The following is a 144,179-nucleotide window of genomic DNA, read 5'->3' on the forward strand; positions in this document are numbered from 1 at the left end:
AAATTCGGATCACTTGGGCCATAGTCGCTCTCATGCTATGGGAAAGGGAGCAACCAACAACCTAAAGTCGCTCTCACGGGCCTTCCTGCCAGCAACTGTGGACCAAAATTGTCAGTGTTGTGCTAGCGACCCCAAGATTTAAGCCACTTTTTCAGGCTCTGAGCCCAAGACACTGCCTAGAACTGATCCATCTCTTCAAATTAAAGTAACATGGAAATGAAAGTACTAAAGAAAATACTTGTTCAAGACCTTGACTGGATCCCTACTAGCCATGATGAGCATTTCATCAAACATATCATCAACATGTAATCTACAGGTGTAAATAACAGAGTTAAGTGTAGGGATCTCATACTTATCTGAGAATCGCTATGAACCATTGTTACCTTATGCCATTTGCTGCATTATCATCTATTAGGTCATAGACACATTATCCATTCACATACAAGTAAAAACATGTTGAAAGCCATACATAACTATTGTCATAAAATGTGCATATAACCAACATAATAGGAACAGAAATACAATAAACATATCAGCCATCAAATCCATAAATACATCAGTACCTTTACACATGAAAATCAAGGGAATGGATTTCTCATTAATGTATGCAATAAACCAACCAGAGATGGGACTACCACGTTCCACCGATGGTGGAATGGCTGAGCCAAATCTCTCTTTAGTCATTCACCCACGTGCCATATTCCAAGCATGAATGTGGGATCTCATAAAACACATCAATAAAACTCATTCAGGGCATCCACCTCAACCCATTAAACACTGATTCCACCTCACAGTTGGACATCACCAAATCCATCATCAGATCGGTCTCTATCCCAACCATCCAGGGCTCCCGAGCATCTGTCCAACTCGGCTATGGGATTAGTAACTCAACCCACAACTTTGACCAGGCTCCAAAGCATTTGTCCAACCAAGGCTACGGGACTAGTAACTCAACCCACCAAGGGCTCCAAAGCGTTCATCCAACCTAGGCTGCGGGACTAGTAACTCAACCCAAGTTGTCCCAGGGCTCCAAAGCATTTCTCCAACCAAGGCTACGGGGCTAGTAACTCAACCCAAGCTAAGGAAACATGAGAAACAATAAAAAACACAACAAGTAATAAACCCACAATCACCATGGCTATCTAGGAAATGGCAAGGCTAGGCAATCCACTGTCAATTCTGGCCATCCTCCATGCCAATGAAAGATCACAACCAACAAACCACATGCATATGCTATGCATGCCAAAACTAGTGAATAAACCATACATGCAACTCGATACCTGCAAGCAAATATGATGTAGTTGTTGATGTCGATAACTTCTTGCGCTTTCTTGCTCTTTCCTTTGCCTTCTTACTCTAAGAATCCAAGTATGCCACACCCTCCAAGAGTGCTCCAAGAAAACTCTAAGTGTCCAAGAGTATGAGAGAGAATAATGAGAGAGAGCTCCAACACTGAACTGACAAAAGGTTGCCAATTGATCCTCAAAGGCCTTTTTATGAATGAGGCCTCTATTTTCTTCATTTTCCATTATTTTCCTTCATTTTCCTCCTCACATGCAACCTGTGACATTTCACCTCCCTTTTCTCATAATTTCCATTATTTTCATAAATAAATGTGCCAAAGATGTCATTTTTCCTTTTAATGCCTTAGCCATTGTCTTTTCCAATTTCCTTACCCATAAACACCAAATGAACACCCCCTAGGATGTCTTGCCCAACATTAAGCTTGGAATAAGTGTCTGAGCCATCTGTGGTTATTGTTTTTTAACATTTATTACATGGAATTTTCACCATGGCTATTACAAAAATAGTTATAAGTATTTTATCTTTAACACCATGGCTAAAAATTGTTGGAATTTTAAGGATTTTCATAGACGTGATATTTTATCTTTAATACCATGCCTGAAAATTGTTGGAATTTCAAGGTTTTTTGGAGTCATGATATTTTATCTTTAACACCATTGCTAAAAAATGTTGAAAATTTACCCCAAAAAAGAAAAGGACATTATTCCAGCATCAACACTTTTCGTTTTCAAGGTTTTTTTGCACAAAAAAAAAATGGTTTTCACTACCATTTTTAAAAGAATTTGAAAAAAAATGTGTTGATGCAACATCAACACTTTTTGTTTTTGGGTTACTTTTTCATTTTTTTTTTTGGGGTTTTTTGGCTAGAGTTCTTGTTTTAAGGAATTAGTTCTCGTTTGATTGGAAACTATGTTAAAATTGTTGCCACGTTGATTCACCACCCATCTGAGTGTGATCTATGGTCCAACAGGTTTTTCATATGAAAATCCTATAGATGTAATGTCCTACCAATCAATCAATCACTAGGCCTTCCAAAAGTTTTGTGATAGTGGGATCTCAAGCCATCAATCGAATGTGAAAAAATATATGGAAGGAAGGTTATAATGAGGGGTAGTGGTCCCAAAGGAACTAGTGATACTTCCAACAAACACTAAAAATTGTCTCGAGATACAAGTGCTCCTGCACCTACCACATATCGGGTAACGTGCCCTAAAAATTAGCCATGAAGCTACCTCTGTCTAGTGTGGTTGAGAGAATCTAGCTTCTCGTTGTCAACCACAGATCCAAATCCCCTACCAAGAGTCGGGAGACTCAAGGAGTCATGTGATAATCCTTGGTCTAAGTCTTACCCCCTTCATGAGTTTCTTCTCACCATTGACTTTTTTCCACTGGATGATATAGGATTTCAAGCACCCTAAAATTCAACTTCTATGTTTCAAATGAGAAATGACCAAGGGAGGTTTTTGGATACCTACTCCCAAGGTCCTAACTTAAGCTTTCAATTCTTTTGTGACCCCCTGTGGGAGAAATTAATATGGTTAAGTTAAAGTTGTTTTATTGGTCCCAGGAGTGAGGGAGGATGGCCCAAACTTAATTTTCCTAGGGTGTGAATGAATTTCAAATAATCTAAATTCAATTTTTTGATTCCCCAAGATCACTCAAAGTGTGAGGGGAAGAGCACACATTTTTAACAAAGGATAAGTGAAATTAATGTGTGGAGTGAAGTGTGTGCAAAAGTGCATAAGTGAGCATACAAATTTTGTTTGATTGTAGCAATTTCGTATATCGATGGATTTGTTACTAATACCACCTACTTAAACTATGTAAGTTTCACCTTGCAAAAAGGAAAGGATGTGTATTTTATGGGACACTTCCTTTTCCTCTTAATTAATCTCTGTGAATGATTTCAATCTAAAGATAAATGAAAGATGGTGGTCTCGAAAACATTTACGATTCCCCAAGATCACCTAAGTGTGGGGGGAAGAGCATACTTCATTTTGTACTCTCTCCATTCTTGGTCCCAAACTACAAATTTAATGAAAATAGATAAGCCATCCATGTGGAAAAGAATTCAAAAACTCTCTACTTAGTTGCTAATTGGAGCTAAAAACAACCTAACTTGCATAAAATTGTAGATAGGAGTGGGGATATGTCACTAAAGGTTATCCCCAACTCAATTTAGAAGGGAAAATTACAATGAAAATGGTTCTCTGTAATTCGTGTGGGTTTCGGTCGCACAACCCCAAGGAAGGCATTGCAACTATTTTTTCGAGAGTTGCTCGAGGTAGCCTGAAAATTAAAAAGGCAAAATTCCCTTGTTGTGAGGCCTGATGAGAACCTACAAATTTAATAGAGGATTAGAACATAACAAGTGAATTAAATGAAATGATAAAAGAGGCCTACATACAACCAAGAGGATTAAAAGAAAGGCAATGGAGTTGCCATTATTGTGGTTGTAGATTTGAAGCAATGGTGTACCATATCCATGTATTATTTTGTAGCTTGGTTGACACCTACAAAGGCACCCATGATCAGATTGATTAGGGATAAAACATAAACATCAATGTAGTGTAACTAAGTGAGAAACAAAGCATGGAACACATAGAAAACAATCAATAACTAAAACTCAAGAGAATGGGAAACAAACCCATTCTATTAGTTGTTGTAGGAAGATATAATAGTTGATTTTAGAGACACTTAAGGGAGTTTTGGTCTCAAACTCTCCAAAAGGAAGGTCACAAAACAACCTAACTTGCATAAAATTGTAGATAGGAGTGGGGATATGTCACTAAAGGTTATCCAAAACTCAATTTAGAAGGGAAAATTACAATGAAAATGGTTCTCTGTAATTCGTGTGGGTTTCGGTCACACAACCCCAAGGAAGGCATTGCAACTATTTTTTCGAGAGTTGCTCGAGGCAGCCTGAAAATTTAAAAAGGCAGAATTCCCTTGTTGTGAGGCCTGATGAGAACCTACAAGTTTAATAGAGGATTAGAACATAACAATTGAATTAAATGAAATGATAAAAAAGGCCTACATACAACCAAGAGGATTAAAAGAAAGGTAATGGAGTCGCCATTGTTGTGGTTGTAGATTTGAAGCAATGGTGTACCAAATCCATGTATTATTTTGTAGCTTGGTTGACACCTACAAAGGCACCCATGATCAGATTGATTAGGGATAAAACATAAACATCAATGTAGTGTAACTAAGTGAGAAACAAAGCATGGAACACATAGAAAACAATCAATAAATAAAACTCAAGAGAATGGGAAACAAACCCATTTTATTAGTTGTTGTAGGAAGATATAATAGTTGATTTTATAGACACTTAAGGGAGTTTTGGTCTCAAACTCTCCAAAAGGAAGGTCACTTCCTTCAATCCAATGCAAGACACTCTTCTCTCAAAGAAGCCAAAATAAAATCCTCTAATGGTGAATTCTCTCAATGCAAGATGATGTTGATTGCACTAGCAATTTTGGAAGCATAACCTTGCTCCAACTTCTTCCTCTTCTTGGCCCTAATTTAGCTAATATTTATAGGCACAAGATCATGCCATGGATCCCTTAGATCATTAATGAGATTAATATGGGTGGGAGAAAAGAGGAGTCCTTTGGTGGCTCCTTAATTCCCATTCAAGATTGGAATGCCTAGAAAATGGGATATGAAATCTTGTGTTGTTAGAAAAAATTGGCTCCTTCAATGTGACATTGTCCATGGGTTGCTGAGTTGTCACTTCGGTGGATCCGCACGGCTATTAATGAAACATTCAAAATGGGGCACTAAAGGCTTCTTGTGAACTTACAAGAACCTCTCCTACTTCCAAAGCTTAAATATTCCCAAGATATTATGATTAACCCATGCGGAATTCATAATGTGCTTGACAATAAGGTGTATGCTGGTGTTTATTTTTTACTGTTTATGTGCTTTTAAAATTTTGTTGTTTATTCTGATACAACATATATATAACAGTAAACAATGTAGCAATAAAACAAACACACAAAACAACAATTTAATTAAGAGTTCACCCAAAACTCTTGGGCTACATCTCCGTGAGCTCTAGTCAACTCGACTAGGCTCTCTGGGATTATGGAAACAGTCCTTTTACAAGCTCCTCACTCAACTCCACTATTTTACACAGAAACAATGGGTTTAGACACCATCTTATCCTTGGCTTTGAAGCTCTCGGCTTTCTGGCCCTGTGCCCTCGCCCTGGCTATGGGCTCTGGCTCTAGGTGCATCAGTGGTTCGCTAGACCTCCCAACGACTCCCTTAGTTGCTCTGTGCATTAGCTTTTCCTCTCTCTGCTCTCTTGCTCCTCCCTGCTCTCAATTGAGCTCTCTACCTCCTTTGAGGTACTTTTCCGGCTTTTCGGCTACCCCAGCTGTTTCTCTGCGTATCATCATCTCTCTGCGCCTCTGCGGCTTCCCTGCTCCTTGTTAGTTCGACTGGCCATCTGGCTCTGCGACTCTGTGGCTTCAAAATGCATCATTTCCTGTAAAAATGCTTGCTTGCAATGTGGCATGAGGATCTGGAGCGGTTACAGAGGTTTCGGGGCCTTCTCTTAGGTAAAAACCCAAAAACAGAGAAAATTTCATTACACAGAGATTTCTAGAAAATACACTATCGGACGTGAAATCCAGACGTGAAATTCCATTCAATCGCCCCTAAAATCCCTATCGGGTCCGCCATTAGGCAGCATATCGCATCGTGTAGGCATATTGGGCAAAATCCCAATTACACGGGAAATACATTGAAAAACCCGTCAAAGCGCTTTCTATCGGACTTCAAAATTTATCGCATCCACCCTATAATCACATCGGGTCCGCCTTTGGCCGCTATCGCAAGCCCCACCGTTGATCTACAGATCTCCGATCCAACGGTCAATATGTAATTTCGGGTGGCTTAAGGGTATGGAGGTTACCCGCCCGAAAAGGCGGTTTTCTTCTCTCCTTCGCCAGCCACGCGTCATTCATTGTATGGGATTGGGCAGAGTCGGTCCAATACCATTTACCGCCTAAGGCCCGCCCGAAATCCCACTTACGGAACTCAAATTTTATAAATCGTGCCTATAATTCCCCTTCGGGTCCAGCTTTATCGCTTCGAGCATCTTTCCTTTGTATTTCGGTTTTTACACCGAAAAGCGTTAATACATAGAAAATCCCTTTTACCGGAACTCAAAATTTATCAGGCCAGGTTTATAAAACCCATTGGGTCCGAATTTCGCTAATCGCTAGTCGCATGTATATCACCCCTTTTACATCGTTGCGATGCAACGTTGCAATGTGATGTATCGCAATCGCTCGTCGCATAGGCCCGAGGGTCCTTCCCTTTACTCGTGGCATCGCCGATGCCGATCCATCGATATCGGTGATCGCAATCGCATTGCTTGGGGTCTCGCCATCGAACACAGACCTATCTCTGACCTGATATATCGGAGATTGGAGATCGGGGGTCTCTCCCTTTCCGCTTAAGTCTGCCTCTTGGACCCTTTTCCGATGCGATTTCCCTTTATAAGGGTTTTTTTTTGCCATTTTTAGGGGATTTTGCCTCTTTTCCCAAAGAACAAAGGGCAACTTCTTTCTGCGATAACTTTTGCATCCTAAGTCCATTTTAGCCCATTCAAGTTGCAGTAGATTCAAAAGGAAAAGATCTCTGCAATGGGTCTATTTCCAGGAACATCCTTGGACTTTAATTTTACTCTATGAGGAACACTTAGACTTAGAAGTCTATCCAAAATTCGTTTTGGATCACGCCTTCCCACTAAAAGAACTTTTGGTCTCTAAAAGACTGATATGTTGATCTGAACAGTAAATGAGAGTAACAACACCCTCTTCCTTCAGCCTCCATACACTTGCCTTGCATAGTGTCTCTAAACCAAAGCCTTTGACCACTCTCCTTCCTAGATATGCTGGTCCTCCTGGGAAGAACTGTCTTCCTCCTTGCCTTCCTGTAGAACTCCTGCTGAGATGGTCACAAAAGGTAGTTTGAACTTTTCTGCCTTGATCATTGATCCAAGGTGGCTCAAACAAATGTGAAGTACATTTGCTTCACAAAAACTTTCATTTGTACCTATTTGAAAAGTTGTCAACAACAACAAAAATACAGACAACAACTGTATGGCCTAAACCCTGCTTCAACAAAAGAAACAGATTTCACATTTTTTGAATACCTCCATGTCTTATATCTGCATACAAATGATGGACTAGATAACAAGGCCACAAAACATGCCTTTAAAACAAATGACCCTCCAAGTCAAGCATGTTCAAATACAATGAAAACATCAACATCCCTGTGTTCATGCATGTCATGCTCATGCAGGCATTTCATCCTTCCACTTTCACTTAAGCACACTATACTGTCGAAGCTGAAATGAAATATAATGTTGTAGCAACAAAGTGAGTCTCCTACTCAACTTCTCCCATTCACCTTCTTGGTAAAAACCTACAACTTGTATTCCATTATCAAAGAAATGAAAATGGATGCATCAATAGACATGCAATCTTAATTGGATAAGAATTCTAGCCATTTCTTACCAATCCATTTCAAAGGTCCTTCCTTTGTCTGCACATCAGCATCAATATGTGAATCATCCTGAAACACATCAATCATGGAATCTTCCTTTCCATTTATGCCATCCTCTCTTTCCACTTTCTTCAACTTTTGTGGAAGCATTGTTGGATTCAGAGTCCAACACCTTTCAGCAAGATGCCCTTGCTTATGGCAGTAAGTGCAACACATGTGCATCCTCTTGACAACATGATTTGCCTTGTCGCAAGGAACTTTGGCTTCTTGCTCCTTTTCCTTCAAAAGTTTCCTGTATGTGGCCATTCTCTTCCAACATCTAGAAACATGATGGTTATCCAAACCACAAAAGGAACATGCAATTATTTTCCCATATCTATGTGGAAATTTACCATGCTTTACATAATCAAAAGGAATATTTTTAGAACCAGATTTATACCTTTCTCTTTCACCTTTATTGTCTTCATGAGGAGGTGAAGCAAATGAAGAAGTGGCTCCCTTTGGAACACCATCAATCTCTTCAAGGCTGTTAGAGTTTCCACAACTCTCTGGTTCAAGTGTGTGCTTCTGAACACCTGCATCCTGCAAATGATGTTTCAAGCTATTGCATTCCTCCTTAATACAATCTTCACACTCTTGAGGTAGAAGACCTGCAATGCAACTCTTTCTTGGGGTTGTTTCAATGGCCTTCATGGCAGCTTTCAAACTTTCTCCATAAGACTCTCCATAACCAAGACCCAAATACTTAGGCCTTTCCTCAACCATTATTGGCTCAACAATACCTTGTGCATGTTTACCCAAGCCCTTTCCTTCATAGCCCATCTTGGACATTAGCTTGGAACCTATGCCTCTAGTATGTTTTTCAAAAGAACCAATATAAGCATTCTTAGAAGAATTTGAAGACAAACTGGAATGGTTTACCTCTTCTTCAAGCTGATACTTGATTAAGGCTTCTTTGGCAACAAAGAGTTGTGACTCCAACTCATGCATCCTTTTCAGGTTCATATTTGCAATATGAAGTTGCCTCTCCATTTCCTGCAATTTGTCAAAAAGCATCTGCTTCTCTTCCTCCACGGAATTCAACTGCTCTCTAAGTATGCTGCTCTTCCTTCCATCCTCATACATTTCCCTCACCATATCCATCATGGTGAACAAGTCTTGCTTCATGTCTTCATCAAAGGATCTTGTGATGAAGGGGGAATTTGAGGACTCACTTGTAGAAGTTGTCATTATGCCAACGAACAAAAGAACTTCAAACAAGATTAAACAAAGAGCTTATCCAAGCAACCTTTTGCAGCAAACCTCTCGTGCTTCAAGGATTTCTTTGAGGTCCTTTGGGATAAGAATAATGCCTTCAGCCCTTCTTTCTGCACCTCTGCAAACTCAAACAATAGTCAATCTGCAAACAAGCAAAAATCAATCCTTGACTGCCCAAACACCTTTTAGACAAGCAATCTTTGCTCTGTCAATCAAGCATTCTGATATAACCTTCTTTGAATGTGGGGTTAACCAATCTTAAGCTCTGATACCACCTGATCTAAAAATGGGGCATTAAAGGCTTCTTGTGAACTTACAAGAACCTCTCCCACTTCCAAAGCTTAAATATTCCCAAGATATTATGATTAACCAATGCAGAATTCATAATGTGCTTGACAATAAGGTGTATGCTGGTGTTTATTTTTTACTATTTATGTGCTTTTAAAATTCTTTTGTTTATGCTGATACAACATATATATAGTAGTAAACAATGCAGCAATAAAACAAACACACAGAACAGCAATTTAATTAGGAGTTCACTCGAAACTCTTGGGCTATGTCTCTGTGAGCTCTAGTCAACTTGACTAGGCTCTCTGGGATTATGGCAACAGTCCTTTTACAAGATCCTCACTCAAATCCACTTTCTTACACATAAATAATGGGTTTATACACCATCTTATCCTTGGCTCTGAAGCTCTCGGCTTTTTGGCCCTGCGCTCTCGCCCTGGCTATGGGCTCTGGCTCTGACTCTGGCTCTGCGTGCATCAGTGGTTTGCTAGACCTCCCAGCGACTCCCTCAGCTGCTCTGCGCATTAGCTTTCGCTCCCTCTACTCTCTTTCTCCTCCCTGCTCTCAATTGAGCTCTCTGCCTCCTTTGAGGTACTTTTTCGGCTTTTCGACTACCCGAGCCGTTTCTCTACGTATCATCATCTCTTTGCGCCTCTGCGGCTTCCCTGCTCCTTGTCAATTCTACTGGTCATTTGGCTCTGCAATTCTGTGTCTTCAAAATGCATCATTGCCTGTAAAAACGCTCGCTTGCAGTGTGGCATGAGGATCTGGAGTGGTTACAGAGGTTTCGGGGCCTTCTCTTAGGCAAAAACCCAAAAACGGAGAAAATTTCATTACACAGAGATTTCTGGAAAATACACTATCAAACGTGAAATCTAGACATGAAATTCCATTCAATTGCCCCTAAAATCCCTATCGGGTCCGCCATTAGGCAGCATATCGCATCGCGTAGGCATATTGGGCAAAATCCCAATTACACGGGAAATACATTGAAAAACCCGTCAAAGTGCTTTCTATCAGACTTCAAAATTTATTGCATCCACCCTATAATCACATCGAGCCCGCCTTTGGCCGCCATTGCAAGCCCCACCGTCGATCTACAGGATCTTCGATCCAACGGTCAATATGTGATTTCGGGTGGCTTAAGGGTACGGAGGTTACTCGCCCGAAAAGGTGGTTTTCCTCTCTCCTCCACCAGCCACATGTCGTTCATTGTATGGGATCGGGCGGAGCCGGTCCAATACCATTTACCGCCTAAGGCCCGCCCGAAATCCCGCTTATGGAACTCAAATTTTATAAATCGCACCTATAATTTCCCTACGAGTTTGGCTTTATCGCTTCGAGCGTCTTTCCTTTATATTTCGGTTTTTACACCAAAAAGAGTTAATACACAGAAAATCCCTTTTACTGGAACTCAAAATTTATCAGGCTAGGTTTATAAAACCCATCGGGTACGACTTTCGCTAATCGCTAGTCGCATGTATATCACCCCTTTTACATCATTGCGATGCGACGTTGCGATGCGATGTGTTGTCGCATATGCCCAGGGGTCCTTCCCTTTACTCGTGGCATCGCCGACGCTGATCTGCCAATATTGGCGATCACAGTCGCATTGCCTGGGGTCCTGCCATTGAACACAGGCCTATCTCCGACCCGATATATCAGAGATCGGAGATCGGGGGTCTCTCCCTTTCCGCTTAAGTCTGCCTCTTGGACCCTTTTCCGATGTGATTTCCCTTTATAAGGGTTTTTTTTTCCATTTTTAGGGGATTTTTCCTCTTTTTCCAAAGAACAAAGGGCAACTTCTTTCTGCGATAACTTCTGCATCCTAAGTCCATTTTAGCCCATTCAAGTTGCAGTAGATTTAGAAGGAAAAGATCTCTGCAATGGGGCTATTTCCAAGAACATCCTTGGACTTTCATTTTCCTCTGTGAGGAACACTTAGACTTAGAAGTCTATCCAAAATCCGTTTTGGATCACAAGGATCCATGCAAAACTGCTTTGGTGCACTTTCACAGTTTGATTTTTTAAATGAACCTTTAGGAACCTTTGATTTTGTGCTTCATGATGCTTCAAATGTTAATTGGTACACCTGTACATGTTGTTTTTTTATGTTGAGTATAACTTGACTTGTACAATTGGGTGTATGATTTTTCCATAATGACACTTTGGCTTTATTCCTATCTACCGAAACCCACTCTTCAAATTTTCTAAACACATTTCATCCTTGATTTTTTGAAGTAGTAGTTCTTTGTGAGGTATTGGATACCTAAGTGGTAATAGTGATTACTTTTTTTTTTTTAATTTATGACCATCCATGGGTCATCTCCTTTCTGCTCTTAATGCTTGGTCACATATAAGGCTAGTGAAGAAAATGGGCTTATGATTTTCTCGTTCAACTTCTTCTCCAATATATCTCATATTTCTTATCTCCAATCGGCCTATTCTTCTAGAGACATGGGAATAGTATTTGTTTTCTATGGAACTCCTTTAAAGTATTTTGTATATGGAAAATCCACAAAATATTTCTCACTTGACTCGAAAGTGTTAGGAGCTTATACTATGTAGTTTTCCTTTACTTTTGTGCAACTGGAGTTAACACCTAGTCTGTATGTAGTTTTGACCACCTTTTTTATTTTCATGATTTTGTCAATTGAATCCCTTGGTTTATCAATACATATGGCAATATCTGAGATCTTGATTTGGTAAGTATTGAAGTAGTTCAATAATAATGTCTCCAATCATCATGTTGAATTCATTTTTTTCCCAAAATAAAGGGAAGATCCTTCTACATGAAATCCTTACTAAGAAGGATGTTTGGACCAATATTGTATTGATAAATGCTCAAGTGCTTTGTAATCCATTAACACGTATTAGGAAATATTTAGTGGAATTATTAATAGGGAGATTTCTCCATAAATAGCTCTTGCCCTTGTTTGTATAAGTTCTTAATAGTAGCATGGTATCTCTCCATACTTAGCACATGAAGCCATGGCCCTTGCGTTTATTTAGGCATCCAGCTTGTAGGCTTTATATCCCTTGGGTTTGATTTCTATGGGAATAATGGGTTATTATGTGATGCCTTTTATTTCTTAGTATGGAGGAGCATAGTAAATTAGGCTTTGGCTTGGCTCCTTGGACTTCTTGTAAGAATTTTCTTTTACAAATGTTTGTGCCATTTCTTCATCTATTGATGCTCTTCCTTTTACTATAAAATCTACAATCTCTCTTTATCTTTAATAAGCTCTTTTACATGCCTTCTTAATGTATGTCTTTTCTCTTTTATTCGTTGTTATAGTTGGTTTAGTTGGTGTTGTCTTTGTTTCCTTTTGTTGTTGTGTTGATTGTCATGCTCTAGGATTCTCTCTATAGAATAATATTTAGAATATGTGAGAATGCAAAGGTGGGTAGAAGAAGCAGGCATACTCCATTTAGCAGGAAGTAATATTAATAGGGGAATAAATGATGGGAAAAAATAAAAGGAATCCACCATGGTTCATAAGGGTGTTGGGAAGAAAGATGATTAATTTGGATGGAAAGAGATCTTTACCTATGAATGTATTAGATGGTCATGTTGGCTAATTGTTGATGGAGTTCAATAATTTTAGAGTAAAGGTCATCAAAAGACAACATTAGCATGTACATAGAAAGTCAATATCTAGAAATCAAAATTTGAGGTAGAATTTACAAGAGAATTTGGTTCAATAGAACAATCAGAATCAAAATAGTCAATATCATATATAACTTCTAAATCATGATCAGAACAAGGGTCAAAGTATATTGGATCAACGTCTTATGAAAAAAACCTTAATGTTTAGAAACCTTTCTTGAATTTTTTTCTAAGGACGCTTGTTACCCCAGTGGCCTAAATCGCCACAAATATAAAATTTACTTGTTTTCCTTGGACTAGTCTATTTTTTAAATGAAACTCTTTTCTTTAAAGGCTACCATAATTTGGATATTTTTTCTTTCCTTTCCCTGAAGAGCACGAGTAGTGAGCAACACTAGGTGCTCACTTTGAATATGGATCAAAACAACTATAATCATAAGTTTCTATGAATTAGTTACAAAGAGGTTGGTTCATCATTTCTAAATGCTTCTTGAGTTGCTTAGATTCCTTGAACTTTAGACATGCATCTAATGGAGTTTTTTCTATTTCTTGATGCAGACCGACAATAGAGTAATTGTTAATATTTTTTCATTGTTATTCAAATATTTTTCTTACAAATTTAGGGATAATCCTTGGCCATGATGCAACATAATATATTTTGAAGATAAGATTTGCTCCATCTATGGTTCTATATAGCAATTGTTGCATCATGCATTTGTATTCATCCCTTAAGGACAAATCACATAACATTTGGGAAAGAAATATATCGATACGTTGATTTTATCTAATTTAATATCACCATAAAACTCTACACTGGTTGCCTTGACCAGGTTTAAAAATGGTAGTGGGTCTCCTAGTCCTACACATTCCCTTAGGATTCCATCTCTATGTTCTTGGGCTATTTGTGTCCACAAGTGTTCCGGTTGACCTATCAATCCCCAAGTTAGCCTTATCGATAACTCACTAAAAGATAATTTGTTATTAGATAGGGCTCGTTGGGTTCTTTCCCATCATTCCTGTGCATGAAGGGCCTTCATGATTTTTGTAGGGTATTTGTAGATGAAATTAGAGATAGGGAATGAGTCACCAAAAGATGAGATGGTGGGATTTGTTGTAGTGTTAACATGATGTTCAAGTGGGATTTTCCTATTATTGGAGGAACAATCAGACAAAGTGAGAGTATCAATGAATTGTTGTCCCATGTATTCTTCTATATGATCTCTTAGATCATAGTGCTCCTTTTTGTTCACTCTGATATCTAGGATTTTCTCTTTTATTTCTATCCACTTCTACTATAATGTAGAGATATTTTCTATACTTTGGCTAATTGAGCTTGTTTGTTTGTGAATTCTAAATAATTCACTTCATTTTCGATACCTTCTTCAATATTTACAATCTTAAGAGCTAGATCAATAAACTAATTTTTCCATCCAAATTTTTCTAGGGCCATGCTCATCATCTTTATATAAAAATGGAGGAAGAGGAGGGGAAATCACATGGTCTTTTATTTTTCCAACAAATACCTCTACTTGAATAATATGAGATAGGCAGGCATAGATGATGGTATACATTCTATATTTACTAGATGACTCTAATTGGATTTTATGCATTCCTTCATAAATGATAGAGATATGTTCTTCCATGGTTAATATATCTCTAGCCATGACATATATTTGTTGGTGAAGATAGGATAATTGGTAATTGTGGTAATTCAACTGCTTTTATTCCATTGAAATATTGTCCTCTTGTTTCTTTTTGTAGGAAAGGAATGGTTTTTCCATTATTATGCTCTAATAAGGCATAGTGATTACTAGGATTATTATTATGCTCTAAGCATTATTAGGGGGTGGTCCACTTTCTAAAAGTTTCCTAGGATTACTATTGGATTCCTTTTTCCTTGGGAGTGATGGCCATATCATTTTGATTACTAGATTAGAAGGTTGTATATAAAATTTACAATTAGAAAGGGGTCTGCAAGTTTATTCAAAGCTAATAGTCTTTCCTTCCTCATTTAAAAGTGATCTTGGTGATGTCTTTGTTGATCCCTTCTTATATCAAAGATTTGTTGTCAACATTCTCTATAGTTTATTGCACTTCCTTGGTGATTGCACCTAGCTATAGTAGATCTAGAGGAGACAAATATGTTCACAAGTTTAAGGAGGATGGATTGGTTGTAGAGATAGATTTCGATAATCTTATAAGTTATTTCCCATAGGTCGAGATTCCAATAGTTATTCTCCTAGATTTTTTAAGAACGCTATTGATTACCATTTAGGTGGTAATGTTATAGGTGTTAATTAGGGATTATGGTATGCTTATTTCCTTCTCCTACCATCATGGTCTCATTTGTGCATTGTGAAACAAATCTAATTAAAGGGGGTATTGTTGTGGTCACGTACCCAAGGTAAATGAAATTCTAGAGCTAGGAGACATGGGATTGACCAAACTTATTGAAACCATTTAACCAAATGTAGGTTTCGATGCGAGAGTTAATATGTGGGTTAGTCAAGCCAAGGTATACTTTTGGAAAGGCATATGTCCAGATTGGATTGTTATGCATGGAGGCCTTGAATCCAAATATGAGTGCATCATTGAAATTTAAAAGGATTGAATCAATTTTACAACAATGAATAAAAATATTGAGGCCAGGATTAAGAAGAGGGTTAATACCAAATTGTATGAGACCAATAAGGACATATCATTATCCTTTATTTATATATAATTCAATATCAAGTCATTTTTTTCTTCTTTCAAAATGTCAATTAATAATTATAAAATGTAATACATGTGCACGCTCACACACACACATGGATAGATCAATGTTTTCAAACTTATTATTGTTAGGTCCTTGTAAAAATGGATAGATTGGCCCTTGGTTTTTGACCCCTTTCTATTGATGGTGACATCCAACTGGTGGAATATTTAAAGGATTCTCTATCTGAAGATCAAATCTTTTTTACCCAATAAAATGTGCAATCTTAGTCACAACTCAAATAGTGTCCACGAGTTTAGTTTGGGGCCTTTCCTTCTGCCATGGAAGATTTAAGCTCCTCCCATTGATATGTTTTTGCAAAAGCCTTGCTTGAGGAGCGGACTTGAAAATCATCTTGAAACATAAACATGTGCTTAGAGTTTTCTCTCAAGCTTCATTATGATGCCACTAATGTGGAAATTTGATTTTCAAACTCTCAATCCTTGTATGGTAGTTCATAATTACATTTCGACTCAATAGTTTTCTTGCATGCAAGTTGGGGTGGTGGTTTCAGTAGTGCTCCCTCTCAACCCCTTGAATTCCCAAGCTGAATGGGAGGTGTTACCTTCACTTAACTCAAACTCTAGGAAATGAGGCTACAAAATCACTTCATCCCCAAAGTGAGCAGAACTCACTTTGGTTAACACAATAACATTCATCTTGTCGAGAGCTTTCTGACAATATAAATTTTATCGAAATATGACACCTAGTTCTAAAGTTATGGTCAATTAAATATTTACCATTTAAACTCTACCATGTAGGAAAGACCTGCCACATGGAGCCCATGTGGCATCCATATGGTGCTAACATGACAATGACACATTGGAAAAATACTCATAATATATAAATCTGGGGAGCAGAGGTTCAAGCACAATTTGTGTGTTACACTAAGTTCCCAACTCAAAAGAAGCACCAAATTTCTTAATTCATAGGTGCACCTAGAAAAATTGTTGAATGTGTTATATTCTTTGCATGACTAGCCCCGTTGCTACCTTAGCAATTTGGGGTGGAGCCCTCAAAAAAGTTTTTTTGGTGGTTTGTTATGTCTATTTTTGGTGATGTTCGACACATGGATTATCAGAGCATGGTTTTTAATTTTGGTTAAAGAATTTCTTTAAGGTTGTAAACTATTCCAGGTCAACGAATTAGATTTTTGGATGCCATAGGATCTTATATATTGTATTGTAAATGATGATGAAAGTTGGACGTCTAGCTCTATACATTTGTTGGTTTTCTCGGTTAAGAATTTATTGGATAGATCTTTGAGTATTATCTATAATTGTTATTGCTTACTTTTCTATTTATAAAGAATCTGTGTATACATAACTTTACTATAACCTACAATATTCACATGCGAAAAAACCAAACTCTCAAGAGGAAATTGCCAATGGAAAGAGGGGATATATTCCCCAACAATTAACCATGTAACAAAAAACAATACCACAAGGCGTTGATCGCATGAACTTGGGTAGAAAGACAAGGAAACCAAAAACCTTATCCCAAATTTCTAAAGGTAGGGGAGCCAAATACCAACACTAAATGAATCCAAATGCAAATGAATAGAATTTCCACACTCTTAATAAGATTTCTAAAAGACTTAAAGGAAGTAATCCCTAGAGATTGCCCTCCAAATTGACCCAAAAATATAGAGCAACACCCACAAATGTTAAGCGTGTGGTATTAAAGGGCTAGCCCAAGCCCTTATCCCGAGTTTTAAGAACTAGGAGATTTGATGAACTATCACCAAATAAAATTGATTATTGTAAACAAAAATTCCAAATGATGAGCCATAAACCAAGTGAAATTTTTACTACATCATTATTGAAGAGGAAGAGGTTACTCCCACCAACAATGTTCAAGCCTATCATAGGATCCATTATCCCACCTTCACAACAATATACCTAAACCTACAGTTCAAAAGGAAAGAGCGAATCGAAGACAAAGCATGAAACGAAATGGCTTGTAAGTCCTTTTGTAGTGTTTCGCACCCACTGTCATTGTGTGCAATCCAATTCACTTTTGATGAGACAAATGATCCTTTAATGTGATTAAACATGCCCTCATTAGAATGTTTAGATGAATTATGGAATTAGATGATAATATATGCCACCCCTTTTCGTAAGCACCCCAAGATTAATGTGATTAAACATGATGAATTATTGAATTTGATGGTAATATATAGCACCCCTTTTCCTAAGCACCCCAAGATTTAAAATGATTATTGCACTTGCTTGCACATTTGTGTTATGGTTGTGCTCTTAAAAGATGTAATAGAACAAGATTTTTGAAAATGATTGACTTCCTTTTAAGAGAAAGCTATTATAGATGCTAGCTTTTTATATAAATGAGGAGTTTTTGTCCTATAAAATTTATAATAATGCTTAAGTTTCTAAAAATCATCAAATTATGGATCCTAAATTCAAGTGCTAAAAATATGTCTTATAAAAAAGGATAGAAACTTCCATTTAATTGTTCTTAAATTCACTAACACCTTAAACAAATACTACTTCCAATTTTCCTTTAAAATCTAAATGATCTTTACCTTTGTAATTACTTATGAATATTTAATATAATTTTACTATGAATTTAATTCTTCTTTTAAAAAAAGTCAAATATTATTAATATAATATATCAAAATACTAAATTTATTAATATTTCATAAAATTTATAAAATATATTAAATATTTAATGTAATTTTACTCTGAATTTATTTATTTGTATATTTATTTTTAATTATAAAGATGTTTAGACCTCATTAATTTAACCTATCAAAATACTAAAATAAACAAAAATAAAAAATAAAAAAAAATTATAAAATCATATTAGATAACGTGATTTTCTTGAGATATTAATTGATGGGATAACCTAATAGTGTTAAAATAATATTTTAAATTAAATGTTTAAGAAAAATATTTAATATATTGGTAAGAATGTTATTTTAATATAGTTTTAATAAAATAAAAATAATTTTATAATATAAAAATAAAATATATCGTAAATTTATAAAATTAAAGTGGTTCTCTTTAGAAAATCTCAGATGAAGGCTTGTTTCAGTTCATTTGTCATAGTTGTAGTAGTTTTTCCAACTCCTTGACGCTGGCAAGAAATGGACCACTAAAGTCAAATGGAATTGATCATTTGCCAAATATGCATGGGAGGTCGATGGTCACTGATAGAGCCATTGTACGCAACACTATAAAATATGTTTGTTGTTCAAGCCCTGCAGGTGTGTGGGATGGCCGCAATGTGCCTCTTGTCTCTGTGAACCAACGCCCTTGCAGGGATCTCAACTTTATGCAATACGAAAGTCGCAATGGGCATGGCTACAAAACATTGACCTAGAGTTCAAGAGAGAACGCCACTATGGCTTAGGTGGGATTTGGTGTTGCGCCATTATTGGATCACTCCTAGGTTTAAGTGATCTTGTTGGAAGCGTTGGAAGGCCTTCGCTGGACTGGAGAGAACCTCAACTCTCAAAGCCCCCTACTCCGCAAAATATTTGATGTTCCCAAGGGGACGTCACTACCCTAGATCTAACAAATTTTACCATCTTTGTGAAACAAATATTAGGAGGCTCCCTTTGTCTATAGGTTAAAGCCACATATCTCATCTCCACACTTATAGCCAGGATTCAGGATTGGGTGAGAATCCCATATGACATTTTTCAGCTCATATATGAAGGTTGACAACTTTAGGATCATAAAATCCTCAGTGAATACAACATACATAGCTAAGGACACTACGATCTATTTGGTTTCAAGAGTAGGGGTGGAGCCAAAGGTTGGGGTGCGTCCTCCTCATCCCAAATCGAGTCCTTCAAGAATGTGCTTAAACTTGGACCTCCACCGCCAAACGCTAGAGATCTATCAACACTGACATTTGTGGTAGATTAGGTATTAGAAAACCCCATCTCTTGAGGTGGATAATGTGATATGTAGTTTCCTAGTTGCAGATTATGAACAACAAGTGCTTAGTTGCCGATTTAACGACATTCGACCCTCAACCTTCGGCCTTAAGGAGTGGGTGAAACAGAATTGGTCTTAGAATATTGTGCTACATTATTGCTCCAAAGGATTCTTTGTTGTGCTCTTCCAAAATTTAACAGATTGGCATTAGGTTTTTGATCAAGGACCTTGGTTTTGGGGCCACTCCAACTTCTTTTTTAAACCATGGTTCCCTAATTATAATCCGCTTTCCATGATAGCATTGGAAACTCCTATTTGGGTAAAGCTCCTTAACCGACCCATACATTTGTCTCATCTTGATGTTTTGGAAATGGTGGGGAACTTAATAGATCGCTACATCAAAACCGACAATAATAGAGTGGCTAAAGGAATTCTCACATTTATTCGCATGTGTTGTAGTAGATATCACTAAAGGATTGCCAGAAAAAATCCTCCTCAAATGGAAGTGTAGGGTTTATTCGCAAACAATTGATCACGAGAATATTGCTTTTCGTTGCAAGAATTGTCAACAACCTGTTCATCTCCATAACACTTTCCCCTTTTCGCAATGGTCCAATACCCAACAAGATCCTAAGAAAACAAATTGTGGCTGGCAAGATTTGAAGGGATCAAAAGGACTCAAGACTACTATAAATCACTAGGATACCCCTCAGCAACAGAAGACATATATGGCCAAAGCAAATCCTTCAGAGTCAACTCAACATCATGTAGATCCATTGCATCCCTCTACAAAGGGAGTTCACTTTGCAACTGAACCCAAAAAAGGCTCTACCATAATTTTGGCCTCATCAATGAGTGGGCACAAATGTACCCACGAGTCAGACCACTCAAATAGTGACAAGGAAACTGCAAATGGGCCAAAATCTTCGACAATGGAAGTGTCTCAAGGAAAGGATATCATTGTCTCATCTACTCCTAACAATCCCTCAGATTGGATATATGTAAGAGAAAAGGAAAGAATGATAAACCCATCCTCAATCCCAGGATCTAAGCCTAGAAAGTTTGTATATATATTGTTGTGTATTGTGTTTAAGAAAAGATGTAATTTGGCTTCTTTTTTTTTGGAGGTAATACAAATTGATTATATATATATATATTTTACAAAATATTTACAAAAAATAATTGTAATGATAAAAAAATATTAAATATATATATATTATATATATTAATTAAATTTATTTCAATTTTGTTATTTAAATGATGAAAAAAATACAATTTTTAAAACTTGCTCATCTTTATAAATTGAAATTAAAATAAATCTTTAACCCATGGGGTGGAGGAGATGGCGATAGGGCATTTTGTTAAATAACTCCATGTTATAAGGTCATCAATTTGAAACTTTGTGGACAAAAATCTAGTCATACTAAGGGCTGGTGTGGCATAGGTCGGGTGTGATCCTCATATGATTTTGTCGACTTAGATGTCCTTAGATTTTAGCTACTCAAACCACAAATTAAGCGTGCTAATCATCTTATAACTCACATAACCTAACCAATAAATTAAAACAAATATTTTAGATTATAAAAAATTTAAATAAAATTATATTAAATCATTTTTAAATAGAATAAAAATAGAATAACGTTACATTTATACCAACAAATACATTAAGAAAATATAAATGTGAGAGAATCCATCTTCGAAAATGTATGTATGGTATGTTTCTTAATAAAATGTTTAAAAACTCATTTAAAATTTCTTATCACGTTCTTTGAAATCCCTATTAATAATATATATCATTGGTTCAAAAAAATTACAAGTAAATATTTAAATATTTGTTTTTACAATGTATTATTATAATAATATTTATAAGAGGCCCACGGGGCTTTGGATTGACGGTGAATGGGTGTATTGTTAAGGCACTCCCTGCAACAGGTCACTGGTTCAAATCCCCCGTGGGTGCTTACCTACCAAATATATATATATATATATATAAGAGGGAAACATTCACAAAATATAAATAAATTACTAATTAATAAAAGAATTAATTAAATAATATATTTTTTTTAATTTTAATTATTGGATATTTTTTAAATTTGAAAATGTTTTATTGTTCATGAAGCATAGAGTGACATGATGTTTTGTTAAGGCACTCTATAGTGAAGAGGTTATTGGTTTGAAACTTCATGTGCAAAATTTCAGCAATACTAAGGGACGATGTGGCCCAAACAGTGGTGATCCTTAGGAGATTTTGACAACTTAGATGCCTCTGGGTCGCAGCTACTCAAGCCACAGATTAGGCATGAGGACTCACATTACCTAGCAAAAGAAAATTTTCAAAATATTATATTATAAGAAAAATATGTTTAGGGGCAAAAGTGTAAAAACAATCATTAGAAAAAAAATTAGTAGCTTGTTTTAAACAGAGATTGCGTGAAACAACAAAAAACGACGAGGAGGCATCAATTTTATATCAAGGGCTAAGGATTCTCAATTCAAGGCGAATAAGAGAGTTCATTATCATTTAAGCTCAACAATAATCATCAATCTCAGTCGTTGTTGTTTTTTGTCATGTCGCTATTTAGCAATGCTCTCTTGGCAAATTGAAAAGAGACCAAACCCTTCAAACACATAGAGCTTTTTCATGTTTAATAGAAAGGAATCACTAGGGGGATCATTTTGCTAATGAAGCCTCACACCTAGAACGTTGAATCATTAAGCTAAAAGGGGAGGTGGCCTCCATAGTCCCCTAGTTTATTTGTTATCATTTGACAAAGACAAGTCACACATGGAGTTTGATAACATTTCATCCCATGTACCATCACATTTCATCCAATATGACAAAGTGCCCCTTTCACTCTTATTTTATTACAACCCTAAAAGGTGGATTATGGGGTCCATTTTAGGTTTGGGTGTTTGGCTTCATCACAGTGCCACAAACACCTCAACACATTTCTTGAGGTTGCCATCCTAGATGCACTCACTAGTTTGTGCTTAGTGATTTCTCAAAAGGGTTCCAATGTTTGGTTAATCTTAAAGGTGAATACCTCTAAAAATTTCATATTTTCTTGTTCTCTAACATTCATTGGTTTTCACAATGTGGTAATGTTAACAATTTCCTCCAATTTGTATTAGTGAAATTTTGGAAAGGTTTCAAAAATTGGCTAACGGAAAATGTGAACAATTCTATCGATCTTTTATCCCACCTAGTTTCTTTATTTACTTGGTAGTGTGATTTGGCATTGGGGAATTGGTAGTGAATGGTTTTAAAAAGGAATAGAATTGGAGGATTTGGGATCAATTTTTGTAGATCTTGGATGGTATGGTGAGCCACAATCATCCAAGGTCATGCTCCCTCTGTAAATTGATTGATATTTAATGTGTTGTTAGATGGCAAGAGGCACTTATCAAAAACATCGAGGCCTCTATTTTCATTGCAATAAGGAAAACTCATGCACAAAAGGATAATCATATTATGGAAACCTTACTTCAACAAAAGAGACAACTTGAAAATCTAGAGGCTGAATGTCATGTTCTGCGTCATTAGGTTGCCAATTTGACTCCATCCCAGCAATAAGACTTCTCAAAATACGGAATGTAGATTGACTCAAATGAAGATTAAATGGACCAAAATGCTCAACCTTCTCTAGTTCAAGAAGAGGAAGTAAACAACAAGACTATCCTTAACTCAAATGTCATATCATGTTTTGTAAAATTGGTCCTTTTTTAGTCATTGTACTAGCAAAAACTCTCGGACATCCTTCACACATGATAGTTTCATCTTTTTGATAATTAGTTTGCAAATTTTGAGGCAAAATTTGAATTATATATTATTGGAGAGTCCTTTTTGTTTTATCATGTTGATCAGTGAGGCTGCAGCGTCTTTTTGATACAAAAATTAACCATTCTTTAATAATGATAATAATAATAAAATTAGTGATCACTTTATTAAAAATTTGCGTCTCTCATGGGGTGAAATACTTGAGGGCTCTTCCTCACCAAAGCCTAGTCCTCTATCTACCTTTTTAGATTTGTTATTGTGATTTTATTTGCGTATGTGAAATTTGCCTTGTGTTTATGGGTTAAGCTCTTAATTTTGATGGACAAGTTGTTTAAAATTTAGTGCAGTTATGTAAGAATTTATTTTCCATTGCTTATGTGAAATGGAAGAATAAATGATTTGTAGTAATGGAGGGTTGGGCATCTTAGAGAAGTTCTAGATAAACATTAAAGTACAATTAGGTGCCCCCAAGAAGTGATGTTCGCTAGTTGTATCTAAAAAGATTCTCAATGATACAATGACACATCCTAGTTATGAGAGGAAAACTAGGGAGATGAACCCAACCAAGGGAAATTTATCACTAGCATAGCGTTGTTTAAATTCCATATTTATTAAGCATTGGAATGGATCAAAAAACAATTAAAATACAAATTTGTAGGTGCTTAAAAGATCCCAATTAAGATATATATATATATATATATCACTCTCTACTTCACTAGTTTCATTGTTTTATAAAATTTAATATTAAGCTAATTTTAAATAGGTAAATGAGATGGATATTACTTGGAACAAGTGTTACAATCTCTTCCATATTAAGCTGTAGAATGCATCTCAATTCCCTCGATGCAATAAAAGCAAGCTTAACTTCTTTGTAACGCTAGAGGTGATTATAATGATATTTTTTTCCACTATTATGTTTGTTTATTACCAATTGTGCTATGAAGATCTAACATCAAGGGGACGTGGTCGTGAAGTTAGAGCACCTGCGTAGCTTCATCAGCCACAAGGAAACATGCCTTCATAACATCAAGGGGACGTGGTCGTGAAGTTAGAGCACCTGCGTAGCTTCATCAGCCACAAGGAAACATGCCATGAATTCTCCATAGGGTAACATGATAAAAAGGACAGATGGAAAATTGATGCTATAATCAAGGCCGCTTTTTGCATAGATCACATAACAAACAGCAGGATGAGGTGCAATCAACAAACTGCAAAGAACAGGATAGACGAAGAACGGAATAGATCAGCAAGGCAGCAGTCGAGGCAGGCAAATAACGCAAAGCGAACTTGGGATCCACCACTCCTTGATGCATCTATAGAAGACCCCTGGGGTCGTTTCTAGCGATTCTGCTATCATGGATAACTAACTTGTTTCCGTCATTACCCTTGTCAAAATGCCGTCTTGAATATTTACAGTGATTTTTTTTTAATTCCATAGTGACACGTTCATCGAAATAGTGTTTCATTTTTTGGCATCAAATGGCCAAGACCCCCCTCTTTTTTTAATATCCTTGTACCCTAAGCTATTTGGTTTCATGTTTGGCATCACATGGCCAAGACCCCCCTCTTTTTTTAATATCCTTGTACACTAAGCTATTTGGTTTCATGTTTGGCATCACATGGCCAAGACCCCCCTCTTTTTTAATATCCTTGTACACTAAGCTATTTGACATTTTGGCATTTCATGTTTGTCATGACATGGCGAAGACCTATTTTATGTCCATCCAATATCAGTAAATTCAACAACAAAGACAATTTTATGTACCAAAGAAAAGCCGGTGATATGTTATAACCAACTGGCACTTAAATCTCAGAAAGGAATTTGGATTGGTTTTCTGTCTTCTAACCGCTACTTTTAAAATGTATATATTTATCGCTTCAGTATACTAGCATGCTCCAGTCATCCACATTTTGTAATGAATGAAAATATTCCCTCGTTGAAAATTTGCAAAAATATGCATCTGGATTGGATCAAGTTTATTTCTTCAGCACGACTCCAAATTACATATTAGAATATAGTTACAAGGAGGTATCAACAACACTTTCATTTTTTCCACGTAGAGAGTTCAGCTAAAAGCCATCTCTTGAAGAATGTTGAGTGTTTCTCGGTGCACCTGGATAACAACCATAACACCAATCACAGAGGGGACTTCTACCAAAAAAATTGAAAAAATAAAATTATATGCAGCTTCAACATGATTTTGACTAAGAGTAAACACAAGAACTAATGATTACCCATTCTAAATGTTGAACTGTCACACCAGCTACATTTGCCTCGTACATACCACCCAATACCTAGCAACCCACCAATCCCAAACTCAGTAATGATTAATGGGAAGATGAAGCAACATATTTGCTATCTCTGTGACTCCACCATCCAAAATACTAGTTGTACCAATAGCACTTACCTTTGTTACAGTCTCTAGAAACATCCCTGGACGTACAGGACGTCCTTTACCAGTTGTTTGTATTCCCTGAAAACAAAAAAGGTTAGGATAATACACAACTTCGCTTAGTAAAAGTTTTATACAGCTCATCCTTCACTAACTGACCTGGTTTGACTTGTTCCTTGATGTCTTCTCACTCCTGGAAGCAGCAGATTCATCTTCACTTACGATATCTGCACCTTCGTCTTTACCTCGCATTACATTTTGTATCTTTTCGCGAACTATGGGTCCAGGCTTCAAAGCAACTAGTTCGGATACGAAGGCCACCTGGGTTAAGGCATAAAAGAGTTTTCATTGTCACCATTAACTAGACACAGAAGATCGTGCATCTTTGCGATAGAAACATCTTGTTCACCATAACTTTTCGATTGGAAAACAAACAAAATCCAGTGAAAACCAATGGGGGAAAAGGTAAGAAAATATGGTGAAAACGGAAGAAAAAAAAACAAACAAACGAACGAACGAACACACGTAACCATAAGAAACTAGCAACAATAGATTACAACAAGAGTTTAATTCGAAGGCAAGATAAGAGTGAAGAGAATAGTTGAGGATCTGTTATCAAACAAATATCTTTACAACATGGGGCAAACGAACGAACAAACGTAACCATAAGAAACTAGCAACAATAGATTACAACAAGAGTTTAATTCGAAGGCAAGATAAGAGTGAAGAGAATAGTCGAGGAAATGGCCTCATGATCTGTTATCAAACAAATATCTTTACAACATGGGGGCAGAAAGAGAGGGAAAATAAAATTCTATTTCACTAATGCCTAGTGACAGGCAATAAAAGGGAAAAGTCCACAGCCCAAAATGTCTCTATGAAACAGGTGTATACATAATACATATATTGAAAAGAACAAGAGGGGAGTAGTGATGTAAATTTGATAGAAAATGTCATATTTTACATTTTTAAAGCATGTCATATATTTGCAGTCTCATGATTTGGATTAGATCATCCTATTATTTGTCATCCATCTTGATGTTTTCAGAGTGGATAAATTGGAGGAATTAGCTCACAGGTCCACTTTTATCGGCAAGTCCCAGTTTGGCGAATTGGGGTTTGAAACTTTCCGGATGCAGTTTGAGGTATTAAACAACATTTTTTGGGGGGTAGAACTTTGTTGCTTAAGCACCACCTCCCCAACGCTATTTTATACTCAAATACCTTTCCAATGGCGCAAGAAAACCTCAAATGAAGTCTGTATGCAAAAATTATGCCACCCGGAAATTGACCTTCCTATTTTGACCACCATGTTTCGAGAAGATGCCATGTCAACCCCCATTATTTATGAAAAAGGGGCTAGCCATGTGATCATAATAAGGGAGACTATAAAAAAATGGATATTGTTACTCTAGTTAAGAGTTGAATGAGTCAAACTTAACTACTAGTAAGCTATCGTGTTGTGCTATAACCAGACCACTAGGAGGAAAAGGGGTCTCATTCTATTCGAGTGTATTTTGTTCCATAGATGATCAAAGTAGTTAAGAGTGGATAGAGAGAGAACAAACAATTTGTGTATTGTAGCAGCCCACGAGCCACAAGTCTTACTTCTTTGTACTTGCATCCATTTCGATTCAGAAAAAGAGAGAGCAGAGCGGCCTCACCTTCTCGCTGGGTTCTCTCCCATAAGGGTTTTCCATATTAGATTTTGTGTCCATTGTGGTTTGTGAGTTTTATTTCATTACCTATTTTCTATATTTTATTTATTGCATGCATAAGCATGATACAGTAATAAACAAATCCAAAAATCTAAGAAAAAATTAACCCACATAATATAGATTTCAGATTTTAGGTATAATTTTATCATATCTGTTGTGAGGAACTATCTAGTGAAATATCCATGGTAGTTTATGGATCATCTCATGTCAATTTTTTCTTAAATTTTTCCCCAAAACCAATTTTTTAATCCACACTAAGTTCTTCTCTGGACAACATTGGTTAGAGTAATTAATACTTATGTTACTTTAGATGTTAAATAGTGTGACCTGTTACCCCTTGTCAGTGGTAATACATAGATTTTTTTTAGTCCATCATTCACCACCATTGTAAACCCAAGGTCACAAGTCAAAACCATGTGAGGCCTTGTATTAGGTCTCCTAGACCTATGTCTTGCCACTTTGAGTTTGTGCCTATTTTTTTTGGTCGGATCATGCCCTATCTCCTAAGTAACATGACACGTCTTCCCCCACTTGTGTCACGTATTTCACATATCGGACACAAGTTTGACTCGTGTCGAACACAAACCCTACTAGTGCCCCAAAATTTGGACACGTGTCCAGTGAAAACCCATAATAAAAACGATTTATTGCCTCATCCTCATGCAATTCGAATACATGTTTGGAGCTCCAAAGGTTTTGGAGTGCAACTAAGGGTGATTAAGCAATGTTAGAAAGGATTCCATTTGTTGGCAAGTGGGATTTGTCCAAGTCCTACTAATGCTATGCAATTAATGGTAATGTTAAATTCTTGAAGTAAAAATGATCATTTTACTTAAATTTTTAACATTACCATATACTGACTCAAGATGCTTGAGAGTGGTTCCGACCTCATTAGATTTCATAAGGAGAAAGTAGAGTTTTAAATCTCACTCAAAATCAAACAGAGTTAACAATTTTCCGAATTTCAAGATTTGAGGGATTGCAACTTTTCCATTGGAGTTTGTCATGTATGAGGGTATGGAACTAACATTTAATTAAGAGGACCAAGCCCTCTATGTACCTTGATGTTGGTGGCAATGATTGTTGAACTCCTCTATCATGACCCTAGTAAAAATGTACCCATCACTCAAACAAAATCTCAATTTGACATGTTAAGTTTTTTCTATCTTATTTTAATGCTTAGAGGGTGATATTGATGATGAGGATCCCAATATAGGCAATGATTTTGATGATATATAGTACTAGTTATTTGTTGTAGCATGATTTTGTTTTGGACTCTACAGGCCATTTAGGGCCTCTTTGTTGATGTATTTTTGGTTCAAAGATGGATTGCACTTAGTGCTATTTTGGTTATATGCATTAGTTGTATGATTGAATTTGTATCATCATCATGTAAATGTTTTATATATTTTATAGCTTTTGTAATTCACTAATTTGTTATATTTTTTAATATATATATATATATATATATATATTGTGTGTGTGTGTGCGCGTGTCCTCCATGTCATGTTCCGGGGGTCATCATGTCATGTGTTGGATACTGATATTTTTGTGTCTTATGTGTCTTATGTCCTCACGTCATGTGACTTAGCTGGTCCCTTGAAAGCGTCACTTAGGCGATCTTGTCCCTAATCGGATTGGAGGACCTTAGGAGGCTTCTCATGAGGACTGAATGGTTTTGTGGGAGCATGCATTTTGTAGGGGTAATCACCGGTGTATGCATCAGTCCAGCCCAAGTCAATGTGCACCTATGTCATTTCACACGGTTAGTGTCTATAGAGTTTGTAGGTGACCTTGGCCTTGGTGCGGTATTTTGTTAAAAATTGGCAACTAGGGCCAAACTCTATGTGGGTCTTGTTGACCACTAGAGTGGCACCTGATGATTATATGAAGACTCCATGCCCAAGAATGATCCAGAAGACACTTGTATCATCAGATATCGTCAGTCAACAAAGTTTTTTAACTCTACTTGTATCTTCTCATCATTTTTCTTGTATCCAGATTCCACACCCTACGGGGAATTGTAATAAGTAATACTAGTAATGATGAGTTTTGAGTCTGTAACAGGCCTAGCATGTTGGGACTCGATCAGCAAACGAGTACACCTTGGAGTGTTTTTTTTATCTGGTTAATTATCCTTTCTTTTTCAGAGACGAATAATTTTCTAAGTTTTTTCACTCACGTTTTACCCTAAAGCGGGGGTGATGGTTTGAAGGTTGAGCCCCTGACACATCTTAGTGTCTAGAGTCGATGTATATTACCATACTAGATCACACAAAAAAAATTGTGGAATTTGGTTAGGTCTAAGTAGTCATTTTTTAATTTTTTAGATTTCCCGCAAATCAAAAATTGCAAATAAAATTGTATTTAAATTGTAATAAGTGTAGTCTAGAGAAGTTGTATGGGGTATGAGTAATCAAAATTACACATTTCACCCTCAACTTTCTACTATGACACACTTTGAGGGGTTAATAATGTGTTTTGGACCCTCAAAACCCACTTTTCCTAAGTTTAGTGGGAAATCTAGCAATTAATTAAGCCAGAAATTACATAAATGAAGAAAAATAAATATCCACACACGCTAAATGTTGTGTAAATGAGGTAGAAAATTATGGGGGAGTTAAAGTGAAGTCCCAAGGTGATGTGGACTCCTAAAATCAAGGAAATGACATGTGCTCAAATAAAATCGAATTTCTGGTATTAAATGAAAAAGTTGTTTGGAAATTCAAATTTGTGAAGTTAATGCACATTTGCGAAGATTTGGAAGAATATTTGGTGGAGATTTTTGTGGGAAATTGTCTTCACATGGGTTACCACCCATATACACTTTTCATTCCACCATAAAATTCAAATTTAGCACATAAGAGAAGAAAAAAATGATGTCCACTTGCCAGAATTCCATTTTTACACTTGGCATTGGAACTCCATTCAACAAATTCGAATTTCTCTTTGGGATTGTCATCCAATGCCATTTGTCATTGTCATTCTTCATTGGGATTTACTTCCAACTCTCTATATAATAGAGCCATGGGCTCTCACATTGGATAATATTGTTACTAGTTATTGTGCTTGCGGAAGCGCTGCTGCTTTGTCCATTTTCAGAAATATCAATAAAGACTTTGGGGTTTCATTCATGAGGTGTTCCTCATTTTCGAGTGTGATGAATTATTGAGCATTGGTATAATTCATTTTACTCATGCTTTGATCTAATTTGCTTCCATATGCTCTTGTAGATTTGTTAATGTAGAGTTATCTTGCATTGACATTTGATTTAGAAGTATACTATGCTCTAGTTGGTTTTAAATAAATCTCTAAAATTTCTTATCATTGTTTATTGCTAAATCTATATGAAACTAATTCTTGATTGAAGTTTTGTAGAGGAAACATCTTGTTGAAATTACAACATCAAGCGTAAGGGGACATCTTTAGAGAGACCAACCCACTCTTGATACATTCTTAAAGGAGCTTTCATTTGTTCTTTGAACCTTCATAGTCTTATCTTACAAAGTGGTTTTGCAGGGATTTCGGCACATAGCTTGTACACAAGCCGAGAACTTCTAAATTTAAATCTCTTTTAAAAAACATTGTACTTCATTTCTTTCATTTGCTATCTAAGAGCTTGAATATGGCTAAGCAAAAACGAGAGTTTACTCTCACTCTTTAGGTTAGCCTTTTGTAAATTATAATTGTACATATACATTTTATCTTGTTGATTTTTCCATTAATACTTAACCTATTTTGCAGCCATTGTTTGCATTGTTTGTTAACTCTTGTGTGGCAGATTTTGAAGAGCAACTTTCCGCAACATCTAACAAGTGTTTGCAGGCCCTTTGGCAAGTGTTGTGGGTTCGATTTCCAAAGATGTCATGAGCCCTTTTGAGGCTTATTTTGGCCAAGTCGAGTTCACTAGAGGGTTGCCCATTTTCCTCTTTAAGCCGTGGGAATTTGGAGGAAACTCACACCTTGTTTCCCTTGCATAAGTTTTGTGAGATCTTGTCACTACTTTCTCAAGAAAGGAGGTCTAGTGTCCAAGTTTCAAGCAATTATTGTGAGGACTCTCCTTGAAGTATAGTTGAAAACTTTGAAGGGCCCTCTTCTCATTGTAATATTAATAAAAAATCTAACTTGCTTGTGGGAGCTTGGGATTTCTCCCATGGTATCATATCTCTCCATTTAAAGGGAGGCTTCTCTTGGGTGGATTGACATTTGCATGGTTTAAGCTTTCATACTTCATTCACTTGCATGCTTTAATTGGGAATTAACACAACCTCACTATCACATTTCATTAAATTAAAGTTTGTTACAATTTCATTTGAGTTTTGCATTATCTATCTCATTGTTGCTTGAAGCTACAAGCTTACACTTTACTTTGGGCAATTCATCCTTTGCATGCAAGCATTTTATATTCTTAACAAACTTTGATTCGTTTCCATTTATCTTGTTAAATTGTTTCATGAGCATTTGAATACATGCTTCAATTTTATGCTACATTTTATCTTGAATATTGGAGCAATTTATTGTCATTGTTTATTTGAAACAAATTTTACTTTCAAACAAATTACTTGTATCATTTTAATTCATTGATGAAACACATGCAACACTTGTAAGCTAATTTTATTTCTCCAATTGAAGTTATAATTGCAACTTATGTTGAACACTATTTCATTTTCAAGCATTGCAAATCAATATCTTTGAAGCAATTGCATGTATCATTATTTTAATTTGGGGAATTAACACATTTTGCTTTTCATCTAGGCATTTTAGTGTAGGAAGGCCCCTAGCCTCATTAAAATTTTATCTCCGACATAAGTTGGTTGAAGTAGACATCTTAGGGATATTCTACTCCTCTATTGACTCCTCACTGTGAGATCCATATCATTGGGCGAGGGTGAGGTCTAAGGATTGAAGAGTTAAATTGTAATCTTATTGTAGAGCTAATTAATAAAATTAACCAAGAGCACTTTCTGTTACATTTACTTTACTTGTCTCTTGATAGTTTGAGTTTTCATATGCAAAGTCTATTCCAAAAGCAAGTATTGTAATCATTTCAAACAAGTGTTTTCTTTTCATGTTTCAAGTCTAATTGCATATTGATGTCTTGGTTCAGCACTTCCTTTCTTTTACATTTCCAAGTTAATTACTAATTTTTTGGTTTTGGCAAGATATGTTTCACATGTTTTGATTTAGAAAATTGATTATCTCAAAAGTATTTTTGTAGCTTACATATCTTGTGCTAACAATTCTTATTTACATTTCAGGGTCACTTTGTTTTTTCTTTTGAGAGCATTGCATTTTACTTTGAGCAAATATATCTTTAAATTGTTGAGCAAATTCTTTATAAAGCACTGGTTTTATGGTTTTTAATCATATTAATGATTGGCATTGTTATTTCAAGTTGCTCACTTCATATTTGCCCATAAATCCTTAAAAGTAATCAATTTTCACTATAACACTCTCCTAGAAACTCACATCTTTTAACTTAACTTTTCATTAGGGACCACCCCCCTTACCTAACCTAGGAGATAACTCAAACGGAGAGAGTCGGGATTAGTGTGACAGCCCATTCTCTAAGTTCCCTGCCACCAACCACCCCTTGTGGGGTTGAAGGCTTTTCTCACTGACTTGTAGGTAGGTGTAGGCAGCAGGGTCAACATCTTTGGCACCGTTGTTGGGAACAATTTTTCTTGTACCTGGGAAAAATTGACTAACCTTTTGGGTTTAGCATTTTGAACCTTAGATTTAGATTCTTGCTCAAATGGCAACTCCACTCAATCCAAATTTTGCAAAAGTCTCTACTAGGAGAAATTCAAGTGGTCTAGTTAACCCCTCTCCTGATCCTGAAAGGTTTTTTAGAGAGAGCTTGTATAGATTTTCTCGTAGTACAGCTCTTGCTAGTCTTGGGCAAGAGGCTATTTCTAATATTCATTTGCTTTTTCAAGAACAAGTAGAGCCTAGCATCATGAATGATCTTTTTGCTCCTTGTGACTTCACTAACATAAATGGCTATCCTCACAATATCCCTGACAAGGCTATTGAAAAGTTGCCTTCCTTTCAAGGTAACAATGCCATCAGTGCTACATCACATGTGAAAAACTTTAATGTTTGTATCTTTAAATGGTGTAACACTGCTAATTATGAGGATGTGAAGATGAGGCTTTTTGTTTTATCTTTAGAAGAGGATGCTCTTGATTGGCTCACTGAGAAACCTGCTAACTCATATAACTCTTTACAGGCCGTTCTGACTGTGTTTTTAGATAAGTTTGGAGAGAAGAAGGAAAATAGGCATTTGATCAATGCCATTAGCAACATGAAGAAAAATGAGAATGAGACCATGGAGGAGTTTAACAAGAGATTCAATGAATTAGTAAAAAGCATGCCTACTACTATTAAACCTCCTAATGAATTTCTTTTATGCTCATATCTAGATGCTTTTGGGGTTGACACTGCCTATGAGTTGAGGAGGAAGGAGCCTATGAATCTAAGTGTACCTCAATCTGAAGCCTTAAAGATAGAAAGGCCTAGAAAGCAGTCAGGAAAATCTAAAATTCCTGGTTTCAATATAGGGCCATCAAAATCAAATGATTACAAAGGCAATGCCAAAGAAGAGACTACACATGATCCTATTAAAGAATTAACTCAACTCATCAAGAGCATGGAAGAAAATCACATTAAAGAAATGCAAGCCATGCAAAATAGATTGGTGGCCATGGAGAGATCACAAGTGCAAAGATTCCAACCTAGGCCAAATGATAGATGGCAAAAGAATAAAGGCCCTGAACAGAAGCATAGGCCTCCAAATCCATTGGAACCCACCAACATGGTAGATCAGATTCCCCCTTTTTGTAGGCCATGTAATCAATTCCATGAAAAAGCCACATGCCCATATGTGAAGAGAATCATGGAAAGTGGCATGTTAGGAGATGAACATGTAGGGACAACTGGTCAAACCAATATGTTCTCCGTGGAGGATCAGATATACACCATTGAGAGAAATCAAGAGATTGACCATATGCCTAATAATCTTGGGGTTTACAATATGATTGCAAATTTTGACGAGGTCACTAAGATTCTTGGGGAAAAACCTACATCTGGACAAATTCTTGCTATCGCAAAACACAAAGGGATGACTTATCAGAGCAGGGATATCCAAGACCAGAATAATCACAGAAATTTTTCTCCTCCTACTTCAGAATTGAATTTTGACTTAGGCAATTGGTTTAATAATGCAAAGGTTTCTATTCCAGTGACAGAAATTTTAAAGATACCATCTCAAAGGGCCAAGTTACTAAGTGCCATTGAAGTTACTCAAAGGGAAGAAAAACATAGTGACAAACCAGAAGATGAGGAAATTGTATTAAAAAATATGAATTGTTATGTGGGGAATGAAGATCATCTACCATTTTATGTTTCTTTGATAGTGAATGATCGTCTTTTACACAATTGCATGCTTGATTCAGGGGCTTCATCAAATGTCATGACCAAGAAAGTCATGGAGCAACTGAATTTAAGGGTTTCTAGGCCCTATCACAACATATGTTCAATGGATTCTAAAAGAATTGAAGTGTGTGGGATAATTAAAGATTTACAGGTTTTCCTAGCTGCATACACAGATAGAATAATGACTATGGATATTGTTGTGATAGATGTTCCAGATTCATGGGGAATGCTCCTATCAAGAAAATGGGCATCAGATCTAGGTGGCAGCCTTCAAATGGACTTATCATATGCCACCATCCCCATGCTTGATAATACCTTTGTCAGACTTGATCAAGAGTTAGAGAAAAGATATCATGTTGAAGATCCAAGGAAACCCAACAATGAGATTATCTATAGATCATGCCAGACAGGGAGTGATGCAGTGTTGACAAATTTCCTTCCCCCCTTAACAGAACAGATTCAAAACGAAGAGATTAGGCATAGCTCAAAAAGCTTGGGTACTTCAAATCTTCCATCAGAGCATTTTCAAGACAAAGCAGTAGGATTGGCAATAAATGCATCATCATCACCATCGCAACTAACCAAGAAGAAAAGAAAAAAGCGAAAAAAAGAAAAAAGATATAAAAAATGAACCACCAGTTTTGAGCAGGATCAAGCCTCAACGCATCAATAGTCAGAAAAGGAAAAGGAAGAGGTTTGGTATATCTGATGGCCACAAACATGTTAATATTGGGGCAAGTCATAGTCCCAAGATAGTCAGAATTGGGCAAGGCACATCAAAGAAAGAACCTATGGACTTGCCTGTGAGTAGGCAGGTTCTCAAGATGGATTTTATCGAAGACATCTGATGCCATGGGGCATCTTTTTGTATCATATTTCTAACCTTATCTCATGTCATTTTTGTTTAAGTAGTTTTATTTCATGAATAAATTGTCATTTATGCTCTTAGAATAAATTTCCATTTCTTCGTTTATGTACTTTATTTCATTTGATGATATTTTGAATGGACACTGTTGATATATGTCTTTTGTCGGTGGATGCAGATTCCAGGTTCTTGCACACTATCACTTCATATCTAGCATGCATCCCCATATGGAACCAAATGTTGACCACTGGAGTGGCCCCTGATAATTATATGAAGACTTCATGCCCAAGGATGATCCAGAAGACACTTGTACCATCAGATATCATCAGTCAACAGAGTTTTTTAACTCTATTTCTATCTTCTCATCATCTTTCTTGTACCCAGATTCCACACTCTACGGGGAATTGTAATAAGTGATACTAGTAATGATGAGTTTTGAGTCTGTAACAGGCCTAGGATGTTGGGACTCGATCAGCAAACGAGTACACCTTGGAGTGTTTTTTTATCTAGTTAATTATCCCTTCTTTTTCAAAGGCAGATAATTTTCTAGGTTTTTTCACTCACGTTTTACCCCAAAGCCGGGGTGATGGTTTGAAGGTTGAGCCCCTGACACATCTTAGTGTCTAGAGTTGATGTATATTACCATACTATTAGAATAATTTTATTTTTAGTGTTTAATGCTCATTTATGTAGATAAAATCGTCTGTGATCTTATTAGCAGTTTCTTATTAGAAACTTCTTGTTTCTATTTTCTTAGTAGAAACTTGTTGATTCTGTAAATACTTTTGTATTATTTATTGAGCTTCATTGCTCATTGTAAATCAATTCAATCCATTCATTGATTATGGTATCAGAGCTCGGGTATTTTTTTTGAAATAATTTTTTCATAGTTTCAAAAAATTTGTGCTACATTTCGAAATTTCTCTCTACTGGATCGATACATTATTATAGCAGCAGAGAATCCACTGTAACAGGCAAATGCTGATTTCGCAAATTTCTTGGCCTAGATTTGATAATTTTTGCACCGTTTTTAGCATATCCGGAGCTGTCAGTATCGACTTCTATGGAGAATTTTTTTCCAATTTCCATTTGGGACACTGTTAAAGGTCCCTGCCCGGACACGATCGATCGTGGTTGCGTTGATTGATTCAGCGTGCGTGCGTTGATTTTTTTTTTGCGAGGGATTGGTCTCCCTGCTCTCACAATTTCTGAGAGAGCAGGATATAAACGCGACCCTGCGCATCACCAACCGCCACGTATTTCCCGACGTCGTCGTCACCTTCGTGGGGAAAGACATTCAAGCACGTCACGTCGGATTCCATTTTGACAGCCGACAAGAACTGAAAACGCTCCGACCAGGCCGGCCTGAACTTCTCCACTATGATACTCTTTCCATTCCCCGGCGTCCTGCTACTCTGTCGCCCAGCTTTCAGCCTTTCTCCCTCTGACACCTCGGCAGTGTTTTATTCTTCGGCATCGGGGCAATTGTCTGGCTTGACTACTCTCTGTTTCGAACTCGGTCGTTGTCGGTCTCGCCCAGGCTGTAGCTTCTCGACGGTCTGGTGGAGAATTTTGACGAGATCTTCGAGTTTCTGCATTCTTGAGAAATTCGCTTTTGCAGGGACGAATCTTCTGTTTTCTGAAGATTATTGTGGAGATTTCTGATCAGGTATTCACCTTTTCTGTTGTTTGGCTGTGGTCCTATTTATAAAGTTTTGAATTCTTGAAGCTTTGCCGGGCTGAAATCCCACTGTTTAGCCGAACTTTGAATTATTGAGAGAAATTGTTTGCATCGGGCGAAGTTTGCGGATCTTATCAGGCTTAAATATTGAAGTCGTTTTGCAGTCCTGAAAATATCGCATTTGTAAGGGCGAATTTTCTGTGCTTAGGGTTTAAATCAACAAATCTTTTGTTCTTTAGCTCAAGTATCGAAGCATTGAAATCCGTACCAGACTCCTTTGTTGTTTTTTGTGTCTTGGGAAACATGCAGATGGCCTCGCTAACCAACCTAATGTTGGAAGGCAGTGAGCGCTTTAATGGCACCAATTATAACATCTGGAAACAGAGAATGTTGACCATTTTTTAATATAGGCGTCTTGACCAGCTCGTTTTGGGCAAAGAACTCAGTCCTAGTACAGATCAAGATAAATTTGATGATCGAAATCGAGAGGCTGTTATGCTTCTCAAACTCTCTGTGACTGATGATTAGTTATCATAGATTCCTTCCAGCAAGACAGCTGCCAAAATCTGGCAACATTTGAAGGAATTGCACGAGACATCCGACAAGAGCAAAGCTTTCTTTCTAAAGAATTAGTTGTTCTCCATCATGATGGATGAACGTATGTCTTTACAGGAACATCTTAACAAGATTAAAAACATTCGAGATCAGCTCGAAGCCATTGGTCGAAACATGGAGGAAGAAGATATGGTATTTATCACTCTAAAAAGTCTACCAAAACCTTATGAACACTTCATAGAAACACTCAACATTACCTCCACTAATGTTGATCTGAAGTTTCCGGAGTTATGCACCAAACCCCTGCAGTAGGATCGTTGGAAACAGCAGTTTGGTAGTGGTGCTTCATCAGCTTCCTCAGAAAATGCTTTTGCTACCAAATATCAGTCCTCTCAAACCCTTCAGCAGAAAGGTTCTTCTCAGCCTTCTGATCCTGCTAAGAAAAAAAATGTGCAGTGTAATCACTGTCACAAGTTCGGCCACATGAAGAAAGATTGCCGACAGAGGATTGCTTCTGAACAGAAGAAGTAGGGAAGGTCTCATCAACAAGCGAATGTTACAGAACATTCCGAGCAAAAGGAATCTGCCTTACGCTTTTATGGCTAAGAGGTCCTCAGATCATGCCCCGTCTTCTACCTAGTACATTGACTTTGGTGCATCACGTCATTTTTCTCACAGGCGTCACTGGTTTATTGACTTCTCATCTTTTAGTGATTCTGTGGTATTCGGCAAAGGTGAAGAGTACACAGTGGTTGGCAGAGGTACAGTTAAGATCCAGTCTGATGGGCAAACACTCATCTTCCTGAATGTGTACTATATTCTTGGAATGGAAATTAATCTATTGTCTATCAGCTAGATTATGAGGAACTCTCCTCAGCGTTAGGTGGTGTTCAGTGCGTACAAGTGCTCCATTATTGACAGGGAAACTCATCTTACGGTTGCTGCTGGCCTAGAGGATCATGGTCTATACAGGCTTCTTGACACTGGTGATTCTCCAGAAGTGGCTCTAGCAGCTCGTGTTTCTCCCATCAGCACTATGTGGCATCAGCGATATGGGCATCTAAACATTCAATATCTCTCTCAGCTATCTCGAGAGGGACTTGTGTCAGGGTTCCCTAATATTCAGACTCAGCATTTGGGAGTGTGCGACGCTTGTCAAGCTGGAAAGCAACATCGGTCTTCATTCAAGGATGGCGAATCTTGGCGCACATTTAAGGTACTTCAGTTAATTCACGCTGATATTTGTGGTCCTATGAATACATCTTCAGTTACTGGTTGCAAATATTTTTTGCTTCTTGTAGATGATTTCAGTAGAAAGATGTGGGTGTACTTTCTAAAACATAAATCTGATGTATTTAGTATCTTTCAGAAGTTTAAGTCCTTAGTTGAAAAGGAGTCTGGTTGTAATATCATAACTCTTAGGACAGATAACAGGGGGGGAATTTTGTTCTTCTGTTTTCTCCAACTTCTGTGATACCCATGGCATCAAACGCCAATTAACTAAACCCTACACTCCTCAGCAGAACAGTGTTGTTGAACGTCGCAACCGTACAGTTGTTGAAATGGCTCGTTCCATGTTACAACACAGGAGTGTTCCAAACAAATTTTGGGCTGAAGCAATGTTTACTGCTGTCTATCTTCTTAACCAATCACCTACTCAGGCTGTTAAGGGGAAGACTCCATAAGAGGTTTGGTATGGCCGTAAGCCTACGATCAGTCACCTCAAAGTGTTTAGCTCGGTTGCATATGTTTGGATTCTAGCTGCTAAGCGCTCTAAGTTGGATTCCAAAAGCCAGAAACTCATGATGACAAGGTATAGTGATCACCACAAGGCCTCTAGGCTGATAGATATAGACACTGATCATCTCATCTTCAGTCGAGACATAGTATTTGATGAAGATAGAGGGTTCTTTCAGTCCCTTCCTTCTGAGCAATGTTTTGAGGATCGGCCTCACAATGTTCTTCTTCCATTAGGTCCACCTGATGGGAGGGATGATGCAGCATCAGCATTTGATGTTGCACTACTTGAGTTCTCTTCGGAAAATAATCCTCCTCTCGTTACTCCTGTTGTTCCTGAGCCTCCTCCACCTACTCCAGATATTGGTTCTTCTACTCTCCGGCTTAAATGGTGGGCTAAAACTATTGGTGATCTCCAGAATAATGAGCTCCTTGAAGGTAGAACTTCCAGAAATAAGAGCAAACAACAGCCTACAGTTAATTTTGCTCTAATGGCTAACCTACACAGTGTTTTTGAGCCTTAAACCTATTCAGAGGCTAAGGGTATACCTGAGTGGGAACAGGCTATGGAAGCTGAATTCCAGAGTCTTCAGAAGAATCACACTTGGACCCTTTCTGATCTTCTTGCAGGGAAGAAACCCATTAGCTGCAAATGGGTATATAAAGTGAAATACAAAGCTGACGGAACCCTAGACAAGTATAAAGCTCGCCTCGTTGCTCGAGGGTTCTCACAGAAGAAAGGCATAGACTATGAGAAGACATTTGCTCCTACAGCCAAGATGAGTACCATACGGCTCGTCCTTGCCTTAGCAGCTCAGTTCAGTTGGAAAGTCCATCAGATGGATGTAAAGAGTGCTTTTCTGAATGGTGACTTACAAGAAGTCTACATGACACAGCCTCCAGGATTCAAGGTTGTCGGTCAAGAATAGAAAGTTTGTAGATTAGTCAAAGCACTCTATGGTCTAAAACAAGCCCCTCGGGCTTGGTACATGAAAATTGATAAATACCTAACAGATCATGGCTTTCAGCAAAGTCCATCTGATGCAAACCTGTATATCAAACATACTGGTGATGATATTTTGTTTGTGGTTGTCTATGTGGATGACCTTATCATTACTGGCAATTCAACACATTTGATCCATGGGATCAAACAGGATTTGTGCAGCACTTTTGATATGACAGATTTGGGATTTCTTCATTATTGTTTGGGGGTTGAAGTCTGGCAGACTGAGAACAACTTTCTCTCTCAGTCCAAGTATGTCAGAAGTCTTGTGGACAGGTTCAGAATGCAGGATTGCAAACCTGCCACAACTCCTATGGAACCAGAGCTCAAACTTTCAGCTCATTCATCCTCACCACTTGTGGATGAATCTTTATTCAGGCAATTAGTGGGCAGCCTCATCTACCTTACTGCCACTAGACCTGATATCAGTTTTGCAGTGAGCTACATTTCACACTTCATGACAGCTCCTAAGGCTGATCATTGGATAGCAGCAAAGCGTGTGTTGTGTTATGTGAGTGGCACTCCTGATTATGGACTTTTGTACACTCAGAGTTCAGATCCTATAGTCAGTGGTTACACAGATTCCGACAGGGCAGGTTCGGTTGACAACCATAAATCTACAGTTGGGTATGTGTTTAGAATGGGATCCGGTGCTGTCACATGGACTAGTAAGAAGCACTAGGCAATGGCTCTCTCCTCGATAGAAGCCGAGTATCAGGGAGCAGTTAAGAAATCTTGTGAGGCAATTTGGCTTCGACGTATGCTTACGGATATGCATGTTTCCCAAGCAGGTCCTACTCCCCTGTTCTATGATAATCAGGGAGTGCTCAAACTCGCCAAAATCCAGTCTTCCATGAACGAACAAAGCATGTGGAATTGTCACTACATTGGACAACTTGTTGAAGACGGATCTATTCAGTTGCTGTATGCTCCCACAACAGAGCAGCCAACAAACATCTTCACCAAGCCCCTTGGTCCTGATAAGTTTGTAAAATTCAGAGGGTCTATAGGTGTTGTAAAGAGTTTGAGCATTAAGGAAGGATATTAGAATAATGCTATTCTTAGTGTTTAATGCTCATTTATGTAGATAAGATCGTCTGTGATCTTATTAGCAGTTTCTTATTAGAAACTTGTTGTTTCTATTTTCTTAGTAGAAACTTGTTGATTCTGTAAATACTTTTGTATTATTTATTGAGTTTCATTACTCATTGTAAATAAATTCAATCCATTCATTGATTACATACTAGATCACACAAAAAATTTCGTGGAATTTGGTTAGGTCTAAGTAGTCATTTTTTTATTTTTTAGATTTCCCGCAAGTCAAAAATTGCAAATAAAATTGTATTTAAATTGTAATAAGTGTAGTCTAGAGAAGTTGTCTGGAGTATGAGTAATCAAAATTACACTCTCACCCTCAACTTTCTACTATGACACACTTTGAGGGGTTAATAATGTATTTTGAAACCTCAAAACCCATTTTTCCTAAGTTTAGTGGGAAATCTGGCAATTAATTAAGCCAGAAATTAAATAAATGGAGAAAAATAAATATCCACACATGCTAAATGTTGTGGAAATGAGGTGGAAAATTATGGGGGAGTTAAAGTGAAGTCCCAAGGTGATGTGGACTCCTAAATCAAAGAAATGACGTGCTCAAATAAAATCGAATTTTTGGCATTAAATAAAAAAGTTGCTTGGAAATTCGAATTTGTGAAGTTAATGCACATTTGGGAGGATTTGGGAGAATATTTGGTGGAGATTTTTGTGAGAAATTGTCCCCACATGGGTTCCACCCATATACACTTGTCATTCCACCATAAAATTCGAATTTGGCACATAAATGAAGAAAAAAATGATGTCCACTTGCCAGAATTCGATTTTTACACTTAGCATTGGAGCTCCATTCCACAAATTCGAATTTCTCTTTGGGATTGTCACCCAATGTCATTTGTCATTGTCATTCTTCATTGGGATTTGCTTCCAACTCTCTATATAATAAAGCCATGGGCTCTCACATTGGATAATATTGTTACTAGCTATTGTGTTTGTGGAAGTGCTGATGCCTTGTCCGCTTTCAGAAATATCAATAAAAACTTTGGGGTTTCATTCATGAGGTGTCCCTCCTTTTCGAGTGTGATGAATTATTGAGCATTGGTATAATTCCTTTTACTCATGCTTTGATCTAATTTGCTTCCATATGCTCTTGTAGATTTGTTAATGTAGAGCTATCTTGCATTGACATTTGATTTAGAAATATGTTCTAGGTATAGAATGCTCTAGTTGGTTTTAAATAAATCTCTAGAATTTCTTAACATTGTTTATTGCTAAATCTATATGGAACTAATTCTTGATTGAAGTTTTGTAGAGGGAACATCTTGTTGGGATTACAAAATCAAACGTGAGGGGAAGTTTTTGGAGAGACCAACCCACTCTTGAAACATTCTTAAATGAGCTCTCATTTGTTCTTTGAACCCTCATAGTCTTATCTTACAAAGTGGTTTTGCAGGGATTTCGGCACATAGCTTGGAACTTCTAAATTTAAATCTCTTTTAAAAAACATTGTACTTCATTTCTTTCATTTGCTATCTAAGAGCTTGAATATGGCTAAGCAAAAACGAGAGTTTACTCTCACTCTTTAGCTTAGCATTTTGTAAATTATAGTTGTACATGTACATTTTATCTTGCTGATTTTTCCATTAATATTTAACTTATTTTGCAGTCATTGTTTGGATTGTTTGTTAACTCGTGTGGCAGATTTTGAAGAGCAACTTCCCACAACATCTAACAAGTGTTTGCAGGACCTTTGGCAAGTGTTGGGGGTTTGATTTCCAAGGATGTCGTGAGCCCTTTTGAGGCTTATTTTGGCCAAGTCAAGTTCACTAGAGGGTTGCCCATTTTCCTCTTTATGCCGTGGGAATTTGGAGGAAACTCACACCTTGTTTCCGTTGCATAAGTTTTGTGAGATCTTGTCGCTACTTTCTCAATAAATGAGGTCTAGTGTCCAAGTTTCAAGCAATTATTGTGAGGACTCTCTTTGAAATATAGTTGAGAACTTTGAAGGGCCCTCTTCTCATTGTAATATTAATAAACGACCTAACTTGCTTGTGGGAGCTTGGGATTTCTCCCATGGTATCCTATCTCCCCATTTAGAGTGAGGTTTCTCTTGGGTGGATTGACATTTGCATGGTTTAAGCTTTCATACTTCATTCACTTACATGCATGCTTTAATTGGGAATTAACACAACCTCACTATCACATTTCATTAAGTTAAAGTTTGTTACAATTTCATTTGAGCTTTGCATTATCTATTTCATTGTTGCTTGAAGCTACAAGCTTACACTTTACTCTGGGCAATTCATCATTTACATGCAAGCATTTTATATTCTTAACAAACTTTGATTCGTTTCCATTTATCTTGGTAAATTGTTTCATGAGCACTTGAATACATGCTTTAATTTTATGCTACATTGTTATCTTGAATATTGGAGCAATTTATTGTCATTTTCTATTTGAAACAAATTTTATTTTCAAACAAATTACTTGTATCATTTTAATTCATTGATGAAACACATGCAACACTTGTAAGCTAATTGGAGAGAGGATGACGATGATTAGGGTTTGTGCGAACAGCTTCCTGAGTGCCGCCGCATCGGTTCCCAAATCTGCTTCAGGGGCCGAATGCGCTTCAGAGATTGGGGAAAGGGTGTCCGCTGCGGAGAGGGCGTCCTTACTGCAATCAACTTCAGAGAAATGGCCAGCCTGTCGAAGACAAACGTTTCAAATACGCCCAGAACTGTGCGGCTACGCAGGTATGGGGTCTTCTGTCACAAGGATCTACGTGATCATGGATGAGAAACGTAACACAAGTTCACAGCAAGACTGTGGGGTGAATGCACAAACGGCAGCTCCCTCTTCGGCGTGGATAAACGAGGAGGGTTTCCGCGCACGAGGAATCGGCAGGGGAGGCATGCATGTTGCAGATACCCTCTTTCCTACACCACTCGGGCCCAAACCCTGCAGTTTTGGCCTAGATCTTCACGATCTAGTCTATATCCAAGCACAGTTTGATCCCAGGCAGCAGATCGAAGGCATCAATCATAGATCGGGTAGAGCTCCCGCAGATCTTGACATGCAAAAGGAAAAACGAGCAAAATCAGGGCCAGATCTGGAAGTTTGCCTACAGCCAGAGCAGGTAAAAACTTTTTGTTTTCAGATTCTGATTAAACCCCCACAGGGGAAAACTCGTTTAGTATGGGTCCATGCAGGAAGCACTTCCTTGCAGTTGAAACAACAAATATGGGCAGAAATGGGATACCCCGTTCAGATCCAACACCTGGTCAGTGGTAGGCAGTCACTCCAGGACTGTAGATCGATGGAAAGCTACGAGATTGGGCCAGGATCAATCATTACTTTAAACTTTAGATTGAGAGGAGGGGCTCCACCTCAAGGACAGCAAAGCGGAGACAAGGGGAAAAACGCTGCATCCTACAAAAACATTCTTCAGGGCAGCAGAGACGCAGGGCCCTCTTCAGATCCAGGCAGAAACATACCCAGGCCATACATTGTAGATCAGTCAGAACAAACCCCAGCCTTAAATCTAGATTCTTCAGGGCTTGACGATTTCGTCAAGTCCTATGAAACGCAAGCTCTAATCTGCCGATTCAACAGTTTCTGGCCCAAACCTTTGGATCTATTCCATTGGATTTTCTCCAGCTGGACCATGGAATGTGAGATTCACCTATGTTCAAAGGGGTTTTTTATAGTAAAATTTACATCCCAGGAAGTCAGAGATACAGTCATCAGTACAGGGCCATGGTTCTGGGGAACATCGGGGCTGTTTATGACCCCATGGTTTCCAGATTTTGATCCAAACAAAATGGCTGTAACCAAAATGCCGGTCTGGGTCAGATTATACAATCTCCCTCTGCACTTCTGGAACGAACAAGTCTTGGAAGGCATTGGAAACAGTATAGGGAAATACATTAAAACAGACCTGGATAGGATTGATGAGAGGATCTACACTTTTGCACGTATTTGTGTGGAAGTAGACTTAAGTAAAGGGCTGCCGGACAATATAAGGCTGATCTACAAACAACAAAACTCGCTGCAAGTACTAGATTATGAAAACACCGCCTTCAGATGCAGGCTCTGTAGGCAGACAGGACACCTGCAAGGCTCATGTCCAGAAGCAAAGAAAGTTAATAGTAAAAAGAAGCAGAATGGGAAGCAGAAGAAAGGATGGCAATTCTCACCTCCAGATTCAGAGGAAGAAGAGTCAGAAGCAGAGGTGGAAGAGACCCCTGCAGAGAAGACTGAGGTATCACAAGAAATGGAGAATCAGAAGGGAACCAATCCGAACAACAAGACAGAGATGACAAGGGTGGATCCAAGCATGGGAGGCATCAAACGTCATCACCACTCTGATACTTCAGACTCAGACAAAGAAACCGTCCCACAGAATGCAGAAACACAGATAGTCATTGCTTCGATCGAGCCCTCTCAAGGAGAGTGGCGTAAGGTCGAAAAGAAAAAGGGGAGAAAAACTTGAAGCGTGAGTCTCATTTGCAGCCGGAATTCAGTTTTTTCTGCTTCTTTTTCTTTCTCTCTCCTCTCTTCTCTTTTCTTTTTTTCTTTGCACGTTAGCCTTCTAACGTTGCGGGGGGTGCGAAAGCACTCGAGCCTCAGTGGCGGACTACAGAATGTATCAGAGCAGTGATGCGGGGCAGCGCCCCCCCCCCCCCTTCGAACCCGCTCCCGAAGCGCGCTCCGGGCGGGAGCGGCTCGGGAGCGCGCTCCCGTAAAAAAATTTGCGCTCCCTGGTCTGTGAGGGAGCGTTTCAGGGAGCGATCGCTGCCGCGCTCCCGGAGCGCTTTTTAATGCCCGGGAGCGATCGCTCCCTGATCGCTCCCGGGCATTAAAAAACGCTCCGGGAGCGAATTTTAGTGAACCGGGAGCGGTTCGGCGGAAAAAAATTCCGCGGACCCGAAAAAAACAAAAAATTTAACTAATTTTTTTGGGTTTATAAGCCCAATGGGCCAAAACAAAATCATTTCAATGAGATTGAGCTTGAGTTTGAGAGCAAAGGAGCAAGGAGCAAGAGCTGAGGAGCAAGGAGCCAGAGCTGAGGAGCGAGGAGCAAGTGCCAAGGAGCGAGGAGCAAGCTTGCAGAGGTAAGTAACTTAATCATTTAGTTAGTTTAGTTGGTTAGGTAGTTAGTTTGTTTAGTTTAATTTACCTGTTTGAGTTTAAAGATCATTAATTTAAATTAAATGAATTAATCCCAATAAACTAAATTAATTTGCAGATTCAAGACTCAAACCCTACAAACATCAAACACGATGGACCTGGGGATTTTTATTGGCATTTTCCTCTTCCTGGTCCCTTTTCTGGTTATTATGGTGGTGGAGAGTAGGAAACGGAGGGGGCCTGAAACTGAAGAGGTGGATGAAGAAGCCGGAGGAAGTCAAATAGGTGAAAACCCCAGTGAGGAGGATGTGGAGGGTGAACATGAGGGTCAAAAAACTAAACAAGACCAAACTCCATTGTGGAAATATGTTCAGAGGCCTGAAACAGGGAAAGGGGGTGGAACCACTAAATTTCATTGCCCCCATTGCAACAATGATTTCACAGGCTCATACACCCGTTTGAGAAGACACCTTTGCGGGAAAAGGGCATGGGATGGAGAGAAACAAATAGGAATCAGAACTTGCGACGCGGTGTCAACAGCAGATAGAGCCAAATACATAAAGGAAGAGGAGGACGCCCAATACAAAGCAAAAAGATCAAGGGGTTTCTTTGAAAGCTCACAAAGAACTCCTTCAGCATCCTCCCAAGGCAGTGGATATGGACATGGAGGCTCAGGGTCATCATCTTTACGCCGTAGAACCATATCAGATTTCCTTGATGAGGGGTGTAGGAATGATGTGGATTCAAAAATTTACAGGTTCCTCTATGCAAATGGGATACCATTCAATGTTCTACGCTCACCTTATTGGCACGAAATGGTTTCTGCCATAAATGATGCCCCTAAAGGATACAAGAGCCCTGGGTATGACAAGGCAAGAACTGTTGGCCTTGATCATGAAAAAGCAAAAATATCACAATCTTTGAATAAAATGACAAGTTCTTGGACTGACAATGGGGTGTCCATTGTATCTGATGGATGGACAAATGTAAAAGGCAAGCCATTGATAAGTGTTCTTGCTGTGTCCCGAAGTGGTCCCATTTTTCTAGCTGCACATGATTACTCAGACAAGTTCAAGACCGCTATCAACATTGCAGAAGCATTGCTTGAAACAATTGAGCGTATTGGCCCATACAATGTCATCCAAGTCATCACTGATAATGCTCCTAATTGTAAGGCAGCGGGAGCAATTATTGAGGATAGATACCCGAACATATTTTGGTCTGGATGTTTGGTTCACACATTGAACCTTCTGTTGCATGATATTGTCAAAAACAAAAATGAACAATACCAATGGATTGGTGATTTGTACAAGAGAGGAAAAAAAATGATAAAATTTATTACAAATCATAGCAATACCCATGGCCTTTTCCGCAGTCACTCGAGATTGGAGTTGCTGAAGATTGCGAGGACTAGATTTGGTAGCTATTACCTCACCTTCAGGCGCCTTTTGAAGGTAAGAGAGGGTTTAGCTAGCATGGTATCAAGTCCAAATTGGCAGGTGTTAAAGGAAAGGGCTACAAATGTAGCTGACATTGCAGGTTTTGAAACGGTGGAGGACGCCGCTCTTGATGGGCAGTTTTGGACAACTGTGAGACAGGTATTGGATTTCACCAAGCCAATTTATAACATGATTCGGTTTGCAGATACAGACAAACCAGTGATTGGCGAGGTGTATGAGCAAATGGATACCATGTTGGGGGAAATAAAAGACATTGTTAATAACAGAGATCCCGACTTGTACAATCTGATTCACGATTGTGTGTGTGAACGGTGGAAAAGGCTTAACCTTCCACTACATTGCTTGGCGTATATCCTTACGCCAAAATACTACTCAGATTCTTGGTTGGGCAAACCTGCAGCAGGGGGTGGTGTTAGGACCAAACCCCATTTAGATCGAGAGGTAACTAAAGGATATCTGGATGCATTAGAAAAGTTGGTGCCTGACAGGGAGGAATGTGCAGCTGTGCGCCTTGAAATAGGCAGATACTTCACTGGCAGTGGTTTGTATGGTAACTTCCATGCAATGGACGACAAAGATAAATTTGATTCTCTCACATGGTGGGAAACATATGGCGGCGACGGACTTTTGCGAAAATTGGCATTGAAAGTTCTTGCACAGGTTGTAAATTCTTCTTCTGCAGAGAGGTGTTGGAGCACCTACAGTTATATACATAATGTGAAAAGAAACAGGCTCAACGAAAACCGAGCAGAAAGCTTGGTTTATGTGCACTACAATTTGAGGTTGTTGAGCCATTACTGTGATCGAGCTAATGAAGATCCCACATATAAAATTTGGGACAATCACCCTGAGGACGACAATTTGGAGGATGGCATTGTACATATGGAAGAACTAGAAGATGAGCTTGTACGGGATGAAGCTGAAGCAGCTGCAGCAGCCATGCCACCTCCACCTCCACCATCCAGTAGCAGTTCTCGGGGCCCGAGTCTTGTTCCATTGCTGTCGCCACCTCCATCGACACCCTCGCGTGGAGGCTCTAGTTCTGGTCGTCGGTCTGGGCGGGAGACTCCTAGAAGACCGCCAAGACCTACTTATACTCCTGGAGACTCTCGTGGCAAGGGCCACTTGTAGATTTACAGTTTACTTGTCTTTTTTAGTTTCTATTAGACTTGTCACTTTAGTTTTCATAACTGTTCAGTGTTGAGTTTTGAGTCCTTGACTCTTGACTCTTGACTCTTTCATATCATTATGACATTATGATATTTTTTGTAAACATTATATCACTGTGACAATGAAAATTTGAAGTTTGAAGTTGGGCCTTGGCAATTATAACTCATTGGTAATGATTGTGAATTATGAATATGATGCTTTGTGAAAGACTAAAGTTGTTTCATTTCATCTCATTATTCATGTTTCATTTTATAAATTTTTAACATTTCATATCATGTTAACAGTTAGAAGTTAGGACTTAGAAATATCTTCGATATTACTTCTTGTAATGGTTAAACTTGGCTTACAAGTACAACTTGTTACTTTGGTGATCAATGATGATAAATGTTATTGAATTGAATGTTATTTTAATTTATTATTTTACTAAGGTTGATGACGATTATAATTTCTAGATGATTGATGTGATATGGTTCAATGATCAATTTATGTTTTTTTTATGTTTTTTATGTCTATTTCATCATTCTACATGTTTTTGTTGACATATATGTATCAAAAATTAAAAAATATAAAAAATATATATATTTTTAAAAAATCGCTCCGGGATTCGCTCCCAAACCGGGAGCTTCTGAAAATGGTCGCTCCCGCTCCCGCTCCCAAGTAACACTGTATCAGAGCATATGCTAGTGTAACTTTCATTATCCTCTTAATAAAAGTTACTGTTTTTTCCTTTGGAAAAAAAACACTTGTAAGCTAATTTTATTCCTCCAATTGAAGTTATAATTGCAACTTATGTTGAACACTATTTCATTTTCAAGCATTGCAAATCAATATCTTTGAAGCATTTGCATGTATCATTATTTTAATTTGGGGAATTAACACATTTTGCATTTCATCTAGGCATTTTAGTGTAGGAAGGCCCCAAGCCTCATTAAAATTTTACCTCTAACATAAGTTGGTTGAAGTAGACATCTTAGAGATCCTCTACTCCTCTATTGACTCCTCACTGTGAGATCCATATCATTGGGCGCGGGTGAAGTCTGAGGATTGAAGAGTTAAATTGTAATCTTGTTGTAGAGCTAATTAATAAAATTAACCAGGAGCACTTTTCATTACATTTACTTTACTTGTCTCTTGATGGTTTGAGTTTTCATATGCAAAGTCTATTCCAAAAGCAAGTATTGTAATCATTTCAAACAAGTGCTTTCTTTTCATGTTTCAAGTCTAATTGCATATTGTTGTCTTGGTTTAGTGCTTCCTTTCTTTTACATTTCCAAGTTAATTACTAATTTTTGGGTTTTGGCAAGATATGTTTCACATGTTTTGATTTATAAAGTTGATTATCTCAAAAGCATTTTTGTATCTTACTTATCTTGTGCCAATAATTCTTATTTACATTTCAGGGTTACAATGTTTTCTCTTTTGAAAGCAGTGCATTTTACTTTGAGCAATATATCTTTAAATTGTTGAGCAAATTCCTTATAAGGCACTGGTTTTATGGTTTTTAATCATATTAATGATTGGCATTGTTTTTTCAAGTTGCTCACTTCATATTTGCCCATAAATCCTTGAAAGTAATCAATTTTCACTATAACACTCTCCTAGAAACTCACATATTTTAACTTAACTTTCCATTAGGGACCACCCCCCTTAGCTAACCTAGGAGATAGCTCAAACCGAGAGAGTCGTGATTAGTGTGACAACCCCTTCTCTAAGTTCCCTGCCACCAACCACACCTTGTAGGGTTGAAGGCTTTTCTCACTGACTTGTAGGTAGGTGTAGGCGACAGGGTCAACAGGTCTACTTATTTATGGCAGCTGATATTTTTCTTGGATTCCTCTGATCAAGAGGTGTAGGATTGATCTAAAGATCATTCGATTCTAACATGTATTCATGGAGATACGAATTTATTTGTGTTATGTGACAATTCGTCCAGGTCGACCAGCGACCAAATTACCCCAACCTATCCTCAACATTTTCTTATAAATAGAAGAGGACCTCAAGTCATTTTGTACACACACCTCTTGTGATCTCTCTCTCCATTTGTTTGGGTTTTGGTGAAAGAGAGATCTAGAGGGAGTGCCCTAGACACAATCATGGAGGAGTTTTATTCGCTGCCATGGAGGACTTATACGCTGCCCTAATAGGATCAAGCCACAGTCATGGAGGAGGACTTATACACAGTCCAAGGGAAGGATCTAGCCACCATCTAGCTGCAGTCATCTAAGGACCTAGCTGCTATCATAATGATGCCTAGTTGCAATTAATAAAGCCTAGCCACAGTCATGTCTTACAAGGAGCTCTGGCCGCAGTTAAAAAGGAGACGTGCAGCTGTCAAGAGGAGTACCAATACACAGTATGAAGGTGGCCCTAATCCGTTGTCCCAAAAGTCCTTATTACGCAACCCTTATTCGCTATTCAAGGAGGCCATTATACGTTGTCCTAAGTTGCCCTATATCCGTAGTCCTTTGAGCCTTCATTCACAGCTAAAGAGTGAACCTATTCCACTGCAACTAAACTCTAATATGCAGGCTAATCCGCTGATTAGAGAAGTCACTCGTTCCACAACAAAGAAACCCTATACACATGCCTTAAGGACTCTGTGCAAGGTTGGTAAGTCATTGTTACATAATGAAGGAATGCGTTCAAGAAATCTGCCCTAGATCAACTTATGTAAATAGTTGGATGTTTGAAAGGGTTGACAGCAGAGTCAAATTCTTATAGGATAAAATATTGCTGCTTGGATGATGTTTGATAAAGGACTGGAGGCCTATCTTGTTGTTGGGCTAGGCCGCAGGCCATAGCCAGCAACAAAGGTTGTTCTCAGGGTTGCCAATGAGACCTGGACAACGTTGCAGTGGTGAAGTCTCTCCTTGGTTCATCACAGCCTTAGAAGGCCTGCCTTATTGACCATATGGAGAATGAAGGATGATGTCCTATCTTATGAAATAGGGACAACTTATGCAGCAAGAAGACTACAACGTTCTGGGAATTATATTGAGTCAAGGCTTGACTATGTTTGGCTCTATGTGATGAGCTTCCTGTTGATGATACTTGGATGAAAGATTTTGTCCAGTTTGACTAGCATTGACTTCTCTGGTCAAGGGTTTTCTACTACTATCACAAAATCTCAGATTTGTATATTTGTACTATCTCTCTCTCTGTGCTGAACTATTGAAGAATATAAGAAGAATTGATCAAGGGTTTCCTCACATTGGGGTTTGTCCCTGGCTGGTGCCACATCTTGTGTCCTCTTGTCTTGGCTTGTCTTTTGTTGTTTATGTTTATGTTCTATCTGCACTTTACTATCATGTTGATGTGATTGCTAATTTGAATATTGACATTGGGCTAATATGAAAAATTGAAGTAAATTGCGCTAAACATAGAACATACCTAAATTTAACATGGTATCAGCGCTGAGGTGAAGACAAAGCCCAAGCAAGAGTGAGAGCAATCACCGAAGACAGTTGGAAAGGACAAAAGGCTTAATGGGTTCCTCATCCCACTTCCCAGCTGAAGACAAGCTCCGTGAAAAGTCTAACTATCACGGATGGAAGATGTCTTTAGATCTGACACTGGAAGAGCAAGAAGTGTTGGATCACGTGAAGGGTAAAATCCCTGAGCCTCCATCAAATGCACCAACTGCTCCAAAGAACAAATACACCAAGGGTGAAGTCGAAGAAAAGAAGATTATCAGAGATTCCATTGACAAGCGTCTAGTGGCCTACCTAAAGGTCACTTCAATGGAAAGTCCGGATCTAAGGGTGGAAGGAAGGGCAGATGCCTTGCTTGTAATAATTTTGGCCATTATGCAAACAGAAGGGACACATCACATGATGATGATCATAATCATTCCAAGGGCATCTTCAATGATCAAAGGAATGACAGGTACAATGGCAAAGGAAAAAGGAATGCAGGACATCAAGGAAATGGCCGACTCTCCAAGAAAGCAAGGAACTCCAGGTATGAAGAATCAAATGTTGTTTCTGATAAGAAAAAGGAGTATTATCTTATTTCGGTCCTCTCCTCTACCTCTCCTCCGGACTCGTTGGGAAATTGGCTTATTGATAGTGGTGCCTCAAGGCACTTCACCGGATACAAGGAAGCGCTCTCTAATTTGATAGAGAAGGAAACAAGCTTGGAGATTATTCTTGGAGACGATGCCACCTATCCCGTAAAGGGTGTAGGGAATGTTACTCTTCAATTGGATCAGGATAACTCGATTCATTTACAAGAAGTTCTTTATGTACCAGATCTCAAGAAGAATCTGGTGTCCATTTCGGCAATGTAAGTCAAAGTTTACAAGGTGGCATTCATCGATGGAAAGGTACGTGTTTGGAAAAGGAATTTTCAAAATACTTTTACTCTTGGGTTCAGGATTGGCAATTTGTATCAAGTTGTAGGAAGTCCATTAGGGACCATGACGGGTGACTCATCTCTTCAATGGCCCAGGAGGTATGCCCATCTTCATTGTAAGGCCTTATCCGATGTGAGACAAATGGTGACAAAGGTGCCTGAATTCAAAGTAGAGCATGAAGGTGCATATCCGAGATGTACCAAAGGAAAACTTACAAGGGAACCATTCCCCTCGTATAATAGCAAGACCTCAGATGTGGATCAACCCGAAGGGTTTGAGATTCATGATTGGGAATCTCATGTATGCAGGTTGAAGAAAGCTTTCTATAGTTTGAAGCAAGCACCCCGAGCTTGGTATGAGAGGATTGATAGCTATCTGATGAAGCTGAGATTCACTAGGAGTGAAGCCGATCCAAACCTTTGCTTTAAGGTTGTGGATGATAGACCTCTCATACTGGTACCTTATGAGGACGACCTCTTTCTGACAGGTACAAACCCTCTCATTTGCAAAAGTAAGAGGGAGTTGGATTCCAAATTTGGAATGGTGGACTGCAAGCCTGTGACTACCCTGATGGAGCTTAACTTTAAGAAGTTATGCGGTAGTGTTGTCAGACCTGATTTGGGAAATGCCTCTGAGTTTCATCTACTCATAGTAGCATTGATGTTCTTGGTGAACTCCCGTCTAGATATTTGTTTTGCAATTAGCATGTTGAGCCAACATATGGCTAAGGCTCATCTCTCTCATTGGATTGGTGTCAAGGATATTCTGAGATATCTTCAGGGCAAAATCATTCATGCACTGAGATACACCCCTGGAGTTGTGAGGCTACATTTTTATTCTGATGTTGATTGGGCTAGCAGTGTGGAGGATTGGAAGAGCACTTCTGGGTGTTGGTTCTCTTTGGGTTCTGCTTCGATATCATGGATAAGCAGGAAGTAGAAGTCAGTTGCTTTGAGCACCGTTGAGGCCAAATACATAGCTGAGAGTATGGCCTCCTGTGAAGCTGTCTGGTTGAGGAAGCTCTTCAGTGAACTGTTTGAACACATGCCGGATACCACCGTGATCTTCTGTGACAACCAAAGTGGGATTCGATTGTTGAGGAATCTCGTGTTCTATGATCACTCCAAGCATATAGACATCAAGTACCACTTTATCCGGGATATGGTACAACGAGGAGCAATAAGGCTCCATCACATTGGGATTGATGTGCAGGTCGCCGATATTCTGACGAAGCCCTTGGGAAAGGTCAAATTCTTGACTTTCCGAGAACGACTAGGAGTCATGGAGAGACCCTCTCCTGAGGGTCCTGTATGATATGGATATTGAGCTCTGGGAGCTCCGGGGGGCTTATGGGTACTTCTTGGAGTGATGAACAACCATAGGGTGAGTGGTTCAACCTTCCCCTAGTGGTTTGCTATGTAGGCAAGATGAGTGGTTCATCCTTCCCCTGGGATACCCCATGGCGACATGTAGGCAAGATGAGTGGTTCATCCTTTCCCTGCTGAGACATCCTACCCATGCAGTCTGGGACTCATGGGAAGTACCTCTCATCAGGCCAATGAGTAGGGAAATGAGCATAGGCACCATAGTACTATCGATGGACGCATCGTGTACTACCGTACTCCCTATGCTAGGATGATATTGATCTGGGATCAATTAGAACTAACTTTGGGTCCATAAGAGTGGTATGATATACTCTCTTTATTTGGAACTGATTTCGCAACAGTAAGAGTGGTATGATACACTCTCTTTATTTGGAACTAATTTCGGATCAGTAAGAGTGGTATGAGACACTCTCTTTATTTGGAACTGATTTCGGATCAGTAAGAGTGGTATGAGACACTCTCTTTATATGGGACTGACTTCGAGTCAGTAGAGAATGGTATGATACATTCTCAATCACTTCTTCTTCTCATAGTTCAGTAGAGCAGTGCAGGGCATTGCGTTGATGACAGAGATAGTACGGACTGGCAGATGGATTAGCAGATGGAGTTCTCCCTAGTTGAGAGGGAGTGTTAAAATTGGCAACTAGGGCCAAACTCCATGTGGGTCTACTTATTTATGGTAGCTGATATTTTTCTTGGATTCCTCTCATCGAGAGGTGTAGGATTGATCTAAAGATCATCCGATTCCGACATGTATTCATGGAGATATGAATTTATTTGTGTTATGTGACAATTCGTCAAGGTTGGCCAGCAACCAAATTACCCCAACCTATCCTCAACGTTTTATTATAAATAGAAGAGGACCTCAAGTCATTTTGTACACACACCTCTTGTGATCTCTCTCTTCATTTGTTTGGGTTTTGGTGAAAGAGAGATCTAGAGGGAGTGCCCTAGACGCAGGCATGGAGGAGCCTTATTCGCTACCATGGAGGACACTTATACGCTGCCCTAATGAGATCTAGACACAGTCATGGAAGAGTTTTATTCACTGCCATGGAGGAGACTTATATGCTGCCCTAATGGGATCAAGCCACAGTCATGGAGGAAGACTTATACGCAGTCCAACGGAAGGATCTAGCCACAGTCATCTAAGGACCTCGCTGCTGTCTTAATGATGCCTAGCCGCAGTTAATAAAGCCTAGCCGCAGTCATGTCTTACAAGGAGGTCTGGCCGCAATTAAAAAGGAGACATGTCGCTGTCAAGAGGAGTACCAATACGCAGTATGAAGGTGGCCCTAATCCGTTGTCCCAAAGATCCTTATTACGCAGCCCTTATTCGCTATTCAAGGAGGCCATTATACATTGTCCTAAGGTGCCCTAAATCCGCAGTCCTTTGAGCCTTCATTCACAGCTAAAGAGTGATCCTATTCCACTGCAACTAGACTCTAATATGCAGGCTAATCCGCTGACTAGAGGAGTCACTCATTCCACGGCAAAGAAACCCTATACACAGCAAAGAAAGAGACTCCTTATCCGCAGCAAAAGATGGCACTTATTCACAGTATAAGGAGGTCTGAAAGGACAGCATATAAATTCGGATTGCTGTAGGTGACAACATGATGATAGAAGACATTTAAGACATGTCTTAAGGACTGTGTGCAAGGTTGGTAAGTTATTGTTACATAATGAAGGAATGCATTGAAGAAATATGCCCTAGATCAGCTTATGTAAACAGTTGCATGTTTGAAAGGGTTGACAGCAGAGTCAAGTTCTTATAGGATAAAATATTGCTGCTTGGATGCTGTTTGATAAAGGACTGGAGGCCTATCTTGTTGCTGGGCTAGGCCGCAGGCCATAGCCAGCAACAAAGGTTGTTCTCAGGGTTGCCAATGAGACCTGGACAGCGTTGCAGTGGTTAAGTCTCTCCTTGGTCATCACAGCCTTAGAAGGCCTGCCTTATTCACCATATGGAAAATGAAGGATGATGTCCTATCTTATGAAACAGGGACAGCTTATGCAGCAAGAAGACTACAACGTTCTGGGAATTATATTGAGTCAAGGCTTGACTATGTTTGGCTCTGTGTGATGAGCTTCCTATTGATGATACTTGGATGAAAGATTTTGTCCAGTTTGACCAGCATTGACTTCTCTCATCAAGGATTTTCTACTGCTATCACAAAATCTCAGATTTGTATATTTGTACTCTCTCTCTCTCTCTGTTATCGAAGAATATAAGAAGAATTGATCAAGGGTTTCCCCACATCGGGGTTTGTCCCTGGCTGGTGCCACATTTTGTGTCCTCTTGTCTTGGCTTGTCTTCTGTTGTTTATGTTTATATTCTATCTACGCTTTACTATCATGTTGATGTGATTGCTAATCTGAATATTGGCATTGGGCTAATATGAAAAATTGAAGTAAATTGCGCTAAGCATAGAACATACCTAAATTTAACAATTTATCATGACAACTCTCACAACATAGCAATTTCTTGTAACAACTTTCATGTTTCGCGAGATAGTTCACACTTCCCAATGCAAAATGGTCCAAGTAGTCAAAAAGTCAATCCAGACTCAAATTGTAGAGCAGGACTAGAGGATTCCATGTCACATGGAAAGTTTCTTATCAGAGCATCTGGTGAAAAATTATGGCTTGGTCAAACTTGGTCAACAAAAATGGGAATATTCCAAGTGGATTTTTAGGTAGAGCATTGAGCAGAACCTTGCATGCATTACATCAAAGGTGACCAGCATAATGAGACAAAGAAAACCCAAGTGTCAAAGTTTTGAGATCATACATGGCGTTGGAGATCATGCACAGGGGTAGGATGACGTGGCAATCGAGGGATGATGTGGCAATGTCCTAGAGGATGAGGCAAAACAGAGAGAGACCCATTACAAATTATGACATGAGCAACAACACCCATATTCCAGATTTGCAAGGAGGGCAAGGGTATTGGAGATCTAACCTCTGGGGCCCAGGTCGAATTGCACAAGACAGAGTCAACGTGGAATTAAGTCAAAATCAGTCATTGGGTCAAAGCTACCCATTGAAAAGGGGTCTATGGAAAAGGGTCTATTAGTCGTTATAACCACCTTGGATTGAGAAAATAAGAGAATGGACCAAAAATCTAGTTACTGGAAAGTGGAAACAAATAACCACCAAAAGACCAATCAGCCTCTCAAAGGCAATTCGCACCCCTCTATGTGGACAAGTCGAGGTGTTAGTGGACCAATAAAGCTGGACATTGAGGAGATTGCAGTGCTATTTTGATCCTTGATCATTGAAAACCATTTTCAAAGGGAAGTCTTGGCCTCTCTCGGGAATCTTGAGTCAATTTGACCCCCTTGGAGAATAATTATGTCCATTTCGTAATATTTCATGGAATTTAAAAATTGCTAAGTCCCAGATTCTGGAAGACTGGCGATATTTTTAATGAGTCTTACTAGTTGTTAACTAGCCGTTAGAAATTTTCTATAAAAGGCTAGGTTCTCCTCCATTATAATTGTTGTTGTTCATTTGAGACAAGTGTTATCTAATAATAATAAAAAACTCATCTATTTTGTGAACTCGTGTACACTTGTATAATTGTGGAGTGGTTTTTGTTAATGTTATTTTTCTTGCTATTGCTATTGGGCATTATTTTTTGAAATCTAATTCCATCTTGCTAATAATTAAATTTATCCTAAGATTAATGTATTCTGCCATTTATGAGCTAATATGCTACGTGGAAGCAACTAGGGTTTTCCACTTGTTTGTTTTGGTTTTGTAGGTGAATCAATCCAGGGATTTTAAACTACTTTGAAAAAGGTGTTTTATTACAGCAAAGGTTTTGTATTTTGCTGCACAATAGAGGAATAGAGGTTGGAGATGTCACAAAGAGAGGGTCGCTCCTAAGAAAGATTGAAAGTTGTAGGGCGAATTAAGCCATAGTGGGGGTGATTTTTGGAAGGACCGGGACCACTCCCTAGACAAGAACTAGGCATAGCAACTTAGAAGGACATCTACTTCACACTCCAGCAAAGGGTGAGACTCCAAGGCACGAATAAACCTTCAACAGCCAAAATTTTCAAAATCTTCTTTTTTATTTTCTGCAATTAGGGTACGATTACTTATTATTTATTGGTTTTTACTTTCATATCAATTTACAAGAAGTTATTACTTGGGAAAAATTGGCTAAATTGTTAGATCTAAGCCCCACTTTGATACAAGTTCCTATTTCTTTTATTTAACATTTGTATCCAGCCTTTTGGTTGTAGATTAACAGGTTAAGAGGGTTTTTTGCTTGTTGGATTTGTGTTTTGAGCCATTGGAAACAAGTTCTACATGCCTACAAATGAGTATACTACACTAAAAATTGATATTTTCAGCTCTAAATTAATTTATAAGTCACATTTTTAATGTTAGAGTTGATTTTCTTTCGTTTTCCAGTTGTTTAAACCATCAAATAACTTTCTAGAAAAATTATGGGTAAACAAACATAACCTAGAAGTCTGAAAATCAATTTCCAACTAGCTGAAAATTGCATTTTTAGTGAAAATTTAGTAGAGGGGAGGCCCCATAGCCTCTATAACCACCCTTTAGCCATTCTACACTTCAGGGTAACTCCCTAGAGGTGTTTCTCACATAGTGGATTCACTGATAAAACAAAATAGGCTGTTGTCCTTGCATTTTTACATAGATTTTACAATATATTATACAGGACAACAAGCTATTTTCACTTGTAACTCTTTAACTAGATAAGAATTGATAAATAATTACATTTCGGTTAGGATAAATTTAGTAGACCAAAATCCATAAGTCATATGACGTATCTTTGAATTCTTTTGGCAACTAACATGTATTATTAGAAATCTGCACTATTTTTACACGGAACAGTAGATTGATCAAGAACACCTCCACGCCATTGACTCCATATAAGGCACTAGACATAAACCAGAGTTGCTGGGGGATATTTAGGGACTCCTCCCTTGGCTGTGTAGGGAGTTTTGAGTCTAAATAGCACAGGCTTGGGCCAAGGTGACAGTGGGTCTTTACCCTGTGTGTGCACATCTAGCAAGGCTGCCAAGAGCTTAGCAACCCAGCTAAAAGGATCGATAACATGATCATTGTAATGTTAGAGGTCATAGATCGGAGTGAGGTGAATAAACCACCTAACCAACTAGGGGTACTATGAATATTTCATCTATTGTAATTTATGACATCTGAGATGTATGGTTGAAGCATAAAAAATAAAGTAATTCTTTATTTTTTCCACTTGCCAATGTCTCTATCAATGTATGCAATGTAAATTTCTACAAATATGATTGGTTGGATCCACTCATTTTAGAAGGTTGAAACTTGAAATTGAAGAGCACTGCCACTTCATCTTCATGTATCCCATCTACTATAAAATTTGAAGAAATTTTATTGTTTCTATAGAGCCTCAGTGAGATTATTGTCCTCTTTATTTTGTTACCTTGACCAGAGATGTTTGGCCTTGTTTACTAGAGAGTCCACTGCATTCTGATGGTGTGCATTGTGTGGGTCTGAGAGAGCCCCTGGGCCAATCACCTCTTTCTTCTGACCTATCTCAATCTGTGAGGTGCTCAAACACCCGATAGATGCCAAGTATTAGGATAGCCCACAACAAACTAGTTAGGCATTGTCCCCTCACTAATATTGCCTCAAGATCAACTCATCTCTTCATTTCCTTGGTTAAATTTAGAGCAATCACAACTCCCATATCTATCTAGTGTAGGTCCAAAGGCATGAACAACTCACCAAGTTTTCAACTCCATGAGTATGTCGACCTTGGATGGTAGGAGAGCAGCTGTTAGGAGTTCCTTACAACCAATATGTTAGTCCGACTAACTCCTCTCAGAGCAAGGCACTCTTCCAACAATGTCATCTAAGCTCAACAACAAGGACTTTACTGTGATGGGCACTCTTCCAATGACACTAACTAACAATAGTCCTCTTTCTTAAACATGTTCCTATTCTTCTTGACAATTCCTTCATACAATGTACAATTTTTCCTTCAATGATTAAACATTTTGTTTTTCCCATTTAATTAGTTTCTCGCATTGTTCATAGCCTATATTTGCTACTTTTTAGAAATGTGTTAGGCACGCCATATTTTGCTATATATATTGCCCATACTCAAGTCCTATGGAGTCTTGAATTTTTGTTGGTCATAAGTAGAAATTAATGACTTCATTAATTTCATTTCAACATGTTTCATGGAAAATTGTCATGCTTATTTGTTGCAACTGTATGCATCTCTTGTTGAGAAATCAATAGGCTTGTAAATGAGGGTTAATTTCTCTTATTTGATAATTACTTGTGAATTGGTTGGCTTCTTTATTAAATTTTTATGTTCTCTTCTTTCATCAAGCAATTACCAAAAGTATAAAAACATGAAGATCACAAGAAACAAGAACACAAAAATATAGGCTCCAAGCTAGGGCAAAAACCCCATAAGGGGGAAAACACAAGAAAATTATCTTCTTATAGAATTGATCAAAGTGAGATATCCAAGACCCCAGAACCAAGACCAAGACCTCCACACAGACCCAAGTCAGCCCTCCTTCAATTCTTCTTCATCAAGTCAAAATCAACAAAGTCAATGTTGGTCAAACATCTGAAATTTTGGCTCCTGCTTTTTTGGTTCCTGAAATCTCAGCCCTTGAAATTTCGACCCTGCAATACCTCAGAAAAAATTGCAAAACTAGGGTAGAAAATTCTTCATCTTCTCTCTCCTTTGTCCTCCTCCTCTCTCCTTTGACTTCGTTGGTTTTTCCTTCTTGTCTTGGCACAAAAATTGATGTACATGATGAGTGAATGAATAGTCTCCAAAGTGGTCGAGTTGCCCTCTATATATACACATCCAGGTGGTCGAATAGGTGGCTCTTAGAGCCCAGGCTGACTTGGTCTTGTGGCAACATTTTTGACTCAAAAATAAATTTATTTTTTTATACAAGTAGTCCAAATAGGATTTTGACTCATGACAAATTTATTTTGCCGCAATAAACCCTAGGAGCATGAAGAACATGCTTTGACTAGAAAATAATAATAATAATAATAAATTTCTTTTTCTTCTTTTTGCTTTTATATTAAATACATATTGATACAAGTACAATGATAATTATGAAGACCGAATCTAGTTACGATTTCAACATCTTTGAGGGTGGAGCTGCAAGGGTTTGAAACTAATTTGCATGATACAAGGAAGCAGGTACACGTTTATGAAACATAAATTCATTAGAAACGTGACCCTAAAGAAATATAGATAGATAGGTATTGAAACTTGGAAAAAAATCATTATGCATAAATGAGCAATAACATTTAAATGCCAAACATAAATGACCAGCAATGTTCCACCATTGATTATATTGGGATCCTCACCATTAGTTGTTGAGAAATCTAGGGCATAGCAATTAGGTGATTTCTCTTCTAATGATAACTTCTTGTGAATGCTTTTTACTACTTTAGATTAGGATCTTCTCTTTAGTTAGATTATTATAGTATTCTTCTTCATCAAATAGCTACCAAAGCATAAACAATAAAGAGACAAGAGACATAGAATGTAGGCGATCAGCCAAGGCCAAAACCTCTCCAACTTGAGAGGAAAACCCAAACGAATTCTTCTTCTTATAGAGACTTCAATTGACAAATACCAAGACCAAGACCCTTGACCTATTTACCTTTCCAAGACCAAGTCACAAGACTCCCTTGTTTAACTTCTTCCTTGAGACAATGATAGTCAAACTTCTTCCTCCTCCCACCTCTTCGGCTAACCTTCAGATTTCGCTCCTTGGCTTAGATCTGCACTTTTCAGCCCTTCTTTAGAAGCCCTAGATTCGGTCCTTGAGAGACTTTGACCTTCAACCTTCTTTGCTTGAGATGGAGACTATCCTTCCTCAACTCGGCTTGAGGATTCACTTGATTCCTTTCCAAATCCACCTTCTTAAGATGATTGTAGTACCTCGGCCCTTTCTACAGTAGATAGCACTGTAATCTCGCACGTGTGGAAGAGTTTAGCCCTAAAATAAATTAGAAAATGGCTCGGTTGTCTTCCCTTCTCCTTCTCTTAGTGATGAGGCTTCTCTTTTGAGGTTTTCGCACTTCTCCTTCTTCAGATTGCCTTGAATGAATTTTTGTCTTTAATTAGAGGCCAAGTTGCCCTATTTATATTGATTTTCCCATCAAATAAGGCGACTTTTCCTAGTGATAAGGCCGACATGCCTTTCTAGAGATATCTTTAGGCTGACTTGAAGGAGGTGCTTGAGCTTGGTCTTGGAGGGTCTTTTAATGACTCATATACATATGTAACATGCCCAATAAGGGTCTTCTATACATGACATTGACTCAATAGACTTTTATGACATGATGACTCATCCTAAAGGCTCACAATGGGAGCCTTAACTAAAAATAAAATTCCTTGATCATGAAACCCATGATTCAAGCACTGCAAAAATAATTTTATTTTTCTTCTTTACATCAATTACATAATTACATATGTCATTATGAATATCGCACCTAGTTACACTTTTCAACACTCCCTCTTAACTAGCGAGGTATTCATAATCCATACAAGGTACCTGGACATTCTCAATCTGAAGAGTTCTCATAAGAAAAGTCAGATTAGTAACCTATCTGTATAGCATCATGTCATCCAGCATTGTCACATAGCAAGGCCTTGATTAACAACTCTATCTCTCCACAAGATCAGAGCTCAATGCTAGCGAGACTAATGATATATAGACACCCTCATCATTGTCTCTCTCGGAACATACCCCACCCGGGTTCTCTCAGAGTATGTTCCACCAGGACTATTCTTATCTTGGATTCCCAGTCCTCAAAGAATATCAGTCCTCTACGACTACTCTTATCTTGGATGCCCTAACTCATCCTCAAAGAGCATCGAATGCCAGATGTTTACCCAATCCTCCATTCTGTCTTCCCAAGTGAAGACAAGAATGATGTGTCTATCTCTCCCTCTTAATTTAGGGAGGACATACCCATTCCACTGAAGGAATGTACTCATTCCTACAGAAGGAATGTACCTAAGCTCCCTCTTGGCTTAGGAATTTGCTTCCAAGTTTCTACCAAGTTAGAAACTTGTTTCCAGGCTCCCTCTTAATTAGGGACCTACAGCAGCTCTTTAGGTGGAGATGATGGGACAACCAACTGCTTGAAGAACTCCTCCTCACGATGTCATGAACTTCTTTTCTTTATTCAGGAGTCTTCATGCTTTTGGGACTTCTTTGTAGGGCACAAACCATCCATCACTTTCATCCATGAGTCAGTCATGTCATTATTCCTTCAATTGGAAAGTGATCCATTAGTTCATATCTGGCCTTCCTTCATGCCATGCTAGCTTCTTCATGCCATATTTTTTGAAGGATTTTTCATGGTCATCAGTGTTGGAAGACATCCACAGTTCTTCCCTTATCAGCCCTACATAAGCCCATCTAGATATTATTCAAAAATAAGAAATGAATCAGGGAAAATTTTAAGGGAGGAAAATTATCTTAAAGTTTAAAAACATTGGCGAATCTCACTAGTCCCTAATATACAAACTATAAAAAAATTATTGATGTATTTGTAAAATTATTCAAATTTATAATGATTTTATATATACTCTCTATATAATGTTGGCAACTTTTAAGATAAAATAATTTTGTGTTGTAAATTTTGGGCGAATCATTTTTATAAAAAATGGAAACTAGCAAATCTTTTTTTTGGAAAAATCATGGAAAGTTAGCCCACCTGCGAATATTAGCCCCTAAAATTTTCCATGAAATGAATCATTAAATCAAAATTACCTTGTGATGGTCTTTCATCATGACATCTTCCAGTTTGCCCCAGCATCCTGCGTACGCATCGACACATCTCCAAAAGATATACACTGTCAAGGGTCTCTTTCTTTTTTAGAGTCTTTATATCTTTCATGGCGATATCCTAGTCAAATCTTCCAGCTCTAGAATGTTGATTGCCTTCTTCATGGTTGCATATTCCACGATCTATTTCCTTCTTTCTTCACACATTTTCCTTCCGAGGAACTTTTAATCAGAGTTCCTCCAATTACTATCAACCCCCTCATATTTCATATGAGGGCATATTATGTTGATTTCATCTATTTAATGTGTGACCCATGCCTTGTTGCATCCTTTAAGGAGGATATCCTTTCCTTTGATCAGGATCTATACTTTCTTTAGCAGCTTCCTTGATTGAAAGAGCTTCAATCCCTTGATCTGCTTCACCTCTTTTGTCATCTAGAATGTTGATTGCCTTCTTCATGGTTGCATATTCCACGATCTCTTTCCTTCTTTCTTCACACATTTTCCTTCCGAGGAACTTTTAATCAGAGTTCCTCCAATTACTGTGAACCCCCTCATATTTCATATGAGGACATATTATGTTGATTTCATCTATTTAATGTGTGACCCATGCCTTGTTGCATCCTTTAAGGAGGAGATCCTTTCCTTTGATCAGGCTCTTGAGATAGAGCATTATGTTACCTGCAACCATATGACATGACTCTACATTGTCAAATACAAGCATACATACCTCATTTTTCTTTTAGATCATCTAGACTTTCTTTAGCAACTTCCTTGATTGAAAGAGCTTCAATCCCTTGATCTGCTTCACCTCTCTTGTCATCATCCCATGAATTCTCGCGAGTTGGAATTCTTGATGAAACCCTTGCTTCCTTTTGATTAGTGAACCTTCCGATGAAGACTCCAATAGAGGATCTTGAGTGTCCTCATCCAACAAGTGTTCCCTTCTGATTGATGTATGATGAGCTTTGTGTTAGATGATTTTTTTCTTCTTTTTACCATAAGTGCCACTTATGCTTCTAATAAGGTTACCAAGAGTTATATCTTTCCATAGGTGACTGCCATAGACTTCTATTTCAACTATTTTTCTCTATGATCACGAGCTCTTGCTTTTAATGCTTCTATGATGCCATGATGCATCCTATCATTTTCCTTAGTGATTCATGATAGCCATATCTTACAACAGAAAACTTGAAAACAGGAACTTGAAAAGAACTAGGTGAGGAAGACTATCTCAATCATAGTAGAGATCCTTTGCTTCCTCTTTCTTGGATTTCTTCTTTTCAGCTTCCTCCACTTCTTCGATGATATGGGCTTCTTCTCTACCTCTTGTTATTGTCCTTCTTGAGCCTAGGACAATCTCTTTTGTAATGCCCATATTATTGACATCCATAGCATTGAATCTTAGCCATGTTCTTCTTCTTTTTCTGAGGACCAAATTTCTCGAACTTTCCTCTTCTCTTTGCCATAACAGCATATGCTTGATTTTGCTCATTGGATCCTACATTAGTTTTTGCCTTTAGTCTGGTTTCTTCAATTTTGCATAGAGACCATAGATCCTAGAATGGAGTAGCTTCTTTCTTCCCATAAATGCTTGAAGTAAAGTTACCCCATTCCTCTGGTAGTGCATTTAGTACTACAGTGGTCATCTCCTTTTCAGACATTATTTCTCCCAGATCTTGAAGTTGATCCCTTATTTCAAATATCCTCATAAAGATGAAGTTATTCCTTCTTCTTTTGATATCCTTAGCTTGTAGATTTTTTGCCTTAGAGAGATAAATTCTCCTGCGGTGCTTACAGAAAACAACTCTACCAATTTGTCATATATTTCTTTTGAGGTGTCGAGTTTAGATACATATGGAATGAGGGGATCCTTGATGGATTCTATGAGAATCCTTTGAGCCCTCACTTCCCCTTTCATAAACTTTGCAAGTGCTTGAGCATCTTCTTTTGATGGTTTTGTGATAGAGCCTTTGACATGATCCATCACCTCATTTTCAATGAGATTCAGATTTGTCCTCTTCTTCCATGCAAGATAGTTTGAAGCCCCAACCAATTTGTTGCTTTCTTTGCAAAAAGACATTTTGACAGATTCAAACATAAATGTACTTACTTGTGAAGATGCTTCCTCCTCTTGTTTCCTCCTTGAATTTGATGATGATATAGTTAATAGAAAACTTCTCCTTGATGAAGATAGTTCTCTTCGAGAATGATCCTTGACTCCACAAAGAGGGAGACCACTTTAAATCCTTTGATAATGATGTCCTTGTTGATAATGATGACTTCTTGATGATGTCTTAATGCTTCCTCGATGATATTCTTCAATGATAAGGTCCTTGTTTCAACAAGAGGAAATTTCCTTAGAACTTTTGAAGATGATGACAATGTTCTTGATGGTCTTCAAGAAACTTTGATTTGTAGGTCTCTTCAACTTGAGTAGGGTCTTTGTGGTCTTTTGAGGATCCCAAGACTTCTTCTAGTGTAGACATCTTCTTCAATCTAGGGTTTTGATACTTCTTTGTAGATCTTGAATTCACTTTGATATTCTTCAAGATTTGAACCTTGAGGCTTGTGGTTCCTTGATGAGGTGCCCTTTCCTTGATTTGTCACCTTAGCTCTAATACCATATTGAGAAATCTACAGCATAACAATTAGGTGATCTCTCTTCTAATGATAACTGCTTGTGAATGCTTTTTACTACTTTAGATTAGGATCTTCTCTTTAGTTAGATTATTATAGTATTCTTCTGCATCAAACAGCTACCAAAGCATAAACAATAAGGAGACAAGAGACATGGAATGTAGACGATCAGACAAGGCCAAAACCTCTCCAACTTGAGAGGAAAACCCAAACGAATTCTTCTTCTTATAGAGACTTTAGTTGACGAATACCAAGACCAAGACCCTTGACCTATTTACCTCTCCAAGACCAAGTCACAAGACTCCCTTGTTTAACTTCTTCTTCCTTGAGACAATGATAATCAAACTTCTTCCTCCTCCCACTTCTTCAGCCAACCTTCATATTTCGCTCCTTGGCTCAGATCTGCACTTTTCGACCCTTCTTTAGAAGCCCTAGATTCGGTCCTTGAGAGACTTTGACCTTCAACCTTCTTCGCTTGAGATGGAGACTATCCTTCCTCAACTCGGCTTGAGGATTCACTTGATTCCTTTCCAAACCCGCCTTCTAAAGATGATTGTAGTACCTCGGGCATTTCTGCAGCAGACAGTACTGTAATCTCGCACATGTGGAAGAGTTTAGCCCTAAAATAGATCAGAAAATGGCTCGGTTGTCTTCCCTTCTCCTTCGCTTAGTGATGAAGCTTCTCTCTTGAGGTTTTCGCACTTCTCCTTCTTCAGGTTGCCTTTACTGAATTTATGTCTTCAATTGGAGGCCGAGTTGCCCTATTTATAGTGATCTGCCCATCAAATAAGTCAACTTCTCCTAGTGATAAGGCCGACATGCCTTTCTAGAGATATCTTTAGGCCGACTTGAAGGAGGTGCTTGAGCTTGGTCTTGGAGGGTCTTTTAATGACTCATATACATATGTAACATGCCCAATAAGGGTCTTCTATACATGACATTGACTCGATAGACTTTTATGACATGATGACTCATCCTAAAGGCTCACAATGGGAGCCTTAACTAAAAATAAAATTCCTTGATCATGAAACCCATCATTCAAGCACTACAAAAATAAATTTATTTTTCTTCTTTACATCAATTACATAATTACACATTTCATTATGAAGACCGAACCTAGTTACACTTTTCAACATTGGTATCACCCTTTTCCTCTACCTCAATCCTTTATTGACACCAATCAACACCACCCAATTTTGATGAAACTACCTAATCCAAGCTTTAAAATATGGTATGAAAAGCTTAACATGCCTAATCAATGATTGTGGTTTAATTAAAGGGTACATTTTTACTAAAGCCTCAACAGACGAGTCCAACAATCGATGTCACTAACATCGAGGTACATAAAGGGCTTGGTGCTCTTGATTAACTCCCATACCCTCATACATGATAGAATCTAATGAAAATGCTACAATCCTACCAATCCTGACATCTTGAAAACTGTTAAGTTTGCTGAATTTTGAATGGGATATGAAATTCTACTTTCTCCATATGAAGTCTAATAAGTTTGGACCCACTCTTAAACATCCTGAAACAATTAACAATAATGTTAAAAATTTAAGTAAAAGTGACATTGGTGCAAACTGAGAGTGAAACCCACTTTAAATAAAATATTTTGGTTTTAGAGGTTTCCAAAAGTCTCAATAATTCATAATTAATCTTTGATTAGACATTAAAACCAAAATGTGGGTCCCAATGGTTAAATCAAGGCAAAAATCAAACAAATTTCACTTGGAAACTCGTTGTACAAACGTTGAAACGTTTTTCAGTTTGTATAAAACGCATTTCCCACGTGAAACACGTTTCATACAAACTGAAACATGTTTCAACTTCAAGTGCATTTCATTCATGTTTCAACATTTCGACATGAAAACGCGATTGGTATGGGGGGGGGAAGCGCACATTTCTTACAACAAAGGTTTGAAAGAGTGAATGGCATCCTTGTCTCAAAGATCCTAGTAAATACAACTAGGTTGGATTACATAAAAGTATTGTGCATAAGATGTTCTAGGGGTTCCTAGTTTATGTATGGGGAAACAGTCATCTTCCATTGAACGCTTCAATATTCCATCACCTGTGTCATGTGTCTAGACTTTAAAATGCTACTTGTCACTTTAAGAGAGGTGTAATATGATAACAACTATAGGAAGGCTTTTTTTTTTAATCTCTAATTGCAGATTACATAAAAGTACTATGCATAAGATGTTCTAGGGGTTCCTAGTTTATGTATGGGGAAACAGACATCTTCCACTGAACACTTCAATATTCCATCGCTTGTGTCATGTGTCTAGACTTTAAAATGCTACTTGTTACTTTAAGAGAGGTGCAATATGATAACAACTATAGGAAGGTTTTTTTTTTAAACCTATGATTACGGATTACATAAAAGTATTGTGCATAAGATGTTTTAGGGGTTCCTAGTTTATGTATGGGGAAATGGTCATCTTCCACTGAACGCTTCAATATTCCATCACCTGTGTCGTGTGTCTAGACTTTAAATTGCAACTACTCTTGATCGTTCTTTTTCATTATGGAACATTTAAGATTGTCAAATCTTGAATAAATAATCACTAAGTTGAAAAAAAATCACAAAAATGTAACAATCAAACACCAACAAAACATATATTTTCTCTTTAAAAATAAATGGCTATGAATTTAGAATTGTCTTTACAAGGGTTGATGAAGAATAATATTCCACAACCCTTGATGGCAATAAACTTCCAAGCTATCAATGTTAGTCCTCCAAAGATTATTTTGCGAATTATTTGCTTTATTTTCCTAGTGTTTGTTAACCCTTTGTCAGTGGGGGTACATAGACATTTTGTTAATTTTAGTTAACAATGGTATGTTCTATGCTTAGCACAATCAATGTTTTAAAACTCTGACTCGAGTTCGGAACCGGCCGAAGGTCGGCTCCGACTCCGACTCCGACTCAGTGTCAACTCGATCGGTTTGATTTCGATGACTCGGTCGTTGTAAAAAATACATTAAGTATTTTTTTTTTATGAAAAAACATAATTTTAAAGATTTTCATTCATGTTTCTAAAAGCAGAGCATTAGAATATAGAGAGAAGACAACATATGATCAACGTAGGCTCATGAATATATCCATTATATCAAAATGGCACCCAATGCACTGTCTAATACATACATGATATAGAGATCAAAACAAAAACACATAACCAAGGAGGCTCTAAATGGCCTCTACAACAAAAGTAAATTGTAAAACATCACTAGTCACCAATACTACTGGCTACTGCTAGAGAAGCCAACATCATCTGGCTCAGACTCTGAATCATAGTCAGACAAGAAAAATCATGGCTCCTCCTCCTCATCAGACTCTGAATCATAGTCAAACAAGAAAACTCATGGCTCCTCCTCCTCATCACCATCTCCAACTGCAACTGTAGAAGTAGTAGCACTAGCAGGCACAGCAGCTGCACGCTGAGATAGACGAGATATGCGCTTCCGTCGTGGCTGAGTAGAGGAAGTGCCTGCAACTGGAGGACTTGGGGTTGGGCCTGGTACAAGTGGATCTGCATTCAACTGAACATTATGTTCAGCAACAACTTCAGCTAATGCCTCTGTCTGTAAATCCAAATCAATACCAATATCCTCGTCAGAATCAAACTCTGTTGGATGACTCTCCACTACCCAATCTGATGTTGGATCAATATCTTCCAACACAATGGGATCTGTATCAGGTCTTTTGTTCAGCAATTGGTTGTGTCTGAGTCGTAGGTTGTATTGGACATAGACTAGATCATTTAACCGTTTTTATTCCAAATGGTTTCTCTTCTTCGTGTGAATCCTCTCAAAGACAGACCAATTGCTCCAAAAACAAACTCCATAACTCCTCACAAATTCTCACACAAATGCAATGAGATAGTTGTGATGAAATTTGAGGGGATTGCGTAGCTTTTATAGGCTTGGGAGAGGTAAGTGGCATTCAAGATAACCCAAAACTCAATTAGAATGAATTTTAGGGTCTGTTTTCCCCCCAAAAAGTTGAGTTGGGCATGTTTGGGCGTCGTTGGCCGAACCGGTCGGTTTAACTCGGGCTCGGCCAAGTCGGTGACCGGTTCAGTAACAAACCAGCCACCGGACCAGTTTTTCTACCGAGCCGGATCGGCCGGGGGTATGGCTCGATCGGCTCGGCCGATTTTTAAAACACTGAGCACAATTACTTCAATGTCCTTTAAGCAACCCAATGATAATTTCCAAATTAGTTTTCCAATAGCAATCACATTAACCATAAATCACATTCACAGTAACTGTAGATAGAACATGAATAACAAAATCAAAAAGACAAGCTAAGACAAGAGGACACTAGATTTGGCGGATGACAGGGGAAAACACTTTGATCAATTCTTCTTATTATTATCTCAAATGTTCAACAGAGAGTGAGAGAGAGTACAATAAAGTCAAAATTGACTTGCCAAATGATAGTCAAAACAACCCTGTCAATTCTCAAGTTAAGAACAGTCAAATTTTGCCCTAACCAAAATGTCAATGTTGGTCAACGCAGCAGCAAATGGTCCTTTATGAAACTCGGTCAAACCCAGTCAAACTCGGCCTTCTTTACTGGTCATAGTCAACCCAAAATAGTCATGAAAACAACGGTCAAACTTGGTCAAAGTATGTGGTCAAGCCTGCGGTCAACCCTGTGATTGGTCTGCAATCAAAGTCAACATAATGCCTCAATTCTTGTGCCAATAAATACGGCCTGCCAAAAACGAGATTCTGACCCAAAAATCACAATCACATGTGGTCAAAACACACCTGGTCAACGTTGGTCAAACCTGCAACAGATTTTGAGATTTCAACCCTGTAATTCTTCCTGCAATTCATCCTTTTGCTGCCACACATGTGAGGAAAAGAGATGCCCAATAAGTTGTATGAACCAATCAGAGAAGGAGAGAGAAGATTGTGTGTGATGAGATGATGCCAAATGAGGTTCGAGGTTTCTTATATTTATACAAGTCGTTGAGGGTGAAGTGACATGTCTCTTGGGCTTCATGAGCCTACATGATGATGTGGTCAACCTTGACAATTTGCATGTGTGGGCACAAATTCAAAAACACATTTCTACTTATCCAAATTTGATGATCTTTAGGTCAAATTTGGTCCTCTTGAAAATAGGAATTCATGCAATAATCATCTCCACCAAATGAGTTGTCCAAAGTGGAATTTGGCCCTAGTTGTCAATTTTAACACTCCCTCTCAACTAGAGAGAATTCCACCTGCCAATCCATCCATCATCATGCCATCCTGTCATCATGTACTGTCTCTGCATCTCATCTCGACTTTGTTGAACACTCAAGTAATAATGAAGAAGAAGCAATCGAGAGTGAGTCACATGACCTTGCCACTCTCCACTGACCAAAGTCAGTTCAAGGGTAGAACCCCAATCAGACTTGATCCCAAATCAAGTTGTTGAACACCATGCATCCTAGACATAGGGAGTACGACAGTACACAATGCGTCCATCTGTAGTGCTATGGTCCCTATACACTTTTCCCAACTCATTGGACAGATGAGAGGTACTTCCCGTGAGTCTCGAACTACATGGGTAGGATGTATGCTGGGGCATTTGTAGGAGAAGGTGAACCACTCATCCTGCTCATATGCTATAGGAGAAGGTGAACCAATCATCCTATGCATATATCATCAATTGTAGGGGAAGGTGAACCACTCACCCTACACACAAGTGTCATCAATCGTAGGGGAAGGTGAACCACTCACCCTATGATCGCTCATAGCTCCAAGAAGTACCCGAAGCCCCCAGGAGCTCCCAGAGCTCAGTGTCCAACTCAAGCGGGACCCTCATGGGAGAGTCCTTCCACGACTCCAAGTCTCTCTTGGAAGGCTAAGAATTTGACCTTCCCTAAGGGCTTCATGAGAATGTCAGCAATCTGCTCACCATCCCCGATGTGTTGGAGCCTTATTGCTCCCCATTGTACCATATCCCAGATAAAGTGGTACCTGATATCAATGTGCTTGGAGCAATCACAGAACATGGGATTCTCTGAAAGGCGAATCCCACTCTGGTTGTTGCAATAGATCACGATGGTATCCAACACGTGCTTAAATAGCTCATTGAAGAGCTTCCTCAACCATATAGCTTCACAACAGGCCATGCTAGTAGCGATGCATTCAGCCTCGGTAGTGCTTACAGCAACCAATTTTTGCATCCAATAAATCGAAGCAGATCCCAATGAGAAGCAACATCCTGATGTGCACTTTCGATCCACCACATTGCCTGTCCAGTCAACATCAAAATATCCATGAAGCCTCAAATTCCTGGTAGTGTATCTCGATTCTCAACCCATAGTTGATTGTGCCACGAAGCTATCTCAAGAGATTCTTAGCAGCAATCCAATGTATGTGATGAGGCTCAACCATAAATTGACTCAAAGTATTCACAGCGAAGCATATATCTAGTCAAGAGTTTACCAAGAACATCAGGGTCCCCACAAGTTGTCAATACTCGAAAGGGTTTACCAATTCGAGCCCAACAACACTTCCACATAGCTTCTTGAAGTTGAGTTCCATCGAAGTAGACACAGATTTGCAATCCACCATTCCACATCTCTCTAGTAGCTTTACAATGTATTTTCCTTGAGAAAGGAAAATCTCGCCTGCCAGACCTCCAAGCCTAGGAAGTAGTGCATCAATCCTAGGTCCTTCACCTTGAACTCAAAAGTCAAATCCCTCTTGCATTGATAAATGAGAGGGTCTGCACCAGTCAGAAAGAGATCATCAACATAAAGGACCAAAATGAGAGGCATGTCCTTTTCAACCTTGAAGTATAGGTTTGGATCAGCATAGCTCCTTGTAAATCCCAGCTTCATAAGATAATTGTCAATCCTCTCGTACCAAGCCCTAGGGGCTTGCTTCAACCCATAGAGGGATTTCTTCAACCTGCATACATGTGTCCTTCGATCTTGTACTTCGAACCCCTGAGGTTGTTCCAAGTAGACTTCCTCCTTAAGCAAGCCATGCAAGAAAGTAGTCTTGACGTCCATTTGATGTAGGCTCCATCCTTGATTGGCAACTAGAGCAATAATAGATCGGATAGTGGTATATCGGGCAACCGGTGCAAATATCTCGTCATAGTCCACTCCTTCCTTTTGAGAGAAGCCTCGAGCAATGAACCTGACCTTATATTTTTCAGCACTCCCATCAGCTCCATGTTTAATTTTGTAAAGCCATTTAGAAGTGACCATAGACTTGTCCTTGGGTCTAGGCACCACGTCCCAGATATCATTCTTCATGATTGATTTGTATTCCTCATTCATCGCATCCTTCCACACTTGGTCTTTTACAGCTTCTTCAAACGTGCATGGTTCAGTTTGAACAATAGTACTCATAGTAGCCAAATATCCTTGGTCCCTGTTCGACGTCTTACTTTCACGAAATGTCCCTCTTGGAGTAGTATGTCTTTCAGCATCTTTGAGAGTATCTTTGAACCATAGGGGTTGTTTCCTTGAGGTAGAGGAATCACCAGGAGGTGGATCAATAGGATCCATCAGACCATCAACATTGGACATAAGTTCATCTGTCGGAGGTTCATCCTGTTTTTCGGTAGCATCATCATTGTCCTTCCTTGGGATGGGGAGATCTCTGGCTTTCCCAAGGGCAGTATCTTCATCAAAGGTGACATCACGGCTTACTTCCACATCTCTTTGACCAGGCACATAGATTCTATATGCTTTTGAATTTTCACTGTAGCCAACGAATATACCCTTCTTCCCAGATGCTTCCAACTTGTTCCTTTTCTCTTTAGGCACATGAAAATACACGGGACAACCAAATATTCTAAAATGAGAAACATCAGGTTTCTTACCAGTGAAGACCTCCTTGGGTGTCTTGAAATCCAATGCTTGATGCGGGCTCCTATTTTGAACATATACAACAGTGTTGGCAACTTCTCCCCATAAGAACTTTGGTAGACCTTGATCATGGAGCATGGCACAAGTGGCTTCCATGATTGTTCGATTCTTCCTTTCAGCAACGCCATTTTGCTCAAGAGTGTATGGAACAATTGTCTCCCTCTTAATGCCAACCTCTCTGCAAAAGTCATTGAATTCATTTGATTCATATTTGGTTCCATTGTCAATCCTCAATATCTTGATCTTCTTCCCTATTTGATTTTCCACCAATGCTTTGAAAGAATGAAACCATTTGAACACTTCATCCTTCTTCTTCAAGAAATAGATCCATGTTTTGCATGAGAAGTCATCCACAAAGATTGCATAATATAGGTATCCTCCCAACGATGTTACGGGCAACATACTCGATAGGTCAAAATGGATCAATTGGAGAATATCGATTGTCTTGCTTTCACTAGAAAGGAATGGTCCCTTTGTAAGTTTCCCAGTTGCACAACCCTGACAAACACCTTCATGATTCATGTTGAACTCAGGCATACCTGTGACCATCTTCCTTACCCCAAGTAAGGCTTTGTAATGTAAGTGGGCAAATCTTTGGTGCCATAGCTCAGATTGAAGAGAAGTATCGCTTGCCAAAGCTCCCAAAGGACTTCCTCCAACTTGATAGAGACCATCAACCCTAAATCCAAGAGTAAATGCATATTTAGGGTTTCTTTGCCAAATATGTACCTTTCCATCAACGAATGCTACCTTGAAGCCTTTATCTTCCATCGCAAAAATAGACACCAGGTTCTTCTTCAAATCGGGCACATACAATACTTCTTGAAGATGAATTGTTTGACCTTGATTCAAGTGAAGAGTGACAATACCTATCCCTTTCACAGGGTAGGTGGCATTATCTCCAAGTATGATCTTCAAATTAGTCTTCTTTTCAATCAAATTTGAGAGGGCCTCCTTGTTTTCAGTGAAGTGCCTTGAGGCTCCACTATCAATCAACCAATGATCCAATGTATCCGGAGGAGAGGCAGTAGATAGAGCAGAAATAAGATAAAATTAATCTTGTTTTCCTACAACATTACTTTCATCATACCGACATTTCTTGTCCTCTTGGGAGGTCGACCATTTCCATTTCGAGTTGCGGGAGCATTCCTCTTTCCTTTGTTGTTGAACCTATCGTTCCTTTGATTGCCATTGCTTTTGAAATTGTTGTGGTTGTTGTTATCATCGTTCCTTGGAGAATTCTTCTTATGAAGACATTCTCTAGCATAGTGGTCGAACCTGTTGCAAATGTAGCACCTTCCTTTTCTTCCTTCTTTGAATCCCTTCTTAGATCCTTGACCCTGTCTCCTTGGACCAACATTATTCTTCCTCTTTGCATGAGCAGAGAAAGCAGTAGGTTCATTTCCATTTGAGGGCTTGTCTCTCTCCATCATCCTAGTCTCCTCTTGAGTGCATCTAGCTAATAATTCATCAAAACTAGATATCCTGTCATTGTTGAGAATAGATGACAAATACATCCCAAGGTCTTGAAATAGGATGTAGAATCCATGGAGACTTGTCCAATAGTCTTGTCCAACAGATCTCTCTTAGTGATTGCTTTTCTCTCTCTTGCTTGGGCTTTGTCTTCGCCTAGGCTCTGATACCATGTTAATTTTAGTTAACAATGGTATGTTCTATGCTTAGCACAATTACTTCAATGTCCTTTAAGCAGCCCAATGACAATTTCCAAATTAGTTTTCCAATAGCAATCACATTGACGGTAACTGTAGATAGAACATGAATAACAAAATGCAAAAGACAAGCCAGGACAAGAAGACACCAGATTTGGCAGACGACAGGGAAAAACCCCAAGATGGGGAAAACACTTTGATCAATTCTTCTTATTATTATATCAAATGTTCAACAGAGAAAGAGAAAGTACAATAAAGTCAAAATTGACTTGCCAAATGATAGTCAAAACAACCCTGTCAAATCTGAAGTCAACAACAATCAAATTCTGCCCTAACCAAAATGTTAATGCTGGTCAACGCAGCAACAAACTGTCTTTTATGCAGCTCAGTCAAACCCAATCAAACTCAGCCTTCTTTATTGGTCAAAGTCATCCCAAAACAATCATGAAAACAATGGTCAAACTTGTTCAAACTTTGTGGTCAACTTTGCGGTCAACCCTGTGATTGGTCTATGGTCAACGTCAACAGAATGCCTTGGTTCCCGTGTCGATAAATACAGCCTACCAAAAACGAAATTATGACCTGAAAATCGCAGTCAAATGTGGTCAAAACACACCTAGTCAACGTTGGTCAAACCTACAATAGATTCTGAAATATTGGCCCTGTAATTCGTCCTTCTGCTACCACACATGTGATGAGAAGAGATGCCCAATAAGTTGTACGAACCAATTAGAGAAGGAGAGAGAAGATTGTGTGTGATGAGATGATGCCAAATGAGGTTTGAGGTCTCTTATATTTATACAAGTCGTTGAGGGTGAAGTGACATGTCTCTTGCGCTTCATGAGCCTACATGATGATATGGTCAACCTTGACAATTTGATATGTGTGGGCATAAATTCAAAAACACATTTATGCTTATCCAAATTTGATGATCTTTAGGTCAATTTTGGTCCTCTCAAAAAGAGGAATTCAATGCAATAATCATCTCCATCAAATAAGCTGCCCAAAGTGGAATTTGGCCCTAGTTGCCAATTTTAACACCCTTTTAGTGCATCATTCACCACCATTGTAAGCCTAAGGTCACAAGTCAAAGCCATGTAAAAACCATGTGAGTCCCTATGTTGGGTCTCCTAGACCTGTGTTTTGTCAATTTGAGTCGGTATCTTTTGTGTTTGGTCGAACCATGCCTTGTCCCTTGAAAGTTTCATCTAGGCGATCTCGTCCCTAATCAAATTGGAGGACCTTAGGAGGCTTCTCATGAGGACTCATGGTTTTATGGGAGCCTACATTTTTTAGGGGTGATCACAGGTGTATGGGTCAATCCAGCCTACGTCAAGGTGCACCTGTCATTCCAAATGGTTAATATCTACAAAGTTTGTAGGTGACCTTGGCCTTAGTGCAACATTACTCATAACAACTTTTACAGCACAACAGTCACTTGTGACAACTTTCACATTTCCCAAGGCAGTTCACGTTTCCCAATGAAAAATGGTTAAGGTGGTCAAAAATTCAACCCATGCTCAGATTGTAGGGCAGGACTAGAGGATGCCATGTCACATGGAAATTTTCCGATCAAATCATCTGTTGAAAATTTATGGTTTAGTCAAACTTGTTTAGCAGTATAAGGCATATTCCAAGTGGATTTTCAAGCAGGGCATTGGGCAATTTCTTGCATGCATTACGTCAAAAGTGATCAGCACGATGAGACCAAGAAAAACTAGGTGGGAAAATTATGAGATAATGCAAGGCATTGGAGATCAAACACAATGGCACGATGACATGGCAGTCAAGTGGTGATGTGGCAATGCCCTAGAGGCTGGAAAAAACAAAAACAAACCCATTACAGATCAGGACCAAAGCAGGTTTCAGATTTTCCAAGAGGGCAAGGGCATTGGAGATCTGCAACTGTGAGCCCAAGCCGAATTATCAAAGGGATAATTAATGCCAAGTCAAGGTCAAATTAGCCTTTGGGATCAAAAGGTAGCCATTAGAAAGTAAGTCAACTAGCCGTTAGGCCTACCTTGGACTAGAAAGTTGAAAGATTGAACTAGAAACTAGCCATTATAACAAATTTCCCTCCAAAGGACAAAGTTGACCTCACCAACTCAATTTGTATCCCTCTATGTGGACAAATGAAGTTGCATGTGGACAAAGGAAGCTAGATGTTGGGAGGAACTTGGTGTTATTTTGCTTTTTGACCATTGAAGCCCATTTTCAGAAGGAAGTCATGGCCTCTCTTGAGATTCTTGCACCAATTCAACCCCCCTTGGGGATTCATTAAATTTATTTTGTAATATTTCATGAAATTAAAAATTGCTAAGTCCCGAATTGTGGAAGACTAGTAATATTTTAAATGAGGAGAATCAACTAGTCGTTAACTAGTTGTTAGAGATTTTTCTATAAAAGGCTAGGCTCTCCTCCATTGTAATTGTTGTTGTTCACTTGAGATAAGTGCTATCTAATAAAAAGAGCTCATCTATTTTGAAACTAAGTTGCACAAAATGGGGAAACGGATACGAGTTTCCGAAACGGGAACCGATACAAAACAGACCTCCCCAAATTTTGGAAACGGGGAAAAGCGAATATATATACATATATTAGGACATTTAAGAAATATGTGCAATCATAAAGCATATATGATACATTCTAATTTATTACATTATGATAAAATTGTCAATTGTCAATTGTCAATGCATAAACTATAAGTCTCTAAATTTACATCACATTTACTCATGAATGATCACATAATGAAAATAGAAATATCCAAAATCAGCCACGAGAAATTTCTAATTTCTTGTCTCGTGCTTGATTGGGAGTCTCCTCCTACATAGTCGAACGACCTTAGTGCTCTTGATTAAATACAAGTTTCATACCCTAGTACGGTAGTACCCTACATGCTCTTTATTTTGTCCAGTAAAGAAACTACAGGGTTTATTCAGAAGTGTTTTGTATCTCCATTTTAGAGCAAATATCAATTTCATATTAGGAGAGTCTCTTTGATTTATGAAAGGAAATAAATCTTTCAGTGAGTAGGAAGTTATTTGTATGTACATTTGTGAAGAGGATTCAGGTATGCCTGACATTCAAAAACCAAAAATGGATCTGCAATGATCTTAGGAAGCACTCGGCCAATACCATAATCACAAATTATCATGAATGAAATGAATTGGAACCTCCTGCTTAACTATGATGTATGTTACAGTATTGGAGTGCAATGCTCCAACAGTATATACAATCTAATATAAAAATCATGGTAATAAGTGACTAATAAAAAAGATAATTAGATATTAGTAAATAAGGTGGTAGGGTTGTACAGGTAACACAACTAAATAGCAAATGAAATAAAAGGGGATCAACCTTATTGATTTAAATGACTGCACTGTAACAAAAGCATATATTTCACAAGAGTCAATTCCTATCATATCTCCAATCTTTTCTTCTGTGTTTGAAAGTTTAACAAGGTACCATTGTTAAGGTGCAGGCTGAAGACCTGTCCATATTCCACTAGATTTTGAAATGTAGACAACGCATGAAAATATATATTTTCAAGGTTGCTATGGAGCTAAATGCTTCAGATATTGCTACATTCTTGTTGACAGTCCAACTTATATTAAATACTGCCGGTAGCTGAAACTCGGCCTTAAATAATGTAAATTAAAAGGGTACTTGTCAATGGTGTCTATCTCGGGTGGTTGAGAGGACTCAGGAGTGTTATTCTCCCCATTCAAGATCAATCCCCACAAGTTACATGTCGAGCTCTTTAATGGTGTACTGTTCTACCAGCCTTGAGCCCTGAAGAATCCAGTTTACCAAGGGTAACATCCTAGGAATGAGGGGGAGTTCCCAGTGGGTTTCACTGGGATATGTATTTCAAGGAAAAAATATAAAAAGGGTTCAAGATTCAAGAGTCCAGGGTGCTTGAAACATAAGATTGCTCTCTCGAGAAAGTTAGAAGCAGTATTTCTTGTGCAGTCGCTGCAAGGTTTGAGAACTGGTTGAAAGAGTCTAGATGTAACAATGTCCTCACATTCTACAGATAAAGAATTTGAAACTGACCTACTTAGTTGTGTTCTCGACATGAATACGAAAAAATAAATAACAATAGAGAAACACAAAAGAGATGGTATTCACAAATTAATAAATTGAGCAGCTAATGGCTTGCCAATCTGAAGCCCAAAAGTAAGCCCAAAAGTAAGTGTTTTGCATTGTCTTTGTTATAACTTATAAGTAATTTAGTTTGCAAGACTTGTTTGAAAGAACCAAACATGATGTTTTTATTCTTCAGTGCATGGAAAATTGAAAGTCGGAATGCACTTGTTTTGAGATCTCATTATTTATATTTCTATTTTTATTAGCTATAACTCTCCATTAATTTTGGCAAATTTTGTATAGACTAGAAACTGAGACTGCTTCTGTTGTTTGTGTGAAAATAGAATTATTTGATGGAAGTCATATATTCTCACAAACTATTATATAAAAGATGAAAGGAGATGAATTTTCAAAAGTCAAAGATGCCACCAAAAGGATTTGTAATGAAAATAAGGCATCTTATAAATCCCGCTATGGGAAATGCACATATGCTACAAGAAAAGATGAGATAAAGGAAAATCTAACAAACCTCAGCATCAGGAAGTGTACTTAGACCACGGTCATTCCTTTCATCCAAAATTCCACCACCCATCATGCTCCGGGCTTCCTCTCTAATTAGAACTAGCCTTGCCAGTAACCTACGATCTGGCACTGTAGGCCTATCCTCCATTGCCTGGAAAAAACCAGAAACGTTTATAAACAAAGGCATTCACATATCATCAGCACAAGGGTCTTTCCCCACAAAACATGCATGTGACTTTTTATGCCCAGGATATATATAAACGATAACGCAAAATGGTTAAGAACTTGTGCATGATAAGGATACTGGGGTTGCTAGACTTGCCTGCTAAACTGGAAATTGTTTTACTTCAGATCATACAACAAAAGCCAAGATACCAGGATGTTAGATTCTTGAACCCTTATACATCTTAGCTTAACTGTGGATTTATGATTGCATATACTTCAAATATGATCAATGGTCACTTTCCTTTTATATGTTCACATTCTCCAGTGATCTGTGTATTTGTTATTTAAACACATAAACTAACCTTCACACGTCATAACAAATTCAGTGGAAAAAATACATGCTACCATATTGCCAGCAAATAAGTCCAACTTATTATGTACACCTACCATTTTAAAATATTATTTGGTCCCCAATTATTAAGGTCTAGGTTTCCAAATAGTACATATACAGCCATCTCCAGTTAACTGAATTTTACCCAACCTACGAAGAGCTAAGAAATAGACAAGAGTGCATCTAGACAAACAAGATCTGACTAACTGATGCTTTCAAACCTCTAATAAATCATCTGCTTGGTTGGCAATGTCATTTAGATTGGCTTTTGGAAGGACAACTTGTCCCCCATCCTCGCTTGCAAAAGTACCTCCACCTCCAGCAACACGACGAAGCAAGTCTTGTCGACTCTCCTTCCTGGGAGTTCGGCAAAGCATCCCAACCACCTGCACCTGACAACTCCAACAAGACATGGTAAGGAAACTTCAAAAACATGAAATCTGAATCCCTTAAGTAGAGAATCATCTTTCCACTCATCTACATGTAATTTCTAAAATGCAGGAAAAGAAATAAGCATAAAGATTGAGGTTAATTTCTAAAATGCAGGAAAAGAAATAAGCATAAAGCTTGAGGTTAATTTCTAAAATGCAGGAAAAGAAATAAGCATAAAGCTTGAGGTAGGTGGGTCTTACATGTGGAGGCAACTTTTTGGTCAAATATGACAAGACTGTATCCTTTATCACCTCAAGAAGCCACTTGCGCTATAAATCAGGCAGTACCAAACATTAATTAGAGTCCACATGGCTCACTCCTAAAATACATATCGAAGTAAAACAAAGCATACATCAAGAAGGATTTCAATTTCCCTTTAATTTTCCTGAGGAACCGATTGCCCTGCCATCTATAGGCAATTGGTTTTGCCTGATTCCACCCCCTCGGAAATCAATATAACTTGCATCATCAAACCAATAAATTATCCTAACTTGAAAATCCACCCTTAGATAAGGGAGAAACAGCATCTCATTCAGATTCTTAATCCCTCTACCCATGTCAGCGATTTCAGAAGCTAGCAATCCCATGGAAACCCTTGTGTATTTCAGTAGTAATAATAATAATAATCTAATTTTAAGATCATGGCCAACCCAAACATCAAATTGGTGTATAAGACCCTCTCATTTATGGGACAAGGAAACAGCCTCCATGCAGTGATTTCACTGCTAAAGTCCATGGAGGTGTACATACTCTACCTACCTCTGGATTTGAACTTGTGACCTCGTAGGAGGAAACACTTGTTTAAAGTTTAAACAAACTAAAAATTTTGCAGTATCATGCTTTCTAAAAGGAAAACTCACAAAGACACCTTTAAGGAGGCTTAGAGTAATAAAAACTGGCTAATAGCCCGCCAAAGATTAAAATCTCACAAGAGCCGCAGTTGAGAGCAAAATATCAATGTATATATTTAACCGTCATATATAGTACTTCAGATGGTAAGTTAGAATATACACTTTAGAACAAAGTTAATGTAATATGATTTTAGCTTAGATTTTTTATTGGCCTCTAATTATGGAATAAAAGAGTCACTCACTCTATGTACTCACATACAAGATTAGTTGTGAGAATATAAAGGACATCATCCAAATGGTTTCTCTCCTTTGCTGGTGTAAAGTTTTTGCTATCGTTATATGCAATTACTAACATGGTATCAAAGCCATGTTGAAGGAAGGCATCTCAAACAAATTGTGGAATTGATAGAGCATGGGCATACCAAGTAGAAATCGTGACCAAGGAATTGATTGGCACGCGAAGGGTAGGAGTGGAATTCCATAACCTACAGATTATAGTATATACTGGGAGGACAGAACAGTACACTGGAGCAGAGTGCACATAGCCTGAGACAGGCCAGAGCAGATACATAGAACAGGAGTGCATCCTGAAGGCAATCAATAAGCACCCTGAAGCAGACTCATTGATGTTGCATATGCTTAGATATATACGACACATAGAACAGGAGTGCATCCTGAAGGAAATCAATAAGCACTCATAAATACACATGTATATGTCCAAACATATACAACATCAATGAGCCTGCTGCTTGGTGCATAATGTTTTCCACTTCAAATCTGACTGCATATCCCAACATATACAGTATTAATGAGTCTGCTACTGTGCATAATGTTTGTCCATCCTAAGACAAGCTGACAGGCACAAAATTGAGACATTTGTACACAAAAGACGAGTAGGGATAGGTGGCATGGAATTTGTTAAAAAAAAGGCCCAAAAATCAAGCTGATTGTGCACCAAAATTAAGACATTGTTGCATGAAATTTAAGGAACTATTGCAAAAATTTTGAGCCAGAGGCAGAACACAAACAGTAAGCTTCAGGCACAAAAACTGGGGCAAAATAAGCACAGAAATCAAGACAGTAGTAACAGAGTTCTTTTTTCTCTACAGAAGAAAATTAAAATTTCTTTGGCAGTTTTACTTCAGAATACAGAGTCAGGGTAGCAATTAAGATGGATCTAAATAAGTTAAATGCAGCACCATATTCAATTTTTATACTGAACCTTGTTCAACACTATTTGCCACTCACTTCTATTTGGACGGGGTGATATCATTTAAGTGGTGGATCCTTAAAACGTTGGATTAATGAATGGATATCTTGCTCCAGTTTAATATAGCAATTTCTCATGCTTATATTAATCATTTCAAGATTTTCAGTGGTATTAACTTTGAATAGGGTCCAAGTCAATCATCCATTGTGAACCATACAACATGGAAGCTGCAACGAGATTAGTCCTATATGCTATGAAAGAGCCCAAATTTCCATTTCTGCATTGTTTAGGGTCATTCTATTGACTTAAACATCAACTCAATCATGGTCCTTATAGCACTCGGAATATGAGTTGAGAAAAAAGAAGTAAAGAAATTATTCCACTGTGATTTAAGGCAACAGGATTATAAATTTATGGGACTGGCTCTAAAACAAGTCATCTGTTTTCTATAAAATATACCTTCAAAAGTTAGAGGCTAGGAGCTTTTGGCATACACATGATTAATTCAATAGATTAACTTCGGTGAAAAGCATAGCAGAGTATAACTAATGAGCCATCTGCTCCCATGAGGAGATCTTGAATGAGCACTATGTCTAACGAGATTGTACAATAAATGCATGCCACTATCTATAGTTCGTTAGCCTACCAAATGCTATCTTCCCATAAAATCAGAGAGAGATGATTGGGCTGAAGTTAAACTGAAATTCACAATCGGCAGGCAAGCAAGTCAATGGGTCCACTTATTATATAACCTTGGATGTAAGGACATTTCCAAGGAAATGTAAGGCTTGAATGACGGAAAAAAAACCTAGAAACAAGAAATTTGTCAAATTCCTAGAAACAAGAAATTTGTCAAAATTTACACTCAGGTTGGATGAAGCATGAGTCATGGACTGGTCATTGTTGATTTTTTAGCCCTAATTGTATTTCCGAGAATGGCCTCTCTTAGTAATGCAACAACACTGAATAGGCACCAATGTTATGATATGATTAGATGCATCAAAATCGGAAAAGTCAGCGTAAATAACCTACAGTAACGCTGTGTTGGTTCATCGGTGAGGTCGATGGACTCTTAAGCCGTTCAAACAGGGTTTCATTCCCATTGTAATCTGCCCCATCTGCATGGCAGGGGTTGCAAAGGGATGAGTCCAGGTGCAACCTGTGGGCAATTTTGGGAATAGCTACCCCTCATACTTGACATCCAAGTCAAAGGAAGTTTGAGACTCCGCTGCTTTTGTTGGTGCAGCCACTCGGGGTATGGCTTGTTTCTCAATGCACTTAAAAATACATATCTAGTCAATGTTTCATTTCTTAATGCCTCGAGTTCGAACGAATGGTTATTGGCACAACATTTTACCAGTAACAACTGATCATCATAAACCCACCAATTTTGTAGGTACTATAAAGTATTTGCAGGGGAAAACTTAATTTTGATGAATGAGTAGATGCTTGAATTTGACAATCTATGGTCAAAGTTTCAACTCCGATGAAGCCATTTCACTCGATAGACAATGTATATAAACCCATGTACCCCAAATGCTAATGAGGTGTAAAGGCGACATGTGCCCATATTACTTTGAGGAGCAATAATCTTTCAGTAACTCCTTGTTTAGCAATAGACATGTAAACCCATATCAATTGCCTTGTACCCAAAAATCTCTTTATAAATACAAGAATACTGACCTTGCCATCGAGCTCATTCTCACATTGGCCAAGCATGAAGTCCAGAGCCATCATGAAGCTAGAATCAAACCTTTCCAGTCTTTTCCCCACTACTCCTTGAGCTGCTATCTGGACTACAATTTCTTCTGATTGGGCATCCATTTTAGTCATGTCCTCTAACTGTATCATCAAATACAATGACACAACCTGTGAAAATCTAAACAAATGCCTGGGAAAAATGGATGGCTTTCCCATAAAGTAGTGGAATCCAATCAATCAATGAATAGGTTTTACCAATTCTATCATTTCTTTCATTACAGAAGTGACCTCCTCTCCTCCTCTCAGGAGAGCCTGGTACTTCTCGTAGTCCCATTTCTCGTCCTCCTTGTTATTGATGTTAGCGTTTTCTTCACTCTTCAAAGAGACATCGCTCCTCTCATTGCTACTGGCTCTGAGGCGTAGATGCTTCGGCCTGCACTTCCATCCAACAAAGGGGAATTCTGTAGAGACGCATACATGCAAAAGCTTATTGATGTCACTGCCAACACGTCTGTGATTGAATAAGAGTTTTAGCGGCTTGGGAGTTTTGACTAAGGCGCATTTGCAGTGACTCCCAACCGAGAACAACCATGAAGTGGGAAAATTAGTGGTGGATTGCATAGTGCTCCAAAGGCTGTGAAGTGGAGTTGATATTCGGCAATGACATAAAAGAAGAGCCGCGATTCATTGTTCCAAGATAAGGCCTGGAATCCATTTTTCTGTTTTGATAGCATGTCACTTATTATTTTCATATATATTGGCGAGAAAGTTCTTTATGCTTGGTTAGGTTTGAAGAGGAACAATAATTACATAAACGAGGAAGAATACATAAGAGAGCAGCACTTCACGCATAAAGAGGCTAAGTAATAAAGAAAGGAGAAAATTATTTTAATTTTTATGAGGTTAAAGATAGTTTATGTGACAGATTGAGGTTAAAGATAGCCTATGGGATAGATTGTTTTTTCATCTTGTTGATGTATTCGGTTTTTTCCCTGTGAAACCTCGCAATAAACACTCCAAGCTTCTCGACAAACCCTTCGCTAAATAGATTATCCCAAGAGCTAGTTGCCAGACTATATGAACTTTCTTTGTTGTCTTTGAAGTCCTCGCATTCTAAAATGAAGTGTTTTTTTGTTTCCCCTTTTCCGAAAGAACAAAAAATACATACCCTTTCCTCCCACACTTCTTTTGGCCTTTTCCAGCCCCTGTTTCACAACGGAGTTGATGAGAATTAGTCCTTAACTAAGCAATAAGAATTTTGACTCTCCAAGAAATATTGGCATCTATGTACGTTTTTTCTTGATGATTATGAGTGGGATTAAACACTTCAATGTAGTATTTTTTCTTTCTCCTGAGCTCCCTATCCCAAGTACGCTTGTGGAACTTATCCATAGCAAAAGTTTTTATCTCTTCATTGTTTATGGGACATGTGTTCAAGCAAATACCCCATTTACTAAACCATTTGTTATTTTGTTGCATCCAAGCCTTCTTTTTTTTGCACAATATGTCATTAAAGACAACCTTAGGCCATTTGCCCTCTTCCACAGCTCAGTTTTTTTTAAATACCTTATGACTCGCATCATATCAATTGCTTCAACAGGAATAACCCTTGTTTCACTTAACAAGATAGCATAAGGAACTGCACTTTTAATTTTGAATTTGTTTGTAATCAAATGCTTCTGAATTTTCTCAATTTGTTTCCACTGCATGTTGGATGTATTGCTGGCCCATAGTTCACAACCATAGAGAAACACCAAAATCACTAGAAGCCCAAAAAGAGTATGAGTGGTTTTCCAGTCCCATAACTTTGTCTCTCTACACCTATTTTGAAATGCATAAAATGTTTTCCAACCCCCCAAAGTTATTTTCTTTCTACAACCATCCCAACTTAAATTTTTGTTGAAGTCAATTGTGAGGTATTTGTAATCCGCAACTTTTTCCAAAATGTTGCCTTCAAAGTAGAACTTAACTTCTTCCAAAATGTTGCCTTCAAAGTAGAACTTATGCTAGTGCTTTTTTTTTCCTCAGAGAAAACCACTACTTTCGTTTTGCTAATATTAACTTGCATCCCCACATTTCTATAAAAATACTCAATGGATAGTAAGTGCTCTTGCAAACCAAGAGCATATTTAGCAATTAGAATAAGGTCATTTGCATACAAAATAAGCCTTATAACAAACTTGCCCAAATGGATACCATCACCCCCTTGTGAATTTAACCACTCCTCAAGCTTGTTAATATATAAACCAAAAAGGGTAGGAGACAATGGGCAACCTTGCTTGACCCTGATATCACTTCTAAAACTTTTAGAAATGCTTGTTGAAGTTCTAATTTTGACTTTCACCTTTTCATACAGCCTATGCACAGCTGCTCTCAAATGTTTAGGAACCCAAGTTCCTCCATTCTATGTCAAAGCTTATCCCTAGGAACCGTGTCAAACACTTTTCTGAAATCAACAAAGCAACAAGAAACTTCTTCCTTTTTCTCCCAAACTTTTTCAATGATGTGCCTTAAAGTTATACAATGTTCAATTATGGAATGTTTAGGTCTAAAACTTGCTTGCCCTTTAGCACGCTTATCTCTTTCTTCTCCCCACTTGCAGATTTTATTTTCTAGCATGCTTCCAAATAACTTTACAAACAAGGGGTTTATCATTATGGTCCTGTAATTAGAGTGATTATTGACGTCACCACTCTTGAAAAGAGGTATTGCCAGACTAGTTGTCCAATCTGTGGGGAACCCCTGTTGTATGATGTTGTTGAAAATTTTTGTAATGTGAGGTGCAAGAATCTTTGAGCCCCACTTTAGATACTCTGCTTGGAGTTCAGCTAAGTCTTTTGCTTTTCCAACACCCAACTTCTTGATACCCATCTCTACCTCTTGCACTGTGAAGAGTTTAGTATTAGTGTTGACCAATGGGATGGGGGGTGCGGGGATCAACCTTGGGATCCTGCTCATAGAGTTGTCTTGCATAGTCAAACCATTTAGAAGTTGTAATATTATTTTCAGTTTGCATCTTTCTCGATTGGAGCTCCTTCCAAAATAATTTGGGATTATTTTTCCCAAGGAAGATTAGTTCTTCCCTCCTTGAAACCATGAAATCGACCTTTTTCTTTCTTAATATCTGCTTGTAAGCTTTGAGCTTTATGTTATCCTTGTTTGACTCTTTCCACATTCTCCTTGCCTTTTTGCATTCCTTGTCAAACCAAGCATTAACCGGAAAGCAATTTGTTTCAGACTTCTTAATTTTTGCTCTTTTGCACTCTGCAAGTGTGCTTTGAATTAAATGTGTTAATTCGTGACTATGAAGGCCATGAATTGGAATTTTCTCCTTCTCGAAGATCCTCTCTAGCATCATTTTGAAGGTATTACAATTTTCTAGAGTCAAAAGAATTCTGCCCTTTGGGAGATTTTGTTGAACACACTTTGTTTTTTACTCTAATTGCTTCTTTCCAGTCCAAGAGAAACTTAAATAAATTGGCTTGTGATCTAATTTTAAATCCCAAAGCTGATCTCCAATCAAAACTTCCTCCATTCTCTCACACAAACCATGCGAGCACATTACATAATCTACTACACTTGCTCCATTATAAGTATTGTAAGTGAAATTACCAGACTTTTCCCATCTAGTCAAGCCATTACAAATGACTAAATCGAAGGTCCCACATAAAGTAAGCAATTGTTCACTGAAGAGATTGCAGCCCTTGTCCTTTGAAATTCTTTCCCACTGATGATTACTCTCTTCTATAAGCCAAATAGGGTCGTAGTCTTCTTTACAACAAAGAATGCTAGCTTGCTCACTTGCAGTCCTAGCATTGAAATCACCCACTATAAGCACTTCACCTAGCTGAGAATATGTTGCAATATTTGGTTTTAAGGCTACAAAGGGATCTTTGTGGTCAAGCCCTCTACTTTTGTAGATTTTTGAAACTTGCGGCACAAAATAACGTGTTGCAATTTTGATGTGATTTCCATTTTATGATACTTTAAACCAAATGAATTGTTTATTTGAGTCTTCTTTTTCTAACTGAATGAAACTACCTTCTTTTTCCCTCACTAATACCATGATACCCCCGTGTCCTTTTCCATTCCCTGTTGCCTTGTTCCACATTGCCATCTTCCAGTATCCTTCAAACAAAGAGGTGAAGTATAGAAGAGATATTGTTATGTCATGTTTTATCTATCTTATTTAAACAAAAATAAAATTAACTTTAAGTTCAAATAAAATAACGTATTGATTGATGGTATTCATGTAGAATATAGCCTATTTAAAGGGAGAAATATCAATCTATATCCATATTAATTTAATATCTACGAAGCACCGAGAGGGATCAAATATCATTTTACTATAAAAGAGGTGAGGGGTCAAATCTCTTTTTATTCTAAAAGAGGTTTGCACCTCAAGAGATTTGTTCCTGCTTGGTAGATCCAGAGTTAATATAGATCTATGTTGGTTGACAACGTAGTTTTAGCGTTAGGTTTTATAACAAAGAGGATAAATTTCATTCCAACGAGTACCACTCATGTGCTTCATTGGCATGTCTTATTGGCATCACATTCAGGGATTATTGTGAGGATGTTGGCATGTAAATGGATGGCAAAAAATGTGTTGGTTCTCATAGAATATGGGTGACTTAGTGTTGGGTTACGGGGCAAGGGATTTATTAGGCATGGCGGATATAGCTATAGGTGAGGGATTATTTGGGTGTGGTGGATATTGTTATCACTATAATACATTAACATATCTTTTAATGTGCATGACATATGGTGAGGTAGTGCCACTCATTTTTTATAGAGTAGCTAATAGTATGATGGCATGGGAGGGTCACTTTACCTAGAATTTGAATTATGCAAGTCTCCATTTCTTGTTTTATGCTTGTCGTTTCAACGACTTATTTAATTTGCCTTATTTACCATTTCATGTACTCACCTATCCTTATTCAACTCTACATTTATGTCTCGCTCTAAATTCTCTATGCATTTTTGTCTTGCCCTAGTTTTGCTCTACATTTTTAATTTGGCTCTTGTTATGTCCCAAAAAATAAATTGACTAAAATTTCAAGAATATTGCACCATAAATTTCTTTATTTAAATTCCAATCAAATTGCACAATTTGCACCATTAAATTATCAGCACAACAAACAAATTTGGCAATATGAAAACCTAGAAATGAATTAACTCAAAATAAACATGAAACATATGCAGCAAAACTCAACCTTATTATATTAAATATGGATCTGGAAATACATGCCAAATATTGTTCTAAGAACTTGTAAAAATTAAAAACACCAACAAGATATTTATATGGCTTACAACGACTCCTCTAATGTGATGCCCTTGTGAGAGATTTGGCTGACTTCTCCTCACGATCTCAACATTAAGCCCAGTGAGCGAATCTGATTTGATCCCTCCTTTTTCGAGTGGCTAGGGTATATATCTCAATACCGAAACCCTTCTTGATTGGATCAACTAGGACGGCTCACTTACCATTGAAATTAACCCTCTACATAATATGGGCTCTCACCCAAACAAACTCCAAGAGCCCAACTCAACAACACAAAACGATAATCCAAATGCATCCCTAAGAAGTGAGGTCTCGTCTCCTTTAATAGTCATGGACTATCAAAATACCATGGGTAAATACAATAGGCATTTTCTTCTTTTATTAAAGTGACTTACAATATTATTTTTCCTTAGACACTTTTTAATTAATTAATCCCATATACTACATCATTACTTCTTAATCTATAGCCTATTAGAATGGTTAGGCTATTGAGTTAGTCTTCATTCCCAATGCTCGGAAAAAGAGTCATTATAGTCCTCCCTTCCCGAAATTGCTTGACCCCAAGCAATTCTTGTTGAATATTGTAGCTATGGTTGGTCTTCATAATTAACATTTTAACCTTTGAGATATATGTAATGAAAAATATAAGACATGTTCTTCATGTCGGTTTCAAAAGGAAGAATTTTGAATTTTTGGATCCAAAAGGATCAAGTCAGCCCTCCCAATGCCAAGTTGGCCCAACTTGAAGGGACACACCCATTAAACCCTTTTAACATCTATATATTGACGTTAATTCTATTAATTTTTGGCATCCATTTTCTGATCATTTGAGGCTTATTTCAGATCACAATAAAGATGAAATTCTGAGGGATTATCTGAGGAAAATAGAAGGAAAAAATATGAGGCTTAATGGAAGGATGAAATCTAAGGAAGATCAAAATTTATGAGGCACAGGAAGACCGAATTGCTAAGGCTAATTTGACTAGGTGTGACTAGGGCCATGGTACTAGTAAGTTTCACTTGAATAATTAGATGTATCTTTGTTGAACATAATAATTTCTCTAAGGAAAAGGTTGTTGGGTTTTTCCCCCATGTGGGTTTTCCCAGGGTAAAAATTCTTGTGTCTCTTATTTGACTGTCTCTTTATGATCCTACTGCCATTTTGTTTTTACTGTTGTGATCTTCTATGTAATTGCTTTATGATGAATGTGAATGCAAGAAAGATTAATATCTGAAATCATAAGAAGTAATTATTGGATTAGAAGATCCTATGAAAAATCAACAAGGTATTAAAGCAAGGGTATGAAATCAACCTTGAAGAAGTCAGCTTGTTCCTCTAGGATTTGTTCTATCCCTAGAAATTCTAGTCTACTTCTCAGAATGAAGGAGTATAAGTATGTGATAAAAGGAAAATTCATCAAGCCTGGTTCTAGAAAAAAAAGGACGACGTATACTTATTTCATAGGTGAGGGTTGAAGCCCTCAAGTTATGTTGAAGATAGGTCAAAATGCCTCAGTCTATTGCAGTGGTTTGAAAAGGCCTTAAGGCATGTTTTATAGGACCGAGAAGGCCTCAGAGCTTGTTACTGTGGACCGAGGAATCTCAGGAACCTCAAATAGTAGCAAGAAGAACTCCAGAAAATCTGACAAGTTGTCCCTTGTGCATTTGTTTACTTAGTTCTCTTTGAAATCATGTTTTGGACAAGGACTAATAGAAGACTCTCCAAAAGGCACATTTAAATCTAAAATTTGATGAATATAATCCAGTATCTAACTTGAGTATGGTAGTATTTGGCTAGATCATGTATGGAGCAAATATTACAATGATCGAGGACACAACATTGTTTTTAAACAAGCGGTGTTCTGGTACATTAATTCCTATTTTCTTTGTCTTGAATGTTGTCTTGTACGATGAGCATTATATGAGGATGAGACTAAGAGGTCTCAAAAGGTGGTCGAGAAAAAAATAATGTTTTGACAAGTCAAGACTTGACAGTGTACTTTTGGAAATGGCACTTGCAATATTATCCTTCTTATGTCAGTTGCACTACTACTTAAAAGATTTCAAATTCATGTCTAGTCTCAGATACCTGTAATGGATACTTTTTATGCCATTTGTCTCTCTTTGGAAATTTGTGACAAAGATCACAAACTCTGATTGAATATGTTATCTCCATTATGATTTCTTGAAGCAAGTTATTATGTTACGGAAATTGTTTTGAGACAAGTTTGAAGGAGTCTTAAATAATCCCTCAACATCATCTTATGATAATCAGTAGAAATCTCATAGCAAAGCATTGAGTTGGCCTATACTTGTTATATAATATTTTGTCGCACTCCCAGTCTCATATCCTAAAGTGTCACACTTTGTGTCGTCAATGCCACAATTGTCGCAAAGTGATGAAAGTTGTAGCAAACAATGTATTCACCATGAAACATGTTTGGAACATCCTTGAAGAAAAGGAAGAAAAATTGCCTTGAAAGCATTTCGAAGAGCTTGTAAAAAACCTTGTTTTGCAAGACAAGCACTACTTTTATCAGGCAAATCCATGTTGGTAACCTTTTGCATAACTAGTGACTAGTGCTGCCAACACTACTTTTACCAGGAAAATCTATGTTGGTCCTTTTCAGGTAGTTTTTCCCAAAATGGAGGAGAATTTTCCCTTACTAGAAAGCTCGAGAACGATGATGTGGTTTCAGGTAGATGAGGATTGGAATGAGACCTCCCATTCTTGGCCCTAGATCCTACTCCCATGGATCTCTCCCTTGAGATGTGGAACTCCTCCCTCTTTTCATGGATCCTCAACTCCCTCTCCTTCCATATAAATGAGATCCCTACTATCCACTAATGGTTGCCTATTGCTTGGTTGCCTTCCTAGTGCTGAACTATGCCCAAAGGATGCCCATTTTTCTAAAGAGAAAGGAGTGCTTGAAGGTTAAGGCTAGGACTTGGAAACTCACTTTAATGAGGCTTCCAACGTCAAGGCTTAAGTGGTTGTAATGCTCCCTTTACCATCTATTAATAATACATTATGTGTTTCCTTTCCATAAATGTGTAAATCATTGCTCATTTAGTATAATACTCCTTGATATGTTTTATGGTTTATATCATGATGGTTTTTGCTATGTATGTGTTTGCTATCTCCACGTGGTTTTCCTTGCAGGTATTTATCCCTAACAACGAAGAGGAGATTGGACTTGGAAGCGAAAAAATCAAGGACGACACCTATGGACGTTAGCATCAGAGTAAGGTAGGTTATCTATCCTCCTTTGTGTTTTCTGGTATAAACTAGGAAAGTTTGCACATATTTGTCTTTTTTTGTTGCTAGATCCTCCCATAGGACTAGAGGGATCGTTTCTGTCTGCAAAAAGGATTGCTTGCACAACAAAATGGTGACTCCACTGGGGAGCTTATAACCCTTCAAATCTCCTTTTATGTTTGGTCTTTTTTATTAGTTTGGCCAACCTCCTAATGATTTGTAACTTAGGTCCATTATGGGTCTACATTCTAAGTAGTATGTTCTTTAGAGTGTCAAGTTTGGATCTCTCTTTGAGTTTCTTTTCATTTTCCTAAGTCTTTCTCGCCCAGCATGTTTTCTGTAGAAAAAGTCGCGCTGTCAGTGCAGGTTTTACCCATTACAGTCACGCTGAAGACGTTCAGAACATGTCAACATGGGTTTTTACCATTAAAGAAGTGTTGAAAACCCTTGTCAGTACGTATTGACCATTAAAGTAGCGTTGGTCCAAAAAATGAGAATTTTTAGGGTTTCTACCAGAAAGGTCTAGTGTGTCTTGATCTCTGAAGTGTCCTCCTACTCTGTGTGCATAGAACTTTCCATTATTTTTGTTGATTTCTTATTGGTTTGCAAAATTCCATCCCATTGTTTGAAGTAGTGAAAGTGAATTTTGGTTGGGTCTTTAGTTCTTTGGGTCAATTGAATTTACTGTTTGTTGCTTGTATGTGTGGAAGGAATACTGATTTGTTGTTAGTTAAAGCATTATTAGTTCTTTTGGAAACCATAAAAGAAATGGCATTTGCATTTGTTTAGCTTTCATCTCAAAGTTTACTTTTTGAAATTGCATTGAAAAGTCGTTTTTGGGATTATCATTGAGCATAAATTACATTGCTTAGTGTTGAAAGTTGAAAAGTGCATTCTCATTCATTGAAAATAAAACGTGGAAAAATTCACATATGTGCATCTTAGTGAATTGAAATTTATTTTACTTTTGGTGGGTGCATTGGAATAGTGAAAGTGGAAGATCAAGTTAGGAAGCTTTGTTTGCTACATACTTGGTTGTTGTATCAATGCTTGAACTTCTTCCCTATGTTAGATAGCTTTCATTGAAATGAAAAGAAACATTTTTTTTCATACTAGTTGCATCGTAGGTGTGTTCAAGTGACATCGATTTTTGAGCCTTGAAATTGAAACATAATTCAAAATCAATTTTAAAATTCATCTCAATTAACCTAAGGAGCATTTTGAACATTAATGCAAACATCTAGAGGTCTAAGCTAGAGACGTGTTACAACGTCATTAAATTTAGGAGCTGTCATTATTTGCCAGCATTGTATCCCGGGGGTGAAATTGTGTTCCACGTATGGAAGTGTATAGGACCATTCTCCAGTACTTTCGGGTATATCAGAGGTGTTCCATGCATGGTAAGTATATTGGAATGCTCTCATCGAATGGTTACGCATTAGACAACACTACTACGGACTGCACTCCCACATATTGTCGCGTATATATTGGGAGCCTCCTGTAAGTTGCTATATATCCATAAGTAACCGAGTTTGCCACCTTGTATACCGTGATACACCGAACAAAACATTCGAGGAGATTGGATGTTGTACGTTAAGTCCTTGGTTCACCAAGGTATATATAGCAGTTCATGGTTGCTTGGTACACCCTCATGCCTAGTTACCCCTTTTTAATTTTATTTTTTGTTAATTTCTAAAATTAATTGACTACAGAACACATCCTTCCTATGGAAATAATCCTTAGTAGATTTTAGGCTGAGACTAATGGCAACAATTCCCGAGTCCACTAATCAAGGAAATCCCTCTGACGAGAATCCTGGTCCTTTTCCTTCTTTTGAAAATGTTGGTGCTCCTTATATGGCAACGTTGTCCCTACCCATATTTACCATTGGTTTGCAAATTTGGTTATTTTTGACCCCTATGGTTCCAAATGTCCAAACTGCTTCTCAATCGGGTTCCCCTCCACCTGAACCATATCAACCTCCTATTGATCCTAAAGTTGACTCTTTGCCGCCTTTGCATGTGCGGTCTTCTTCCTCTTCTTCCTCTTCATCTGGAGAAAGCATGCAAGCTAGTAACCAAGGGATAAGAAGAAGAAGAAAAGGAAGACTAAGAATAAGAAAAATAAGCAAGGAGGCAACCAAGCATCCATTTCTACAGATGCAACTAATGTGGAGAAACCTTCCAATCAGCACCGCAAAGTTAAATTCCCTTACATGTTATGTAAGGGTGACCACCTTCTTAGAGATTGTCCTGGTATCCCCAAGGTATTGAAAGTGTGGTCCATAAGCTCACATCAGCCTTTGTCGTCAGCCTCTGGAGATCATGCTAGTGATAAACCCTCAACTAGTGATAGCAAGGTCCATGGGAAAAAGGGTAAAGTCAAATTTCCCTGTAGGTTATGTGAAGGAAATCATCCTATTCACCTTTTTCCTTATATGGATGAAGCCTCAAAAGTGTTGGACAATCTTGCAGCTTCTCAACCTCGTCTTTTGACTGGTTATCGAAAGCTTTCCCCTGATCCTCCACTAGTTGATCAAGTGATTGATAAGAATTCATCTCTAGTCAATCCCACTCTCTTTGAACGTGAATCCCATGAGCCCATTCCTGACCAACCATTGGTTGATAAAATGGTTGACTCGATTCCACCTTTAGTTGATCATACCTTTCCCATAGAGAGTGAACTTCATACCGCTCAGGTTCTTCTTGTTTCTTCAGATTCCAATGAATTGGGGGGCAATCCTCCCATTCCCATGGCACCCCCTACAAGTAGTATGGTCACTTCCTTTGATTGGAGTCGACTGACAGGATATCATCTTCCTTCCTACGTGCCCTTCTAGATCACAATACAGGCTTATAATATACTTGTACCTGACACAATAATAGATGAAAGTGCATCTGTTAGTATTATGTCCTCAACTACTTGGAAATTTTTAGGTTCTCTGCAACTTGTGCCCATTACCCATAATATGTTGGCTTTTAACAAAGGAACCAGTCAACCATTAGGGATCCTTCCTAAGTTGCCTATTAATTTGGGATGAAATATCTTATATATTGATGTGATGGTTGTCCAAGGCCCTTTGGATTTTAATTTACTCCTCGGTTGTGACTATGTTTATGTCACGGGAGCTCTTGTCTCTTCTCTCTTTCGAGTAATGTGTTTCCCACATGAAGGAAGAATTGTGACCATTGATCAACTTTCATTCGTTGGTCCTAATTTGGCTCCCAATCAACAAACATCCCTAAATGGTCCTTGTATGCAAGTGGTATCACCCCCGCCACAGGTTAATTATGTGGCCACCTGTTCCATGCCTGCGTCTACTGATGATCTAGTCAGTGATATAGTGCATCATGTACTAGGGGCATTGGAGCTTGATCTTTCCATTAGATCCTTTGACATGTATCCCTTCAAAAGCGTTGTTCTCCCATCTGATGAGAACCTCTTGGAAGCTATGGCCTCTTAGGACCATGATCAAGGTTCTCGGAGTAGATTTCCTTGTCTTGTGTCAATCTCCTTAAAAAACAAATCAAGCTTCTTGGAGTACAACTCCTTTTCTTGTGTCAAGCTCCTTAAAAAATGAATCAAGGGTCTTGGAGCACAATTCCTTTTCTTGTGTCAAGCTCCTTAAAAATTGAATCAAGTTTGTCGGAGCAGAGTTTCTTGTTTTGTGTCAAGCTCCTTAAAAAATGAATCAAGGTTCTTGGAGCAGAGTTCTTTTTCTTGTGTCAAGCTCCTTAAAAAATGAATCAAGGTTCTTGGAGCACAGTTCCTTTTCTTGTGTCAAGCTCCTTAAAAAATGAATCAAGGTTGTTGGAGTAGAGTTCCTTGTCATGTGTCAAGTTCCTTAAAAAATGAATTAAGGTTCTCGAAGCAGAGTTCCTTTACTTGTGTCAAGCTCCTTAAAAAATAAATCAAGGTTCTCGGAGCAGAGTTCTTTTACTTGTGTCAAGCTCGTTAAAAAATGAAACAAGGTGTCATGAGCATGGTTCTTTTCTCGTGTCAAGCTCGTTAAAAAATGAAACAAATCCCCTTCCAATTCGAGTCTTTGATTAGATCTCGTAAATTCCCAGTCGAGTCTTTCACTTGATCTCGTAAATGAACCTTCATTCCATCCACCTGTTAGTAACCAGTAGTCTACTTAGGTGAATGAAATGAAGTTTGGGGGGCATGTACTGATAATTGAGTCATTATGTTGGGGGCATGCAAACTTTTCTCAAGCATAGTTTTTCTTTGTTTCAAGCTTGTGTAAAAATGAAACCAATCTCAAGCATAGTTTTTCTTTGTTTCAAGCTTGTGTAAAAATTAAACCAAATCCAAGCATAGTTTTTTCTCATGTTTCAATCTTGTGAAAAAATGAAACCATCTTCAAGTATCTCAAGCATAGTTTCCCATGTTTCAAGCTTGTGTAAAAATGAAACCATTCCCACTTTAACTCTTGTGATTGTCATTTTTATCAGCCCGTTTTTGCTAGATGAGCTTTGGTTTTTCCATTCCAATGTCACCATCTCCTTGGACAATCATACACTTTCGTTTGGTTGTTTTACCCTTGCCTGGGGAACATCTACGATGGGTGGTCTTATTAGCTAGCCTCTTGACCTTTACATGTTTTGAGCAGTTCCATCATGATCGAAACCAGTTGCTATCCTTTTATACCACTTGTTCCTCCAGGCAGAGTCCTCTTTTAGCTCTTTTATAACTCTCGAAATATGAAAATATTTTCGAGCACTTGTCTTTTTGAACTCATAAAAGTAAATGAAAATACGTCTACTCAGTATAAGTTTAACCCTTTTCTGGACTGAGATAGACTAGCTACGAAAAAGGAATACCTTAGTCGAACATGGCTAAGAGGTTCTCTTGAGTATTGTTTTCTACCTTTTCGGACTTAAGAGACTATCTACGAAAAGGGACATCTGGAGTTTTCTTTTCTGCCTCTTTTAAAACTCTCTAAACATGAAAAAGATGTTGAGTTACCCCTCTGTCGGACTTGTAAAACTAAAATGACAAAGGACTTGTCACCATGACAAGACCGAGCTACTCCTTCCTAGGGCTCGTTATAAATACTAGGATGGATTCATCTGAAGGATGAACTTATACGACAAGCATATGGTATCCTCTTCAAGCTTGAGATTAAAAATAAAGAGGTACTCACTAGAAATAGTGGGGGAAAATGGAAAGAAACATATATCCTGTATTTTGTATGAAAGGCAATATGTCGCTCTTGAACATGACACTTATATGTATCTTGTGTCGGGTTTGGGGCATCCTAACTTTGTCACTTGGCTTACCGGGTTTGGAAAATCCATTTGCCTCTCATTTGATTATATGTTATTGTTACCATGACCTCTGACCCTATTTTGAGTCAAATGTTTCCAAATTCTAGAGTCGTGTCGCCAATATGTTCAAGAGAAGTCCCACATGCAAATTCAAACCACTTATATCTTGTTTGACTTTTTCTGCATCAATCTTGAATCACTCTTGCCAACTTTGCAAAATCCTATGTTTCGTGTCGATGATGTGGGAAACATTATATCCCTCCTTTGCCGAATCACTTCCTGTCGACTCCAACTCATTATCGAAGAAGATGGTCTAGAAATCCCCTTTCAGTGCCTTGGAGCTTGCATTCCTTAATGGCATGTTCTTCACATTCATCGATAGGTTCACACCACTGGCCTTCGATCGAATGATTCTGCGAGTGTTCGAATTCAACTTCATTGTTCACGCTTGTGGATTGTATTGTTGTACCTTGAGAGCAATTGTCATCATTGGTGGTTTCTCTCGTTCCTGTTAATGGTTTACATCATTGGTCGGTAATCAGGTGGTTTCTACCATGTTCGAATACAACCCATTTATTTGTATGGTGAGATTCGTACTTTGGTTTGATCGAGACTGAGATGAAGACCTTAGGTTTCGTTTGATAAATCCAGGTTGCATGGAGTTATTAAGTATTCATGACTGTAAAAATGATCCTTTCTATTCGGATGGTTGCGTCCATGCCATGGATCCATGTATTGTTAGATGCTTACACAGAGATGTATTGTCAGGCATACTTACATCAAAGATGTCAGATATATTGTATTATGTTTGATTTGCAGGTCTCTTGACGATGGTTATCTAAGTCCTTGCCTTTGTTTGTAAAGCATTTCAACCATCACTTCCTGTTCTGACTTCATGCTTTAGGGGGCATCTATTATACAATATTTTGTCGCACTTTGTGTCATAAATGTCGCAAGTGTTGCAAAGTGATGAAAGTAGTCGCAAACAATGTATTCACCATGAAACATGTTTGGAACATCCTTGAAGAAAAGGAAGAAAAATTGCCTTGAAAGCATTCTGAAGAGCCTGTCAAAAACCTTGTTTTGCAAGACCAACACTAGTTTTATCAGGCAAATCCATGTTGGTAACCTTTTTCATAACTAGTGACTAGCGCTGCTAGCACTACTTTTACCAGGAAAATATGCGCTGGTCCTTTTCAGGAAATTTTTCCCAAAATGGAGGAGAAGCTTCCCTTACTAGAAAGCTTGAGAACGATGATGTGGTTTCAGGTAGATGAGGATTGGAATGAGACCTCCCATTATTGGACTTAGATCCTACTCCCATGGATATCTCCCTTGATATGTGGAACTCCCCCCACTTTTCATGGATCCTCAACTCCCTCTCCTTCCCTATAAATGAGATCCCTACTATCCACTAATGGTTGGCTATTGCTTGGTTGCCTTCCTAGTGCTTAATTATGCCCAAATGTTGGCCATTTTGCTAAGGAGAAAGGAGTGCTTGAAGGTTAAGGCTAGGACTTGGAAACTCACCTAAAGGAGGCTTCCAACATCAAGTATTAAGTGGTTGTAATGCTACTTTTACCATCTATTAATAATACATTATGTGTGTGAAAAAATGCTTACTTGATTCTTACTGCAGAAAACTGATTATATTTCATCTACTTTTTAAATTAATTGAACAAGTTACTTGAAGTTTTCTATGGCAAATACTGAAATACATACATTGTAGCCTACAACAAAACAAAACTGCATAAACTAAATATAGCACAGGAGAGAAATAAACATCACACACATATACAAATTTATTTTTGGACGAATGTCCCCAGAAAAACCCAGTGTGGGAAAACCGTGTAGCAGCTAAGGGTTTTATTATTATGCAGTAGTAATTCTAAGTACAATTCATTGGAAACCCAACTAGCTATCCAGTACAGAGAGAAATTGGACAAAACATAATAGTGAGATGATCTAACCCTATCACTGGAAGATTTGGCTTTGATATGTTGGAAGTGAGCATCTGTGTCCCTTCTGCGTCAACCCCACACAGTCTTTGCGTCACCTCCGCTGGGGACTTCGCTGCTCTTCCTTTTGATCCTCTGCTAGTTGGAAACTTTAGTTCTCAGCCTCTCGGTCTCACACCCTAGCTCTCGGATTCTAAAACTTTATTTCCTCAGTAGGAATTTGTGTGGTCCAACATCAGCCTCTCTGGATGTCGTTTTTCCCTCTCTGCCTTGTACTCTTTGACCCAAGAAAACTCTTCACTAGATACTATCTCTACCCCTCACTGCAAAAGATCACTTCAAATTTCTATCTCGGCAACTGTTGTGCTTCAGAAATTCAATCTTTGGATCTCCACTTGATGTGTCTTCCAAATGCCCATCAAGCCTCCTCTTATAATCCTTCTATTGAGAACCAACAACCTAGATTAGATCTTAATCAATGAATCAAATCATTTTGACTTGATCCTCGTCTTCAACTAGAAGTTTCACCCACAGTTAGATTAATACCCTTTAATTACTTTAATTTCCCAAGTTTAGACTTAGGCACCCATTGAAAATAATTAATTATTTTAATAAAATAGTCTCCGGGTGGAATTTCCCAAAACGATTTATGGGTATTATGGAATACATGTGTCTAAGCCTCCTTGCAAATTTGGAGGCTTAGAGCACATCTGATGCTACCATAAATCAACACTCCCTCTTAGCAAGGAAGGTGCTCTAGTAATACAACCTGCTGAAGTATCACCTTGCTCTGTAACATCTCCCTCTGCACTGCTGATGTCTAATGTCGTTACCCACCAACTACTGCGCAAATGTTGCATCTGTCTTATTGCTGACACTGCCACTGCCAACACTGCATCTGTACTGCAACTTCGTCTCAAATTTTGCATCTGTGGTATTGTTGGCACTGCCACTGCCAACACTGCATCTGCACTACAACCTTCTCCAACTGTTGTTGTTACTGCATCAACAACATAAAATCATAAAAAATTACTGAATTGTTGTTCAGCATGATGCATCTATTGCTAGCGTTCTGATTGTTGCTAGTATTTGTGCTGACCCTCTAAAGCCTCTGCGCTGTTGGTGACTCTGCTCTATGCCAAATACACTGCTTCCAACTCTAGCTCTATGTTGCTCAGTCTCTGGCACTCCTAGTCATTGCAACTATCACTCTGACACTACTCTACATCAACTGACCTTGTCTATCTTGCTACTTCTAATCTGGGCTCCCGTAGCAAGGTATTGGTCTGAGAGGTGGACTCCTCAAGGATCCTTCCCATTTGCAGTTCTTTCGAACTTATAGTTCTATATCACCCCACCTCTGGGCGATCATGGCAAACTCCTCCTCCTTGATCTGTGTGGATGCAGCCTTCAGATCATGCTTCTCGTCCTTGTCCTTCTTCTTGAGAGGACATTATGTAGCGTAGTGACCAAGTTCACTACATCGGAAGCACTTGATCTTTGAAGCATATTTATTTTTCTTATGTTGCTCATGCTCCCCCTTAGTTGCGAGCACTGCATTTTCATCCTCGTCCTTTGGCTTCGTCCCACTGCTACTTCTATTACTGTCAAGTTTGCACTTGACTAAGTCTCTCATCATCTCTTCTTGCTGAAGAGCGGCCCACGTTCCTTCCCAACCTGGAAATTTCTCCCTGCCCAGGATGCTCTGAACAAATACTTGCCACTCTTCTGAAACTCAGCTTAGGGCTAGCTTCACCATCTCGGTAGGCTAAGGTGTTGACCCCATAGCTACTAACTTGTCACGAGTCTCCTGAAGCTTTGTAAGGAACAGATCAATGTGTTCCCCCTTCTGCATCTACGTGGATCTCATCTTGTGCTCCAAGTACATCTTCCACTGCTCGGAAGATCCCTGATATAGCATGGACAAAGCATTCCACATATCCTTGGCAGTCCCTTTGCATGAGATGTGACATACTACATGATCGTTCACTCCATCAAGGATCATCTGCTTAGCATTTGCCATCTCTCCCTTATACTTCTTGAGCAAATCTAGATCCGTGGGCTCAACTACCACACTGTGGACATAGGTCTTGAGAAAATGTTCATCCAGAAGGCATGACATCCTCGCCTTCCAGATAACATAGTTGGATGTACCATCCAACCAATCCTGATCTCTCAACCCACTGGTTGTCATATCTGCCAATTGAAAAATTCGAATGACCTCCTCTCTCCTCTGCGCTGCTGCTGGGCTAGCCTATGCACTCTCTGCTAGAGTTAGTAGATTTGTTGCCCCTTCCTGTTGCTCAGCAAATGAGAATTCGAATTCCCTGGCTAGGAATTCTCTGAGGAAGAAATTCCCTCAAGTGTGTCTTCTTCTCTCTCACTGACGGTATTCTGCCAACGACTACTACAAAATATATGCGTTCCAGTTGAAGATTTGCTCTATAAGGAAAAGTATGCTACTCACTTTGGCCTCTGGAAAGCTTCGATCTGGAGATCGAATTTCTTAGTTGACTCACTCAGAGAAATCAAATTCTCCTCAAAACTTAGACCTCCTTGGACCACAAACTGCGTTGCCTCTGGGTTTTCGAATTGTTTCCTCTGTAGTGAATTCGAACTCCTCTTCCTTTCTGCTTTCGATCTCTTCTACTCACTATCTGTGCTCTGATACCATGTAAAAATCAGTTACCTGATTCCTACTGCAACAAATTGATTATGTTTCACCTACTTGTTAAATTAATTGAACAATTTACTTACAATTTTCTATGGAAAATAATGAAATACATACACTGTAGCCTACACCAAAACAAAATAGCAGAAACTGAATACAACATAGGAGGGATATAAACATCACACACATCTACACAGTTATTTTTGGACGAATGTCCCTAGAAAAAACCATTGTGGGAAAACTGGTGCAGCAGTTAAGGGTTTTATTATTATGCAGTAGTAATTCTAAGTACAATTTGTTGGAAACAAAACTAGCTATTTGATACAGAGAGAAACTATACAAAATGAAATAGTGAGATGATCTCACCCTATCACTGGAAGATCTGACTCTGATCTGCTAGAAGTGAGCCTTTACATCCCTTCTGTGTTAGTCTTTGTGCAGAACTGTGTCATCTCTGCTAGGGAATGTGCTGCTCTTCCTTTTGATCCTCTGCTCGTTGGAAACTTTAGCTCTCAACCTCCCAGTCTCACACCCCGGCTCCCAGCTTTTGAAACTTGATTTCCTCAACAAGAATTCGATCTCCCTTCAGGCTTTGCATTGCCACTACGTCAGCTCTGCGTGGCCCAGCATCAACCTCTATGGACGTCGTTCTGCCCTCTTTGCCTTGTACTCTCCAACCCAGGAAAACTCCTCACCAAATATTATCCCTGCCCCTCATTGCAAAAGATCACTTCGAATTTCTCTCCCGGAAACTGTTGTGCTTCAGAAATTCGATCTTCTGATCTCCACTCGATGTGTCTTCCAAATTCCCATCAAGCCTCATCTTATAATGCTTCTGTTGAGAACCAACGACCCAAATTATATCCTAATTAATGGCTTAGATAATTTTGGCTTGATCCTCATCTTCTGCTAGAAGTTTCACCCACTGTTAGATTAATACCCTTTAATTATTTCAATTTCATAAGTTTAGACTTAGGCACCCATTAAAAATAATTAATTATTTTAATAAAACTGTCTCCGAGTGGAATTTCCCAAAACGATTTTTGGGTATTATGGAGTGCATGTGTCCAAGCCTCCCTGCAAATTTTGTGGCTTAGAGCACATTTGATGCTACCATAAATCAACAATGTTTTTGCTTTCCATAAATGTGTCAATCATTTCTCTTTTAGTATACTACTCCTTGATCTTTTATATGGTTTATATCGGAATGGTTTTTTCTATGTATGCATTTGTTGTCTTCACGTGGTTTTCCTTGCAGGTATTCATCCATAACGATGAAGAGGAGATTGAGCTTGGAAGCAAAAAAATCAAGGACGACAACAACGAACGTTAACATCAGAGTAAGATAGGTCATCTATCCTCCTTTGTGTTTTCTAGTATAAACTAGGAAAGTTTGCACATATTTGTCTTTGTTTGTTGCTAGATCCTCCCATAGGACTAGAGGGATCATTTTTGTCTGCAGAAAGGATTGCCTACACAACAAAACCGTGACCATACCTCGAATTGAGTCATTATGCTTGGGACATGCAAACTTATCTCAAGCATAATTTTTCTTTGTTTCAAGCTTGTGTAAAAATGAAACCAATCTCAGGGATAGTTTTTCTTTGTTTCAAGCTTGTTTAAAAAATTGAAACCAAATCCAAGCATAGTTTTTTCTCATGTTTCAAGCTTGTTAAAAAATGAAACCATCTTCAAATATCTCAAGCATAGTTTCCCATGTTTCAATCTTGTGTAAAAATGAAACCATTCCCACTTCACCTCTCGTGGTTGTTGTTTTTATTAGCCTATTTTTGCTAGTTGAGCCTTGGTTTTTCCATTCCATCATCGCCATCTCCTTGTCTGATCATAAGCTTTCACTTGGTTGTTTTACCCTTGCCCAGGGAACATCTGTGATGAGTGGTCTTATTAGCCAACCTCTTGACATTTACATGTTTTGAGTAGTTCCGTCATGACCAGAACTAGTTGTTATCCTTTTATACCACTCGTTCCTCCAGGAGGAGTCCTTTTTTAGCTTTTTTCTAACTCTCGAAATATGAAAATATTGCCAAGCACTTGTATTTTCGAATTCGTAAAAGTAAATGAAAAGATGTCTACTCAGTATAAGTTTAACCCTTTTTGGACTGAGATAGACTAGCTAAAAAAAAGGAATACCTTAGTCAAACATGGCTAAGAGGTTCTCTTGAGTATTTTTTTCTACCTTTTCAGACTTAAGAGACTATCTATGAAAATGGACATCTGGAATTTTCTTTGCTACCTCTTTTTCAAACTCTTTAAACATGAAAAATATGTCGAGCTGCCCCTCCGTCGGAATCGTAAAACTAAAATGACGAAATAATTGTCACCATGACGAGACCGAGCTACTACTTCTTAGGGCTCGTTATAAATACTAGGATGGATTCATTCGAAGGATGAACTTATACGACAAGCATATGGTATCCTCTTCAAGCTTGAGATTAAAAATAAAGAGGTACTCACTAGAAATAGTGGGGGGAAATGGAAAGAAACATATATCCTGTATTTTGTATGAAAGGTAGTATGTCACTCTTGAACATGACACTTATTTGTATCTCGTGTCGGGTTTGGGGCATCCTCACTTTGTCACTTGGCTTACCAGGTTTGGGAAATCCATTTTCCTCTCATTTGATTATATCCTATTGTCACCATGACCTCTGATCCTATTTTGAGTCAAATGTTGCCAAATTCCGGAGTCATGTCGCCGATATGTTCAAGAGAAGTCCCACCTGCAAATTCAAACCACTTATATCTTGTTTGACTTTTTCTGCATCAATCCTGAATCACTCTTTCCAACTTTGCAAAATCCTATGTTTCGTGTTGATGATGTGGGAAACATTATGGCCCTCCTTCGATGGATCACTTCATGTTGACTCCAACTCATTATACAGGAAGATGATCTAGAAACTCCCTTTCAGTACTTTAGAGCTTGCATACCTCAATGGTAGGTTATTCTCATTCGATGATAGGTTCACATCACTGGCCTTCGATCAAATGATTCTATGAGTGTTCGACTTCAGCTTCATTGTTCATGCTTGTGGATTGTATTGTTGTACCTTGACAACCATCATAGTCATTGGTGGTTTCTCTCATGCCTGTTAACGATTTACATCATTGGTCGGTAATCAGGTGGTTTCTACCATGTTCGACTACAACCCATTTATTTGCATGGTGAGATTCGTACTTTGGTTGGATCGAGACAGAGATGAAGACCCTGGGTTTCGTTTGATAAATCCAGGCTGCATGGAGTTATTAAGTATTCATGATTGTAAACATGATCCTTTTTATTCAAATGGTTGTGTCCATGCCATGGATCCATGTATTGTTAGATGCCTACTCAGAGATGTATTGTCAGGCATACTTACATCAGAGATGTCAGATATATTGTATTATGTTTGATTCACAGGTCTCTTGACGGTGGTTATATAAGTCCTTGCCTTTGCTTGTAAAGCATTTCAACCATCACTTCTCGTTCTAACTTCATGCTTTAGGGGGCATCTGTTATATAGTATTTTGTCGCACTCCCAGTGACGTATCCTAAAGTGTTGCATTTTGTGTCGTCAATGTCGCAAGTGTCGCAAAGTGATGAAAGTTGTCACAAACAATGTATTCACCATGAAACATGTTTGGAACATCCCTGAAGAAAAGGAAGAAAACTTGCCTTGAAAGCATTCTGAAGAGCTTGTCAAAAACCTTGTTTTTCAAGACCAGCGCTACTTTTATCAGGCAAATCCATGCTGGTAACCTTTTGCATAACTAGTGACTAGTCCTACCACCACTACTTTTACCAAAAAAATCCACATTGGTCCTTTTTAGGCAGTTTTTCCCAAAATGGAGGAGATGCTTCCCTTACTAGAAAGCTCGAGAATGATGATGTGGTTTCAGGTAGATGAGGATTAGAACGAGACCTCCCATTATTGGCCCTAGATCCTACTCCCATGGATCTCTCCCTTGAGATGTGGAACTCCTCCCTCTTTTCATGGATCCTCAACTCCCTCTCCTTCCCTATAAATGAGATCCCTACTATCCACTAATGGTTGGTTGTTGCTTGGTTTCCTTCCTAGTGCTGAACTATGCCCAAATGCTGCCCATTTTTCTAAGGAGAAAGGAGTGCTTGAAGGTTAAGGCTAGGACTTGGAAACTCACCTAAAGGAGGCTTCCAACATCAAGGCTTAAGTGGTTTTAATGCTTCCTTTACTATATATTAATAATACATTATGTGTTTTCTTTCCATAAATGTGTAAATCATTGCTCATTTAGTATAATACTCCTTGATCTGTTATATGGTTTATATCAGAATGGTTTTTGCTATTTATGCATTTCTTGTCTCCACGTGATTTTCCTTGTAGGTATTCATCCATAATGACGAAGAGGAGATTGAGATTGGAAGCGAAAAAATCAAGGACGACACCAACAGACGTTAGCATCAAAGTGAGGTAGGTCATCTATCCTTCTTTGTCTTTTCTAGTATAAACTAGGAAAGTTTGCACATATTTGTCTTTGTTTGTTGCTAGATCCTCCCATAGGACTAGAGAGATTGTTTCTGTCTATAGAAAGGATTTCCTCCACAACAATACTCCAACAAATGAATAGATGCCCAACAATCTACTACATAAAGCACCCTTGCATACCAATGAAAAATCTCATGATCAAAGTTATAAAGTCTCTTCTAGTATCATATTCATGTGCCACTTGAAGATTGATATTTCTTTTATGGAGTTTAGTGGAATTATCTCATCCTTCGCCTTGTTGATAACTAGAAAAACAATTTCCTTGCTATATTGAGGCATATAGAGCCCATGAAACATTCTCTTTTGGATCTGATACTTGTATACTGTAAGACAATTTGCACATACATTTTTGGGCTTAGGAAGACCTGATAACATATAAGCCAATGTCATCATAGTTTTTGAATTATGTTTCAAAGTAAGATAAAGTTGCTTGGCATCCTAAAGCATGATTTGTTGATTGAAGTTCAGGTTTAGACATGTGTAAGGACATTCCCTTAAGATACATGTTCAAAGGCAGAATGTTAATGCCATATATTATACTATATCTCAGTAAGGATTCTTGTCAAGTATGATGTATTGTATTATATTGTTGAAATTATGATTGGATTGGCTTAAATGTATTGCTAGTACTTTTGGTTGATTCAGGTTGTTACTAAACATCTGAGATATGGTCAATTTACAAGAATGTTACTCATAACTAGAGGACGCAAAGAAGGACATTGAAATGCCTTCATGAAGTATTTTGATATGACAAAGATTACAATGAAAAAGAGGTCGAGTTCCTCTTTAAGTTTGAAGACCGAAGTCATCTTGAGAAAATGAGTCATTTATAGAACCTCTCATTATTACTATTGCTATGATGAAGAATAGGCTACTTGGGCTAGAAGGGTCAATGTCTAAGAATACATAGTTGCAGCAGTAACTGAGTATGTTGTATTCTATCTTGATGAAGACATCTGACATTTATATAACAGTCTGTTAACGGTGCTAGAAATCCATCAACCAAGGGGGTCTCCCCCGTATGAAGTCCCAATTAAACCTTACACCATTTGGAGTAGGAGCCTCAACTGGAAATACAACCGGTTTCCATTATCTTTATGGATTTTCCTTGGTTGCAACTATTAACATAATAGATTATTGATCTGAAAATGGGGCACTTAGGATTCTTGTCTAACTTACAAGAACCCCTCCCACTTCCAAAGGTATAAATTTTCCCAAGTCTTAATGATTAACCAATGCGGAATTAAGAAATGCTTGAAAACAATGGTGTATGCTTGTATTGATTTTTAGTTGTTCATGTGCTGTAAATTAATGTGCTGAAACTGATATATAAATGCATTTAACAGTAAATAAAACAGCAGTAAAACAAACACATAAGACAACATTTTAATTAGGAGTTCACCCACAACTCTTGGGCTACATCTCTGTGAGCTCTAGTCAACTCAACTAGGCTCTCTCGGATTATGGTGTAAGTCTTTTTACAAGCTCTTTGGCTCAACTCCTGTTGTTCTACACATAAACAATGGGTTCAAACACCATTTTATCCATTGGCTCTTGAAGCTCTGGCTCTTGGCTCTTGGCTTTGACTCTAGCTCTTTGGCTCTTGGTTTTGGCTCTTGGCTCTGACTCTGGCTCTCGGCTCTTGGCTCTTTGCTCTGGCTTCTTTCTGCCTTCTATCAGGTTACAGCTCTCTCTGGCTTTTCACTTGAACTCCAAGTGACTCCCTTGGCTGCCTTTTGCTTCTGCGCTGCCTCTTTGGCTTCTACGTTGCCTCTTTTGCCTTAGCTTCCTGCTTTGGCTTCACTTTCAGCAACAATAGGAGTTAAGCCAAAGAGCTTGTAAAAATACTTACACCATAATCCCAAAGAGCCTAGTTGAGTTGACTAGAGCTCACAGAGATGTAGCCCAAGAGTTGTGGGTGAACTCCTAATTAAACTGTTGTCTTATGTGTTTGTTTTACTGTTGTTTTATTTACTGTTATATGCATTTATATATCAATTTCAACACATTAATTTACAACACATGAACAGTTAAAAATCAATACAAGAATACACCATTGTTTTCAAGCATTTCTTAATTCCGCATTGGTTAATCATTAAGACTTGGGAAAATTTAAAGCTTTGGAAGTGGGAGAGGTTCTTGTAAGTTAGACAAGAAGCCTAAGTGCCCCATTTTCAGATCAGGTGGTATCAGAGCTTAAGATTGATTAACCCCACCTTCAAAGAAGGTTATATCAGAATGCTTGATTGACAAAGCAAAGACTGCTTGTTTGAAAGGTGTTTGAACAGCAAGAGGCTGATTGTATGCTTGTTTTGCAGACTGACTATTTTCTGAGTTTGCAGAGGTAAAGGGAAAGCTATTGATAGCTCAGTCCAGGAAGGACAAATAGGAAGAAGGGCTAAAGGCATTCTTCTATCCCAAAGGACCTCAAAGCAATCCCTGAAGCACAAGAGGTTTGTTGCAAAAGATTGCTGAATAAGCTCTTTATTTATCTTGTTGAAGTTTTTTTTGTTCATTGGCATAATGACAACTTCTACAAATGGGTCCTCAAATTCTGTGTTCTTCACAAGGTTCCTTGATGAAGACATGAAGCAAGAATTGTCCACCATGATGGATATGGTAAGAGAAATGTATGAGGATGGAAGGAAGAGCAACATGCTTAGAAAGCAGCTGAATTCCATGAAGGAAGAGAAGCACTTGCTTGCTGACAAATTGCAGGAATGGAGAGGCAACTTCATATTGCAAATATGAACCTGAAAAGGATGCATTAGTTGGAAACATAGCTCTTTGTTGCCCAAGAAGCCTTAGTCAAGTATCAACTTGAAGAAGAGGTAAATGATTCCAGTTTGTCTTCAAATTCTTCTGAGAATGCTTATATTGGTTCTTTTGAAAAACATACCAAAGGCATAGGTTCCAAGCTAATGTCCAAGATGGGCTATGAAGGAAAGGGCTTGGGAAAGCATGCACAAGGTATTGCTGAACCAATAATGGTTGAGGAAAGGCTTAAGCATTTGGGTCTTGGCTATGGACAATCTTATGGACAGAGTTCCAAAGCTGCCATGAAGGCCATTGAAACAGTCCCAAGAAGGAGTTTCATTTCATGTCCTCTACCTCAGAAGTGTGAAGATTGTATTCAGGAAGAATGCAATAGCTTGAAACATCATTTGCAGGATGCAGGTGTTCATAAGCACACACTTGAACCAGAGAGATGGGGAGACTCTGATAGCCTTAAAGAGATTGATGGTGTTCCAAAGGGAGCCACTTCTTCACTCAATTCACCTCCCCATGAAGGTAATAAAGGTGAAAGAGGCAAGTATAAATATGGTTCTAAACACATTCCTTTTGATTTCGCAAAGCATGGTAAATTTCCACATAAGCATGGGAAAAGAGTTGCATGTTCCTTTTGTGGTTTGGATAACCATGATGTTTCTAGATGTTGGAAGAGAATGGCCACATACAAGAAACTTTTGAAGGAAAAGAAGCAAGCAGCCAAAGGTCCATTGGACAAGGAAAATCATGTTGCCAAGAGGATGCACATGCAGTGCACTTACTGCCATAAGCAAGGACATCTTGCTACAAAATGTTGGACTCTGAATCCAGCAATGCTTCCACAAAAGCTGAAGAAAGTGGAAAGACAAGATGGCAGAAATGGAAGTGAAGATTCCATGAATGACGTGTCTCAGAATGATTCACATGATGATGCTGATGTGCAGACAAAGGTTGATTGCTTTGACATGCATGTGATGCCATGTTGACTTGGGAGAAGTTAACTTGGTCTCCAAATGGAGATAATGATGAAGTGTTTCATCTTTTGAAAAAGAGTCCTAATGGTCTTTTTCTACATGCTTGACTTGAAGGGTCATTTGTTTAAAGGCATGTTTTGTGGGCTTGTTAGCTAGTCCATCATTTTTATGTAGATGTAAGACATGGAGGTGTTCACAAGCTATGAAATCTGTTTCTTTTGTTGAAGCAGGAGTTTAGGTCGGTCGGAAATCACAATCGGTGAAGGCAGTTGGGAGGCAGTCATAGGCATAACGCGAGGGAACCAGGCCGATGCGATATCGCGATCGCTGATATCGGCGGATCACAATCGGCGAATATAATGGAGTGGGGCCTATATATATGCGGCGCGATATGCCGATCGCCAATGATTGGGTCGGCGAATCAGTATCGGCGATGAACGAACCCGACGACAATATGAATTGGGTTTGATATATTTTGAAATCTGCCGAAAGGCATTTTTTTATTATGTATTTTCATATATTTCGCTATTAAACGAAAATACAAAGGGGAAGCCATATGCAATGATAGAGGCCGATCGGAGCGATCAAAGATCGGCAGATTGGAGCGCAATAATACAAAGGGGAACCTTGGAACAAGGCATCGACGACTTGCAATAGCGGCTCCCAGGTGAACCCAATAGAAATATAAGGCGGGATTAAGGACTTTTGAAGTCCGAAAGACAGTGCTTTTGCAGATTTTCCTGTGTTTTACAATGTTCTCTGTGTAAACAGAGAATGATTGTTTCTAAGGATTTCAAGCGCTGATAGTTCCCTTCTGTTATGAAATAGGTGGCATTCATCCCCGAGGGCGTTTAGAAATGATGGATAACGCCCAGAGAAGGGATTCAAACAGACATAACAGGAAGACGAAGGACCCGAGAGGGAAAACGAACAGGCAACGCGTTTTGGCTTAAAATCCATGAATGTCAAAGACAGAGGGCTGTTGAGTTATTGATGGTGGCCAAGTTGTTGTTTGTTGCTGAAAGTGAAGCCAAAGCAGGAAGCTAAGGCAAAAGAGGCAGCGTCGAAGCCAAAGAGGCAGTGCAGAAGCAGAAGGCAGCCAAGGGAGTCACTTGGAGTTCAAGTGAAAAGCCTAGAGAGAGTTGTAACCTGATAGAAGGCAGAAAGAAGCTAGAGCAAAGAGCCAAGAGCCGAGAGCCAGAGCCAAAGAGCCAGAGTCAGAGCCAAGAGCTAGAACCAAGAGCCAGAACCAAGAGCCAAAGAGCCAGAGTCAGAGCCAAGAGCCAGAACCAAGAGCCAAGAGCCAGAGCTTCAAGAGCCAAGGGATAAAATGGTGTCTGAACCCACTGTTTATGTGTAGAACAACAAGAGTTGAGCCAAAGAGCTTGTAAAAAGACTTACACCATAATCCCAGAGAGCCTAGTTGAGTTGACTAGAGCTCACGGAGATGTAGCCCAAGAGTTGTGGGTGAACTCCTAATTAAACTATTGTCTTATGTGTTTGTTTTACTGTTGTTTTATTTACTATTATATGCATTTATATATCAGTTTCAGCACATTAATTTACAACACATGAACAATTAAAAATCAATACAAGCATACACCATTGTTTTCAAGCATTTCTTAATTCCGCATTGGTTAATTATTAAGACTTGGGAAAATTTAAAGCTTTGGAAGTGGGAGAGGTTCTTGTAAGTTAGACAAGAAGCCTAAGTGCCCCATTTTCAGATCAATTATACAAACAATCTTTAAAAAAAGCAAGTAAGTTGACGATGTGAGGCATACAATTGCAATGTATATAAGGTGGTTTCATGACAAGGAAAGGGGGAATGGGCCTCTAGAAGAAAAGTAATAATACCATTCTAAAAGAAACACACAAGAGCATAAGAGGATATTTAATTGACCTGCAAAGTAGTTCACAAGACAACAACGATAATAAAATCAAGTAACAACGCACATTCAACAAGAACATACCAAAGCTAACGAAATAGTTCATTTTCATTAGTATGTGTTAACATAAACATACGCCACAAACAATGAAAGAATAGTCTTGCAATCGTTCACTACAAATGCATGAAAGTGTGTCGGCTCAAAAAAATTCATATATTAAGTGAAAGTGCCAAGATATAAAAGTACAATGTTGCCACACTAGTCCCAATAATGGAACATTAAGTCACCACTTACTCCTCCAAAGAAAGATCTTCTCTTCTATGCCAAGCTAGAGAAGCCAAGGTGAAGTTCAAGTCCCAAAAGTCCCTTTTCTTGAGCTATGAGGGTGTATTTATAATAAATGAGGTGACTCTCCACCTCTTATGTGACTCTTTACCTCCCTCATGACTCTTGAGCTTCTACTATGGATTTTTCAAATTCTTACATGACCTTTGAGCTTCTAAATGACTTCAGAATTCTCCAGAGACTCTTCATATTCCATGTGGGATGCTTGGTATTTCACACATCTTACATTTTCTCATTTGAAAAATATAATAATTACATCCACAAATGATGTGGCAAGACACATTAAAACACATGACATTATGATGACACTTGTACAAGCCATAACTTGGTAATGATGACATGGGACTTCATGATGATGTGGTAGTGGCAAGCTGCTCCCTTTTCTACTTTGACTTTGACTTGTTCATTGATAGAGCCTTGCTCATTCTTCTGCTTCACCCTCCAAAGGGTCTAGGTGAATGTTGGAACCTTCCAAGTCAGTTTCCTTATCTTGATTTGGGATTCCTTTGTGTTCTTATGAATGGTACTTCCTCTTTTCCTCCTTCACAAGTGCTCTCTTGTTCGCTCTCCTTGATGGCCTCTCTTTAGCATTACCTTGTCATGTTGCAAAGATGATACCTGCAAATGGAGAACACTCATGCCAAGCCAACATTAGTCCAAAAACCATCTATTATACCTCTTCTTACTCATGGAAAATGTTGGTTGAGATGAGGCAACATGCAAGGGTTTTGAGAGAAGGAGGTTGGAGATGCGTAGTTGAGGGATGTAGGACCTCAGGGAAACAATATCGTTGACTAGAACTGCGCAGTGTGTAATACAAGAGGCTTGATAGTGCTTCTTGCATAGGGAGGGAGTCCAAGAGGTAGGTTACTGAGCTTGTTGACTGATGAAGTATAATGAGGAGTGCCCAAAGGGAAGGAGACATGGATTGTACAATTGGGCATCATAAGGACTAAGGAAGGCCTCATTGTTGACTAGAATTTCAAAATGCATAATAGGGAGCAAGCTAGGGCAAAGGATTGTGTAGTGAGGGATCTCAGTCAGCATGATTAATCAATGTAACTGTGTAATGCACAATGATTGGGGACAAGCTCAATGAATTGTGTAGTTGAGGAGCTCAGTGACTCCGCAGTGTCCCCTTGCTCACTAGAAATGCTCAATGCCCATTTGGAGGCTTCTCCTGATGAAGGAAAATGCACAATTGGGCAAGTCATAGTGACAAGGAGGCGAGGTTTCTCACTGGAACTGCACAATGCATAATCACCAGAGGGAAGGATTAGGAAACTGTGAAGTTGGGAAAGTTAGTGAAATAGGGAGGTCTGACCAGGAAAGAGAGGACAAACATTACGCAATTGATAGAGTCAGGCGACTGAATTGATGGCTTAAGTTCCAAGGTTTCTCAGTGTGCAGATGGAGGTGGGAGTGTCTTCTAAGACTATGCATTGTTTAGTTTCAAGAGACATATGGGCTCCAATGTGGCCTAGGAATGCATAGTGCACTATTCTAGGAGGGAGAAAGGTTGTCTGAAGATTGAGCAAGTTGCAAAGACAATGAAGGCTCTAAAATGGCTAAGTGTGGGATCAATGAGGCAAGAGAGAACAAGACATGAAATAAAGTCATGAAATGGTGATCTCACACTCAGATAACATCAACACATGCCACATAACTCAAAATTCACATGCATACCTTGAAACGACATCAAAGCGACACTTATTTCTAAGTGTGCTAGTTGAAATGTCACACTGCCACACATAATAAAAGTAACAACAAAAGTGTTTATTGCAACCAAACAATGTGCTAAGTTGTCGGGAAGTGTCTAACTGTTAGGTCCCTATACTACTAGTGTAACCCCTTATTGTTATTAGTACAACCCCATTATTATATTTTTGTGCCCATGTAGTCCCCATATTCTTATTATTGTGCCCCATAGAAGCTCACTATTATTATTATAGTGCCCTTACATTATTATTGTTATGTCGGCTATGATTATATTATGATCCCTTAGACTCCTATATATAGAAAGGAGGTCTTGTCATTTGTATCATCCAAGAATTGTTCATTTTTGTAATGTAAAGGAGGTTGCCCCCTCGAAGAGCCTTAATTCTAAGGCGTTGATCTATCTTTTCTATCTTTTTGTGAGCTGGTTTCATAACATTTGGTATCAGAGCTTTGGATTCTAGGGTTTCGCTGCTCCAAACAGGTCATCGTGGCATTTTCGCTACAAAGTTTCAAAAGCTAAAAAAAAACACATTTGAGAAGAGATCGCTCTGAACCTCAGGTCCAAATTTAAGATCTTGTATCGCTATAGTTTTGGAGATATGATCTAAGGAAGTTAGGGTTTTTCCAAGATCTAGAATTTCATCTCAAGCAGGTCATCGTGGAATTTTCGCTATAATATTCTTTCTACAAAGGTTAAGACTCTGAATTAAAACCCATTTGACATGAACTCTTGGTGAAGCTCGGGTTTGAATCTCAGATCTTTTCTCGCTATATTTTCGGAGATATAATATGAGGAAATTAGGGTTTTTGCAGACTCCAAAATTACATTCTAAATAGGTGACCTTGGGAAAATCATCATAACTTTCTCTCTGAGCAACAAATTGAAATTTCGTCAGAAGTTATAGAAAGAGGACAGACTGTAGTTTTCTGTGTATATTTTTCAGATCCTAAGGTCAAAACAGTGACATGTGGCATGTCGTACAAGTTTGCTTTACTGAAACATTATATAATCAGGTCATCTTAGGAGATTGGGCATAACTCTTTCTTGGAGAATCAAATTTTGATCAGACTTGCGGGGTTAGAAAGAGGACTCATAGGGCTACTGTAGGACGCAATTTCAGAACTTGGAGATCTGAAATTACTGAGTTACAATCATTTCAAGATCAAGCTCCTAAAATCAAGAAAAGGTGATATGAGGAAGTTTGATGGCAAGGATCCGATAAATTGGATACTACAGATGGAGCAATATTTTGATCTACATGAGGTTCAACTGTTACAAAAGGTACATATTGCATCTTTGTATTTAGAACCAAATCAATTTTTATGGTATAAAGGGCTTTGTTCTCGTAAAGCACTTGTCACTTGGTCAATTTTCACGGAAGAAATGATAGCACATTATGAGGATACAAAGAGTAACACCTTCTTTAGCCAATTGATAAATCTTGAACAAAAGGGTTCAATGGAAGAGCACATTGAGGACTTTCAAAAATTGAATATAAGGGTAAATGATATTCCAGAGAAGCAAAGGATTGATGTCTTCATGGGGACTTTAAAGGATAACATTCAACATGAGGTTCGTCTTTGGGAACCTGATTCATTGGAGAAGGCATTCAGGTTGGCAAGAAAATTTGAAAGCGAAATTATGGAAACAAGGAATCCCACCACTCACGAATATAATTATGGAAGTGTTTTTTCCCCTAGCCTTCCACAACCTACAAGGTTTACATGACAACAATTGGAAGAAAAAAGAGAGAAAGGGCTTTGTTATAATTGTGATAACAAATACACTAAAGGTCATAAGTGCGCTGAGAAGAAATTATTTTACATAAATTATGAAGAGGAGGAAGAAAAGGATCAAGAAACATCAAAAGAAGAGGATATACACAAGGAACCAACCCAAAAGAAAGAAGAAATGAATCCGACCATATCTTGTAAAGCATTGGCAAGAATTACCACTCCTCAAACTCGCAAGATAGAAGGACATATCAAGAAGAAAAAGGTTCAAGAAGTGAAAAATCACATCGAGAAAGAAGAAATGAATCCGACCATATGTTGTAATGCATTGGCCGGAATTAACATTCCTCAAACTATCAATATAGAAGGACATATCAAGAAGAAAAATGTTCAAGAAGTGAAAGATCACATCGAGCATTAAGAATGAATCCAACCATATCTTGTAATGCATTGGAAGAAATTACGACTCCTCAAACTCTGAATATAGAAGGACATATCAAGAAGAAAAAGATTCAAGAAGTGAAAGATCACATCGAGCATCAACAACAAGTTCTCCAACTTTTAAAGGATAACGCCACTTTGGTGCAGAATCGAATGAAACAACGAGCAGATCAACATCGAAGTGAAAGAAGTTTTGATGTAGGCGATTGGGTATTTTTATGACTACATCTCAAGCAAGCTATTTATGAGAAGGAAATGTTGGCAATACTACATGCACTTAATAAATGACGACCTTACCTAATGGGAAGACACTTCAAGGTAAAAATGGATCATGATAGTCTTAAATATCTCTTAGAACAAAAATTATCTTTAGAAGAACAGAAAAAATGGGTCACAAATATGTTGTATTATGACTTTGAAATCACCTACAAAAAAGGGAAGCAAAATGTTGTTGCAGATGCACTCTCAAGAAAGGATGAGAATGTGGAAGCATTTTTTTGTCCTATTTCTATTATCCAACCAGATTGGATAAACGAAGCAAGGGATGAATGGAAGAAGGATGAAGAAGTGTGGCCACTCATTCAAAAGTTGCAGAAGATCCCAGTTCAAACAATATTGCCAAAACTTGACGAGGAAGGAAAAATCATATTGGAGCTTGGAGCAGTCACAGAAACAAGAACCCGACAGCTACGAAATCAATCAATTTCAGAGTATCTCATCAAGTGGAAGAACTTACCCACTAAAGATCCACATGGGAGGACAAGAATTTTATACAGAAGCATCAAGAACTACTCAAGCGTTGAGGACAACACTTTTTGAAGGAGAGGGGCATGTTAGGTCCCTATACTACTAGTGTAACCCCTTATTGTTATTAGTACAGCCCCCTTATTATATTTTTGTGCCCATGTAGTCCCCATATTGTTATTATTGTGCCCCATAGAAGCCCACTATTGTTATTATTGTGCCCTTACATTATTATTGTTATGTCGGCTATGATTATATTATGACCCCTTAGACTCCTATATATAGAAAGGAGGTCTTGTCATTTGTATCATTCAAAAATTGTTCAGCTGTGTAATGTAAAGGAGGTTGCCCCCTCAAAGAGGCTGAATTCTAAGGTGTTGATCTATCTTTTCTATCTTTTTGTGAGTTGGTTTCATAACACTAACACATATTATTATGACATATAGGATCAACTAATGTAGAATAATGTGCTAGGGTGGCCTCTAGTGGTGCACTAAGATGCAACACATGCAAGAGTGAAAATAATCAAAAGCGACAACTACGACAGTAAGAAAACATGAAAACGACACTTGCAAAATCTAAATAAAGTGAAGGTGACACATGCTATAGCAAAGAGAACACAAAATCACCACTTATGAAAGTGAAAGCAAGCAAAAATGACAGTCGTAAAAGTGAAAGTGACACTAATGAAGACCAAAGCGCACAAAAGCGAAAGTTGAGAAAACTCACCCAAGTGATGGTACAATTGCAACTAGGAATGAGAGAATTTGTCAATAGAATATTGTGCACTAATTGTCCACAGGGATTGCACAGTCGCTATATCCAGGAATTGTGCAATCACTATATTTAGAGACTACGCAAGCATTGTCTCTTGGGACTGCGCAATCATCATTGACGGAGAGTTACACAGTCACTATTCTAAGCATTTGCATAGACACTGTCCTCAACATCTGCATAGTCATTGTTAGTAAGGATTACATAGTGCTTTACTTTCTAGGGTGTGCTTTGACTGTTGGGCTGGCTTGATAGAAGAGCACTTATAAATACATGAAAGGCTAAGCATGTGTGAGCAAGTGACTTTGAGAGTTAGAACCTCAGAGGAAGACTTAAGAACTTAGAAAATCATCAACCAATCATAAAGCAACTTAGAACAATCAAGGAATGACAGATCATAGGATCACAAGTAGGATCCAAAATTCAAGTATAGGAAAATTTTTGGAGGGTGTTTGTCACAGTGACACCACTTGGTGACACACTGGTAGAACTCCAGCTTCTCTACTTTGGTCTAACTTTATGCACAGGGTCTAGTCTCTCAGGAAGTATTGATTCATTGTGTGGATTACTTTGGTTTTCCCACTTAACCTAATTATAGATGTATTCCCCTCTATTTCCTTTCTTAGTTAAACACACTCACAAAGCTTTTTGTATCACAATTGTTTCGATTCAGGAGAATGGTAATATAATTGTGATCTTAAGATGATTAGAACCTTAGTTTTCATCTTCGTTGCTCTGCTGCCAGCGAGCCTGTTCAGTACCCCAAAAGAGTTACTATAGGAACACAAGCATCACTTCGTTGCTAGAAGGCCTATTCATTACCTTGACGAAGTTACTTGCTTCACCTCTCCACGTAGGAAGCCTTTCTCTTCTTTCACCGTTTGTTTATTTAAATGTGCTTAGGCACTTATTATTTCATGGTGGCAGAAGAGGGATCCCGACTTATTGAGAGCAATAGAGGTTGTTCATTCGGAGATAGTTATATATACCTTTGATATTGATATGCTTGCTTTTGATTTTCCCCTTTCCCTTCTCTACTTTATTGGATTGGCAAGAGAAACATCATTCAATAGTAATCATGAGTTAAGGAATGAGGATCCTAGAATAGATACGGGTGTCATGGTTCTGCTTAAGGTTTTTCGTTCTAATGGATTGTATTTTCCATTGAGACATCATTGGCCTTAAATATGTAGACGAAGACAAAGAAGTAGGAAGACAAATTAGTCAAGAGTTGCTCGTCATCACAAATGCCTTTTCAAAACTTTGCCACATCGTATTTTTGAGCCAAACGAGAGTAGTTTTCATGCATGGCCTTATTAAATGAAACACGAAATAAAAGACATGAGAAAACAAGAAAGACAAAAGAAAAACAATAAAGCAAATTCAAGAGTCAAAATAAAAGCAACATGTGAGATGGGAAGCAAGAGACAAAGAAAATGCACAAACTAGATGCAATGCAAAAGAAAACTAAAACACAACTAGACCTACTCCTAATCTAATTGGTTAGAAGGTCAGGGTTAAGTGTGGTGAAATTTCCAATGTAGCCACCAAATTTGCTCCCGATCTACAAACACAAAGATACGATAAATTAAAAACAATATAAAAAAGTGAGCAAGAGTAAAAATATAAACTTGACTGTTTGCACAAATTGAAGGCCTTGGATAAATGCTAACCTTAACCAACCAACATCCTTACCTTTTAGATTGGAACAAAAGTCATAGAAACCTCAAAAATTTCTTGTGACTATACCTTCGTTTGTGTTTTCATCCTTATCAAACATCAAGTAATATCAGAACTTGTTATTAACAACAGAGCTTGCTAAGTAAGATCTCTCCAACTAATGATATATTCGATCATGAAATTCAAAACAATCCTTTTGAAAATCCTGAAACTGCGAGGAGAATAGAATTTCAATTAGGACATCTGAATTATGGGGATAATATTGCAAGGAAAAGACAACTTGATCTTGTTTAGAAACCTTGTCAAGACAGTGAGGACCTGACATAAACATAAACAAAGATTGAAGCGCCTCAACTATTTGACAAGTATCTGAATAGTGAAATGATAAATCATGAAGATCAATTGGTTCAACTAGATCAATCGATATAAAAGACCAGCAATATGAAAGATTGGGGAATTAAAAACAAGTGTTGGGCTTGTAAATCTGGGAAACCGATTAAAATAACATGTTGAAAAGAGGTCAGAAGCATGTGTTGGAAAAAATCTAGTATCCATATCGGCATGGGGGTTTTGATCCACTAAATGATTCAAGCAATGAATGCTACTTAAAAGAATTGATTGGACTAGAACGAAAATGATTAGTTTTATAACATTCACAATAAGTATAAGGAGTTGATTGTTCACGAAAGCACTTGAAAAATATGAATTCTTTGACCAATGTTGATCTCTATCTCGATGATCGCAATGATAGCATTCCAATTCGAAGTTAGATGCAAAGGATTTGCACAAAGAAGAATTAACCTATTGACGATGCTGGAAATCCATCAACCAAGGGGGTCTCCCCTATATGAAGTCCCAATTAGACCTCAAACCATTTGAAATAGGAGCCCCATCTGGATTATTGGCCCGACCACCACAATTCTAAGGTTTTCCTTAGCTGCAATAAATAACATAAGAAAATACGCACAAAACCTTTGAAATCAACAAGTAAGTTGACATTGTGAAACACCAATTGCAATGTGTAAAAGTAGACTTTCATGAGAGGGAAGTAAGAGTGAGTCTCTAGAAGGAAAGTAATAGTATTATCCTAAGAGAGGCACATGAGAGCAAGGAAAGATTCATTAATTATCTAGTGAAATAGTTCACATAGACATAATGATCATTAAAACACATACACCACACATTCAACAAGATAAGTACCAAATCCAATGAAATAGTTCAATTTCTTTAGTACAAATGAACATAACATATACCACAAACATCTAAAGAGTAGTCTTATAATATTGACGATACCTGCATGAAAATGTGTTGGCTCAACGAGCTTCTAATTATTAGGTGAAATACCTGAGTACACATTTACAATGGCGAGCCACTAGCTCTAGTAGTGGAACATTAAGTCACTTCTTGATTTTCCAAGGAATGATCTTCCCTCCTATGCCAAGCTAGAGAAGGCAAGGCTAGCTCTCCAAAGTCTAAGCCTCCAAAAGCCATTTTCTTCAGTTATGAGGGCGTATTTATAACAAGAGGGATGACTTTTCATATCCTCGTGACTCTTGAGCTTCCCTTATGACTATTGGACTTCCAAGTGACTCTTTAACTTCTAAAACACTCTTGGACTTCTCTTAGTGACTCTTTAGTCTACATGTGACTTTTTATATTCCACATGTGACTCCTGGACTTCCAAACATTTACATTTTTTCATTTTGGAAACTGTTGACGCCTAATCATAGGGATTGGGTGAACAACTGTAATTAGTGTAAATAAATAATAGAAGAAATGGAGAGTCATTGGGAGATGAACTAAACAGTCACTCCCTCTTGTATATAATAATGAACAACCTGAATGAATAAGTCAATTACATTTGAGGAGTTACCTCCTGGCCTAACATGGTATCAGAGCCAGCCCCATTTTTGGCTTCCCTCTTTAATTTGTAACTCCTATTATGCCTATGTTCTGTATCCTTTGCAGACTAACATCTCTCTCATATCCTCTGCGACACTCCATCATTCTGCTGATTTTGGCACCCTCCACAACCATCAAGCCTACCAGGTTCGTAGGCCTTCTAAACCCCACGACCCACTCAGATAACCGACATATTTTCCACATAGTTTTATGTAATTGCGCTCCTTAGGATCTAGATAGATCTTCATTATCTTGGAACCATCAACGCGATATCTAACTCGCTTCCCAACAATTTCTACGTAGGGCTTCATGATTCTCAGCGTGAAAAAAAAGGTGGCTCGATAGCTCGTTGCGTGGGGAAATCAGCCTGATACAATCTCAAAGATCCTTGCGTGGGATCACAATGGCTCTGTGTATGTCGGCCTATTCTCCAGCAACTCTGCTCACTCCATACGTTGCTCCTCGGACCATACAACCCCTCTTCCCACGCTGCTCCTCGAATCATACAGCCCCTCCTTCCACGCTGCATTGCTCCTCCTTATACCATCGCTCCCACGCTGTCCAGCAACTCTGCTCACTCCATACGCTGCGCCTGTCACCATTACTTTTTCGATTGAGCCCATAGCTCCAATGCTATTGCTGCCTGTTTCTCTACGCCCTCCTCGCTGGTTGCGCCTCATTGTTATAAAATATGCGCTGCCTACTATGCTAAAGGAACTCCATGACCTTTCGAATTTTTTTTGTATTAAATACTCCCCATATGTTACCTCCCCCACATATAAACCCTTCCCCATAAACCACCTCCCCCATAAAATACCTCTGTCCTATATATCAAAGTGAATTTTTTTCCCCAGTTTTACACCAGAACTGCATTTTTTATTTGTTATTTGTTATTTATTTTTATTTTTTTATTTTATTTTATTATTTTATTATTTTATTTTTATTTTATTTTATTTTTAAATTTTTTTTTTAACATTGGTAGCAAAAGTATTTTTACAGCACACAGATTTTTAAAATGCATTCATTGATATCTATTGTGGGAGTGGTTCTCATGGGCAAGGAAAAATATCTAGAATGGTCGCGAAAAATTAAACACACTCTCATTTTTAATGAGTTGTGGAAAGGAGTGTGTGTTGGAAACAGAGACAAAGAACCAGAAAAACCTACCTCAGACAAGGAATTCGCCATTTGGGAAAATAAGAACAGCAAGGCTTATGCATTGATTGCAGCATCAGTAAATGAAGAGGTGAGTCGCCATATTTTGCCATTTTCAAATGCTTTTGAAGCCTTACAAAAACTGAAGGAACTCTATGACTCACACTCTACACTTGAAGTTGTTCAACTCATGATTAAACTGTTCACCCTTGAATTACAAAATGATGATCCTCTTGCTCTTGCATCAGAAGTAAAATCTATTATGCATGATATCAAAGTCACTAATGTTGAACTAGATATTCCTCTGATAGCTTTTCTCAAGGCACTTTATCCCACTTACTCAAATTATCTTGAGTCATTGCAAGCAAATGGAAACCTCAAAGATATTACCTTTGACTCCCTTGTGAAAAAATTTGCTGAAAGAGAGAAAGCTTTTGGGAAGAAGACAGCTCCTGAGTCTTCTGAAGAGGCTGTGTGCCTTGCTCATAGAGAAAAGAATCTTGCTCAAGATTCTTCCAGAGGAAGAGGTGGTCGAAGAGGAAGAGGAAGAAATTTTAAAGGCAGGGGGGCAGACACTCTCAAGGAGAAAAGTCAGATTTGCACTGCATACGCTGCAAAAGAGATGGATCACATGATGCATCCACATGCAAGTTGCCTTGGGACAGAATTGAGCAGGAAAGAAACCAACCCAAAGGTAAAACTAATGACAAAGAGAAAGGTAAAGCACCTGAATCTGCTCACTATGTTGTGGCACACTGTAATATTGGAGTAAATGAAGACTTATTTAATGCTTCACTTGCTTCTTGGAAAAATGATTGGTTGCTTGATTCAAGAGCAACTTGCCACATGACTTTCAAAAGAGATTTTTTTGAAGAATTTATTGACAATGTTGATGGAGCAGTATACTTTGCAGACAAATCAAAACTCAAGCCATCAGGGCTTGGCACAATTAGGCTTAAATTGCTTGGTCTTCCAGACTTTCTTCTGCATCATGTTCTATATCTCCCACAGCTGAGGAGAAACTTGTTGTCCTTGGTCCACATTCGCCAGCAAGGACACTCCATTCATATGTTTGATGGCAAGCTTGAGGTGAGAAAAGCATCAGACCACTCACTTGTCATGACAGGGATAGAAGAAGAAAGGCTTCTCAAGCTGCAGGGTACCTCTGCTCATGCACAAAATTTCTCATACAATTCTCATTATGAAGAAGGTACATTTCCATCAATTTTATTATGGCATGCTAGATTTGGACACTTGAACTATGACAACCTCTGCTTGTTGAAGAAAAATGGTGTTACTAGTTTGCCTACAATTCCTAGGAAACTTAAGCAATGTGATGCTTGCATTCTAGGAAAGCATAGCAAACAATCTTTTCATGATTCACATTCCAGAGCACATAGAAAACTTGAACTCATTCATTCAGATTTATGTGGTCCAATGCCTATTCCTTTTGCAAATGGAAATAAATATATGATGACATTTATTGATGACTACACCAGAATGTGTTGGGTTTATTTATTGAAGAACAAATTTGATGCTTTTCAAACATTCAAGAACTTTCATACATGGATTGAAAATGATGCACAATCTCATATTGGCTCTATTCACACTGATAATGGAAAAGAATACACTTCAAATGAATTTGAAAACTATCTTCGCCAACATGGGATCAAACATCAAACAACTATGCCTTATAATCCCCAACAGAACGGAGTAGCTGAAAGAATGAATAGGACAATCTTAAATATGGTGCACTCCATGATGTTTTTCAAAAATGTAAAATTGATGTTTTGGGCTAATGCATTTCTATGTGCTGTATATGTAAAGAATAGATCTCCATCTAATGCTATTAGAAATAAGACTTCTTATGAAATGTGGTATGGGCACATTCCTTCGGTAAAGCATCTCAGGGTCTTTGGTTCCACATGTTATGCCTTGATACCAAAGGTACATAGAAACAAACTTGGTGCAAGAAGTCGTAAGTGTATCTTCCTGGGGTATTCAAACACCTCCAAAGCATACCGTCTCTATGATGAAGTCAATAAAAAGTTTGTTGTATCTAGAGATGTAATCTTTCTTGAATCATCCAAAACTGACAATGTTGTTGAGCGGCAACTTGATCGCTTGGATAGATTTGCAAATGCAAAATCATTTCAAGAATTTGATAATCAGATTCCACATCTTGAAGGGGGGATTCCTATACTAGATCAACCTATGGAATCTTCTTTTGAAGCACTCTCTCCCTTGCATGAAACTCCAATAACAGATGATACTTTGAGTGATGTGATTGACAGAATTGGGAGACTCAATCCTGATTCAATAACAATTCAATCAACAGAGCAGCTTGGACCATCTGAGAAAGGTCCCCCAAAGTGGCTAATAAATACACTTGAAAGTGTTCATCCTGATGAGGTTGGAAAGACAGGAACTAGAAATTGAAATCGACAAAATGGAGGTGATGTAGATGACTCTGATTCACCTGTTGATATGGATGTTTCTTATGATTGTGAATTGAATTTGTCTACAGATTTTGAGCCAACTTCCTTCAAAGAAGTTGCTTCTCATGATGAATGGAAAGAAGCGATGCAAAAGGAGTATGATGCCCTGATAAAGAATGGCACTTGGAAGCTGGTTGATCCTCCATTGGGAACCAAACCAATTGACTGCAAGTGGGTCTACAAGAACAAGTATAAAGTTGATGGCTCACTTGACAAGCACAAAGCCAGGCTTGTGGCAAAAGGTTTTGCATAGAAGGAAGGGGTCAATTATGAGGAGACATTTTCTCCCATAGCAAAATGGGCTACCATCTGGACACTCTTTGCCCTAGTAGCTCAGAACGGTTGGAAAGTTCATCAAATGGATGTAAAAACTGATTTCTTGAATGGAGATCTAAAAGAGAATGTTTTTATGTCCCAACCTGAAGGATTTGTTGTAAAAGGACATGAACATAAAGTATGAAAAATTGTGAAATCCTTGTATGGCCTCAAACAAGCACAATGAGCCTGGTATGAAAAACTAATTGAGCATCTTCTGAAACTTAATTTCAAACATTATGATCTTGATGATGCAACTTTGTTTGTCAAGAAGGTTGGAAAAACAATTGTATATCTTGTGGTATATGTAGATGATCTTTTGATGACAGGGAACAATGGGAGCTACATTGCATCCATAAAGAAGGAATTGAGGAAAGTTTTTGAAATGAATGATTTGGGCTATGTTCATTACTATCTTGGTATTGAAGTAACTCAACATCCGAAGTCCATATTCCTTTCTCAAAAGAAGTACATTGGAGATCTGTTGAACATGTTTGGCATGACTGAATGCAATCCTCTGACTACTCCAATGGAACAAAACTTAAAGCTCACAACCATTGAAGGAAAAGAATTTTAGGATGCAACAAAGTACAGACAGCTTGTAGGAAGTCTCAACTACCTAACTACTACCAGACCAGACATTTCGTTTGTTGTTGGAATCCTCTCCAGGTTTATGCAAAAGCCTTGTGAGGGACATTGGTCTGCCGCAAAAAGAGTTCTAAAGTACTTGAAGGGAACTCAAGACTTTGGAATCAAGTATACACAGGTGGGCGATTTTAGCTTGATTGGATACTCTGATTCAGACTTCGATGGAGATAAAGAAACTGGGGTATCTACTTCAGGTTATGTTATGAGTCTTGGATCAGGAGCTGTCTCCTGGAGATCATGCAAACAATTAGTTCCAGCAGATTCCACAACAGAGGCAGAATATGTGGCAGCAGCTGAGGCAACAAAAGAAATTGTGTGGTTCAGGAAAATTCTTGGCAATTTGCAGGTAAAACAAGTACAATCAACTCCACTCATGATTGACAATACCTCAGCAATAAAGTTGGCCAAGAATCCAAAGTTCCATGATCGAACGAAGCACATCAATACAAAATATCATCTGATTCGACATCATGTTGAGGCCAAAACAATCCATCTTCGTCATTGTTCCACTAATGAGCAGATTGCAGACATCTTCACAAAAGTGCTTGGAAGAGAAAATCTTGAAATATTCAGAACGATGCTTGGACTCACCAACATCCCTTCAGATTAAGGGGGGAATGTTGACACCTAATCATAGGGATTGGGTGAACAACTGTAATTAGTGTAAATAAATAATAGAAGAAATGGAGAGTCATCGAGAGATGAACTGAACAGTCACTCCCTCTTGTATATAATAATGAACAACCTGAATGAATAAATCAATTACATTTGAGGAGTTACCTCCTGGCCTGAAAAAAACACATAATTACACTCCACATCATGTGGCAAGACCCATTGACACATATGACATTGTGATGACACTTGTACAAGCCATGAATTGGATCTTCATGATGATTTATCAATGCTAAGCTTTTCTTCTTGTTGATTCCTTAGTGTCTTCATGACTGATCTTGCATGTGCTTCATCTTCATCCTCCAAGAGGTTAATTGATAAGGAGTCTTTATGTGATCTTGATCTTTAATCTTCTATCATGATCTTACATCCCTTCATCTTCTTGCTTGATGATCTCTTCATGGTTCCATCTTCATAATTGTCTTTCCGCATGACCTCCTAAGAATCCTCCTTAAGCATCATCCTGTCATGTCAAGATACAGTACCTGCAAATAGGATTCACTCATAACGAGACAACTTCAGTTCTGAAAAATCTTAGTCTATCTAATTATTCATGCATTTCACTGGATGATAAAGAACAAGGTACTGGGTTGAGGAGGAGGCTTAAGGATTGTGCATTGTGCAGTTCTATGAGGCAAGAGTGAGGTTCTCATGACTGTGACTATGCAATGAGTAGTATCTGGGAAAGAGAAGGAAGATTGTGCACTTGAGGGAGTCAAGAAGACAACAGTGAGGGCTTGCTCACTGCAACTATGCAATGTGTAGTTTTGGGAGATAGGGAGGCACAAGAATGCAAAATTGGGCAATTTAGTGAGACAACGATGAAGGCTTGCTCACTGTGATTGCGAAATGCGCAGTTCTAGGAGGCCAGTGATTGAAAATTGTGTAGTTGAGCAAGTCAAAGACGCAGGAAGGAAGGGTTTTCTCACTGTGATTTTGCAATGCGTAGTTCAAGGGAGAGACTAATCCATTGCATTACACAGTTGTGCAATTTAGAGAGACAAAGAGATAGAGTGCTGATTGAAATTGCACAGTGCATAGTGAGAGACCAGAGGAAATATTGCGCAGTTCTGGGGAGAAAGAGGCAGTTCTTGAGCACTGTGATTGCGTAATGCAGAGTTCTTAGAGGTTGATATTACATAGTTCATAGTTCCTAAGGGCAGGATAGGATTCTTATGGCCTAAGACTGTGCAATATGTAGTTCAGGGGGATAGTTTGGGAGGATGTTGACCGAAGAAAGATCAATTGTATAAAATGATTAAGTGTGGGACCAAAGTGCTAAGAGATAGAACTAGAACATGACTTAAACATTATCACACACTTATATATGACAAGCACTTGAAAATGAAGCATTCACCACCCAAAATTAACATGTCCTCATTAAAATGACAACAAGACAACACTTACCTCCAAGTGCGACACTTAAGATACACTTTGCGACACAAGTGACAACACTAGTGAAACAATGCTCAAGACTTGGGGGATGTGTCTAATGCATGTCTTTATGATGGATAGAACATAGTAGAGTAAGAGAATGTATCAGAACTACCCTTCAAGAATGTACAAATGACTCCCTTTTACTAGGTGCAACACTTCCCTTACCAAAAGGAGACAGTGAGAAAAAGTGAAAATGACACTTGTAAAAGCTAAAGAAAGTGAAAGTGACACATGCTATAGTGAAGAGAACACAAAAGTGCCACTTTTAGAAGTAAAATCAAGCAAAAAAAACAATCGCAAACGTGAAAGTGACACTTGTAAAAAAAGGCACGTAAAAAGCGATAGTTAGGAAAACTCACCGAAATAGAAGTACACTTGTAGCTAAAGTGAGGGAGACTGTTAGTGGAAAGAAGCACTGACTATTGACATAGGTTTAACATTGTGAAGGCACTATCCTTATGGATTGTGCAGTCACTATCAATAGTGATTGCACGAGCCTTACCTTCATGAGTTGTGCAACGCCTATCTAAGCTTGAATAGAAATAAGTGCCTTCATGAATTCATCAAGGACTAAGCATGTGTGAGAAAGTGACCTTGACACTCACAATATCACAGAAGGATCAACTAACCATGAATTGAATAATAACAATCATGGAACGATGGATCCTAGGATCACAAGTAGGCTCCAAAATTCAAGTGTAAGCAAAATTTTGGAGGGTGTTTGTTGCAACGACAACATAACCAAACATGTGTTTTCTACCTGATAAGAGATTTTATCTTTAGGTTTAAGAAAATTAACTTGAAAACACTAAAAATCCTTCAAGTAAGAGCTTACTTCCAATGGAACAATGCTGACAAAAGAATTATGCGAGAGAATTATAATCTGACCTAGTTCATAGATACTATAAGGATTGCGAGAACTTGATATAACCATTGGCCGAAGCTAAAGTGCCTCGACTTCCTGATAGGAATCTGAACTTTCAAATGTTGAATTATTAAATTCTGAAAGCATTGTTAGGTCAACAGTTGTGTGAGGACAACTATTGGAATTAGTCTCATCAGATGTCCCAACATCACCAAATAGATTACCCAAATGGTACTAGAGATGTTCAACAATTACTACATCATCTTCTTCATCATGGGAAACATTATCACCTTGTGTGGATTTCAAATTTAATTCATCAGAATGTGGATTAGAAGAACATGATATATCAATTGATTCACTACACACATCTCCACATAAGGGTTGGTGAGTTGAGGAAGAAATTCCTATGAGGAACTCTTATATGATTAGATCAAATTCCATATCAAAGCTTTGCAAATCCAAGTCTTCCAGTGAAAGAAATAGATCATCCAATGTACTTGGGAACTCATCACCATGCATATCAGTGGAGTCATTATTGCCAGGGTGATGGTTTCCCAAGGCTTACTTATGAATAAGGGCTTTGATTTCAATTGATTGATTACCAAGATTACTAGGTTCTAAATCACCCAAGAATGAAGGAACATCATCTTGACATGGAGGATTTTGAAATAGGGAAGAGATCAAAAGTATCTTCACCTTTCTTCTCCTCTACCTGTGAAATATGATCACTTTGTACCTGATCACAATTTGGACTAGCAACTTGAGAATCAAAAGCATCTAGAGGATTAGTTGGTGGGAAAGATTGATCAAGCGGATCAAGGCATAAATGGCCATGACATATAGATGATAGAGGATGATATAGTGTCCCTTGAAGAAATAACATTTTTTATGATGTTAGATTCCAGGTCTTGGTTATGTACATTAATGTGATATGGGGGAATCAATGGATTAGTCTCCACCTTAGGTTTTATAGATTTATTAGAACATTCAAAATTTTCCTGGATGAAGTGTTGACCATGGGAAGAAAATATGGGTAGGATAAATGGATCAACAATTCAATTTTCATATTTTCCAATGCCAACATCGAAAGGAGGAGGAGAGGGAATAAAAGGAGTGGTAGATTCCTCCTCTAAGATTAAAAATGTATCATGATTATATAAGTTGGAAAATAAAAATCATTCAAGGGTTCTAATTTAAATTGTTTCAAAGAGATTTGAACCAAATATTGAAACTTTTTAGCCATGAAATCCCAATCCACATCTTCTTCTGAAAACTCATAACAAAGATGAAGAAACTGATCAAGAAAATCCTTTAATGTTTCATCAAATTTCATTCTAAGTTGATTGATCCCTTTATATACATATTGATAATCATACATGTCAAAGGCTTCACGAAGATCCTTAACAAGTTGTTCGAATGAATGGATGGAAGTGATTGGTAATGTATGACACCATTATCTGATACAACCTTCAAGGGTGAGGATGAAAAACATACTCTGAAGATCTTTACAATGAATTGCATTAGAGAGACATAAATGAATAAATCGAATCAAATGTCCAAGGACAGTTATTTCACCCTCGTCGTCAAACTTAAAATGAGACAAGTTATTGCTTATTCTCGCACGGATTTTAAGATCTTTGCTTTTAGACAAGCACCTTGGGATTATGATTTGGGGATGAGCCATTAAAGATAAGAGATTCAAAATAGACTCAATGATCTCAACTTGTCGTCTGGCCCTCCTTCTAGCACCATATTTTGACAGTGCTAGAAATTCGTCAACTGAGGGGGTCTCCCCGGTATGAAGTCCCAATTAGACCTTACATCATTTGGAGTAGGAGCCCCAACCAGAAATATGGTTGATTTCCATTATCCTTAGGGATCTACCTTGGCTACAATTATTAACATAAGATATTATACAAACAACTTTTGAAAGAAGCAAGTAAGTTGACACTATGAGGCATACAATTTCAATGTATATAAGGTGTTTTCACAGCAAGGAAAGAGGGAGTGGGCCTCTAGAAGAAAAGTAATAGTACCATCCTAAAAGAGACACACAAGAGCATAAGAGGATTATTAATTGACCTGCAAAATAGTTCAAAAGACAACAATGATCATAAAAACAAGTAAAAATGCACATTCAACAAGAACATACCAAACCCAACAAAATAGTTCATTTTCATTAGTATGTGTTAACATAATCATAGACCGCAAACAATGAAATAATAATTTTACAATCATTCACAACATATGCATGAATGTGTTTCGGCTCAAAGAGCTTCATATATTAAGTGAAAGTGCCAATATATACAACTACTATGATGCCACACTAGTCCCAGTAGTGGGATATTAAGTCACCACTTGCTCCTCCAAAGAATGATCTTCTATCTTATTCCAAGCTAGAGAAGCCAAGGTGAAGTTAAAGTCCCAATATTCCTTTTTCTTGAGATATGAGGGTGTTTTTATAACAAATGAGGTGACTGTCCACCTCCCATGTGACTCTTGACCTCCCTCATGACTCTTGAGCTTATACCATGACTTTTTCAAATTCCTACATGACCTTTGAGTTTCTAAATGACTTTAGAATTCTCTAGTGACTTTTCATATTCCAAGTGGGACAGGGGAAAATTTTAAGAACCCCCCAAATTTATATGTATAATAAATGGGCGAATCCCCATGATACATAGGAAAAATTGAAGCCGATTTTATTACTAATATAATATGTAAATATTTTTTTTTGGCGAATCTCTCACCAAATTATATTATCCTGTAGAATCACGACGAATCACTAGTACAAAATGGCGAATCACTAGTACAAAATGGTGAATCGCTAAGAAATACAAGGATTGTTGCAGTATCTTGGCACCAAGAGGGTATTCGAGAAGAAACTATAAAAGAACTTGAAAACATTGTTGGTGAATTAGACGAGCTTGACTAGTTACCATCAAGCGTGCCAGTCTAGTGACTAAATCATAAAGATCCGGAACTAATTGTTAAAGTCAGTTGATGTGTAATTGTTTTTTCTTGTATTGTTTCATTGATTGCAAACAATTAATCATTGGCATACTTAACACCTTCTAGGTGGCCACTATTGATCTGCTATTTTGTATTTGTGACACATATAGCTTGATTATAGAGATGAGTATTTTTTTTTATTTGCACCTTCATATAAAAGTCATGAACTTTTTTCTTCACCATGCATATTCCATGTCCTATACTTGAGGCACTCAGTATGAGGTCATCTACTGCAGACAACATAGTGATCATCAATCCATCCTAGTTTTCTCATATACTTCTTCTAACTTATGACAATAATATTTCAATAGCGAGTTAAATGCAGAAGTTGCTGGAAAGTTTGAAAACTCCATTAGTGTGCAGATTTATTGTGAAACAAAAAGGTCAACAAAATCTTACTTCTGTCACTAATACTTGTGATTTTGTTAGAATTTGTACAATCTTAATGACATTTTGCTAGGTAGAATGGGTTATTCTTTGACTTTGGATAGAAGTTTTCCCTTCTGGTGGAATTTAAATGCCTTCTCTTAGGAAAATTCATACCTCTTGTTGGCACCCTATTTTTCCTCTATCTTTCTGTCACTCGAAAGATCAAAGCCTGCTGGACAAGTTTCTTCATGCTAGCCTACACTACTGGAGATTCCTTTCAAACTTTCGCTATTACATGAGCTCAGTCATTTCTTTCCACATACTTATCTCTGGAATATGCTCTCTTTGAGGTTCTCCAAGCTCATGGCTCTAATGTCCATTTCATAATTTTTCTTGAAACTTTATGAAAATTTAAACTAACCTTTCATTAATGTCCTTTCTTGCAACAATCATTGATGCATTTTTTAAACTATCAATATATAATATTTGAACTCGAGAAAGCTTCCATCTCTGTCAATATTGATCATTATGTCTACCATGGACATAAAAATTTGAAATTCTGGTGCCCATTGTTATGCAAATATGACAAGGAATTATTGTTGGTGTTCTTTCGAAAGCCTTGATACCCAGTCAATCTCATAATCAATTATCCTGGATGGGATATGAAATTCCACTTTCTCCATATAAGTCCAATGAGGTTGGAAACACTCTCAAACACCCAGAAACAATTAATGGTAATGTTAAAAAAGTGACATTCTTTGGACATTCTCCAAACAATCATAAATGAGATTGTTTGGATAGAAAAAGTAGAAATAAATGAGAATGTCTCATTTATGATTGTTTGGAGAATGTCCGGAGAATGTCACTTTTATTTTAAGAATTTGATATTGCCCTTAATTTCCAAGGTCACAAACTCCTCAAATTTCTATCCCATACTTTTGTTTCGTCTTAAAGGGTTGTTGAACAAAAACATTGGGGGTCATGGCACCCAGGCATCCCCTCCTAGAGTTGGTGGGGAGACAGGGAGGGGGTGCCTAGATACACCCCTTGATCCAGGTGGATATTGGTGGCCACCCGCCAATTCCACTTGGACACCCACCATTTCTTCTTTCAGTGTTTCAGTTTCCTTAATTGTAGCACAATTTACTATTTTTAGCAGTTTTTTGGGTTCTAAACTTCCGGAGCCGTTTTGAGGCCCTAAACGATTTTTTTTTTGGAAATCTACTGCCAACTATTTTTTTTATTAAAAATCGCCTTTTTCGTCATATTCCTCGGAGAGATCTTTCCAACGGGTTATCATGCACGACAAAACGGAGATAATATGACCAAGTCACGACCCCCGGAAGTTGGCTGTCCAACTCACCCCAACAGGGCTCGTAAACTCTTGGCGTTACATCTCCTCGGGTTAGGGTTTTGGTTGTTTAGGGTTTGCTCTTATTGTTCAATAACAAAAAGGCCCTTGAGCCTCATTGTAAGGTAGTTCAGAGGCATGTAGCTAGCACATCTCTTCTCATAGATAAGCTACCATCGCCCTAGTTGGTTTATTTCCATTTCTGTTTGTAAGCACATTTCAGTATTTTACATTAATGAAATGAAGTATTATTTCCGCTGCATCTCTGTGTTTATGGTTATCTCTATAATTTGTTGCGTTCCTATTTAAATTTGGATCAGTGGTATCAGAGTGGTCTGCTTTGTTTTCTCTGTTTTTCTTTGCATGTCCCCAACGAGGTCGGGATATAAGGAGTTAGGGCTTGAACTAGTCGAACCTTTGTAAGACCAGTCTCGCAAATCCTGACAGCCTCCCATGGCAGATGAAAAGAAAGATGAGGGGGAAGGAGATCCTATCAAAATCTTGCTCGAAGAAGCCCTTGGGAGACAAAGGAACGCGATGATGGACAACTTTGCCTAGATCCTTCAGCGGCTACCCAGGGGCGACGCATCATCTTCCAACAGCTACTCTGGAAACGCCACACCGTTTAAGGTACAAGTTAATTTTGAAATCCCCATATTCGAGGGTCAGATAGATGCAAATGCCGTTGATAAATGGTTAAATCTGCTAGAGGGTTATTTTTCTGTTCATGATTTTTCTAGTCGGGAAAAGATTATTTTCGCTCTTCTCAAAGCAGCCCCCCATGTCAAGGACTGGTGGGAAACCTACTGCGAGCAGAAGGATGAAAGTACAGGCTCACTATTTTCAGCCACACCCACTTGGAATTCATTCCAGGATGCCATCAAGGAGCAGTACTACCCTGTCGGAAGCTATGAGGATTAATACATAAAGTGGACCACGCTGCGGCAGGGAAGGGACCAAGACGTGCCAGAGTTTACCAATATTTTCCATACCTTTTGCACAAAGTTGGGTATCAAGGGTTCAGAGCAGCGTTTGGTACTCAAATACTACGGTTGTCTGCACAAGTACATCCAGGAAGAAATAGAATTCCTGAACATCTCCTCGCTCGGCACGGCTTACCAATATGATGTCAAGGTCGAGAAAAAGTTTAAACTGAAGAAGCGAGACTTTGGATCTACGAATCCGAAGTAAGGGAAAGGTGCCCCCAAACTGTAGAACAAAGGACAAAGCCAAGGTGGGGTGGCCCAAGACAACCTGCCAAAGATGCAAGCAAAGAACAACATCGCGAAGCCGAAAAAGGACACGGGAAAGTGATGTGAGTTCCATAAGAGCTCCACTCACAACACTAGTGAGTGTTGGGTCAAGCAGTCACTGGTGGCCGAGATAAAGGTTTCAGAATCAGATGCATGTTCTGATTTTGAGTCAGAACCTGACAAGGGGAATGAAAAAGGGAAACATATTATCGATGCGGAGCCCAACGCCACCATTGCCACCATGAAGATCCAGAAGGAGGAACCTGAAGATCCAAAGGAGGAGGAGTGTCTCTTCCACTCCCAGATGTGGGTAAAGGGCTCCCTGCTACAGTTCATTGTCAACAGCGGGAGCCAAAAGAACCTCATTTCGACAGAGGTCATGAAGGCACTGGGCTTACTGACCACAACACATCCACAACTGTACACCATCGGGTGACTTCACCAAGGACGGGATCTTCGCGTGAGCTGACAGTGTCACCTTCCATACAACAGCAAGCCCTTGAAAAATGAGGTATTGTGTGACATTTCTCCCCTTGAAGTTTGTGATGTAATATTAGGACAACCATACTTGTGGAAGCGACATGCTGTGTATGAATCAAGGCCCCATGTTATTGTTACTTTGGGAAATAAGTTGTACAAGATACTAGAGTTAGCACCGCCTACCACAATCTCTTTGGTTACTACAAAAAAACACAATAAGCTCATTTCCAAAACCGGGAAATTTGTTTTCCTGATGATATGCCCTCAAGGAAAGAAGAAGACGGTGGCCACGACCTCCAGACAGGGCCCCTTCACACGACAACTACAAAAGGTCATGGAGGAGTACGAGGACATCTTCACCTCCCCCGTAGGGGTTCCTCTGCACTATCAGGTCAAGCACTCCATCGATCTGACCTTAGGTGCACCACTGCCCAATGGACCAATCTATCGATGCTCTGTTCTAGAGAATGATGAAATCAAGAGGCAAATTCAAGAGCTGCTACGGAAAGGTCACATCCGTTCGAGTTCATCACCCTATGGGAGCCCGATTGTGTTGCTACAGAAGAAGGATGGGACTTGGAGACTCTGTATTGACAATAGGGCGTTGAACAAGATCACTATCCGTAATAGGTACCCGATCCCACGGATTGATGACCTCTTGGACCAACTGAAGGGGGGAAAATATTTCAGCAAGATCGATTTGAAGTCAAGTTATCACCAGGTACCAATCGAACCCTCTGATGTGTGGAAGACTGCCTTCAAAGCCAAGGAGGGCCTTTTCGAATGGTTGGTTATGCCTTTCGGATTGAAAAATTCTCCTGCAACCTTCACAAGGCTAATGGATGACATCTTGCGGCCATTCACCAACTCATTTGTAGTGGTATACTTGGATGACATCCCGATCTTCAGCCAGAGTTGGGAAGAGCACCTCCACCACATCCGAGAGGTTCTCCAAACACTGCAGCAACACAAGTTATTTGCCAATTTGGAGAAATGCACTTTTGGCATGACCCAAGTTCAGTATCTGGGATACATTATTGATGAACAGGGGGTGCATGTGGATCCAGCCAAGATCCAAGTCATCTGGATTGGCCGTCTCCAACCACTCTGACAGAGCTTCGCAGCTTTCTAGGTCTTGCCAACTTCTACAGCAGGTTCGTGTTGAGATTTTCTCATATCACTTGGTCCTTGAGTCAAGTCACCAAGAGAGGGGCGAAAGCAAAATTCTTTTGGTCTAAATCTCAACAGAAGGCATTCACAAAGTTGAAAGATCGTCTCTGCTCGACACCAGTGCTCGCATTACCAGACTTGCAACAACCATTTGAGGTCAAGATAGATGCCTCTGACTATGCTATTGGGGCAGTCCTTACTCAACATGGGCATCCAGTGGCATATCATAGTGAGACACTTTCAGACACAGTCCGGAAGTATCCCACTTATGACAAAGAGATGTATTCCATTGTGCAGGCCTGCCGACAATGGAAGCATTAAATTTTGGGGAAGGAAACAGTGATCCACATAGACCACCGGCTCCTGCAGTTCATACAGACCCAAGAGAAATTGTAGAATGATCGCCATCAGAAGTGGTCCACATACCTGCAACAGTTCCATTTGAATATCAAGTATAAGAAGGGAAGCACCAATAATGTTGCAGATTGCCTCAGTCGACCACTAATCATGGCGTTCACGACCGTGTTCAACTCTTGTGGGCACAAGACTTCTGATTGGCCACTTCTCTACAAAAGCGACCCAAAATTCAGCCACACATACCAGACACTCTTGGAGGGTTAGCATGTTCCAAATTTTCACCTCCAGGATGCCCTGTTATGCCACCTGGGTCACCTTTGTGTTCCTTCAAGCGAGCGTGGCAAGATGATATGGGAAGCACACTACAGTCGGGATGCTGGGCATTTCGGGGTCGAGAAAATGGTGGCAGTATTATAGAAGTATTTCTATTGGCCTAATCTTTGACAGGATGTTGGAAAGTACATCAGATCATGCACTACCTGCGCCATTGCCAAACCGACTATCAAGAAGCAAGGCCTCTATACCCCGCTGCCTACCCCTAGTCGACGTTGGGAATCCATCTCCATGGATTACATGCCAGGCCTTCCTTCCACTAAGCATGGAAACCACTGTGTTTTTGTGGTCGTCGACAGGTTCTCGAAGATGGCCATTATGGTGGCCTGCAAGAAGAATATCACAACTGAAGCCACTGCTAAACTCTTCTTTTAACGAGTGTGGGTACACTTTGGGATCCCACAATTTATCATCTCAAATCGGGATAGCAGGTTCCTTAGTACATTTTGGTCCAGTCTTTGGTTGATGCTGGACACCAAACTCACTAAGTCCACAGCCTTCCATCCTCAAACTGATGGTCAGGCAGAGGTTGTCAATAGGATGATCATACACATTCTGCGCATGTACAACTCAAAGCATCCATGCACATGGTACGAGAGCCTCCCCTATGTTTAGCACAACTACAACCGGGCTCTCCATGGCTCGACTGGCCACAACCCTTTTTAGGTGGGCTTGGGATTCCAGCCACTATGTCCCATTGATGTGGCCATGCCATTTGCAGCTACTCACGCAGATTCAGATCATGTCCTGTTCAAAACAGATAAGGAAAACAATTTCATTGAGCACATCCATCATATTCGCCTGCAGGTCCATGACATTCTGGAGAAATCAAATGCCAAGTATAAGCAGCGACATGATCAACATCGGGTGCCACACAAGTTTCAGGTGGGTGACAAAGTCTGGTTGCATTTGCAAAAGGAAGGCCTCACTGGAGCCTATCGGAAACTCAGACCACTCCGATATGGTCCTTACACCATTACCGAGGCTATGGGAGATAATGCATTTGAGCTCAGCATTCTTCCATTCCTTGGCCTGCACCTAGTGTTCAATGTGGACCGCCTTCGACCATACTTTCCACCATTGCTAGACACATATGACATTGTAGAACAGCTCACACCCACAGAGTTAAATCCAGATTGCATGGAACAAGCTGCAACTGATCGGATCATGGACACACAGATCAAGCACACTCACCAGCAGAATATCCAACTGTATCAAGTTGTCAAAGCATGCCAACTCCTTCACCAGGGCAAGTGGCTCACCTCATCTCATGGAGGAACTCAATGCAATGGTGCCATTGCTTCCTAAGGGGGGAGGAATGATCTAGGTGGATATTGGTGGCCACCCGCCAATTCCACTTGGACCCCCACCATTGCTTCTTTCAGTTTTTCAGTTTCCTTAATTGTAGCACTGTTTACTATCTTTAGCAGTTTTTTGGGTCCTAAACTCTCGGAGCCGTTTTGAGGCCCTAAACGATGTTTTTTTTGGAAATCTACTGCCAGCAATTTTTTGTCCAAAATCGTCTTTTCCATCGTAGTCCTCGGAGATATCTTTCCAATGGGTTATCATGCGTGTCAAATGGAGATAATATGACCAAGTCACGATCCTGGGAAGTTGGTTGCCCAACTCAGCCTAACGGGGCCCATAAACTCTTGGCGTTACATCTCCTCAGGTTAGGGTTTTGGTTGTTTAGGGTTTTCTCTTATTATTCAATAATAAAAAGGCCCTTGAGCCTCATTGTAAGGCAGTTCAGAGGCATGTAGCCGCCACATCTCTTCTCAGAGATAAGCTACCATCGCCCTAGCTGGTTTATTTCCATTTCTGTTTGTAAGCATATTTCAGTATTTTACGTTAATGAAATGAAGTATTATTTTTGTTGCATCTCTGTGTTTATGGTTATCTCTATAATTTGTTCCGTTCCTGTTTAAATCCGGATCACCCCTTTTGGGGAAATGTGCCCCCCACATTGGGAAATGTTTCCCTTTGTCCCACGCATAGCATGAGATACATGGGGGGCATGTCCCCATGGAACATTGGAGATAATATGCAACAACAAAAATCCAAGGTGGTTAAAATGTCGAAGCAAACATCTTTATAGATACGAAAACATGCATTCCCCAAATTTTTAGAAAATTAAAAAATATACATAAACCATCCAAAATTTTAAACTAATAATCTTTCTTCATTGAAAAGCAAGTTGATATATAACATACCACATACCATTGTGACATATATGATCTCATCATCTATTCCTCACTAATCTTAGGATAATTCTTAGTGTAAAAAAATAAATAAATCAACACACAAGTTTTTAACACGAAAGAGCAAATGAAGCAACATAATATCATTTAGAGACATCTAAAATCATAAATTAAAGGTATAGGCTCATGGTCTCAATATATTTATGTAGTTGCATGTCCATCTTCATCGCTGGCATCACTAAACTCTTTAGCTTTGTCATTATCTAGAATATTTCTAAGAAGTACATTGCCATCCTCATTGTCTAGGTGAGGGTGTATGAAAGTACGCACTTAAACCCCTCTTCCTGTTGTGTTTTCTATTAAATCCAATCCACTTCAATTTCCATTCAATTAATCAAACCCACCCACCCCATTCCAGCCATGCCAATTCCACACATTGTACGATTCCCTCTTGCTACCAGACTGTCTGTCTTGGAAAGCAAGAGAGAACTGAGTGAACCAACTTCCTTCGTACACAACACATCCTATATGATCCTTCTGTTTTACCCTTTAAAATCACTCCCACTTAGAGAAGCTTTCATTGTAATCCTCAAAGGCATCGAAATCATTAAGAAGTTCCTTCCTAAAAACATATTCAATGATCTCTATTTCCCTCCAGTGTGAATGTGAAGATGCAAAGTGATCATTCTCCCCAACCCCTGTGGTCATATTGGTGTTAGCATATTTAGTGGAGTGGACTCTTTCTAGAAAGTAGAGGCTCCTAGCCTCTTACAAGTTACAACCCCACTTCTTTGCCTCCCAGGTACGACATATTCAATGGTACAACCCCACCTCTTTACCTCCCAGGTACAACCCTTGACAACTGAGGCAGGGCCCTTTGCACCCTGTTTTGGATAAGGGGTTGCAATGTGTTTTGTTTTCTTGCCTTTGTCAACACCTGGAACATAAACAAGCAATTCCAAATAAGTCCTGTTAGCTAAATACAACCAAAAATTATTTCAGATCATAGTATATCATGCAACCGTCACTTTTCAGAGACAATCAAGTATATCACACAACCGTCACTTTTCAGAGACAATCAACCATTATGTTAACCAATTCAAAACTAGTGACGAAAAAACACTCATGAGAACTGCCAACCCACTGATCTACTTATTACCTTTCTTATCCATTCTTGCAAGGATCAAAGTATCCCAATACTCTCGAACTACAACATTTTCTGCTTCCCATATGGATGAATCATTTCCAAAAGAAAACCCAATATGCTCACTGTGTGATGGATACAATTTGAAACACTGATAGGAGAGTAAAAAGGTAACAAAAGGAATCATAAATGAAATATGTTAGGCTGACTTCCAATGCTCAAATCTGAAAGA

General features: G+C 38.5%; 1 protein-coding gene across 2 annotated transcripts; it reads right to left on the minus strand.

Annotated features, from left to right (window-relative positions):
- Window positions 1-25,270: 25,270 nt before the first annotated feature.
- LOC149229449 (protein PEP-RELATED DEVELOPMENT ARRESTED 1, chloroplastic-like) lies at window positions 25,271-87,471 on the minus strand. Of its 2 annotated transcripts, none has more exons than XM_089378652.1 (9): window positions 87,004-87,471; window positions 86,731-86,889; window positions 83,187-83,255; window positions 82,776-82,946; window positions 82,006-82,149; window positions 25,973-26,134; window positions 25,829-25,894; window positions 25,656-25,715; window positions 25,271-25,534 (listed from the first exon to the last, which is right to left on the minus strand). In XM_089378652.1, exons 1-9 carry the CDS (start codon window positions 87,367-87,369, stop codon window positions 25,487-25,489), a joined length of 1,245 nt encoding a protein of 414 aa, XP_089234778.1. In that variant the 5' UTR covers window positions 87,370-87,471; the 3' UTR covers window positions 25,271-25,486. The 2 variants fall into 2 exon arrangements, with proteins under 2 accessions (XP_089234778.1, XP_089234777.1); XM_089378651.1 differs by having other exon boundaries at window positions 86,731-86,916.
- Window positions 87,472-144,179: the final 56,708 nt, after the last annotated feature.

This window comes from Pinus tabuliformis, chromosome J, assembly GCF_031772625.1.
Source record: "Pinus tabuliformis cultivar Carrire ecotype Pingquan chromosome J, CPIR1, whole genome shotgun sequence".
Lineage (NCBI taxonomy): Eukaryota > Viridiplantae > Streptophyta > Pinopsida > Pinales > Pinaceae > Pinus > Pinus tabuliformis.

Coding starts and splice junctions, on each gene's coding strand:
- LOC149229449 (XM_089378651.1), bottom strand. CDS start 87,369: ATGCAATCCACCACTAATTTTCCCACTTCATGGTTGTTCTCGGTTGGG. Junction 83,256..86,730: donor AGAATGAGCTCGATGGCAAG/GTCAGTATTCTT, acceptor CCTGATTTATAG/CGCAAGTGGCTTCTTGAGGT. Junction 82,150..82,775: donor AAGCAGATGATTTATTAGAG/GTTTGAAAGCAT, acceptor GGTTTTTTCCAG/GCAATGGAGGATAGGCCTAC.